At 42.1% G+C, this 121,896-nt stretch overlaps 3 protein-coding genes across 6 annotated transcripts; 2 read left to right on the top strand and 1 right to left on the bottom strand.

The window, feature by feature from the left end:
• Positions 1-1,484: 1,484 nt before the first annotated feature.
• On the bottom strand, positions 1,485-21,041 carry RAD51AP1 (RAD51 associated protein 1). 3 transcript variants are annotated; one of them, XM_044997102.1, is made up of 9 exons: positions 20,878-21,041; positions 14,576-14,625; positions 13,030-13,171; positions 11,084-11,193; positions 9,836-9,922; positions 8,235-8,387; positions 7,707-7,865; positions 3,488-3,643; positions 1,485-2,310 (listed from the first exon to the last, which is right to left on the bottom strand). In XM_044997102.1, the coding sequence occupies exons 1-9, from the start codon at positions 20,895-20,897 to the stop codon at positions 2,183-2,185; spliced, it is 1,005 nt and encodes a 334-aa protein (XP_044853037.1). In that variant the 5' UTR covers positions 20,898-21,041; the 3' UTR covers positions 1,485-2,182. The 3 variants fall into 3 exon arrangements, with proteins under 3 accessions (XP_044853037.1, XP_044853017.1, XP_044853027.1); XM_044997082.1 differs by lacking the exon at positions 20,878-21,041 and adding an exon at positions 19,073-19,215; XM_044997092.1 differs by lacking the exon at positions 20,878-21,041 and adding an exon at positions 16,190-16,365.
• Positions 20,993-54,599, top strand: C1H12orf4 (chromosome 1 C12orf4 homolog). 2 transcript variants are annotated; one of them, XM_044997066.1, is made up of 14 exons: positions 20,993-21,124; positions 22,816-23,010; positions 23,279-23,424; positions 29,097-29,278; positions 32,776-32,875; positions 32,966-33,087; positions 34,646-34,752; positions 35,513-35,710; positions 38,624-38,752; positions 41,737-41,811; positions 44,016-44,218; positions 50,259-50,316; positions 52,201-52,268; positions 53,945-54,599. In XM_044997066.1, exons 2-14 carry the CDS (start codon positions 22,833-22,835, stop codon positions 54,035-54,037), a joined length of 1,659 nt encoding a protein of 552 aa, XP_044853001.1. In that variant the 5' UTR covers positions 20,993-21,124; positions 22,816-22,832; the 3' UTR covers positions 54,038-54,599. The 2 variants fall into 2 exon arrangements, with proteins under 2 accessions (XP_044853001.1, XP_044853007.1); XM_044997072.1 differs by lacking the exon at positions 20,993-21,124 and adding an exon at positions 21,212-21,402.
• A 36,806-nt stretch (positions 54,600-91,405) lies between these two features.
• Positions 91,406-95,587, top strand: FGF6 (fibroblast growth factor 6). The gene is made up of 3 exons (XM_045002704.1): positions 91,406-91,745; positions 92,634-92,737; positions 95,411-95,587. The coding sequence occupies exons 1-3, from the start codon at positions 91,406-91,408 to the stop codon at positions 95,585-95,587; spliced, it is 621 nt and encodes a 206-aa protein (XP_044858639.1).
• Positions 95,588-121,896: the final 26,309 nt, after the last annotated feature.

Genomic DNA, 121,896 nt, shown 5'->3' with positions numbered 1-121,896 from the left:
TCTACAAACTTTTTAATTTTATCTGCCAGCAATCTGATTTTGTTTTGGTTTAGGTGGAGCCCATCCTTCCTGTATAGGCTCCTCCTTTCCCAAAAGGCTCCTCAGCTCCTAATAACCCAAAGTCCTCCTCCCTATGCCATTGTCTCATTCACACACTGAGACCCTGCAGCTCTGCCTGTTTAACTGGCCTTACGCATGGAACTGGAAGCATTTCAGAGAATGTTATCATGGAGGTCATGGACTTCAATCTTCAAGCTGTGTCAGTCCCAGGACATTAGAGAGACAAAGTGAGTGAGGTAATACCTTTTATTGGACCAACTTCTCTTCGTGAGAGAGACAAGCTTTCGAGCTTATACAGAGCTCTTCTTCAGGACTTTGTAAGCTTGAAAGATTGTCACTCTTACCAACAGACGTTGGGCCAATAAAAGAGATTACCTCATCTTGTCTCTCTGTTAGGATTAGGGTCAGTGATCAGAGGTTTTTTTGTTCTGTTTTAAATAATTTTGATAGGGTTGTCAAACTATAGCAAACTGAGCCAAACTATACCATTATTTATGACAGAATTATACAAATATTTATGACAGAAATCAAATCATGGCATGTAGTGAACATCTGTTGTGAATGCATTTAGAGCTCAAATAAACTGCATAACTACTGACAGGAATTATGTGTCTTTCATTGACGTTCCAGCTTTTACTTAACATTGCCAGTGGGACGATTGAGGCACCCAGAGGTCAGGTGACTTGCCTAAAAAATTGAATCCATTACTTAGAACCAAGAATTCCTCTTAGTTATTCCCAGGAAACCATTAACCTCCTCAGTTTCTTAAATCCACAATAAATCTTTTAGTATCTTGTTTTATTTTTATAATCACATTTGTACTGCAAAAGTATAATTATATAAAAGGATTAATTACAGTTAAGTTATATTTTACTTCAAACAGCATCATACTTCACAAAATTATATTCAAATGTTATTCTGAACAATTGGGCTATTTATCCCTTTAATGCCTTTGCCCATATCCCATACTGAAGGGAATTAAGAAGTTAAAAACTATAATCTATTTGCAAATGATTCACTGATTCATTACCCAATCCTTTTAATTGTTATGAGGTCAAATTCATCCCTTGTGTAAGTTGGCACAACTGACTTTTGTGGGAGTGCACCTGCTTAGACAAGAACTGCTTTTGGTCCATTGACTCATAATTTCTAACTTAAGGTCAGGTCCTGGTGGTTCAGTAACTACCATTCCAAAACTATGAAAATCTATTTATTGTGCAATAAATAATCATAAACCCCTTGATTCTGCAAAAATTTAAACATGTGCTTAACTTCAATGGGTTTTGGATTTGTCTCATAACTAGTTCCACTGACTTTAAGGGACTAATCACATACATAAGGTAATGCTCACATATTTGCAGGACTAGGGCCAAAGTTTGTGAAATTTTCAAAATGCCTAAAGGCAGCTACTATTACAAACTAGCTGTTTACAAAATATATTTTATTTTATTTTATTTTTTAAAATACAGTTTTCTAAGCAAGACATTATACATTCTTAGCAATAAAATCCACACAAATACAACTATCAGTAAGTTTTAACAAAGATTTGAGAATCAACTTTTCTGGACTGAGAGGAACAATGATTTCACTTTACTAAAGGGATGCTTTAATTGGACTATGAACAGAATGAATACTAAAAATTTGGAATTCAAAACTGCAATTTTAAGGTTACATTAAGAATCCATTCTATATATTTAGATCCATAATTGATACACTGCTTTTTAGATTCTGTTTTTATGCAATTTAAAAATGTAATGCCTATTTTTTTTTCCCCCAAAAGAGGCTAGACATCAGAAGGATACAATCTCAAATCCACAATCCCTTTCTTTGGGCCTGATCCATCAAGGTGCTGAGCAACCTGAGTTCTAGCTGATTAAGTAGTATTATTCAGCAGCTGAAGGTGCCCAGCACGTCACTGGTGGTACACTGCACCTTGAAGGATGAAGGCTCTTTATTAGGAACAGACAAGCAACATCGACAGCATTTCCTCCCTCTGAATGAACAGTTTAATGAATAGTTTTCTGCTCAATTGTTTTCAACCCTGTTTAAAAACAACAGAACCCTACCACACAATTCTTTCCGAACAGTAGTCCTTCAAGTGAGAAACACTTTCATAGACCATTCAACTGCTGGCAGCAGTTGGGTGCAGCGGTTTCACTCGTGCTAATCTGGACAGGCCAAGTCTGAGACCTTGAGTAGGTGATTTAACTGAAATTCCTCCCAGTGGGTTACTACTGCATCCTGAGGCAGCTGAAAGCATTTTAAAACAAAACAAATGTCACAAATTAACAGAAAAATTGTCATCACTAACTTACAAAGAAGATATTACAGAAGAGCTAATTAAGTAGCCTCTTACGGAAACTGAAGAGGGGCCTGAACAATATTGCAGGAAAGCACATAAAAATCAGGTACATTGCCAGTGGGAACATACTTGATAGCTACAGCAGAAAGATATAAAACCTGTAGGAGACACTTTTAAGGCTCCCTCTACACGTAACCTCAGAGTGACACCAACACATTTCACTCTGCTACCATAATACAGCATTTCTCAAAATATGGTCTGCTGTACACTTGCTGGTGCTCTTCAGAGCATTAGCAGGTCTCATGGTACTATATTCCTTCACCTTTTTAAATCAACTGCTTTTATAGATATCCTGTCTTTATTGCCATGAAGAGGCAGGGTATATGTAAAAAACAAGAGAGAACAAAGAGCCCATAGCCTAGCAGTTTACACTAGAGGCTGCTGCTACATAGGAGAGAAACTATGAGTCTCCCCCCACAGGGTCTGCTCTGCCTGAAACTGTGAGTTACCACTCAGAGCCACCAGCAGGGGCAGGACGTATGGACTAGAGGATGAGCATGGAACTAGGCATTTAGCAGCATGTGTAGTAGAAAAGGCGGACCTGAGAGTATGAAGTCATGTGCAAGGAAAGAGGACCAAGCATAAAGGATCCACATGCAGAAGAACAAAACAGATGGGAAAGGTGAAAAAGCAAGAGGCAGTAGCAGTGTGATCTAAGTTTTCCAAAATAGACCAAACACTTATCATACTAAAGGCAGCTACAAATACACCAATACTTGCCCACTATTATTTCTGTAAGGAAGCAAATAGTGCAATGCAACAGGGATGCTGGACAACTCTTAAAAGAGGAAATGTCCACAAGACAATCCCTATATTGAGATTTGGGCCACGCTATTGGGAAAAGCTTTAGCACCCTTGTCCTTTCAAGAAAAAAGTTATTGAAGCAGCTGGGAAGTGGGCATGTTAATTTTGTGTGGGAAAAGTGACTGTAGGACACAGAGATGAGTGGAGTAGCTCATGTTTTGATGAGGAGGTACTCATTCAGAAATATAAATACTTTAGAGAACACCTTTTTAAACACATGTAAATAAGTATATTTGTCTGCAGCTACCATATTGCATATACCTGGTGGTATCCATTTGGGCTTCTTCTTGTCTGTTGAGGGACTTGATGCGTATAAAGGTTCTCCAATAGGTTCTGGAGAACTTGATGTCTCCTTCAATGTTAACTGAGATTTTGCTAGGATTACCCGTGGAGAAGAAACTACTGGAGTCACTTTGGCTAGAAAACAAAAAAAGCTTTAGAAAAATTGCTCTTTATTAAAGAAATCACACTGCACAAAATTACTGTGCAAGTGAGGATCATTCAATTCAAAGAAATACAGGTGGATATGTCTTGAGAATCATGCCTTCCAATCAAAGCAGGTTCATTTACTTGAACAAGTTATAGCCTCATATTTATTTCCTGGTTTGGAAGTAGGCACTTATCTCGTTACTGGCGCACGATGTAATGTAGAACTGCATGAAAGGACAAGCTAACACAAATCTGCCATAAACTACAAGAAAAAACATTTCCACACCACAATTAAACTGGTTCTGTAATATATGATTTAGCTGAAACATTGTTTGAAAGTAAATCACAATAGCAGGTCTGATGCATAGTTGTTTAACACATATGTAAGAAATAGTTTTTTAAAAGGTTGTTGTGCTGATACATATTGTGTTAAAGAGACACAGTGACCCTGTAACTCAAGTGTGGTAAATAAATATCTCTAACTATGCTATTAATAACACTGAAGATCATTAAGGCCTTGATTCCCTGTAAGCAATCCATGTGGGTTCAGGGATCCACCAAGCCAGATGTGCTCATACGATAAGGACCTAAATGTAAAATAATGTATAAAACCTAAATTAATCATGGTTATGTTTTGGGGTTCTTTTATTAAAGGGATACAGTCAATTGAAAAAAAAATCATGCCTCTGTCTGTTCATTTTTATTTTACTCGTTACACCTAAAACTGATAATTACTCTAACTTAAAGATTAAATAATTATTTCTAGGGCTGTCGATTAATCGCAGTTAACTCACGTGATTAACAAAAAAAAAGAATCGCGATTATTCGCCGTTTTAATCACACTGTTAAACAATAAGAACAGGAGTACTTGTGGCACCTTAGAGACTAACAAATTTATTTCAAGTATCAGAGGGGTAGCCGTGTTAGTCCGGATCTGTAAAAGCAGCAAAGAATCCTGTGGCACCTTATAGACTAACAGACGTTTTGCAGCATGAGCTTTCGTGGGTGAATACCCACTTTGTCGGATGCAAGTAGTGGAAATTTCCAGGGGCAGGTATATATATGCAAGCAAGAAGCAAGCTAGAGATAACGAGGTTAGTTCAATCAACGAAAGCTCATGCTGCAAAACGTCTGTTAGTCTATAAGGTGCCACAGGATTCTTTGCTGCTTTTACAAATTTATTTCAGCATAAGCTTTCGTGAGCTACAGCTCACTTCCTCGGATGCATAGAATGGAACACACAGACAGGAGATGTTTATACATACAGAGAACATGAAAAGGTGGAAGTATGCATACCAACAGGAAGAGTCTAATCAATTGAGATGAGCTATCATCAGCAGGAGAAAAAACACTTTTGAAGTGATAATTAAGATGACCCATAGAAGGTGTGAGGAAAACTTAACATAGGGAAATAGATTCAATTAGTGTAATGACCCAACCATTCCCAGTCTCTGTTTAAGCCTGAGTTAATTGTATCTAATTTGCATATTAATTCGAGTTCAGCAGTCTCTCTTTGGAGTCTGTTTTTTAAGTTTTTTTGTTGCAAAAGTGCCACCTTCAAGTCTGTCACTGAGTGGTTAGAGAGGTTGAAGTGTTCTCCCACTGGTTTTTGAATGTTATGATTCCTGATGTCAGATTTGTGTCCATTTATTCTTTTGCGTAGAGACTGTCCGGTATGGCCAATGTACATTGCAGAGGAGCATTGCTGGCACATGATGGCATATATCAAGTACTCTTGCTCTTTTTGCAGATACAGACTAACACGGCTGCTACTCTGAAACCTGTTAAACAATAGAATACCAACTGAAATGTGGATTTTTTTCTACATTTTCAAATATGTTGATTTCAATTACAACACAGAATACAAAGTGTACAGTGATCACTTTATATTATATTTATTACAAATATTTGCACGGTAAAAATGATAAATGAAATAGTATTTTTCAACTGATCTCATACAAGTACTGTAGTGCAATCTCTTTATTGTGAAAGTGCAACTTACAAATGTAGATTTATTTTTTTACATAACTGCACTCAAAATCAAAACAATGTCAAACTTTAGCGCCTACAAGTCCACTCGGTTCTACTCCTTGTTCAGCCAATTGCTAAGATGAATGAGTTTGTTTACATTTATGGGAGATAATGTTGCCTGCTTCTTATTTACAATGTCACCTGGAAGTGAGAACAGGCGTTCGCATGGCACTTTTGTAGCCGGCATTGCAAGGTATTTACGTGCCACATATGCTAAACATTTGTATGCCCCTTCATGCTTTGGCCACCACTCTGGAGGACATGCTTCCATGCCGATGATGCTTGTTAAAAAAATGTGTTAATTAAATTTGTGACTGAACTCTTTGGGGGAGAATTGTATGTCTCCTGCTCTGTGTTTTACCAGCATACTGCCATATATTTCATGTTATGGCAGTCTCAGATGAGGACCCAGATCATGCTGTTCATTTTAAGAACACTTTCACTGCCGATCTGACAAAATGCAAAGAAGGTACTAATGTGTGATTTCTAAAGATAGCTACAGCACTCGACCCAAAGTTTAAGAATCTGAAGTGCCTTCCAAAATCTGAGAAGGACGAAGTGTGGAACATGCTTTCAGAAGTCTTAAAAGAGCAACACTCTGATGCAGAAACTAAAGAACCCAAACCACCAAAAAAGAAAATCAACCTTCTACTGGTGGCATCTGACTCAGATGATGAACATGCGTAGGTCTGCACTGCTTTAGATCGTTACTGAGCAGGACCCACTATCAGCATGGACACAAGTTCTCGGAATGGTGGTTGAAGCATGAAGGGATATATGAATCTTTAGCACTTCTGGCACGTAAATATCTTGTGACACCAACTACAATAGTTCAATGCGAACACCTGTTCTCACTTTCAGGTGAAACTGTAAACAAGAAGCGGGCAGCATTGTCTCCCACACATGTAAACAAACTTGTTTGTCTGAGCGATTGGCTGAATAAGAAGTAGGACTGAGTGGACCTGTAGGCGCTAAAGTTTGATATTGTTTTGTTTTTGAGTGCAGGTATTTTTTGTGCATAATACATTTGTAATTTCAATTTTCTTGATAAAGAGATTGCACTACAGTACTTGTATTAAGTGAACTGAAAAATACTCTTATTTTTACAGTGCAAATGTTTATAATAAAATAAATATAAAGTGAGCACTGTACACTTTGTATTCTATGTTGAAACTGAAATCAATACACTTGAAAAAGTGGAAAACATCCAAAAATATTTAAATAAATGGTATTCTATTATTAACAGCATGATTAATTGTGATTAATTTTTTTAATTGCTTGACAGCCCTAATTATTTCTCATTTTGTATGTTGTCCATTTGACAGCAGTTTGTGTACAGTTTCATTATTACCCCAGATAGTCAGTTTGTCAATTTCCCCTATTTCTGCAAGTATTTCACACAGTAGAGGATAGATTATTTTTTTAAAATAGGAAAAAATGATTGTAAAACCACAAAAATCAGCATGATTCAAGGACAGAGAGTACCCGAAACTTCTTTTCACTCACTTTTTGAAAATGACTCTGCTTTGAAATGCGAACAGGTCAGTGTGCACTCGGGAACTTTTAGTACATGGTAGCAGGGTTCAGAGGGACAGTTAGTATGCGGCACAATTGAATGTTGTAGATCGGGGTAGGCAACCTATGGCACGAGTGCCGAAGGCGGCACGCGAGCTGATTTTCAGTGGCACTCACACTGCCCAGGTCCTGGCCACCGGTCTGGGGGCTCTGCATTTTAATTTAATTTTAAATGAAGCTTCTTAAACATTTTAAAAACCTTATTTACTTTACATACAACAATAGTTTAGTTATATATTATAGACTTATAGAGAGAGACCTTCTAAAAACATTAAAAAGTATTAGTGGCACGTGAAACCTTAAATTAGAGTGAATAAATGAAGACTTGGCACACCACTTCTGAAAAGCTGCTGACCCCCTGTTGTAGATTCACACTCTGGCTGCATATTCACTAACTGTTTGTCTAGACAAGCCTTGTATTTTTTGCTGATTACATCAAGCTTACTTGTAGCATTAATTCTGGATTTGGGGGGGTTCTTTTCTTTTTCTGTTTGGACCTTTAACTTAATTTCTTTCCTTTTATTTTTTTTAGTTTTCTTCTTTTTTGCAGCAAAGTCTTCATCATCTTCCTCACTGAAATCTGAACCACCCTCTGATTCCTCATCTAAAACAGAAGAAAAAAATATATGAGGTTTGACATCTCTTTTCTAGGAGTGCAATTTATTGTTGCCACCTGGTTTTCTAAGCATATTCTGAACAAAAGGAAACCATGTTTGGAGTCCTAGGCTAAAATACATTGAAGATCAAATATGGATGAATAAGCTCAACTGATCATGTCAAAAACCTAGCCTTTAGCTTTAGTCTCTTGAAATGCATTCAGGACACATAACTAACAACAAATTGCTGTATTTCAAAGAGGAACAAAGGTATAAGGCTGAAAACAGTACATTTCACTGAAAATATTTTTCTCTCAGAATAATTAGACATATTCAAAACATATCCAATAGGAAATATTTAATAGTAGAGAACTTACCAGACACACACTCTGGCTCATAGTTATGAGCATGGTCTCCCTCATTACTGTCATCTATCAGTAACTTCTGCTGTGACACAGCTTTAGATGCTGCTCTTCTTTGCCTATGACCATCTGTGGGGATGTCACTGTCAACTGTGACCTGATCGGGGCCTGCAGGATAAACATTGGTCTTATTAACACAAGTTAATGAAGGGACTGGTTGCATGCTTAATAGTAAGTAAGTACTAAGTGTTTTGCTGGACTGGAGCCTTAGTTTCCACTACTGATTCTGAGTACCGTATATACTCGATCATAAGCCGGAAATTTTTTATAACCCGTTCATAAGCCAACCCTATAATTCAGGGGTCAGCAAACTTTGGCTCCCGGGCCACCAGGGTAAGCCACTGGTGGGCCGAGATGGTTTGTTTACCTCGAGCGTCCGCAGGCACGGAGGTAAACCTAAGTAAACAAAGTGTCCCGGTGCGCCAGCGGCTTACCCTGATGGGTCGGGACAGCAACTGGTGGGGAAATTTTTGGGGGGGAGAGAAGCTGGGAGTCAGGGGAGTAACCCCTGTGACCACCCCCCACATGATCGCACCCCTAGCCCAGGACCCCCACACTCTCCCCATCCCATCTCTTCCCACCTTATCTGGGGAGGGCCACGGGAGGATGTCTGACCTGGCTGGAGCTGCTCCGGCAGGGCAGCACGGCCACAGCCTGCTCCGGTGGGCCAGACCAGGCGGTGCGGCTGCAGCATGTTCCAGCGGGCTGGGCCGGGTGGCACGGACGCACCGTGCTCTGGCAGCGTGGCCACAGGCTGCTCTGGGGAGCGGGGCTGAGCAGCCCGGCTGCAGCCTGCCAGCCCCGGACCTGCAGCTGCTTTGGAGGCTGGGGGGAGAGCAGCATGGCCAGAAGTGGAGAGACTCTGGCTGACCCGCCTCTTCTCTTCTGGCTCTGCTGCCTCTCCTTGCTCCCTCTGTTGTGGGGAGGAGCTGTGTCCCACCTCTCCCTCTCTATAGCCATTCATAAGCCGACCCCCTTCTCCGGTGCTTCCCTTTTTTGCTAAAAAAATTTGGCTTATGAACGAGTATATATATTTCTGGAGATCATCATCCAATTGCACAGTATCTGAGCTTCTTCAAATGTCTGTAATTCTCATTTTATTTTATCTTTTTAAAAATTGCTCTGATGAGTCCTTTTTGCAGGTAAAAGTTGGCAACGCTATTCTGGAATAAAGGTGTTAAGAGTGAAAAGTCAGGGAATTGAGAGTACTTAGATCTTCCAAGGAGATAAGCCGTACCTTAAAATATTTGTGTGTGCACGTGCATGCATGTGGTTTGTTCAGTGTTCACTTCTTGATGATAAATTGATAGTTCAAAAAGATCATTTGGAACTCAATTCCTACCCATTTTAAGATAGGAGCCAAATTTAGATCCAAACAGATTGAATATACCTTTCAGACTAAAGCATATCTACACAACTTAAAATAAAAATCGTTTTTACTCTTTTTTCTCCAACAGTTTTTACCTTCACTTTCCTGAAAAGAAATGTTTCAGAAAAGCTGCTTACACATAATATATATATATTTACATATAAAGACAGACGCAAAAATAACTTACCTAAGAGACCACTATCTGCACTGCAGTCGGAGAGGAGGGAACTGTTGTCTACATTTTCTAATTCAATAGCTGTACATTTTTTGATGCCTATATTTGAAAAAAATGCATAAAATATGTTTGAAAATTAGCACTATAAAGACTCAGGATATCAAGAAATGAAAATAATTTAGCCAAAAACAAGTTAAACTCTAGCAGATTCCAGATAAAACTCTTTTTAGTAGATAATGATGTCATTATTTTTCATCACAGAAAAGCTGCAATGTAATATATTAACTTTGACCAGAATTACAGCTGCCACACTGTGATGGGCTGAAATAATTTGTGATTTTCTCTCTTCTTTAAAATAAATTGAATTGCATTATATCCATGTTCACTATAAGGAAACAATGTGCAGACAGTATAGTACAGTGTTAAGAGGAAGAGATTAATATGGAGTATAAATGCAATTAAAACATTTTATCACACTTTTTTTTTTTTTATTTTAACTATGTTTTTCTCCTGCTACACATTTTGGAAACAGAGAAAATGCATTTAATGTTTAGTAATACTTCTCTGTAATTACAGATCTACATTCCAGTAAAAGCTGGGACAAAAAGAAGCCATTATTGTGGAAAATCCACAAATTTTGAGTATTGATACAGATTTTACTGTACACTCCAAAGACTAAATTTGCAATTGTAAAATTAAGTCTCTAATACATCTGCTTGCAAAGATCATCATCTTTTGTTAGGGATGGACAGTGTTCTCAGTAGTGTACATGCACCATTAAAACAGCTTCTGCCCCACATTCTTCCAAAGTCTAAATCTGCAGATTTTGAAGACTGCGAGACTTCATGGGCCCAATTCAACTCTCATTGAAGTTAATGGAAATTTTATCACTGACATCACTGGTGAGTTGCATCAGATCCTATGAGAGAAAGCTAATATTGTTCTTGGAAAGTTTAATCAACCCAAGAGCTTTATATTTAGGATAGTCAAAGACTGAAACTTAATCTGTATAATAAACAAGTGATTCTGGTAGGTTTTTTTCAAAATTGCACAGCACTACTTAGCATTAGCACAATTTGGTACGATAAACCTCCTCCCATCAACGAATAAAAAGAAATGTTCAAGTCTTCTCAATTAATTTATTAAAAGAAAGGATACAATACCAGCACAGTTATAAAGCAACTACAAAGGATGCCAAATACAATCAAGGAATAGCTTAAAATGGGAAAAGTTGAAATGCATTTTAACAGTAAAGAGAACCTTGTTCTTGTGAATCTTGCACTTCAAGGATGTCTGCAGATGGTTCTTTCACTGATAAGGCCAACGCAACTTCTAAATCTCGCTGGTAAAGTTTGTCATCTAAGGCTATCCTGAAACAAGTAAAAAACATCATAGGAAAAATGTTTCCAGTAAATCTAGAGAATATTATTTTCACGAACTGAAGCAATGCAAAGCTACTTCTGAGTAGCTACTCATTAATATAATTATAAATCAGTACTTATGCAGGAAATAATAAAAAATGTTACAATACATAATCTGTAATTTACTGCATAACAAATGAGCAGAGGTTTGTGAAATTCACTTGATATAACAGAAGTACTTTGTACTTACCAATATAGAATGCTTTATGTCTTCAAAGTGATGTGCATACATTAATTATCAGTAACCGACTGAAAAAATATATTTCATTTGTAGAAAATATCCTACTGGTATGGAATTCTACATAAAATATTTTCTACCAAAAAAGTTGTTTAAAATAATTATAATTAAGTTTTATTTGACTTCTGAATTTCTGTCAAATACGAGCTGAACTTTTGTTGAAGCCCAAAGTTTGTTTGTTTGAACCTTTTACTGTACCGCACCTTTAAGCGGAGGGAGGAGCTTGCTGGAGAGAGGGAATAGCACTGGGGGATGGAGTGGGGTGAGGCTCAGAAGCTGCTGCAAAAAGGGGAGTGAGCCAGCGAGGCAACTGGCTGATTCATCCCCAGGGGCTGGAAGGGCTGGGGAATTCAAAAGGGGCAAGCCCAGCGCAGAAAGCCCCTTTTCCCTGGACCAGATGGAGCAGCACCTGCCCTCCCTCCTCTGAGGTGGCAAAATACCAGTTTTGGTCAGAACCTGCTGTGGGCATCAGCTAGCCACTCCTTTCTAGGAGGGCTGGGAAGGAATTTTTCCCTCACCACCCAATTGACTTAGATGGAGTGGGGATTTTGTTTTGCCTTCCCTTCACAACCAGATTGGCCTAGGTGGAGTGGTTTTTTTTCCCCACCTTCCCCCATAGCAGGGTCAGGGAGGGTTTTGTTATGGTGAGTAAGGAAAGGTGTTAGACTATTATGTCACAACTCATTATGTAAATGTGGGGCGGATGTCGAGTGCAGGTACTCCATAGGGAAGGGATACAGGGACAGACACTGTATGGTACAGAATGGTTTGATAAAGGACTTAAAAAGGAGCTGTTGTTTAAAGGAGCAGAATGGGTGATGAGGGGTGTTTGGGGCTCCTATGACTGGTACGGCAGAGAGCAAACCCTCTTTTCTCATAGCCCAACTTAACCCTCGTTCAGAGTGGGTGGGGAAGGAGGATGGTAAAGTCCCAGCAACGGGTTGTCTAGGGGACCTGGATGGAAAAAGTGGGGGGCAGTTGGAAACCCCCCTGGTAGATATTGAATGAACATGAGCTACCTGCACTGTACACTTATCTGCCAGGTAGTCCCAGGCATCTAATAATGAAGTTGTGGCCTGATTAAAACCATGTCAAGTGTCTCCTGTTCACTTTTGTATACTAAGCCTATAGACCATACAGTGTTTTCATGTACTATACTGATGGGTTCCCTAGAACTACCTAGATTAGGTTAGTCACAAATTTACATAATTTAGACCACAAACCTGCATTGGGCCTATGTCGGCAGATCTCTGCACCAGTGTAGAGCCCTGTTGAAATCCACAGTGCTTCATGTAGGCAAAAGGGTCCACCTAGTCGATTGTGGTGCAGGCACTCTTGTCATTAGACATTATTAGATTATCCTTCACTCATTATTAAGCAAAAGAATTTGATAATCAATCTTAGACTAATACGCTAGACCTTTATTTGTAGTTATTTAAACTATACGCTGGGAAAGTGTAAAACTTGAGGAAAATTAAGAAATTGAAGTGTTGTTGAGATGAAGCTTTTCTATTGCACACAACTAACTACACTTCATTACCTCTCACCTTTTACTGGGTGTTTTCTTCGGCACTGTAGTCACCTCTCTGTGTGGCCTTTTCTGCTTCTCCTTTTTCTCTCTATTTGTCTCTGTAGGTACTACTCTAGATTTTTTTTTTAAAGGTGCAGGTACACAGGCAAAGTCTTCATCTGTTTATGAAAACATGTGCAAGTTAGAAATAGTTTAGCCCATAGAGTGCAAGTTTCTCCAACAACCACGAAAAAGTCTGTCTCCTCAGAAAATATATTTAATCACAAATATAAAATATTCTAAAACATTTATGTTCTTATGGCTCTCATCTGAAACTATTAAACCAATTTTCAGTCTCATAATTGGACAACAAATAGATGTAGCTGTAATGAGCTTTGAAATATTTTTGAACAAAAGGTACTAGCTAAACGTAGATCATAATCATAGTGAGACCTGATCATACTCCCCCTTTTGCAGCAGCTTCATAGTGGTGAAGTCCATAAATGGCTATTAGCCAGGATGGGTAAGGAATGGTGTCCCTAGCCTCTGTTTGTCAGAGGATGGAGATGGATGGCAGGAGAGAGATCACTTGATCATTGCCTGTTAGGTTCACTCCCTCAGGGGCACCTGGCATTGGCCACTGTCGGTAGACAGATACCGGGCTAGATGGACCTTTGGTCTGACCCAGTATGGCCGTTCTTATGTTCTTACTATTTCTAACAATTTTCAAGATGTAAATATTCAAGTTAATTAATTATTATCAATATGGGGATAAAGTTTCAATCTCAAATGTATTCTCAGAGTTCACATTCACTTGAGATTTAAGTTCTTCTGGTAATTGAATACCATTCAATATACATCATTCTTACAGTCCTTGGTCTTTTGGAACCTTTTCCTTTTAATGATTCCCATTCTTAAAAGAGCTCTCTCCTTTCATTACACTGCTTCTTTACAAAGTATACTTCTTTAGTCCTCCAAGGCCCAAACTGGGAACAAAGACTGAAAATCAGGGATATCAGACTAAAAGCAGTCCAAGAATTTTAAAATTTTGTCTTTAGCACAATTTTTTTTGTATAACTACGATGCAAAAAAACTGCAATAAAAATAAGTGATAATATCAAGTTTGAATGGGATGGAGGTGAGAGAGGCATGAGACCTCTGCACAGATGGTCCTAGATTCCTGCAGATCACTGTGATTTACAGAAAACTCTGTGGCCTGTTCCATGGAAGGACATGGAATAGACCACCATCCCTCTGGAAAAATGTCAGAGAAATCTCTGCGAGAAAAACCTAGCAGAGCTCTCCTGCCCCAAGCCTCCTCTTACAATTTTTTTTTTCTGCAAGAGGGGTTGAACCAACCCAATATTATGAACAGGTCAGCAGTGTAAATATCACCGCTATTGTGTAATATCCTTATAACATGGATTGTACTCTAACAGGGCCTGAATTTGATTCCACTGAAGCCAATAAGAGTCTTTTCACTGAATTCAACAGAAGGATAGGGCCCATATTCTACCAACATTTTAAACAAAGCTATTGCAGACCTTAACTCTTTTTGGTGTGGATAATAGTGGACCACTTACCATCATTTTCAAAGTCCCCAAACTGTGAATAATCAACAATTTTCTTATTCCTGTGACAAAACAACACACATTATTAGTCATTCAACACAAGAACCATTGTTTGTTAATTTTAGTTTCTCAGCATTACACTAATTCCCCTTTTCAAATCAGTCTCTATTCATATATATAGTCAGTCATTGCTATCATATAAATTGTAAGCTCAATTCAACATGCGTTAGTGTCCAGCTACTCAAGTGTTTTGGCAGTAAATGGCTTTTTGTTGCCAAGTTGATTTATTTCTTCTATGCACACAAATTCTCGTGATAATTATTTCCTTCTAAAAAAAAAATCTTATAAATCACATTATTGTCTCGTACAGTCATTTGAGATGTGTTTTCCATGGTACTTTTAGATTTTGTTTCCTAGACTAAATTGTAAGATCAGATACAATTTAGATAATGCTTTCCCAGCCAGTATTACTATATGTAAAGACTGCATCATCAAAACTTTCAACACATTACTTAGGCCCTTGATACTGCAATGAGTTACATACCAGCCAACCCAAGCCCACATGGAGATCTCTTGACTTCAATAGGATTTCTGATCAGCACAGGGATCTGCCTGCCTGCACAGAGCTCATAGCAGGATTGGGGCCTAAGATCTGATCCACGGTATATTTATTCACTAGTGACTCAAACCTGCTGAGCACATTCAACTTCATTATAAGTGAGGACAAAGAAATAATAGGTATTTAGGAGAGCAATGTGAGAAATATAGACAAAAAATAACAGTACAAGATAATGCATCTGGAAAAAAAAAATCAGAAACACAGATATTCAATGAAAGGGAAACACTGATCCTACAATGACTTCTGCGCAGGTACACGGATCTGCCCACGCAGAGCTCATTGTGAGATTATAGCTTAGAAGAAAAAGCCATTGTCAAAAATGGGGTCTTTATGTTCATTTTCTCAACAGAGACTGAAAGCTGTTTGGGAACAGGTGCAGATGCTAGAGTATTGCACGTCTTATAAGTCCTTCCCCATCCAAGATAGGGAAATAAGTAACAGCAAGCAAGTTTGGATAAATGTATGATTATATGTAGTGTTGTTGTAGCTGTGTTATCAGATATCAGAGATAAGCTCATCTCTCTCAGCGACAGAAGTTGGTCCAATAAAAGATATTACCTCACTCACCTTATCTTTTGCACATACATAAGCAGTTACTTGCAACCATATGGCACCTATCACCAAAGTAGGTGGAAAACTGTACATACCTTAGATGCATACTTGCCTAACATCAAGCTTTTAGGAGGGCTTCTCAGGCCTGGTCTACACTACGCAGGTTGACGCAAGACAGGTTACATCAACCTAACTGTGGAAGAGTGTACACTTACATTTCACTCCCACGGATGTAACTGCCCCACTATGCCAAATTAAGCCTTGTATAGTACACTATACAGTTTTGTTGATAAAAGTCAGCTTTCGTCAGCAAAACAGTGCCGGGTATACACACTGAAATGTTCTTCCCACCAATGTAACTCCCCTACTCTGACAAAATAAAACCACTTCGACGAGAGGCATAGAGCGTTTTGCAATGTAGTTAGAGTGACTCAATGTCAGTGCAGACACCGAACCTGCTTATGTTGTCCGAATTGGCCTCCAAGAGGTGTCCCACAATGCCCATCATGACCGCACTGGTCAACAGTTTTATCTCTGCTGCCCTGCAGGAACACAGGCATGTATCCTTCAACTGATTGAAGACCTAGGAATTTTTGAGATTCCTCTTTCTCTTTGCTCAGCATGGACTGTTCATACAGCATCTTTCCAGCTGACCATGACGGCTTTCTGCAACAGAGGCGCTCCTGCCTGGAGTACACCAGAGCTGTTGGATCTGCTTGATCTGTTGAGAGAGGAGGCTGAGCAGTCACAGCTTAGCTCAAGTTGTAGGAACTTTGATATCTATGGACAGATTGCTCATGGCCTGCAGAAGGGACAAGCAGCAGTGCCATGCTAAGATCAAGGCGCTAAGGTGGGCATAGCAGAAGGCAAGGGAGGCAAACCATCGCTCTGGTGTAGCACCAAAGATAAGCCACTTCTACCAGGAGCTGGATGCCATCCTCAGCAGCGACCCTACCTCTACTGCCAAGAACTCAATGGATACTTTGGGGGGCTGGAGGCAGCAGCCAGCAGAGTTAACCCCAAGGACAAAGTGGTAGACGAGGAAGTGGTGTTGCGGAAGGATGTGGGACATGTGACAAAGTTGACTGGTGGCACTGCAAGTCAGGACCTATTTTTGACTCCAGAGGGGTTTAGCCAGTCCCAGCACTGGTGCCCAGGAAGCAGTAGATGCATGCTCTGGTAAACACACATTTTCCTTTGATACTGCACAGTGATGCGAGATTGAGGTCTCATTTACTTTGTTATATGGTAGAAGGATAAGGGATAGAAATTACCGACAGAGTCTATGCAGCTAAGTAGTGGGGGCCTGGCAGAAAAGTTTGTTAATGTCCCGAGAATCCTCCATACAGATCTCTAGGAAGCTTTCATGTAGGTACTCTGCAATCCTCTGCCAACGATTCCTTGGCAGAGCTACCTTGTTTCTCCCCCGCTGTAGGAAACTTCGCCGCACCAACAGGCAATTATTTCTGCAGGGACCAAAGTGGCACATAGGCAAGCAGCATACGGACCCGACCTGAAGCCGCATGCATGCAGGAGATGCACCGTTGAATCCCGGATTACCTTCAGGAGTGAGGTAATCGGATTTGATTACCCCAGCCTGTGGAAAAGGGTGCCAATATTCAGAATAGTCTCTCTAGGTACATATAGTGACCCTCTTTGCAAACTACCCAGAATTGTTGTCCCTTCTTGCCCATTCCCTCTTCCTAACATCTTCCCCTCTCCCCCCGATCCACCTCTGTCGAACTCACCCTATTTGGGACTCTTGTCAAGCTGTGTGCTAGCCAAAGGACAGTAAGAAAGAGGTATATGCAACTTTTGTGATTCACAGCTGTCAGTGCACTCACAATACTGTCTCTGTTCTTTGATTCCTTGGCTTCTGCAGATGTTCCCTTGAGGATCAACTCCTACACCCCGGCAGAGCACCTTCATCAGATAAGGAAGCGAACCAGGAGGAGTAAGGAGAATATGTTTTGCAAGTGCTGCAGTCAACACATACAGCAGATAGCAAAACAAGAGCATGGAGGGAAAACTCAGGCTGGACAGCCTGGAAAGGAGACTGGGGCAGGAGCAGATGATAGATGGACATGAGTAGATGATAAAGCTACTAGAGAGTCAGAGAGAGATGCCCAAGTCCCTCATAGTGCTGCAGTCTGAGCACATCCATGCATGACTCCCCCTACAGCGAATACAGAATGCTGTCCTTTCCCTCCCCCAAACTCCACCAACACATTCCTCAGATGTTCCCATTCTGTCGCAGTACCCCTTGCACTCCACCCCTAGAGACTAGTTTCATGATGAAAACTTGAGTTACACACAGCTCTGAGAGCTTTAATGGAGAGACTGTTCCTCATTGCCATGTCCTCTGTGTGCAAAAAAAATGTTTTATCCTTTAATTAAAGTATAGTCTTTGAAACAAAATGAGTCTTTGTGTCATGCACACAATAGTTTCTGTGAAAATTCAAATACACTGGCTATAAGTAGAGGAACATTTACTCACTACAATTTAAAGCTCAGGAAGCAAGCATTACAGGAGTCATTCAAGGAAGCAAGTAAACACTCCCTGGCCGAATGCATCACATAAAGACACATTACTGGAGCTCATTGTCAAAATGCTCCTTCAAAGCCTCCCTGATATGAATAGCTCCCTGCCCTCTAATTGACCTGGTATCTGGCTAATCAAAATCAGCAGCCAGCTGATCTATCTTAGCGCTCCATCCCTGGATAAATATTTTCCCTTTGCTTCACAAATGTTCTGCAGAACACAGCAGGCTGCTATGACCATCGGAATATTGTCCTCATTGAGCTCTACTGTGCCAAAGGCACATTCGATGGTCATTTGTCCCTTGCTGAGCCTGTTGTTGAAAAGTTCCTTGCTGTTGTCTAGGTTCCCGGTGTAACCTAGATGGGGACAAGAGGTAGGTAGGGTCTCCCAGGATCACTATGGGCATTTGCACATCCTCCATTGGAATCTTCTGGTTGGGAAAGAAATTCCCAGCGTGCAGCTTTCTATACAGTCCAGTGATCCTAAAGATGCGCGCATCATGAACCTTCCCTGACCAACCCACATTAATGTCAGTGAAACGACCCTGGTGTTCCACCATCACCTACAAGACCCTGGAGAAGTATGCAAGACCCTGGAGAAGTAGCCCTTTCAGTTGATATACTCTGTTGCAAGCTGGTCAGGGGCCAAACTTGGGATGTGCATGCCATCTATCACCCCACTGCAGTTAAGGAATCCCATTGCTGCAAAGCCATCAAGTATTTCCTGCACATTACCCAGAGTCACAGTCCTTCATCGCAGGAGGCGATTGATGGCCCTGCAAGCCCTGCACACTTACATCATCACAACCCTCAGGATGGACTTTCCAACTCCAAACTGATTTGCAACTGACTGCTGTGTGGAAGCAGGCAACTCCAGACTGCTACCAATCTCCACTCGCTTTTCCACTGTGAATGCAGCTCTCATTCTGGTGTCCTTGCACTACAGGGCAGGGGCAAACTCTGTACACAGTTCCAGGACAGTGGCTTTGCACATCCAAAAGTTCTGCAGCCACTGCTTGTCAGCTCAGACATACATCACAATGCGATCTCATGACTCAGTGCTTGTTACCCGAGGTCAGTACCATCAGTCAATAGTGTGCAGCTACTCCATAACTGCCAGCAACAATCTTGAATTGTTTTTTTCCACTGCACACAGCAGGGCAGGCACCACAGATTCACCTTGTTTCCCAGCTCATGAAATACTGCAGGACCAGCTACTTTGGGTTCATAATGCTCATTACCAGACTGTTCAGCAGTTCAGAATGGTTTCAGGCAGAGATGGCAAGTGCAGTTTACAGGGACTATTAGAAAATGGTGCAAAATGAAGTTGAAAGCCCATTGAATGATCGGACGGAAAGAACGACATCATAGGATGCTGAGCACAACCCCATGATTAATGCTAAAATTTTGTCACAGATATTTTTGGTAAAAGTCAGGGATCGGTCATGGGCAATAAACAAAAATTCACAGAAGCCTGTGGCCTGTCCCTGACTTTTACTAAAAATATCCCTTAACAAATAGGGAGGGAGAGGATGGTCCAACACCTACAGCTGCTGGGCTCTGGGGTCTCCCCACCACCTAGGGTGGCTGGGAGCTTCAGAGGGAGAGGGGGCAGGGACAGGGACTGACAGCTTCAGCTCCAGCTCCAGCCCCGCTTCCCTGAGGCTCAAGTGGAAAAAGTCACAGAAGTCTCTGGAAGTTTCACATTCCATGACCTCTGTCACCTAATCATAACCTTACCCATCACGCACTGTGATCCATTCCCAGATCTGCCAGCGGCAGAAAGTGGCAAATTGCACAGTGAGATAGCTACAATGCAACACTCTCTGTCCATGCAAAAGATCCGACTGTGAACATGATCTGACAACACAAAGAGCGTTGTACGGACGTGCACAACTGATGTAATTAACGCGGCTTATGATCATCAACATAACTGACATCAGCTTAACTCCCTAGTGTAACCATGGCCTTAGTAACACCATTTCCCGAAGTGGCGCAGAGTCACAGTCGATGTAACATCAGCGAAGACACGGCCTCGCTTACACCAACTGTTACTCGCCTTCAGGAGCCACCCCGCAGTCCCCAGGCAGGAAGCACAACCCACCCCGGGCTCCTAGCGAGGCCCCGCACCGCGCAGACACACACACGATGTAGTAGCAGCGGCGGGGCCAGGCTGACACCAGGGAGCTAGTCAGAGCGTCAGACTCTCAACCCCCCTCCCGCCCCCAGCGGTGCCCCCCGGCCACAGGCGCTGACGGTGACCAGGCCGCCACGAGCGGGCCACGGGCTACGCTGCAGAGGGGGAGCCACCGGGCCGTTGCCCCCGGGGGCCCCGGCCTCGGCGCTGAACTGCCCCCGGCAGACCGAGCCGCCCGCCACCAGGGGGGAGGGAGAATCGGGCTGCGGCCTGGCTCGGGCTGGCCCGACCGCAGCCGCCGGGCCGGGGCTCTGCAGGGGGCGGGGGCGGTGTCACAAGCGACCCCCGCCCCCGCAGCAGCTGGAGGCCGCGGGGCTGCTCCCGCGCTGCCCCGCCCCCTCCCAGCCGTGTAACGGTCCGCGCCGCCGGGCCGCGTGCGCTCGGGGCAGGGGGGAGGGGACCCACCTCCTGACCGGCCGCTCCATCGCGGGGGGGCGCGGCGCTGGCTCCCCCACCGCCGGGCGGGCTGCTCCTCTCCCCGCTCGCGCCGGCCCGGCACATTCGTCACCGGCACAAAAAAGGAGGCGGGGCCCGAGCGGGGAGGAGAAGGCGAATCTGCGGCGCCGGATCCGAAGGAACCGCTGGGAGCAGCATCGCCGCCCCACTGGCCAATAGCCCGGACCAGCAGCTCCCCCCGCCCGCTGGGGCTCAGGTGAGGGCGGGGCCGCCCCCTCCCCCCGTCGCTCGGGGCCAGGCTCGCGACCCCCCTCGGGCCTCGGGCGGGGTGAGAGGGCGGGACCGTTGGGTGTTTCTGCGCCTGAGCGCGCGCGGATGTTCTGTCCGCAGCCGGGGCTGCGTCATCCCGGAACGAAGCCCGGTGCCGCGCGATCCGCTCCCCAGCGTGGGCAGCGCCCGGGCGCTAAGGCGCGTGTCGGGCTGGCCAGCGTGGACAGACGCCCGGGCTCTCGTTCAGCCTTCCTAGCGCCGCAGGTCGGGAAAGGGTCGTTATGCTCATTTAGTCTGATTTAACCCAGGCCACAGGGGACGGTGTGTCAGAGGGGGGGTAAAATCTCCGACATCATTAACTCTCTCCTTCATTTGTGCAATGGTGCAATAGAGCTTTTCTCCACCCCATCTTCCCCCACCCTCAGGAATCCCAGGGGGCAGCTTCCCACTGATAGTAGGATGGTGTCCTGCAGGCGACAAACCTCTTTTCTGGCTGCATCAGGTCCCCTCTGCTCACATAAGCACAGGGGACATGGCCCTCCCTCCTCCTTGTTTCATTAATGTATGTGGTTGTAAAAAGGGAAAGAATTATTGGTTACTTTTTGCACTGCACTAAGTTTGGATATGACAATAAACTAGCCAGTTTCACTTTCTGTTCTCTTGGACTAGTACAATGCTGTAAGGTTTGACTTGCAAACCTTGCAAGGGACTGTTAAATACAAACAAACTTCTAATTTGTCAAGTATCAGAGGGGTAGCCCTGTTAGTCTGGAGCTGTAAAAAGTGACGAAGAGTTCCTGTGGCACTCTATAGACTGACAGACGTATTGGAGCATAAGCTTTCGTGGGTGAATACTCACTTCGTATTCTAATTTGTGGTGTTTTTTAATTCATGAAAAGATATTCATGTTAGGTTTTGTAACTTAGGTCTTGTTAAAATTGTTCTATTACATTTGTATAAACCCCTCAAAACAATTTTTATTCTAAAATGTACACTTAACCCAAAATATTCCCTCCCTGTTTTAATATATCTGCATTAAGAGGAAGTGAAATCCTAATTAACATATATGGTCTCTTTGGGTCTGAACATACAAATGCATGCTATTGGACACAGCATTTGACTTCAGCAAGGCTACTGATGGTAATTTGCACTATGCCAATAGCATGTTTGAATTTGGGGGCCTAAACCACATTTTTCAGAAATGGGTGCTAAATCCATATTGAGTCACTAAAATCAGTGGAAGCTTCCAGGTGCTCAGCACTTCTGAAAATCAAGCAACTTATTTAAGTACCTAAATGTGATTTTAGCAGTCTCAGGGCAAGTGTACACTATGGCGCTACATCGGCTGTAGCACATCCAGTGAAGACACACTATACCGACGGGAGAGCACTCTCCAGTTGTCATAATTACTCCACCTTGGCGAGAAGCAAAAGCTGCGTCGCTCAGCAGGGGACTTTTTCACGCTCCTGAGCAATGCAAGTTATATCAGCTTAAGCTATAGTGTAGACCTGCCCTAAATGTAGGCACCCATTTTTTTTTAAATGTTGGCTATTATGTGCCCTTCCTTGAATATTTTAATTATTGCCAAATCACGTTTTGTGTTTCTTTTTGTTAACAGTTGAAATATGTGACTATATATATATAAAAGATACAATATGCTGTTTTGCTTATTATGCAGAAAATCAACAAAAGAAGATGAAGGCCAATAAAGGAAAAACCTGCACTAGAGAGAGAGAGTTTTTGTATAAATTCAATGCTGGAAACCAGCGCTTAGTGCTTACAGTGCCTCTCAAATTTCCTGGGCAAGAGAATGCCAGTCACTTGCATGGACGTCTAATGCTCCTGCACAATTTACCATGCTTCATAGAAAATGGTGAGAATTGGGTTTGTAAATGATCAGTATCATATGTATTAATGTGCTGTGACAGACTAAGCAAAATGATATTATTTCTAAGAGATTTTAAAGGAATTTTTAATATTTAGCTGTTTTTATGGTTTGACTGCATATTACTATATGAGGAAGGAGTGTGGTCAAGTAAACTTAGTTTTAAGTACATGTTCATACAGTTTGAACAATTAAAATAAAAGGAAATTTCTAAGTAAACTCTGGTTAATGATGCATTCTTTTCTTATTACAATAGACTTAAAGCAATCTCTTAGTCAATTCATTGAAGGAGAATCCATAAAAGATTATGATAAAGAAGCAGAGGCGGCCCTGGAAGCTGTGAAATCAGGAGAAGGGGACATGCACCAGCTGGCAAATGCTTGGGCTAAAGCTTATACAGAGGTGAGACTGAGGGTATGTCTACACTACGAAATTAGGTCGAATTTATAGAAGTCGAGTTTTTAGAAATCGATTTTATACAGTCGATTGTGTGGGTCCCCACTTAAGACCATTAAAACCATTAACTCGATGGGGTGCGTCCACAGTACTGAGGCTAGCGTCGACTTCCAGAGCATTGCACTGTGGGTAGCTATCCCACAGTTCCCGCCGCCCATTGGAATTCTGGGTTGAGCTCCCAATGCCTGATGGGGAAAAAACATTGCCGCTGGTGGTTCTGGGTAAATGTCATCAGCCCCCTTTTCCCCCCGTGAAAGCAATGGTAATAAATCGTTTCTCGCCTTTTTTTCCTGGGTTACCCGTGCAGACGACATACCACGGCAAGCATGGAGCCCACTCAACTCGCTGTTATCGTATGTCTCCTGAGTGCTGCCAGACGTGGTACTGCATTGCTACACAGCAGCAGCTCATTGCCTTTTGGCAGCAGACGGTGCATTACGATTGGTAGCCATCATCGTCATCTCCTGGTTGCTCTTTTAGCTGACCTCGGTGAGGTTGGCCGGGGACACCTGGACATAAATGGGAGACAACGATGGCCAGCAGTCGTACTGCACTGTCTTCTGGCAAGCAGCCAGGAGACCACGATGGCTAGCAATCGTACTGCATCATCTGCTGCCAACCTAAGATGTATAAGAGAGATGGAATGGATCAAAACAATAAAGAGACCAAATGAATACAAAACAAATCTGTATTCATTTGCTCCCTCCATCCCTCTCTCCCTCCCTCCCTCCCTCCATGAATAGTGGGGGGAGGGATAGCTCAGTGGTTTGAGCATTGGCCTGCTAAACCCAGGGTTTTGAGTTCAGTCCTTGAGGGGGCCATTCTGTGTGACATCCCTGTAAGCCATGTCATCAGTCACCCCTCCCTCCGTCAGAGCAACAGCAGACAATCGTTTTGCACCTTTTTTCAGCACAGATGCCTTAGCACGGCAAGCATGGAGTCCAGTCAGATCACTGCTGCAATTATGAGCACTGTAAACACCACGCGTGTTATCCTGCAGTATATGCAGAACCAGAACCTGCAAAAGCAAAACCAAGCAAGGAGGCGACGGCAGCGCGGTGATGAGTGATGAGGACATGGACACAGACTTCTCACAAAGTATGGGCCCTGGCAATGTGGACATCATGCTGTTAATGGGGCAGGTTTATGCCATGGAATGCTGATTCTGGGCCCGGGAAACAAGCACAGACTGGTGGGACCGCATAGTGTTACATGTCTGGGATGATTCCCAGTGGCTGCGAAACTTTTGCATGCGTAAGGGCACTTTCATGGAACTTTGTGACTTGCTTTCCCCTGCCCTGAAGCGCAAGAATACCAAGATGAGAGCAGTCCTCACAGTTGAGAAGCGAGTGGCGATAGCCCTGCGGAAGCTTGCAATGCCAGACAGCTACCAGTCAGTTGGGCATCAATTTGGAGTGGGCAAATCTACTGTGGGGGCTGCTGTGATCCAAGTAGCCAACGCAATCAAAGAGCTGCTGCTATTGAGGGAAATGACTCTGGGAAACGTGCAGGTCATAGCGGATGGCTTTGCTGCAATGGGATTCCCTACCTGTGGTGGGGCGATAGATGGAACCCATATCCCTATCTTGGCACTGGAGCACCAAGCCAGCGAGTACATAAACTGAAAGGTGTACTTTTCAGTGCACGGGTGGATCACAAGGGACGTTTCACCAACATCAACTTGGGATAGCCGGAAAAGGTACACGATGCTCGCATCTTCAGGAACTCTGATCTGTTTCAAAAGCTTCAGGAAGGGACTTACTTTCTGGTCTGGGAAGAAACAGTTGGGGATGTTGAAATGCCGATAGTTATCCTTGAGGACCCAGCTTATCCCTTAATGCCATGGCTCATGAAGCCGTACACAGGCAGCCTGGACAGTAGTCAGGAGCTGTTCAACTATAGGCTGAGCAAGTGCTGAATGGTGGTAGAATGTGCATTTGGAGGTTTAAAAGCACACTGGTGCAGTTTACTGACTCGGACAGACCTCAGCGAAACCAATATTCCCATTGTTATTACCGCTTGCTGTGCACTCCACAATCTCTGTGAGAGTAAGGGGGAGACGTTTGTGGCGGGTGGGAGGTTGAGGCAAATCGACTGGCCGTTGATTACTTGCAGCCAGACACCAGAGCGGTTAACAGAGTACAGGAGGGCGTGGTGCGCATCAGAGAAGCTTTGAAAACCAGTTTCATGACTGGCCAGTCTATGGTGTGAAAGTTCTGTTTGTTTCTCCTTGATGAACCCCCTCACCACCCTTGATTCACTCTACTTCCCTGTAAGCTAACCACCTTCCCCTCCCCCCTCGATCACCGCTTGCAGAGGCAATAAAGTCATTGTTGCTTAACATTCATGCATTCTTCATTAATTCATCACACAAATAGGGAGATAACTGCCAAGGAGGGGTGGGAGAGGAGGGAAGCACCAGGTGGAGTGGGGAAGGAGGGAAGGGCAAGGCCACACTGCACTTTAAAACTTATTGAATGCCAGCTTTCTGTTGCTTGGGCAGTCCTCTGGGGTGGAGTGGTTGGCTGCCTGGAGGACCCCCCCACCGTGTTCTTGGGCATCTGGGTGAGGAGGCTATGGAACTTGGGGAGGAGGGCAGTTGTTTACACAGGGGCTGTAGCGGTGGTCTGTGCTCATGCTGCCTTTCCTGAAACTCACCCATACGCCGGAGCATATCAGTTTGTTCCTCCAGTAGCCTCAGCATTGCTTCTTGCTTTCTGTCACCAAGCTGACACCACATATCTTCAGCCCGCCACCTATCTTCAGCTCACCACCTGTCCTCGCGTTCATATTGTGCTTTCCTGGACTCTGACATTGTCTGCCTCCATGCATTCTGCTGGGCTCTTTCAGTATGGGAGGACTGCATGAGCTCAGAGAACATTTCATCGCGAGTGCATTTTTTCCCCCCTTCTAATCTTTGCTTGCCCTGGGAAGGAGAAGATAGTGTGAGCATTGAAACATTTGCAGCTGGTGGAGGGGAAAAAAAGGGAGAACAATGGGTAGACTCTTTCACAGTAAAACTTGCTGTTAACATTACATAGCACATGTGCTTTCGGTACAAGGTCACATTTTGCCTCTTACTGAGGGTATGCCGGTTTGGTGTGAGAGATCTTTCATGCAGGGCCGGGCAACAGAATTTGGCTTGCAGGCAGCCATGGTAAGACACAGTCTTTTGGCTTCTTTAACCTTCATAACATGTGGGAATGGTTTCAAACAGCAGCACCCTCATTTCCCATACCAAGCAGCTGTTGGGTTGGCCATTTAAAATAGGTTGGCCATTTAAAAGGAGGAGGGGCTGCAGTTTTCGGGTTAACATGCAGCACAAACCCAACTAACCCCCCCCCCATCCCCTGCCCCCCACACACATACCCAATTCTCTGGGATGATCGCTTCATCCCTCCCCGCACTGTGTGGCTAACAGTGGGGAACATTTCTGTTCAGCCACAGGCAAACAGCCCAGCAGGAACGGGCACCTCTGAATGTTCCCTTAATAAAATCACCCTATTTCAACCAGGTGTCCAGGAATGATATCACTCTCCTGAGGATAACACAGAGATAAAGAACGGATGCTGTTTGAATGCCAGCAAGCACCAGGACCATATGCTGCCTTGCCTTCTTATGCAATGATTCCAGACTACGTGTTAGTGGCCTGGTGTGGTAAAGTGTCCTACCATGGAGGATGGAATAAGGCTGCCCTCCCCAGAAACCTTTTGCAAAGGCTTTGGGAATACATCCAGGAGAGCTTTTATGGAGATGTCCCTGGAGGATTTCCGCTCCATCCCCAGACACGTTAACAGACTTTTCCAATAGCTGTACTGGCCGCGAATGCTTGCTTTTAAATCATGTATAATATTTACAAAGGTACACTCATCAGAGATCCCTTCGCCTGGCGGGTCCGAGAGGCAGCCTTGGGTGGGTTCGGGGGGTACTGACTCTAGGTCCAGGGTGAGAAACAGTTCCTGGCTGTCGGGGAAAATGGTTTCTCCACTTCCTTGCTGTGAGCCATCTTCAACCTCCTCCTCCTCATCTTCCTTGTCCCCAAAACCCGCATCCCTGTTGCGTGCCACTCCATTGACGGAGTCAAAGCACTGGGGTGGGGTAGTGGTGGCTGCACCACCTAGAATGGCGTGCACCTCATCATGGAAGTGGCATGTCTGGGGCTGTGACCCGGAGTGGCCATTTGTCTCTCTGGTTTTTTGGTAGGCTTGCCTCAGCTCCTTAAGTTTCACGCGGCACTGCTGTGGGTCCCTGTTATAGCCTCTGTCCTTCATGCCCTTTGAGATCTTTTCAAATGTTTGGACATTTCATCTTTTGGAATGGAGTTCTGATAGCACGGATTCATCTCTCCATACTGCGATCAGATCCAGTACCTCCCATTTGGTCCATGCTGGAGCTCTTTTGCGATTCTGGGACTCCATGGTCACCTCTGCTGATGAGCTCTGCATGGTCACCTGTGCTGATCAGCTTGCCACGCTGGCCAAACAGGAAATGAGATTCAAAAGTTCATGGGCCTTTTCCTGTCTACCTGGCCAGTGCATCCGAGTTGAGAGCGCTGTCCAGAGCGGTCACAATGGAGCACTCTGGGATAGCTCCCGGAGGCCAATACCGTCGAATTGCGACCACACTACCCCAAATTGGACCCGGCAAGGTCGATTTCAGTGCTAATCCCCTCGTCGGGGGAGGAGTACCGAAATCGATTTTTAACAGCCCTTTAAATCGAAAATAACTGCTTCGTCATGTGGACGGGTGCAGGGTTAAATCGATCTAACACTGCTAAATTCAACCTAAACTCATAGTGTAGACCAGGGCAAAGTCAGAAATATGAATTTCCAGAGGTTTGCTACGTGTGTAGTCTTTCAAAATGTATGTAGGCAGCATTAGAAATTACACTGAAATTCAGTTTTACTGATCACCCCGTGTGGTGATAATTTGGCTATTCAGATAAAATCTGAGGGCTCATTCTGCAAGTTCTTAATCATGTCTGTGGAACTATCCATTGAAAGGACTACTCAGTAAGAGTTTGCAGAAATGAGCCCTCATGGTCAAATGCTGCCCTTTATTAAAGGTCAGCAACTCCCATTGAAGTTTATGGGGTTGAACAAATGTAAATGGGGGGCAGAGTTTATCCTTTGCCTAAGATTTTTCCTATTGATACTGATGTGTTGGCCCCTTTTGAACACAGATCAGTAGGAATTTTTGTTGAAGAGATCCAATTGGAAACGATTTAACTGATTTTTTTTTTAAATATTTACACAGGTAGGAGATGATAAATCATTTTTATTCAAACTCAGTTTCAGATAGAGAATGTTATGTAGGGTTATCAGCTCATCCACATTTGGAGGTTGAGCAGCCCCTGTTCTATTATTTCCACCCTAATGTGCTGGAGGAGAGAATGGTTGTGATAGAAATTAAGGGAAAACAGAAGATGGAATGGAGAAATGGAAGAGAAAAAAGTAGATGGGGGAGAGAAGCCAAACTAGAAAAGGAAAATTTTAAATTTTGAACGGTGTACATTGGCACAAAAATTAACTCTGTCATTTTAAGTGATTTTGGTTCTGTATGCTTGTTTAAAAATTTGCATAGCATTCTTTAAAATATTTGACTTTATTACTTTCTAGACAACATTAGAACATGCAAGACCTGAAGAACCCAGCTGGGATGAAGATTTTGCAGATGTGTACCATGATCTGATACACTCTCCAGCTTCTGAAACTCTGTTAAACCTGGAACACAATTATTTTGTTAGTATCTCAGAATTAATAAGTGAAAGAGACGTGGAACTGAAAAAATTACGAGAAAGGTATTTTTAAAATGTCTCATTAAACTTGATGTTTTCTATATTACTCTGTTACAAGTTCTGTAAATGAACAGTTAGCAATATAAGGCTTATTTTAGCTTTTTCCTTCTTTAAAAAGAATACTGGTCAGTTAAAATACAAAAATGTAACTCCATGTAATAACTGTTTCAACTTTGAGTCTAATCAAAAGCTAGAAAATGTAAAAGCTAAGATAATCTGAATCACATTAATATGTCCAAGTTCCACATACATTGTGGAATATATAATTTTTTTAAGTACATACGAATTAGGAAGCCTGCCAAACAATCAGTGGGGCCACCGGATGCTAAAGGATCACTCAAGAAAGACAAGGCTATTGCAGAAAAGCTAACTGAATTCTTTGTATTGGTCTTCACTGCAGAGGATGTGAGGGAGATTCCCACACCTGAGCCATTCTTTTTAGGTGACAAATCTGAGGAACTGTCCAAGATTGAGGTGTCACTAGAGGAGGTTTTGGGACAGATTGATAAATTAAACAGTAGTCAGTCACCGGGACTAGATTGTATTAATCCAAGAGATCTGAAGGAATTCAAATATGAAATTGCAGAACTACTAACTGGTATGTAACCTATTGTCAAATCAGCTTCTTTACCAGATGACTGGAGGATAGCTGATGTGACGCCAATTTTTTAAAAAGACTCCAAAGGTGATCCTGGTAATTACAGACCATAAGTCTACAGTACCAGGGAAATTAGTCGAAAGTAAAATATAGTAAAGAACAGAATTATCAGACAGATGAACGTGATATGTTGGGGAAGAGTCAGCATGGCTTTTGTAAAGGGTAATCTTGCTTCACCAATGTATTAGAATTCTTTGAGGGGCTCAGCAAAAGTGGGCAAGGGTGATCCAGTGGATATAGTATATTTGGACTTTAAGAAAGCCTTTGACAAGGTCCCTCACCCTCTTAAGCAAAGTAAGCAGTCATGGGATAAGAGGGAAGGTCCTCTCATGGAGCAGTAACTGGTTAAAAGACGGAAAAGAAAGAGTAGGAACAAATGGTCAGTTTTCACAGTGGAGAGGGGTAAATAGTAGTGGTGTCCCCCAGGGATCTGTATTGAGACCAGTGCTGTTCAACATATTTATAAATGAACTGGAAAAAGGGATAAACAGGGAGGTGGCAAAGTTTGCAGACAATACAAAATTATTCAGGATAGTTAAGTCCAAAGCAGACTGAGAAGAGTTCTCTGTTCTGTTCATTCCCTCTGAAGTGTCTGGCACTGACTACTGTCAGAAGATGGGATACTGGGCTAGATGGACCATTGGTCTGACCCAATATGGCCATCCTTACGTTCCTGTTGTATTTTAAAAAGGAATGTAGTATATAGACAATGCAACATTTATTTATTTAGAGTCTAGAAAACGCAAAAAGGCCCCTATACAAAAGCTCCAGTACCTTTTAATGTGCCTTAAGTAATGCAAACCATCAACTTCCTCACATCAAAAGAGGGAGAAAAGACCTCCACTCAAGCCAATGATTATAGCTTATAATACATATTATTGGAACATTGGATTCTAGATAACGGGTAGACTGTTGAAAAGCTGCAAAAGCCTCTTTATCCACTAGGGAAAGTATATGCAATGCTTTCCTCTTTAGAGCAGAAATAAAAGCTTAAGCTGAAACATTATTATACAGAAAAATATATAACAATATAAAATATTAGTTTAAAAGGGACAGGCTTCATTGTATTAACACCAAAATGTCCCAATTACATAGCTTGTTGAGTAGCAAATGAAGGTAAAAGTCTCAAAACATCAACCTTCTGATATTATGCCCACATTATACAGTGCATGCACACATATTTAGTTTTTTCTCCTAGTATGAAGTTACTTTATTCATGACAGTTATGGAGACATTAAATTGCTACAATATGGGTATAGTGTGAGGTTTTGACTACTAGTGAATTATTTTCTCAGTGAATCACCTGTATGTATAAGCAGAAAAAAGAGCACATGGAAATAGCTCCACATTCTGTCTTGCAGAGCTTTGCTATGGCATAACTGTGTATTGACTTCAGTGGAATTTATTTTCATATACACCGCTACCCTGCTGTAACACGACCCGAGATAACACGGGTTTGCATATAGCGCGGTAGCAGCGGGGCTCCGGCGGCGCTTTAAAGAGTCCTGGGTTCCACCTGCTGCAGGGAGCCCAGGGCCCTTTAAATCACTGCTGGAGTCCTGCTGCCACTAACCAGGGGCTGCGTCAGTGGGTCTGGGCTGGCGATTTAAAGGGCCCGGGCTCCCCGCAGCGGCCGGAGCCCAGAGCTCTTTAAATCACCGCTGCAGCCCTGCCACCGCTACCCCAATATAACAGCATTTCACTTATAACATGGTAGGGATTTTGGCTCTCCACGACTGCGTTATATTGGGGCAGTGATGTACTTTGCATGACCATGAATCTTCATATGTAAGGGACTATTGAAGTTACACCAATTGATTGTAGGCATTATATAGTCTATTTACACATGACCTGATTCGAAAACCCTGTCCCTAGGTTTTAAATAGATGTTTAGTGCCAGGTATTGCTGCCAGTTCTGTGCTATGTTGAGCTGATCTTTGCTTGGAGAAAAGTGTGCCTGCAAAAGAAATGATGAAGCAAGTGACAAAGGAGAGTTTTTAGCTGAGCTGGCTCAGATGATTGGTGGTTATGTGATACTGAATCTTTCTTACTTTGAACGTAGCTCACACTTGAAGTTGTTCAATATAAAATGATTTTGTAGTTTCAGTCCAGTTTCTGGTGGTTAGGTATCCACATCACAGAAACACTACCAGTTGATAGTCTCACAGGACTGAATGGGTTCGGAAGTTAAACTATCCTTTCAACACAACAGATACTCCCTCCAGCTAAGAATTGGGAGAAGCTTGTCCTGTTCTGTTTCTGTAAAAAGGATTTTAGTATCCAGGTTGCTTAATTTAACACACTTCACCTGCTTTAATTTTTTAAAGGGAAAAGGATTAAAATAAACTGTATTTAAACTATTTTCAACAAACAAAACAATGACAGCCTTCTGATATGCTGAGATTTGAAAAGTTGCTACTGCACATGTGAAAATTGACTTTTTAAAAAATGGTTGGTGTTATTGATCCTCAAACCGTGTGTAAAAAGTTCACTTTTAAAAGGAGTCAACCAGTAGCATTTATCTGATGCTAACAAATCATCCTATACATGGTTTGTTAGCACTGGATAAAAAGTTGCATAAAAATTTGCTTGCTTTACACAGATATTCCCAGTGAAGTCCCTTGTACTACTTATGTGGATAAATTGGGTGGGTTTGGCTCTGGATTTCTGATTTTTTTTTGCCTTCAAGCTTAATTTTATATTTAAACCTACCTTGAGAATGAAAATGTTGATGATGTAATTGACATTTATAAGTAGCTAAGCTTTCAACATTGGCAGAGACATCCAGAAAGTTTGCTTAATGTAACTATGCATTGGTCTAAATGATTGGCTTCTGATTTAGACAAGGAGCAGAAATGGATAAGGTGATGCAAGAACTAGGAAAGTCGCTAACAGATCAAGATGTAAATGCATTGGCTGCTCAGCATTTTGAATCCCAACAGGTAAATTAAGTTCAGTGAATTGGAGTAAATCATGCAAAGAATTGTCTTAAGAAAGAAAAATGATTTGGTTGGAATGATGTCTACTTTTAGGTTTTGGAGAATAAATGGACCAGTGAACTAAAACAGTCCACTGCCATCCAAAAACAGGAGTATCAGGAATGGGTGATAAAACTTCATCAAGATCTAAAAAATCCCAACAACATCTCAATCAGGTATTTAGCTCTGCTGTAAAGTTCTCTTTAAATATTCTTTCTGTTCAACTACAGTAATGTACAGAACTCGCTTTTTAGTAACTGTTCTCTAATAGTGATTTAAATTGAAAATATATATTGAAAGGCTAAGAGCCACTGAAAATAGAACCATCACGTGTTCTTTTATAGAAGAGAGAAAATGTATAACTCTTTGCATGGGCTTAAATTATGTCTTTAAGTTGTGTCTTCCTACTTTACCTTACTATTTAAAATGTATATTTCTAATAGAATGTTCCAGAATGCATTCTGAAGTCATTTATGGATGGTTTTTTATTGGGTGTAAGCTGGTGTAACTCCAGAGTTGTCAGTATATACTAGTTGAGTTTCTGACCCTTGTTTCTGATTTTCAGAGTAGCACGGGCTGTAGGTCCTTAGCACATCTGAAAATCATGCACAAGGTCTCAAGTCAGGTGGTTCCCAAAAACGGAGCTACACGAACTTAGGCCCCAGTTATGCAAATGCTGGTGGATGGAGTAGTCCTGTTGAGTTTTTAATAGGACTACTCACAAGAGTTCACAGGATTGAGAACTTTACTAACAGTTACAAAAGTTGGAGTCTTAATTTTTTAATTAAAGCTTTAATTGTGCAGAAACAGATGGGGCACCTTGGAAGTGCTAATACAGCATGCCATCTCTTACTGTTTCAGCTGCACCCAGTTCTGAGAGGAGACTGAAAAGTGTTTAATGATTAACTTTAATTGATTTGGAAGATGCTATTTACACAATGGAGAGAATAAAAGTCTCAGTTTTTAAAAATAATACAGTTATTCAATTCGATGCTCGTTACTTTTTTATTTTTCCTTTTTTGTGACATTTATGTCTTAGTCTTCTTCTAATGTTGCAGAAACAAACATGCTTTATTTATTTGTGCATGAGCTGCACTAAGCATGTTGACAACAGTGTTTTCTGAAAACACTGTTTGTCTTCTGCCGGGGAATTCAGAAAGGGGAGCTTGTGTTCTTAATGTACCACAAAAGAAATGGAGACTTTCATATCATTCATTATGAGCAAACAGTGGTGGATTTTTTTCTTTTTTAAAGGACTGTTCAAAGGCTTTCCTACCAGATTGTAACGATTTAAAAGTAGGTCTAATTTGAAGCTGACATTCCTTTGATATCCCATTTTAAAACATCCACAAATGGATTTTTATAAAATCCAGCAAGTGCAAAATTATTTACTGGATGCTCTCAACAGCTAGGTTAAGAGGGGAAATCCAATATTTTTTTTTTTAATCTTAAATCTCCCCTCCTTATAGTGGAATCTGTGACTTCTGCTCAGTTTAGGATAGAGCTGGGATTTGTAATCTCTCTGGGTCATACCGCTGTATTGTAATTATAAGGCTGCAGCAATCTGCTCTGTTTCATGCAAATTATATGCAGATTTTTGGCTTCCACGGATCAGTTGGGAAAAATTTGTATGTCCCTAACACAAAACAAAACAAAACAAATTTCTGCCTTGGAAAAGAAGAGCATTAATGATAAACCTTCTAGAGCTTTTAAATGTATTTTATTGGATTTCAGTGAGGAAATTAAGGTTCAACCCAGTCAGCTGAGAGAATCTGTAGAAGGAAATGGAAGAATTTATGAAGAGCAGAGACAGTTAGAAGAAAGTTTTACTATTCATTTGGGTAAGTATAGTAACATGATCCCATAGATAATTGAGCACTGAATTCTCAATAAGCCATTAAGATGAAGTATAATTATATAGAATAATGTGTTGTTCATACTTAGAGCTTAGAATAAGTGACAAAGTATTAAAATAATACCTAGAATAAGGCATCTTGATCTGTTGTATTTAAACAATAGCCTTGCAAATAGCTAACTGAAAAACTCTTTCTAGGGAAAATTTCAGGATACAGATCAAATGTTGTTGTTTTTTTACATAGAGTCTGATTCAGCTTCTGTTGAAGTCAATGACAAAAGTTAAGAGTTGGATTAAACTCCAAAAAAAGAATTTCCAAAAATTAAATATTTAAAATGAAGTTTTAATTTGTTTATGCAATTGTATGTTTTTAATATTTGACATGTGCTGACAACCTACATATTTCATCCTCTGTCCCATGGTGGAGGATGGGACTTGTTTAGAGGCCTAGATTTACCTTCCTCTATCACATACACTTTGTCTTATCAGACCTTTTAGTCTTGTAAATTGCTACTATCGGTAGTATAAAATCTTGACACCTTTATAGATGCTAAAGAAAAGAACCTCACTCATTACCCTCATTTGATTATTTGTTGTGTATCTCCATTCTAAGTTTTGGTCACACACATACACAATGCATATTTGAGCATTAAAGGGTTGATAGCAATGAAAACTCTAGTTTGTTATTTAGTAATATATCTGAAGTTGTTTGGATTCAGCGCTCTTTGGGTTTGCTTTCTACACAGGAGCCCAGTTGAAAACTATGCATAATTTGAGATTATTGAGAGCTGATATACTGGACTTCTGTAAACACAAACGCAATCACCGAAGTGGAGTAAAGCTTCACAGACTTCAAACTGCATTGTCACTTTATTCAACTTCTCTTTGTGGCCTGGTTTTATTGGTAGACAACCGAATCAGTTCATACAGTGGCATCAAAAGAGGTACGTCGTCTAATTCAGTGCACTGTTGAAGCGAACACCAAAGTTACCCTTGCAGAATGTACTCTTGCTCCCTATCCCTTCTCAAAAAGAAGCAATTCCTATAAAACTTGATTTTACCACAAGTCCTCCATTTCTCTCTCTATCTGACAGATCTCAAATCTTGTAGCTGAATTTGCTTCAGCTTATCTCTGTCCTCCAACAAACTACTAAAATAGTCTTAAATGTCTGGTTCTCTCTCACTTTCCCATTCTGGAACTTGCTTAATAATAATTAATAGTATTTCCAGAGTGTGTTGTACTGCCTATACCTTTTACAAAGATAAAGGTTTTCACAACTGGGTGCCTAAAGCTAGGCTTTAAAATCCATATTTAGGCATCTAAAATAAATAGGCCTGCGTTTCAGAAGTGTTGAGCACTGCAAATTTTTGAATGGAAGTCAATGAAAGTTATATGTGTTTTCTACTCCAGAAAACAGAACTGGTAGCAGTTGTGAGAGCACTCCTTTTAAATAGCTAGACTTGTATAAATGGTTAGCCACTGTGGGCAAGGCAACTGAAATTTTATTTGCCCCAGTTCCAATCTTGGCCACATCGGCTTTCTCTGAACCACATTACAGACCTCTCCCAGCTTCCTCCTGAAATTCAGTACAAAAATGTTTACATTTCAAATGTTTGTTTTGGCCAGAGCCACTGTTACTGGTTGGGTGTCCTGTCCTTGACATCCTGTTGTATCCTTTCCTTAAAAAATACTTCCAGTGAGAAGCAAAGTATTCCAAGAGAATAAAAACAGAGTAGCAGAAGAAACTGCAGCATGATATAATTGCCATTACTACTATTTCTAGGCTGCTTCCGATCCTAAAAGTATGTTTCATACTCACAATAATTATTTTTATTTTTTTACTTATTTCAGTTTATCAAAACAGACAAAACACTGCTTGTCCTAATCCCTAGATGTCCTTGACAATTATTTAAAAGTCATAATAAACAAAGATTAAAAAAGGCAGCAACTTCTATCACGGGGTAGGCAATCTATGGCACGGGTGCCGAAGACGGCACGCAAGCTGATTTTCAGTGGCACTCACACTGCCTAGGTCCTGACCACCAGTCCAGGGGGCTCTGCATTTTAATTTAATTTTAAATGAATCTTCTTAAACATTTTAAAAACCTTATTTACTTTACATACAACAATAGTTTAGTTATATATTATAGACTTATAGAAAGAGACCTTCTAAAAACGTTAAAATGTATTACTGGCAAGTGAAACCTTAAATTAGAGTGAATACATGAAAATTGGCCCACCACTGCTGAAAGGTTGCCGACCCCTGTTCTATCATATATAGCAACAACTAATTAGACCTTAGAGCTAAGGTGGGGAAATGTCTTCTGCCTTCTGTTTCCCAAAAGCCCTTTTAAGATTAACCAGGTCACATACCATGGAGGTCAACAAGGTATATAAAAATGCTTACTACCTAACCTTTCAATCATTAGCTTCCTTATTTAGCAAATAATAGCAAAAGCACATGCATCCGACGAAGTGGGTGTTCACCCCGGAAAGCTCATGCTGCAAAATGTCTGTTAGTCTATAAGGTGCCACAGGATTCTTTGCTGCTTTTACAGATCCAGACTAACACGGCTACCCCTCTGATAAAAGCACTGTGTGCGCTCTACACATTTTGAAGATATTTTCCCATTCATTTTGTTTTTAATAACAAATACAAACTTGAACCTGGTGACTTTTATTTAGAGAGGGACTGGAGGAAAATTCTTAGGCCCTGATCCTGCAACATAAACCTACAAGTGGACTGTAGAGCCACAATGAAGATAATGGGGCTCCATAGGTGCACAGCGGTCTGCCCATGCAGTAAGCATTGTGGGATCAGGGCCATGTTATTTGTTCAGGGCTGACAGTGTGCTCAGTACAGTAGAAGAAAGAAAGTCTTATAACATACTTTGATAGCCTTGCTTATTTAGCCCCAGTGTTGCAGATATTTTAGAACTATCCATGTGAAGCATGTGTATATTATTATGCCCTGCAAAGATTTCTAAATCCTTATCCTTGCTCAGGTGAGTAGTCCCATTGAACCAAGTGGAACTACTTGTGTGAGTAAAGTTAAAGATGTGTGAGTGGTTTTGAAAGACAGAAGCCTTGGTGGGATCAGTCACTTACTCAGAAAGTGTGTATGTATATGTGTATGTATATGTGTATGTGTGTGTGTGTGTGTGTGTATTAAATATATATATATAGAACCTAGCAAAATGGGGCCTTGATCTTGGTTGGAGCCTTTATGCATATCTGAAATACTAATAGTAATTAATTTTGAACCAAAATTGAACTTTGATCTAAGGAGATGCATGTTGTTGTTCACAGAGAGGATAAGGAATCTGCTACCAGCTGGGGCACTCTTCTGTAGTTGTAAGGTCTGTGTTTTTGGTGTTGAAAGACTGATTCTGGCTTCCTAGATACATTGTGTGAGAAATTTATCTATTATTTCATTTTGTCTGCAGCACATAACTTTTTACACTAGCAGTCATACCAGTTGTTGGTAACTAACACTCTGACACATTTCACTAAAATATTTATGGTAGGTACCAACAAAAGAGGTTACAGCATTCAAATGTATATGTCTTACAAAATAAGAAAAAAAACTAATTTATGCCCACAGTATTTATTTGTTTGGTTCAGGCATGGTCTTTTAGGTTACTTGGTATGTAATATCAGTCTTTGAAGATTTTCCTTTTTAAATAATCCATTTATTTAAAAAATGTTTTAACTCTCTTGTAAATTGTTTGAATTTAAAGTGGTGCACAGTAGATACGTTTGCTGTTCTCACTAGCTTGCTAGAGTACTAGCACAAAATTATATAATATTCGCAGACAAAAGCTGCAACTTGTGTTTTAAACTTACTTTCTTTTAGATTTTGCAACAGTTTGCCAAGAATGCACAGATTTCCATTTTCCTGGGATTCAAGAGCAGCTTGAAATTGTGCAGCAGGTTGTACTTTATGCTAGAGCACAACGCAGCAGTAAGTCAAAAAGACAGCATGGTCAGTGTCAATCAGAATTATTTTTCTTGAAATAGAACATCCCTGTGACTAAATGCTTTGTGTGTGTCTGTACGGGCAAGTTACTTAACCTCTCTGTACCTCAGTTTCCCTATAGGTAGAATGGGGATGTACCTCCATAAAGCACCTTAGGATTGGGGGGCAGAGGGCAGATACTGATGTATAAATACACAATAGTTTATTAGATCGCTTCTGTCTCTTGAAGCATAAATAATCTGCCAAACTATGATTGTCTGAAACTAACGTACAAAATTTGCAATAAAAAAGTAAGCTATTGAGCTCAGAGAAGACAGAAACATTAAGGATTTCTGTGGTTTCCAATATAAGTTACTTTTACTTTGCTTCGTAGCAGTAATTCAGCCAGTTCTCTTTTTAATTTTGTTTTTTTAAAGGTTCATATGTAGGCAGAAAAACATTAATCTGTTAGATCTTTTCTCTTCTTGACACTTAAATCTTTAGAGAGCTCCGAAAGACAGGATCCAATATCTGTTATGTAGTAGGCAAAGGGTAATTGTTGTCTTTGATATTGTTTACTCTATCTTGCACTGAATTAGTTTTAGACGCATTGGTCCTGGTGTGGAGAAAGCTATCTGGCACAATTTTATAACTTTTACCAGTCCCTCTGTTAATGCCTGGAGCAACATTAGTATTATCTCTTTCCAAGCTACTGATGAGCAGAGATCAAGGATTCAAATATGCACTTTAATATAGTGCACATTGCCATATATCCTAAGCTTCTACACTCATGCATGTGTATCCTGTAATGATTGTAACATCTTTGTATGTCCTGTCAAAAGGTAGGCTCAAGCCCTAAATGAAAATGCTATAAGAAAAGCTAATTGTTATGACATTTTCACAAACTCTGTATAGCCGGAGTCAAATTTTTAAAAGAAAAAAGATAGAGGTACTCTTCCAGTGTCCTCCCACAAAAGAAGCTGTCTGCTTGAGAGGCCACTCATGATAGATTGAGCAGATAATATGATTGTACATGTCCTCTAGGCTTGTTTAACTCTGAGTGGTGTTGAAATATACCGATAGGTTCTCCTGGATGCCTTGACTCCACCTTATTTTTCTCCCCTCCAATCAAGTGGCAATATCTCCACATTCATGAGGCCAAAATGAGATGTTAGTTATATTTGAAATACAGCAGCAACTGAGTTAATGCCCTGTGTGATGAATGGGGAAATTCACCCCTCTTAGAGCTATTGTTCCAGTCTGTCTGTAAACTTGGGCACACAATGTGGCATCAGTTAACAGAAAAGACTTAATTAAAAAAAAATCTTGAGATTCTTGTGCACAAAGTGGCAGCTTGGGAAAGGTTCTGACATGCCGTACCTTCTCCCTCTCTCCAATTTAAGCCTGCCTATAGCAATGGACAAATTTTAGTCTGATCTATTTTTTTTATTTTCTGTCTAAAGATTTAGAAATTTCAATAATTGGAGGAAGTTACGATTTTTTCCTTCACAACCATTGGGTAGTAAAGAAGAGAATATCCTAACTAACATGAGGACCAGAGGGGAAGTGCATCATTCACCACTCTACCTTGTATTTACAAGCGGCTAAGAGATTGCACAAAATGACAGGAAGTCTTCAACCACATGCTGTTGAGGCAGTACTCATACTTTTGTTTTCATGCAAAGAAGTACTTATGTGGTTTAAGTGAGTCAGTAACGTGAGTAGGCTCACAAAAGTATATAGAGAAACTATTTTCCTTTAGGAATCAGCATGTTGTAGAAGACAGTCTTATGAAAATAGTTTTCAGTATTTTCTTTACTTCTTTACATCTCCATAATTTTCCTTGATACAAAGTAGTACCGGTAATTCATTTCATGTAGTAAATCATTGTCGTTTTCTTATTTTTACACTCCCTTTAAATTCTTTTTGTATAAAATGAATGGCAAATTGTTGGTTATATGTTAATGGGCTTCCATAAACGTTTATGTTCCTGTTTGCAAATGAAAAAAAATCAAGTTACTGCTCTCCTCTTATCTGTAAGACTCTAATGTGACTTTAGAGCAGGGATCGGCAACCTTTGGCACATGGCCCACCAGGATAAGTCCCCTGGCAGGCCGGGCTGGTTTGTTTACCTGCCGTGTTACCCCAGGTTCTGCCAATTGCAGCTCCCACTGGCCACGGCTCACCGCTCCAGGCCAATGGGGGCTGCGGGAAGCTGTGCAGGCCAAGGGATGTGGCTGGCCGCCGCTTCCCGCCACCCCCATTGGCCTGGAGCGGTGAACCGCGGCCAGTGGGAGCCGCGATCAGCTGAACCTGTGGATGTGGCAGGTAAACAAACCAGCTTACCCTGGTGTGCCACGTGCCACAGGTTGCTGATCCCTGCTTTAGAGAATTAAGACCACAAAAATAAATGAGAATTAGGAGACAAAGGGGGGAGAGTGCAGCTTTAAGAGAGAAAAGCAGTGGTTCTCAACCTATTTACCATATTGGGCCACATATGCAGCTATGTGTGTTATGTGGGCCATATCCACACAGTATGCATACTACCTGTATGGTCCTGAGGATGTTACATGGGCCCCAGCTGTGTGCTGATTAGGCCGTAGGTGGGCTGTGGGTTGAGAACCACTGGCCTAGAGTGACTATACATTTATGTGTCCCCAACATGATAGTATCTGAGTGCCTTGCAAGTACAGTGAAATAACAATCTTTCTTTCTTCCAAGTCTGTTCATAGCATTCTGTTTCTATTATATTTTGAGTGCATTTGGTTTTCAGAGCATCCCTCAATAAAGGACTGCTGTGTGAAAGCGAAGTCAAAGAGAGGATTTAGCAATTAGGACCTGATCCAAAGCCTACTAAAGTCCATAAAAAGATTTGCAGTAATTTCAGAGGGCTTTGGATCAGCTCCTAAATTCTTAAAATGTGATGAGTGAAAATATTTAAGGTCTGTTTACCAAGGCTAATATAATAAATAGCTTATATACAATATATTTAATGGTTACATTACACACAGATTCAGTAAATAGAAATGGTGGAAATGAAGAGAAGTCCAAGAATATTGAACGAAACCAATCAAATATTTTGCCGGGTGAGTACTATTATGAGGATTTGTATTTGTTTTGTTTTTTTAAAGCAGACTGTGCTTTATAGATACATATTTTTCTAGTTCTAAATTCAGAGCACAAACTTGAAACTAAACACAACTTGCCCTGAATAAGAGAGGAGGGGTGTTCTTGTGGCTAAGGCACGTGTCTGGATGTCAGGACATCTGGTTTCTATTCCCAGCTTTGCCACTGACTTCCATGTGACTTTGGGAAAGTCACTTAACCAGTCTGTGCCTAAGATTCATTTTGCTAATAAAAAACAACCCACCTTACAATATTTGAAGGAGTATTGAAATATTTTCAGAAAACAATTGTCTTTTAAAATAGTTGATTCTAGTCACTATTGTTGTGATCCAGCAAAGCACTTAAGCATGTGCTTAACTTTAAGCAAATGAGTAGTCCCACTAAAGTCAGTGGGACTACTCATACACTTAAAATTAAGCATATTCTTAAATGCTTTATTTAACCAGGGACTTTAGGAGGAAATATCTCTAATTGCTTCTCTGTATGTGTTGTCCCATTAGTAAGAAAAGTTTATGTAGAAATGATTTGAACATCTACACACAATTTGTGCACTATTTAGAAACAGCTTTAGCTAAATCAGGGTAATCCCTAATGTGGACACTTTTTTTAAATCACTCGATTAAATTAGTTTAGTTTAATTACAAGCCAACTTAAGCTAAAAGACATTCAAACTGATGTGAAAGTGTCCACGCTGGGGGTGTGGTGGTTGCACTGATTTCACTAAAGCTGTTTCTAAACCAGGGCAGTTAAATGAATGTACAGACTGCATGTAGACCAGCCCTATAGGGAGAATAACATTTCTCCCTTGTTTTGTGTAAGCAGTGTTGACATTAGCCTACCAGAATGAAAGGGCCCAACTCAGAACTTTGTTTCCCTTGTCACCTCCCATCACAAGTATTCTTTCCTTTTGCCTCCTTTACTTTGTCTGCATTTTTTTTTGCTGCACACACCTCCTTTCCTTTCTATTGACCCTTTTACCTTTATAATTCTCTTGTATTCCAGTTCATTCACATACCTTTCCTTCAGCCACTTCTAAAAATCTTTGTATTTTGTTTGACTGGTGGTAGAAGAGTAGTGTTAAGTTCTCTCCTCTTTTCTCTCTCCAATTTCCAGCTGGCGTGATAGCTGCTTTTACACTGCCTACAATATCCTTCATTTCAAAAATATTTTGTTTATGAAAATCCGCATCCTACTGATGCTGTTTCTATATTCCATCTTTATAATTAGGTCCCAATCCTGCAATGAGATTCACGCAGATGACCCTCACCCCCAAGATTTCCCTCTTAACTTCAATAGGGCTAGACCCAAGTAGATCTGTTTGTTGGATTGGCATCTTAATTTGTGGTGGCTGTCCCCAAAATTTCCTCACGCCTTTATCTCTGTTACTTTGGGCTAATATCAGATCCAAGACTCCATTGCCCTTCATTTCTTCCTCCACTTCGGGGATTAAAACTGTGTTCCACCAAGTCTAAAAATACCTTTTGACAAATAGTTTTTAGGCACTTTTTAAACAAACCCCCATTACTAAGCCTTCTTTTTAATTTTGATGCTCTCTGATAACTTGCCTCATCTTCCTGTACATTCCTGTTAGATAACCCACTATCCTTTCCCACAGGCTTTTTGTAGCCTTTATTTTAACCCATCCATTTTGGGTATTTCCGCCTCCCACATCTGTCTGTAGTTCACTGCTTGCGTATATGTTTTCACTGTTACACCTCCTCTTTATTTTTTTCTCTACTGACGTCTTCTACCACATATAGATCATATCTGTCTATATTGGCACTGTCGTGCCTTATTACACCAGATCTCTGATGTCAACTAAATACAGTGGAAAAGCATGGAAATAAGTCTTGGGTCAATGTGAACAGGGGATGGGTGTCACTGTTCTGCAGTTTTTTACATCTGTTAGTGTCTTTTCTTCTTATTTATAGCTACTGATCTAGGTTTGACGGGCAAATTTTGCCGTGTGTCTTTAAAATAACAGTAAGAAAGTACAGCAATTGATTTGATTTGATAAAGGAGCATTACACACCACATTGGATTCAGACCATTGGTATTAAAACTTGTCATTCCCAGTATGCTTTGATGTTTATTATATATGTTTGTATTTAGTATAGATTACTAGCATGATAGAGATTACATTGTCTCTTTCATTATTTTGCAGGAGAATTTTACATCACACGCCATTCAAATCTTTCTGAAATTCATGTTGCTTTTCATCTGTGTGTGGATGATAATGTAAAGTCTGGTAACATTACTGCTCGGGATCCTGCAATCATGGGCCTCAGAAATATTCTCAAAGTTTGTTGTACACACGATATTACTACAATTAGCATCCCTCTTCTACTGGTACATGATATGTCAGAGGTAAGTAAAAGCAAACAAACAAAAAAACCCAACAAAACCACCGAGTAATCTAACCTCTATATTTGCACTCAGAAAAGTAGCACATTCCTACATCTGCTGGTCTCATTGGAACAGCTACTGTAGAGCTTTCTCATACGCCCAGTTTTCATTGATGCTGGTTGAAAAACAGTGGAGATGAGAAATTTAGAGCATACTAGCACTGTTTAGCTCTGTGTTCTATTTATTATTTGTAGATAGTACAGGATGGTCTCAGTCTTTATATAAAAAAAGAGGGTGAGAGTGAGGAAAAAGCAGCCTAACTTAAAATGCCACTTTTAGCACTGCATATTTCTTCTTCAGAAACTAATCAATCTGACCCTAGTCCTGCAAAGGAATCACCAGTAGGGATCCTGACTTAAATGGCATGCGGCACAGATTATTTTGTAGGATCAAGATCTATTATTATAAAAGATGTAATTGTGCAAAAGTTAGGAAACTCAGTTAATGTTGTGCATAATTATATACTTCAACCTAAAAGTTTAGAACTAGATAATTAACTCTCTTAAAAATGAAATCTTATCTCTGATATAAACCTTTTTTCAGGCTGCAAACCTGAGTAGATTCATGTAGATTGGTTATCAGAACTTGAGTCTTAGATTTTAATTAGGGAGGGAGAACATCAGTTGATTCCTGTGATATATTTTGTGGAATTTCTTCAACCTTTAGTTCAATTTTATTTTCAGTTGCATAATCTTAAAAAAAAAAAAAAAAAAAAATCCCTGTCCTTGTACTATAAAGCCAGTTCTACGCTATAGCCCAAGTCGATATACAGACACTCCCCGGGTTACGCAAACCCGATTTATGCAAATCCGCACTTATGGAAGAAGTTCCCTACATTCCATAAGCTTTTTTTTTTCCTTGCGTAATTGTCGGGTAAACGTTCCTATCTTACACAAAATTCGACACTTGCGTAAGTCAGGGAGCATCTGTAACTTACGTCACTCAGGAGGTGTGAAAAATCACACACACGCACCCCAAGCAACGCAAGTTTTCACTGTTCACACTGGCGCTATGTCAGCGGGAGACACTCTCCCACCAACATAGCTTCTGCTTCTCGCCGAGGTGGAGTAATTATGCTGATGGGAGATCGCTCTCCCGTTGGCATAGCATGTCTTCACCAGATGCGCTACAGCAGTGCATCTGCATCGGTGCAGCTGTGCCAATGTAGCACTGTAGTGTAGACTTGCTCCTCGTTTTCTGATGGGATCCTAGTTAAAAGACATGAACTAATGTGTGAAACTGAAGGATAGAATGAACACCAAGCTCTTTAGAGTCTTAAATGCTAATTACTTTTATCTCCCTTTTTGTATTGGTTTTCTGGTTTAAGCATTTGCAGAATAAACATTATGACCAGCATAGTATGTGTAGATTTAGGCAAAACTATATATTCGTCCTTGATATACTTTGTGAATTGAATTGGAACTGTTGGTAACAAACAATTTACTGCAGCTGGCTGACCTAATTTAAAACATGCAACTTTTGTAATACATTGTACAGGGAAAAGTGAACGATATCAGATTTCTGAAAACTAATCTGAATTTGGTGCCTTTGGAAACTTTGTTTTCTAAAGTTGTGTTTACCACCTACGTAAAAAATTTTTTTTGTAAAGTGGTTAACCAGGAGCACAGCTGCAGAGATGTTGAGATGTTTCATTGTGACAGGCATTCATCAGGAACTTTCTTTGTTGTTCTGCAAAAAAAAAAAAAAAAAAGGCAGCCCTTTTATAGATGGATTTTTATAATTTAGCAACGGCATGGAGTTTATTAAACTGAATGAAGAGTGACTTCTTTTTTACTGATATTGGGACTTCATATAAAGTGAATGTCACCAAAAAAAATTGCTTTTACTGTTTCACTTGTGCCTAATGGTCCATAACTGGGGCCCCTTGGTGAAATGGCAATGCAAATAATTGTAATAATAATACTGCTGTTTTTTTTAAAAAGTACACTCTGTAGACTTCAATGCATGCAAACCATACGTGTTCTGCATTCTGTATAAACTGAGATAACTTCATACTATTTCCTAACTGACAGGTGTTTACATTTCATCACTGAAAACACCACAAATGGCACCTTTTGTATGGTAGTCTGAACAGATGGACTGAACTCCTTTCAGACAGGATTCCCCCCTCGCCCCCCCCCAGTTCAGAACTGTTGCTCTGTTCCTCAGGTGTTGGGGTTGCCATGGATAGAGAGAGGAGGAATATTTTGTGGCCTCTGTTGCCTGTATTACTGTTCTATAGAAAAGCAGAAAATTTCTCAGGGGTGGCAGTCAGGCACCTTTTGTGACTATTACAGTGATGCAGAACATTTTCTGAAAAGTCCAAAAAGTAGAAATGGAGATTTTACAATCTGTAGCATAAACTGGCTGTTTGTATAGTTTTTGCAGATTATTTTGGGTATGTGCCCTTGTACCACCATAAATAATTGCACTCCTCATTTCCATCAGCTATATATATTATATGAGACAGCTACCAAATTGGCATTTAGTCAAAGTATACCTGTTGTAGCCTGGTATCCTTACTAAGGCAAATGTATTGAAATTAATTGGACTTTTCCCTGACTGAGAACTGTTTAGAGACTTCAGGACTTGACTCTCTATTTTTAGCCCTCGTAGGGACTGATGCTGTAAAAACTTAAGCACCTGTGTGACACTCCCCAGGGTACAATCTGAACTGATGGACAGCTGTGTCCCCTCAGTTCTCCAACCTGAGGTGCCTTTTACACTGCTTTACTCTGAGAGCAACCACTCCTGGCCTTGTTCACACACAGCCTCTCTAGCATGTAAATTACTCCCAGCTGAGTTATGAGTGCTCTTAGCCAGCCACTCCTGAATTATATGTCAGAGTAACACCAGCAAACTCCCAGGCCCAGACATGCCCCCAGAAATGTGTGTGGTGTACAGCCCAATACCCTTCTGGACAACACAAGCTCACAGAAAGTCTGTCATTTTGTTAAGGTTTATGCATGTTATTTTCTATTATCTCATATGAAGCTTCCCAAACACTTCAGTCGAAACACACACAGGTTTAAACGAAACAAAATAATAAAGCAGGTTTGTTCACTACAGAAAGATAGATAAAGTGATTACAAGTAATAAGGTATTAAAGTTAGAATTGGTTACAAAGAAATAAAAGGTAAAACACAAACTAATACCTAACTTATCAAGCAAAGTGAATTCGAAGTAAAGATTTCTCTCACCATGTGCTTTATTGGTGTTACTGGCTGAACTCCTTTCAGACAGGATTCCCCCATTCAGCCATGGTGTCGCCACCGCACAGAGCACCGGGTCAGGCCGGGCTCCGCAGCTGCGCTGCCCCAGAAGCTCGCAGCCCTGCCGCCCAGAGCATTGTGCCGGCGGCAGAGTGAGCTGAGGCTGCAGGGAAGGGGGAACAGCAGGGAAGGGGCCGGGGGTAGCCTCCCGAGCCAGGAGCTCAGGGGCTGGGCAGGAAGGTCCCGCGGGCCGTAGTTTGCCCTCCTCTGTCCTAGACAATGGCCGTCCTACTAACAAATCAAGCTCTTTTTTTGATAGATTTTAGAGGGCAAGACAGGGATGAGATCATGGTTACTGACTGCAGACCATAGCTCCCTGAACACTTCTTGTACCTCACTAGAATGATAGTATCATTCTGGGTTGACTTTTGATTATTATCTTTTTTACCCCATACACTGGCACATAGGACCCTGCTTATCTGGTCTGAGTAGCCTTATGAACCTTAGTGGAATACTCTGCATGTAAAAAATAACCTGATAGCATAGTGAAATCATGAGTATATCACTTTTAAAGATGACACAGTAATGATTCAGGTTCTAATTCATATTTGAGTTTTTGTGGGTTTAATTCATTGACGTTCTGTGTTCAATCTGTTATTTCTGTGAGTGCCCCCAACACTTAACATCTGTACTCCTCTGACACTGTCCAAGAACTGGTGTCATATCCTGCTTCTTTGGTAGGTCCTTTTAAGGTATCAAATGTTTTTTGACCTTACTGACTGCAAAACTACTGCTAATTTGCCTTTAGGGCAACAGGACCTTTCTTTTTAGACACTGGTTTTTAAACTAGGCCAAAACAGGGATCAAAACCACCAACAAACGCCTACCTTACATGTGACAGACAGCCTGTGTAGGCAGATAAATTACAATGAAGACCCAGTATTTCTTCCGGAAAGCTTGAAAAAATATATATTTTGTTGTCCAGGATTGTGCTATCTGATTCATTTGTTGCGTAATCTAAGGGCAAAGCAAACAGATGCTAAGGATTTGCATCATGAGAAAATTGTTTTTAAATGTTACCATTTTACAATGTTGGTTCTACCGCCACTCTAGATTTTTTTTTTTTAAATAATATATAATGATCCACTGTATCTAGTGTAGGTGGGAACTGCGGCTTACAGCAACCCTCTGAGGCAACGTATAGGGTGAACTGTATTTGTGTTACCAAATGATCAGAAGTTTGATACTTCTTAAATAAGGCTGATTTTTTTTTTCCTGCTGTAGAGATGCTCTTTGTGTGGTGTTTGACAATCTGTCATTTACACTGTGCAGATTTAGAACCATTTGCTGGTTTTATGGAATACAAAAGTGCTTAAACTGGAAATTTGGAAGGGTATGTAGAGTGGCGAGTCCATGTTTATATGCATAGTTCTGTTCATACTGGGAGGTGCTTATATTTTGAAGTTCCAGAGTATGAATCATAGGAATGATTCTTTTTAAATAATGTTAATAAAATTGACATTTATATATCTGCCACTGATGGATTACAAGTGAGATAAAAATAGTATTTTCCATTTCTTGGCTTAGATTCCAAGGAATGTCCGAAATTCATGTAGAGACGCCCCTCGGGTTACATAAACCTGACTTACGCAAATCCGCACTTACGGGAAAAGTTCCGTAAGCTAGAAACAGTTGTTTTTGTTTTTGTTTTTTTGCATAAGTGTCAGGTATATGTTCCCGACTTACGCAAAATTCAAGTTACACAAGGCATTCCGGAATGGAACGCTTGCGTAAGTTGGGGAGCGTCTGTAATGTTCCCCAGTGTTTAAACTTTTATCTAGATCTCAAATTTTTTTGACAAGTCCCTATTAGCCATGCCTCTTGAAAAACTTTATAGGCGCAGAGTACCATACCTAATCTTGGTATTTAATGGAAGCTCCAAATTCCCTCCCCATTTCTTCTTGTATCTGTATCACTTGAATTATTGAATTTATTTTGTGATATAAATCCAACCCCAACACAAGATCTGTCTGCCCAAGGCATTTTTAGTATGCCAGTGGCCATAGTATGAGGGTCATAGCTAGAGGTCCTCAAAAGGAATACCAACAAATTCAGTGACTGCAATTAGGCTGTTGAACACATCCTTACTCTAGCAATCCAAAGTATGGATCTGACCATATAAGCAATTTAATTGTACCTAATATCTGAAAGCTGAGATTTTCAAAGCCGCTTATGGTAATAGTGCATGTGAATGTTCTTGAGACAAATGGGAGCTGTGCATCAATATCCCCCTTTGAAAATCTCAGCTTAAAAATGCATATTGCACTGTTCACACAATAGCCTGTCTCAGCACTGTAAATAACTCAGTAGCTGAGTTTTTGTGGTAATCCATAACAATAAACATTTCCAGAATGCATTGGAAAACTAAATGTTCTTTGTCTATGATCTTCTTTGAAAAGAATGAAGTAGATCAATAAACAACATTAGCAAATGTGGTCTATGGCCTGAGATATTCGAGAGAGACCTCCGCTTAAGAAGAGAACTTTCTACTTTCTGGTAGAGAAAATTGTGTTCAGCAAATGAGCAGGTGTGGAAGCTCATAACACTAGAGATTGTAAAGACAATATGGGAGTAATAAAGACATTGGAATAAGATAAACACCAAAATATTAAAGACCTGATAGAAAAACATTGTCTTGCAACACTATTGTCTTGAGCCACTTGTTGATGCTTTTCTTATATTTTATTAACTTAAAACAATTTTTAATTAGATTTTCTTTCTTTGTTAAGGAAATGACTATACCATGGTGCTTAAAGAGGGCAGAGCTTGTGTTTAAATGTGTCAAAGGTTAGTGCATTCTTCACCTATTATTCTGTGTCACATTCACTCTCAGCAGAAATCACTTAAAAGTACATGTCGCAGAAGAGATGAAAAGTGTGAGGAATTCAAAATAGAGCGTCAGAAGTAATTTTGTATCTGTTGGTACAACTTTTCCATTATGTGTATGTTTTCTATATTCTTTCCTCTTTAAAAAGTGATGAACATATGATAGTATGTTAGAACAGAGGGAAGAAAGTAATATTAACACACCCTTGTCATGTGATGACTTGTCTATACTCTAGCACTACAGCTGCACCACTGTAAACGCTTCGGTGTAGACACTATCTATGCCGACGGGAGGGATTCTCCCGTTGGCATCAGTAATCCACCTTCCCCAAGGAGTGGTATCAAGATGGACAGGAGAATTCTTCTGTCCACCTAGAGCTATCTACACAGAGGGTTAGGTTGGTATAGATCCATCTCTCAAAGGTGTGGATTTTTCATACCCCTGAGAGATGTAGCTATATGCCTGTAAATTCCTAGTGTAGACCAGGTCTAAGGCCTTGTCTACACTACAAGGGGAAGATTGATCTAAGTTACGCAACTTGAGCTATGTGAATAACGTAGCTGAAGTCAACGGACTTAGAATCTACTTACCACGGGTTCCACACTACGCGATGTCAACTGGAGATGCTCTCTCGTCGACTTCTCGTTCAGGTGGAGTACAGAAGTCGACGGGAGAGCAATCTGACCTGCTAAATCGACCACCGATGCATCAATAGTCATGCGTCGAACCCCCGGTAAGTGTAGACAAGGACTAAGTCTAGAAGACAAAGATGAAAAAAGACACATTACATCATCAAGACCTTTATCTGACAGTGCAGAATTGTTCCTTCACAGTATATTTTCCAATATCTCATTCAGTTGACGTTTTAAATGACCACACAATGGAGCTTCTACTAATTTTTTTTTTGGTGATTATTTCAGAGGTGAATGAGCAGGAATTTTCCTGATATTTAGCCTCAGTTTTTTCCCTTTTTAAATGTATCTATTATTGTCTATTACTACTGGTTGTACTCCTGTGCCCTACGTTTAAATAATTCCTCTCCATCTTTGCTGTTCAAATCCTTCAAATATTAGTTGAATGTTATACCCCCTACACTAGAAGTTAGCCAGTTTCTTCTTAGTGGGGGCCAGTAAGTGGGGGCCATATGCTCATTCACAATTATACTACATCCCTATGTCAGCAATGTAGAAAAATACGATTAGGAAAGTGTTTAATGTATTTTTGTCAGCAGTATGGTATTGTGGACTTATACTGGTCCATGGTCCATATTTTGGGAACCCCTGTCCTATAAACACCACATCAGCAGCTAGCCAATCTACATGTTTTGCTCTTTCTTCACAAATCAGTTCCTTGTGATAATTTCTATTGCCCTTCTCCAAACTGCATCCAGTCTGTCAATATATTTCTGGTATTAGAGTGCCCAGAACTGAATTCAATATCTGCTGACACCAGAGTTATATAGACAGCATAGCTAGTTGTTGAAAGCAAGCTGTCAAAATAATACAGATCCAGAAAGTATCTTCTGAATGCCTACTGCAGCTCCATGTTGACCAGCACCAGATTGTGCAGTTTGCTCAAGTGCTGGAACATCACACCCTTCAAGACTAGAGTGGTGTTCTTCATAGTGGATCATCAGGATCTCCAGGCTGACCAGAGATTTGAACCAGCAGGTTGGCCAGGCTAGTGAAGACTATGGGGCCAGAGGTGCTGATCTGGTTTATGCAGCTCCACCAGGTTGCTGAAATCATAATTATATATGTAAATGTATACCACACTCTGATAAGTGTCATTAAAAGGAAAACCTAATGCATATAGTATGTAAATATGTGAATGTTGTCTTTTAGGCTTCATGATGGAAATGGCTTCATGGGATGGAGGAATTTCTCGGACCGTACAATTTCTGGTACCGCAGGTAGGTTAAATTGAGAAATTAACTCTTGGTATGGCCTAGGAGACAAAAATAGAACAGGGCTCTGGGTGCTGATAAATCTGGGTTCTGTTCCCTGCTATGCCTTAGCCTTTCTATATAATCTTTAAAAAAAAAAAAAAAAATCAGTTAACCCTCTGTGTGCTTCAGTTCTCTCATCTATAAATTGGGAATAATACATGCTTTAGAGGTATTGTGACACTTAACATTTGAACCACTTTTTGCCAGCTACAGATAGAAGGCATTATAGGATGTATCATTATTATCTCTATTTAATAACAGACACATCAGATAACTGGAGTCAGAATTCACAGTGTTTTAGAGGATATATATTTATCATTAATATAAAGATATGACTTTACTGCTAGTTTGTTTGGAAAGTATGGAGTGTAAGCTTAAATGACTTTATTTTAAGCTTTCAGTTGGTCTTCTCCAGCATCTTTGAAAGTGTGGCAAGAGCCCAATCATGCTCCCACTGAATCAGTGGCACAACTTCCATTCACTTCAGAGGCACAGGATCAGGCCCCAAAACACATGCACTAGAACTACAAAGTTGTTTGTTAATAACTACCAAATTGTTTGAATTCTGGATGATCTTCAGAAGCAGGAAGTCATCCAAAAGTTGTGATCAGTGCTAAGTTTTATTCATTTGCTCTGGTCCTTAGAGTTATATACATTTCAAAGTTAACTGGAAGGAAGTATTATTTGGAAGCATATTCATAAGTTTAAAAAATTACTTGTCAACACAAAGTTATGAGCCTCTAGGCAGTGAGAAACAAGAGTAGACTACTCGCAAAATCAGATCTAAGTTTGAAATTCAGAGATTGAGACACCAATCTGAAATCATGAAAAGGACTATGCTAGGTCTACTTAAGAGAAAGTTAGTGACTGGAGGAAGAAATCCTCTCTAAATAGATAATTTTGCTAATGTAAATACAGGGTAATATTCGCAAGTAGGTTTTGTCCTATTAATGACTAGAATTAGGTTATAGCTAAGACCATATTTCATTCACAATATTGTGGAAATTACAGATACTGCAATATTATGCTTCCACCACAATTTTGTTGTTAATTAGCTTATTGTGCACAGATCACAATTTTGCATGCATTTTGAGCATGCAATTAGTTCTGCACTAACGTTCAATACCTGGAAAATGTAAAAGGCTAATGTGACTGGTCTTGATTTCTATTGCCATTGTGTTAAGACTTAATTTCCTGAATTTTATGCTGTATTGGTCACTTAAAAAAAAAAAAGTAAAAATGTAATATAGTTGCAGCAAAAAGTCTGGTTACAAAAAAATTAGCAGGCATAACATAATACTTGTGTTTATATTATTCCAGCAATTTTTTCTTAAGCAAATAGGTCTACTCTAGCTTTTCCAAATTACTGCTATTAATAAAAGTCCATTATTATTTTCTGCGATTTTCCATCTCTTGTGCGCAACTCAGGTGCATTTATTTGAAGATCATCCCATGATTCAAGTAGGGCCCTAGTCATAGCATGAGTGGCTGGAAACCTCATCTGGGTGGTAGATGTGCTGCTATAAGACTCCAGTACCGAGTAAAGCACTGGAGGAGAGCAGAGAATATAGAGATAATGGTTTGACTCATCCAAATTATAGCAAACAAATCAATGCTTTTTGTTGTCTTCATTTTTACAGACTATATCTGAGGAAATGTTTTATCAGCTGAGTAATATGCTCCCCCAGATCTTTCGAGTGTCCTCTACGCTGACTCTGACATCTAAGCACTAACCCTTCACTGGAAGAGATGAGAGTATTGGTTTAAATACTAGAATTTCTCCTCTGTATTTTTCCCAAAATTGACTGTTTATTTGGAAGTTAAATTTTATTGCAAGTTGCAAACAAAATAATGTATATCCATTTAAAAGTTCATAAAATCAGTGTTCTGTCTTGATGTATTTGCCAAAAAAATCAAATACAGTCAGTCTTTCAGCAAGATAATAATGTGAAATTTCACCTTTTTACGCATATCACGTACTGTAAATGTTTGCGTGACCTAAAATGTGTGTATTTAAATGTTATCTATAGAAACATAGTAATTTTCAAACCTAAGCATTTACAGTAGCAGGAATAGATATCTATACATTTGTGGAAACATTCTTGTTTTCTGAATTTGCCCAGTGCGATTTAGAAGAGCATGAATTATGTCAGGCAAGCCTTCTTAGAATAACTTAAATAATCTGGAAACATTGTAAAAGCAACTGTAAATAAGGTCACCCTGACCATGAGAATAAAATTGACACCTCCTCCCATAACAGTTACAAAATGAAAGATAAAATAAAATGAAAAATAACCTCTTACTTCTTGTATTGTGCAAATCATTCAGTAGATAATATACTCTTGTGACAGTGATTATGGGTTTCAAGTTTTGTTAAAAAACAGAGTATAGTAATTTCCATTTTCACAATGGGTTTTTTCTTTTTCATGTCCTGGTATTTTTAGTGTAGCATCTCTTGTTTAGTAAGAAGATTTGGCATTGGTGGGACTTCCACATAGGCAATTCAGTAATAGTATCAGAGCTATTTTTGTGCATTGTACAGAAAAGTAGGCAGGATTAATTTAATATTAAGTTTGAATCTTTATATTCAGAGTAGAAGATATCTGGGATCTGACATGGATCACAAAAGTACAAAAAATATTTTGCTAAGGGCCATCTTTGAAGGCAAAAAATTAATATCACAAAAATTGAAACCCATTGCTGTCTATTGCAGCTTGGTATATTGATTCTACAGATCTTGTTAACTTCAAAGAGGTTTGGCTTTGCCTGATAAATGTGAAGAACATAAAGGTCTCGTTTTTGGGGAAGTCAAGCCTGGATGCACAAAAGGAGCTAGGCATTGTGATGTTGACATCACAGTACCTGATTTTTAAGTGCCTACAAAATCAATGTAATTCACAAGGCCTGAGGAGGAAGCCTAAGCTCCCAATACAATGAATAGGAGAAAGAGACATCTTATATGATTCACAGAAGTCAGAATGCGGGCAGGGAGCCGCCTAATTTAGACAATGAGTGACGTGGACAAGAGAGATGTGCAAGTCCAGGCTACAGTGAGGCGCCTCTCTCTGCTTGTGATTCTGTAGCCTCTCTTGGGCTACAGCTACACTATGAGCTTGGGATGTGAGTCCTCTGCTTGTGTGCACATGAACTAACTTTCATGGAGCTAGCGGTAGCATAAATAGCGGTAGCATAAATGCTAGCAAGGGGAGAGGTGGTGGAGGCATAGCTGAGCCGGGCTGAGTACATACCAGTGGGTTTCAGGCAGGGTTGTTCTCTGCGGGTCTCCCCTGCTGCTACTGCAGCTACACTGCTATTTATACTTATGCTAACACAATGAGGGCTAATGTACTTGTATTTGCATGAGCCAGGGAATTACAGCCCCAGCTTGTAGCATAGACAGTCTGGGAGTTGGGTTCCTAGTATGCTATTTTTACGTGACACCCGGAAGTAGGGGGTGCAGAAGAAGAATAACTCCCTCATAAAACTTCTAGCCCAGGCATTAGGGTACTCACTTTGGATGTGAGAGACCCCCAGTTCAAGTCCCCCCTTCTCCTGAGGAGAAGGGATTTGAACAAGGCTCTGTCACTGCAGGTGAGTGCTCTAACCATTGGCCCATGGGCTTTTCTGATGGTCCCGCAAGCACTTGTGGAAGTTGTTGAACTCTGGAAAGAGAATGAAAGAATTATTGGGCCAGAGAGAGAGAGAGCACAAGCATGAGAGTGACACTATAGCCTGATGGTTACAGCACTCCCCCAGGATGTGTGCATCCAGTCCCCCTGCACCAGTGATTGACTGTCCAGCTTGCAACAGATGTGACTGAGGGAGTCCCCACAGCAGAATATCCCATAGTCCTCTGGCTCCGTGCACTGTCCTAAGAGGTGCCCAATCCCTTTTCTCCCTCACATGGAGGGGCAACTTGAACCAGCAGTCTCCCACAGCCCTAATCACTGGGCTAAAAGCTATGAGGGAGATGGGCCTCTTCCTCTCTCAGCCGTTTTGTGTGAATTCACCTGAAGGTTTGTCAATCACAGTGGAGCCTAAAACTGAGAACTGGCACCTGACTCCTTTTGTGCACCAGGCCTCACTAATAGTCTTTTGGCTGGAAGCATTTCCTAATAATTTTATAAGGCATTTTACTGAAGAGCTAAATACAAGTCCTATGTAACAGAAAAACGTGAACCAACAAATAGATTTGCATAACACTGTCGTCCTCTGAGAGCTGCTACACACCCTGCACAATGGAGCCAGTGGACATCTCCCGCTGAGGTGCTGAGTGCCATTTGTTCCATGCTAGCAGCTTCTAAGACAATTGTAAGTATTGCACCTTAATTCAATGTGCAAGAAAAGAGGTGGGATGTAAATGCAGCCATAAGAAACTGGAATAATCCTGCTAGAGCTCATTTTACACTGCTGGCCTGAGCCAAAATCAAACCCGGGTCCCAGAAAAGCAAGTGCTCTAACCGCTATCCCATTTAATAAAGATGCAGTAGCATAAGTATTCCCCTTAGGAGTTGTAAAGGGTCTGTACACTGTGTACTTTGCCAGTTTTTGCAGCCAGTATATCCATTAACTAGAAATGAGCACAGCGAAAATCCTTGGGCATTTAGACAGTCTGGATTATCCCTGTGGGCTGCCTATAATGCTATAAAATTTATGCCCAAATACTGCTCGGTTACTGTGGTGTACACCCAGAATAACACTACTGATGTTAGTAGTTGCTCAGAGAACCTATATTGGTGTAACTGAGAGGAGAGGGTGACCTTCCTTTTAATCCTGGGCTCCCCTCCCACTTGATTTTACAAATCCCATTGCCTTCAACAGGAATGCTGCCTGAGTAAAGCCTGAAGAACTGAACTCCTCTAGAAACTTTTGGGTATAATTAACTGGCATACTAACTGGTCTTCAATACCAGTATAACTCGTGGCTTACTAAAACTTAAGAGGCAGTAATTTATGGGACAATTACTATTTCTAATGGAACCTGTATTGGAAGCCTCCCTAAAGTCTTAATATTGTAAACAAAATACACTGCATTGTTTTTGTCCACTGAACCTGTACATTTGTCAGATGCTTTTGACACAACATATTGCTATTTTTCCTGCTGCTTTTCCTACCATACAGCTGAGAAGAGAGCCATGTTGATCAACATTTTTGCTGCCACTTTTTCATATTGCATATATAGTGTAGAGCCAGAAAATGCTATTTGGGTCACCCTGGTTGGTCCCCACTTGACATTGCATGTATTTAATTACAAGAGAATCAGCAATAGACCAAACAGCAGCCTAAAGATGAATTGCCATTTGAGAGATCCTGTATGGGTCAAGGGAAGCTATCTGAGAATAAGAGGAAAATGACTTACTAGGCATGACGATTGCTATTTGTATGTGCAATGCAACATTCCTTGGAAGGATGACAGTGCTGTTCACTGTCTTTACTGCCTTAAAAATACTTTTTTAAATTGTGTGTTGGCAGCAGGTGGGCTGGGCTCCTACTGAATAATTACTAATAAGAGAAACAAGCAAGGAATGTGACACTGCCATTGATTACTAGTATACTGACCTACTCACCATAGTTAATTTAAATTACAGGTGGTTTTATAGGAACAGAATTCAGGTCATTAAATAAAGTTAATTAAAGAGAGTCTCTGTTTATTCTGGACGTAACTGGCAAACCTCCAGCAGGAGAAGGCCAATACTCTATTGTCTCACATTATATGATCTGTGGCACTTTGTGTGGATGTCGACTGACACACAGGAAGAGAAGAATCATGCAAACAATCGAGACATACAGCTGCTTTCTGGTCCCTAATAGGAGAACCTGCAGAAAGAACAAAAGACCAAATAGAATACCAGCGGCTCACACTAGGTTGGAATTTGAGCCACAGTATTCAAATATGGGACCTCCCTCTGCTCCCAGACCTGTTTTACACTGGGTTAGTTCCAATGATTTCACTAGAGTCACTCTTGATTTACACCACCAGGAGAAGAATCAAGCCTAAGGATTTTTTTTTTCTGCAATAGTTTTCTTTTGGTAACAGAATATGGTTGGTGAAGCATGGACTGGAGTCACAATATTTTTCATGTGACTTATTACCTTGCCCTTTACATGACAGGTTAGCAGAGCCAATCTAAAGGAAAGCTGTGGAGAGGCAGCATAGCCTAAATGAAGGAACTGGGGTTGAGAATTAAGATGCCCTGAGTTCTAATATGGTTGTGCCATTAACTCTTGTGTAACAGTGGGCAAGTTACTTAAGCTCTGTCCCTCACCTTTTTCCTTTACACCATGGGGATATTAGCTAATGTTTGTACAGCATTTCGATTATGTAAAATACTCAGGATTACTATTGTTTCCTGTCTATGACAGAGCCAGGAATACAACCCACTTCTCCAGGGTTTCAGTCTAGTGCTTTAAACATGAGAACATCCCGTCTCCTCTTGCAAAACTCTGCACCTCATTCACTGTCCATCTTATGCACTGAATGAGGCAGGGGTCATGTGTCTTCCATAATATGGGATTATGTAATTAAAACACATTCCACAATGCATATGCATGTGTAATCTTAATCCTGGCCTTTTCTGAGAGCTTGACTTTACAACCGTAACGTTCTTTTAATGTAATTTCCCATGTTCTTTAGCAGCAAACTGAACAAAGCAGAAATTCCATTATTGGAAATGATATTGACCACCCACATAGGTCATCAGCGGTTGGAATCCTGGACCTTTAAATTCACAGCACAGACCTCTGCGCTTGAGATAAAGGAGTGGCTGGTAGCACTAGTAAACCGTTATCCTTTAGAAGGAGACACAACAACGACTTTACTTCCCACCTGTGAGAGATGTGACTTTACTCTGTTTCTCATCTGTAATGTGGGGCATGATACTTGTTGGCCTCCTAAGATAGGAGTCCTTACTCAGTAATGAAGGCTATGAAGTGCACAGATTTGTTAACACCAGTCAGTGGAAGAACTCAGATTCAAACTCATGGTCCCTTCCTGCCACCCACCTCATACAGAGCTCTTGCCATGGGAAAAGCACTGTGGGGCTGCAGCATGCTCAGTGCAGTTGGCATGTTAGGGAGCTCTGAGTGGCTGGAGCATGCACATCACAAAGTTCTAGAAAGAAGGGAAATCAAGCCATGAGCTGTCTCCTTCAGTCCTACCGCCAGATGGGGTGAACAGGCTGAGTTTCCTCTTCCTCCAGTTTCCCATGGAGACTCAGGGCCAGATTAAAGTATAGTCATTATAGGTCCATGTGTTAGGCCCTAGCTCTTGGAACCTGAGCTTTTATTTAACAAAATATCCAAGTTTCTAGTCCTTATGGTTGAAAAGAAAACATGAACTGAGTATAACCGATGTAGCAATGTCTGGCTGAGCCTGCAAACAGCGCAAAACAATCACTGAGAGAGGTGTGAATTTCCCTAGGCCGCTCACCAGAGCATTAACTCCAAGGCAAATTCTCAGAGGGGCCTTGCCAGCACCACCCTAGCAGAGAGCTGTGTGTGGCAGGAGAAGAGTGCAGCAGGACTGGTCCACCCACCCAAGCAGATGCACCCTGGCTGCTGAGGTAATTACTGGGGTAGATGGGGTTTTGCTTCCATTTCTGCCTCTTTGAGGGAGAAAGGGGAATCCTGCTGCTGCTTTCAGGAAGAAGGGGGCCCTAGGCCGTAAGCCCTGTCTCTCTGGCAGGGGAGATGTGTCCCTGCCCCTGTGTCCAAGTGGGGATGGGGCCACAGGGAGATGGCAGAGTCCTTTGGTGAATAAGTGTTGTACCTAACACTCCAAATTACTCAAACCCAGCCTTCTCCAAGGCTAGGAGTGGGGAGAAAGGGTTGGCTCATGAATTGCTAAATCAGTGAGACCAGAGTGTATGTGCGCACAAGTGGCTGTTTCCACTGCTTTTGTCAAAAGCTGACTTGGTGGAAAAGATGGGCATAAACAAATCTCCAGGACCAAATGAGATTTCTACCAGCACGGTCACTGGTGGGACTTTTTACTGAGCCCGTAGTACGACCGACTGTGGCAAGAATGTTTTAGTGCCCTTTGGAAAGGGATGAACTGATGAGCTTCTGAGACACAAACGGTAAGCGAGACAATGGCTGGGATGGGATTACAAGGAGCAGCTCCCATTTCACCCAGAGAATTCTGTGAGGAAGCTGGACGGTGAAGTGGTGAACATAATGTGCTCTGGGCACAGGGAGGCTTTTGATAAACATTTTGCATGAGATGTTAGGCCTCAATTCTGAAAGTTTTGGCTGCCTCCCGAGCAGCATTGCTGAGTAACTTCACCTCCTACTGAAGTTGGATCCCAAAGCAACAGGCGATAATGTTCATGAAGTTAAATGAGAGCCGAGGGCACTCAGCACCTTGTAGCAGCAGAATGTTCAAATGCAAAACCACAAATATGGCCAGAGTGATGACAGGGGGAAATTTTTTGCTGGGTGGAAGAATGCAGGGGATGGGGAAGAAATAGAAACAGGATGACAGAAAAGTTTTTATTGGTGCTGGGGCCAATTCTTTTTGATACTTCCCTTACTGCCTTTGAAATCAGAACAAAATCTATGCTATTCAAATTCACTGATACCATTGCAATAGTGAGAAGAGTAGCAAGATACAGGGATAACCTAGAACCACAGAATGGACTAGACAGAGCAAGGCGATATGGAAGAGAAAGCAGCAAATGGAATTTAATATTGCATACTGTGAGTTGCAGCTATACTCTCAATGGGATATAGCAGAACGGTGAAAAAAAGGAAGCAACCCTAAGCTGGCAGTGAAGGATTATATGAAGACTTGGATGTCAAATGCAGCTGAACTTTGGCAAGAAGATATATGTGCGCCTCATGGTCATCTTCCCCAGCATGCAGTAGAGTTTCTTTTGGAAAATATATATGCAGAGCAACTCAGAGCCTGAAATCTCTTCTTGGCTCCTAGAGTAATATTTCTCCTTTCAGAAGGGTCAACAAACAAAGTGAATATAGGGCACAGCTTCTGACTTGTCTGTTACGTCTTGGGCTGGGAAGAGACAGAAATTTCTTATCTCAGGGACAACCACCAATACTCAATGGGAAAATTAATGAAATCACAGAGCAGAAAACAGTTTCTATTGTTAGGACTAGAAGTACTGATGATCCTTATATTTAGGTAAATATGAAGCACCTGGTCCCAAATATTCTTCTGTGATTAAAAACAAATGTGGGCAATTTATGCTAATAAATACAGGGGAAAATTTGAGCTTGGTTTTATGTAACAATCTTACACAATCAAAAGCAAGAGGATTGTGATGTTATTTCAGACCTTCCCACTAGTTCTAGCCTTTATTTTAAAAAGAGTCAATTTTTGCTCTGTTACTCCAGTGTAAATCCAAAGGAAATCTACTGAAGTCAAAGTCTGAAGTTCACGGAGTTGCTCCAGAATTACTCAGCTGTAACTGAGGTCAGAATTCGGACTTATGTACCATTTTTTAGGTGCGAGGTATGAAGGGATACAGAGTAACAGTGGCTAAATGACAGCCGAAGAGGAATATCAAAACCATCTGGAAATCCTGGCCGTGCGTAAACATCAAGGAGGAGGAAGGTTTATGTAGGCTGCTCCAAGTGGTGTTAAATAACTGACAGTAAGATGGTTAAACTGGACGTAGGAAAATGTATGATGAATTAGGGGAAAATATCTTAACAGTGAAGCGTATGGAACAATATCCCAAATGACGTGATATCTATTATATAATCTACAAACAAACAGGAAAAAAAGCAGTCAAGACTATGCACTAGGGACCAATCCTAATCTCGCTAGGAGATGACAAGATGTGACCTATTTTTGTCTTTCTGCTGTGTTCAACTCAAGTTAACAATTCCATCTCCTAGTGTTCATAAGGCCAACACATGGGAGCTATCAACAAAATGTTATGTGAATCAAGACCAGAAGTGGCTTTGTCTTAGCTTAACTTTATAATAAATTGACTTGACCATGGAATAAAACCCTTTTTCTGGTAGTGGCTGTTTTTATGGATATACCATCTTTACAGAACTGAACTGTTCTCATTCTAACTTGGTGGTTTTGTGCATGTGAGACGCCGTGGGTCAGCTAGATACTAACAGCATTGCTCATTTTCTGATTTGGCTTCAGCTCACTACCCTGATTCTTATTACAGTTTTATGGCTGCTATTCCCATGTAATTTATACTAATCACCGCAGTACATTCTGTACTTCATCCAAATGTCTGCAACTGGATGTCCAGGAATAAGGGTGCTGTCAGAGCTCTAACTGGGTAGAAGAACAGCGATGTATTTGCCCCCACCCATAAAAATCAAAACTGGTGGCTGGTGAAAGAAACAACACATCTCGGGGCTTCAGAACAACCTAGCATTTTACTCAGATGTCTCAGCTGACACAATTTTGGGTGTCTCAATGATTTTGGTGCCCAACTTGATATCTTAAAGGGTCCTGACTTTCAGAAAGTGCTGAGCACCCATTTCTTTGATTTTCCGGGAACAGCCTGCTGCCCTGGTCTGGAATCAGACTAATCCATTCAGCTCTACATAACAATACTAATTAATAATACCTAACTCTTATGTTGGGCTTTTTATGCCTAGACCTCAAAGCACTTTACAAAGGAGTTCAGTATCATGGGCCTCACTTTTACCAAAGGGGAAATTGAGGCACATGACTTGGAGTGACAGAGCCAGGAATTGAACTCACCTCACAGTTCAGTGCCCTATGCAGCGGGCCACACTGCTTCCCCACCCTTCTCTGATGCACTGGGACCAGTAGCTCCTCTGCCAGGTCCCACTTGCTCTGCCGTTTTCAAATCAACTCCTTGATGAGCACCATGTGCGTACAAACACTTGCTCTGCATTCCTGCAGGAAATGCCCCTCCGCTGGGAGGGAGGCATGGGGCCTTTAACTGAACTTATTTATTCAAGTTTGGAGCAAGGCTCTCTCTTTCTGCATAAGAGCTGCAGGCGGTTTCTTTTAAATGAAGTGGTTGTCTCTTCCCTACTGAGAAGAGTCTCACCAGACACTCTAAAATGGAACTATGGACTTGGAGTTCAGGGTACCTGGCACCTTTGCAGGAATGGACCCTGTAAGTATAAATTTAAGAGTGCCATGAACTGGAAAGTTAGCAGACTGAAGCGGGTTTGGTTGTCTCCCAAATATCTTATTTTAAGTGGCTTGAATTGAACCATAATGGCTTCTGCCTGGCATAAATTATAATCCTCCAACGTGCTCTGTATTCACTCACAACAAGTCATTTATAGGGATCATTTTGAGCTTGTTCCGAAGATGACTTTTAAAGCCAAGCAGAAATAGTATCGCTCAACAAAGAAGAGGGCTTGCTTCCTTCTCACACTTATTGCGCTTACAAGCCAGGAAGATTCAGGTTATTTCTGAAGCGGAAATTCTACCAGTACAAGCAGGCTAAATCTCCTTTTTTGAGGCATGAATCTTTTGGCACTCCCCACAGACTGAGAAGTGAAAATTGCAGTGGGTCACTGGCACGTGTTTTCCCTCAAGCTTGACCAGCCTCACAAAAGGATGTGGATAGCTACTGTAGACTAGTTGTGGTGAAACCACTGTCTGACCACCAGTTTTTATCTTGGATGTGTTTTTATCCGTTTCGGGCCATTCTCCCTGCCCTTGGAAATGGTTCTTCCTTTCAAGCAGTGCCTTAATTATGGACATGTCTTTAAACCTGATGTTACTACATGCAAAACAGCACACTCCACTGTCATGTTGATAACTAACCTTGCTAAGCTCTATTTATGAATCCTTCCTGTAAGTGATTTGAGCTGCAGATAAAAATATACTTTTGGAAATTGCTATATCTTTTTTCTTAAGTTTGTTTATGTGCCAATTTTGTTGGATTTAAAAACCTTAAACACAAGTTACAGAAACATTGATGTTGCACAAAGGTGAAGGGTATTTTGTTTATCCCAAGGGCAACACCTTTTTTGACTTTTACTTTTTAAATATATTCTGGAAGATGGTATTGGCCATGCAGATTGGACTATAGATCCTTTATTTCTGCTTCCAGGAGTGGACAGTATCTGATACTTTGCAGGAAAGTGAAAAATGTCCCCTATTACTTGGCACATGTATGGTACTTTTCGTCTGTAGATCCCAAAGCACCTCACAAAGAATGGCTATTATCATTATCCCCCAGGGGGAAACTGAGGCACAGATAGATTTAAGTGACATGTCCAAGGACACACAGCACAAATGGTCAAAGAACTCCTGTCTCCCACTCCAGTGTCCTATCCACTTTGTCATAGTGTACCTGGTCAATTACATACTACTGTACACCAGGGAATCTTTCCTTCCTGATCACTGCAGCCACCAATTGATGCCCTGAAGCATGAACATTGATTGCCCCTATTTAGGCATGGCGGTATGCAGAGAGATTTTCCAAGACACAAAGGAGAGTTAGGCACCTAACACTCATTGTCTTTCATTGAGAGCTATGCACCTAACTCCTCTAGTCATAAAGTTCTCCAGCCCTTTTAAAACTCCTGTCACAATATTTGACTCTAATACCTCCTGAAGCATCGAATTCCTCAGGTTGACAAACGCTGCTTAAAGAAGCATTGACGTTTAGTATTTGTCCTGCATTTATCTACCATTCATTTCATCAAGCAATTATTTTTCCTCATATTAAGAGGCAGTGTAAAAAAGAAAAGAATGATTAATTTTCATTTCACCAATCATTATGTTGATTATTATTACTACTTAACATTTATCTAGTGGTAGCACCTGGAGGTGCTGGACTGTGTAAACACGTAGTAAATGACAGTCACTGTACCAGAGCTTACATTTCCAAATTAATAACAACTAGAATATTGAAAGGAAAAACAATAGGCAGGAAACTATTTCCTTCTTGTCGTCCCACCGTGGTCAGGTCTCAGTCCAAAGTTAAATTCTCTTTGGTATCTAAACAAAATGTGGTTCTGAGTCTGACGGGGAAGATTCCTTTACACATTTTTTCATGTGTGCTAAGACAACTTTAAAATGGTTGAGATTTAGGTGGTCAAATGCTGCACATTGAGAGCATGTAATGAGAACTAAATGTTCTGCTAAGTTTGCAAACATTCATTTAGTAATCACAAAAATCACAATATCTACCTAGGCCTTGATTCTGCACTTGGATCTGTACAGAACCCCATTGACTTCAATGGGTTGTATTGCAGGATCAGCCCCCACATATAAGGAATGCAATAAGTTTTAGGGATATTTAGTTTTAAAGTCTTCAGTTGTGCAATTTATATATGGCATTCTAGTTGCTGGTGGATGACATTAAGGAAGAGGGAAAATAGGCTGTATATCAAACCGACCTTTCGGAGTGGGAGAAGTATTAGGCTGTAGAATAGCCTCCCCAGGAGGTGATAATCCTTTTGCCTGTGGACTGGACAAAGCACAGGAAAAATGCATTGAAGGGAATAGTCCTGCCCAGGGTGATGGGCTGGGTGGGCTAATAGTGTCACTTTCAGCTCTGTCCTCTGAGTCCGTAGAAGCATGCTGTGAAACCCTCACTGATTTCACTGCAGTCAGACACATACTCACCACCTCCCACAACCCGCTCGCCCACACTCCCCTTTAATTTCCTCACCTCTCTAGAGCATTTGGAATGTGATCATTAGATGCAGCCAGCGCACTCAGCGACTCATTCCACCAGCTTAGGCTGCCAAGAGCCAGATTCAGTATCCAGTGAAGTTAATGGAAATGAAAAACTCCCACTGACCGCCGTGGGCTTTGGATCAGGCCCCAGGAGAAGAATACTGTACCCAGTCCACATCAGGAGAAGATTTCAAGTCAGCAATGACCCAGCCTAGAATTTCCCCATAACACCGACACAGTTGCGAAGAGTACCACGGAAACATTAATACTCACATGTGGTCAGGATCTCTTGGATCAGCCCTGCCAGTACTTGAGCTACTAGTGTTGCTACCACTGGTGATGAATAGTACGTCCCATTTTTGCCAGCATACATATGGCCTTGGAGGGGAAAGTGCCACCTACTGAACCAAGACTATTTCCTGAGGCACCTACATCTTTCTTGAAGGGCTCCCATTTAAATACTTACCCAGTCTGGCCATTCTTCACTCTCAGCCTTCATCAATGTGGGTATGATGCTTCCAGCTGTATTTTGATGTGCAGTGAGCTTTTAATCCACATTTGTGTGTGTCTACTGCAGATATACAGTAAAGAGTATTTAAAAATATATATATAAAAGGAACTTAATACAGCTAGGTAAAAGGCAGTTGGAAATAGCCTATATTTATCATACAATAAAAAAACCCCAATACTGACAAGATGTGTTCCGACCATCAGACTTCACCTGTGTGCTATCTCCCAACCTTTGTCAGCCTCCCCACTTTGGAGATTGTAAATTCTTCGGGGGAAGATCTGTCTTTTGATTATAGATTGTACAGCACGTTTCACAACTGAGCCCCCAGTCCCTAATTGTGGCTTCGAGTTTCTACCACAATAATGAATGATGATTGTCATTATTATAGCACGCTTGGGTACTACTGCCAAATACATAAATACAACAGCGCATACAAGAAAGCTGGTGTTTTCAGTAAGAACTCTGTTTTTCCACAGATTTTTAAGGCTAAAAAGATCAAAATTAAAGGTCCCATAATTTTCACTCCCAGAGCCAGGGTTGATCTGGGATTTGCCCATGACGTCTCCGACACTAAGAAGGAGCCCAACTGCGAGGCCATCAAACAGACCATTAAATAAATTCCATTCTGTGCAACTGTAACAATCCCCTCCCCCACACCATGCATCAACATCGTGGTTTGAACCTAGAATCTTCTTGAATCTGCCACTACTTGAGCTACAGGACTCTAAAACGACCTCAGGTTCTCTGTCATGTTCACTAGTATAAAATCCAGCTAAATGTAACTAACAGATCTTTTTCTCCAAACTAGATACAGGTGAGGAAAAAAAGAAAATCATCCTCTGTTTTAGTGAGCGATTCAAATAGTAATGAAACATTCTGTTCAAGAGAATGATTTAAACAAGTATCAAGAGCAATTTTTTTGAGTAACTTTTACTTAACATGAAATGAAAATGAGCACTGAGTGGTACCTTTTCAGACTGTTTCTAGGGAGTCCGCATATTTTAGCATTCCCCCCAGTTTGCCCTATAAAGAGTATCACTGGGCAGCCTGCTGTCTGTTTCCTCCTAGAGTGGAGAGCCTGAAAAACCCAGGCACAAACCCTCTCACACAATGCCTTTCTGCGGGATGACTTCACTTCACAGTCGGACTCCTGCCCTCAGTTACACAGCTCAGCCAAGCTCAGAGCTGTGTGTTTTAAACAGATGTAGGGTGTAATTCTGGCCCTGTTGAAGTCAATGGGAGCTTTGCCATTGACTGCAGTAGAGCCAGGATTTCACTCTCGGTGTTTATCTTGGGAATATGTGAAGTTTAAATAAGAAAATAAGTGTGTGTAAAATGTGTAGGGATTATCAAATCTCTGCAACTCCCCCCTGAACACAATGCATTTAGCAGCATGGTTCAGTGCCTAGGGGAGTCAGAAGGTCTGGGTTTAATTCCTGATGCTGTCACTGTCTCTATGTGAGCTTGGGAAAAATCATCTCTCTGCACATCTGCTTCCTCATTTGCAAAATAAGGGTAATGATAGTCATGTTTGCAAAATGCTTCAAGATCACTGGCTGAAAAGTGCTATATATGTGCCCAGCATTACTATTTACACCATGGGTTTATATTAGCATTGGGAAGATGGATTTCCAAAGATTTTATCAATCACACCCCATCCCTGGCAAAGTATATATTCCCAAAAGCCCCAATCCTGCAAAGGTGTATGTGAGTAGCTTTCTATGGGACTACTCACATTGATAAAGTTACTCAGTTGCTTAAGTTTTTACAAGATTTGAGCCTAAATAGAAAGATGGGAAAGCTCTGAAGTGGATAAATAAGGTGCCGTTAAAAAAAAAATCAAACTAAACTGAATCAGATTCTCTCTAGTGCAGCAGCTGGAGTGCCCTAGTTGGAGTATTATTCTTAGAGGTACAGTAATAACAATCGTGCCTAAGGTTAGATCTTTCTCTCGCTCTCTCTCACGTCCATAATTAAAGGAATACAGTATGTTTAGAAGTCAGTTTTAAAAAAAAAAAAGAAAAATTCTTTATATTCTAAAGAACTCATTAAGGTTATTAATGGGAAAAGCAAGTAAAATTAAGCATCACTGATGCTGTTTGTTTACCTTTTTCATTCTCCTCCCTCCCACAGCTTGGACAATGAAAATAGGTTTTACTTTTAATAGTGAGTTTCTAGTCCATTTCACTTTCAGATTTTCATGCATCAATATTTGGTTTGCAAACACTACCGGGGGAATGTTTGTTTATCTAGAATACTGTTCCATTTGGATTTTTTTTTAATTATGAAAGTTTGTTGCACAAAACCTATTTTTTTAGGCAAATGTGACCTGAATGTGGCTCTTTAAATTGTTCCCAATATGATAACAATTCTGTCTCAGAATTGTTCAACTCCAAGCGTTCAAAAATCATGAGTCAGACTCCAAATATAATGAGATTGACTTTAAAAGCACGAGATTTTAAAAATAATATATTTGGGTTCTTTTTATTTGCCTTCTGTTTTTTCAGACTTTAAAATTCATGATTTCAAGCTTTTCTCCACAAGCCTGAGGGCTAGAAATGTACTTTCTTTTTGACATGACAGGAGAGATTCTCAAGTAATGGCATGCCTCTATGAGCCGAGGCTTTAAGAAAGACACCAAATATTGCAAGTCTGGTAATAAAATTGTGAGAGATGGCAAAACAGCTGGGTTTTTTTAGAAAACAGGTTACCTTTGATTTTAAGATAACGTAATTCTGTCAATGTGGGAGGAATAGCCAGAGTGGGCCAGATCCTCAGCTGCTATAAATTGATGTAGCTCCATTTAATTTGGTTAAACTATATGATTTACATCAATTGAAGACCTGATAGATTTCACACACTGGGTAGGATGTTAAATAGAAAGTGTATACCTAACATAAAATTATCAAATGGTATATAAAATAACATTTATTTGAACAAGGGAGCTGTCAACAAGTTTTTGACAACTGCAACAGGATTTAAAACTAAAATTCAATTAAAAAATATACTGGAATATTTAGAACAATCATCCCAGATTTGAAGCCTGGTTCTATTCTGAAAAGAGAGTTGGTAAAAGTAGTACGTGATTGTTTTTGTTTAAACCAGCAAAAACATTCTCTGATCTGTCCTCTCCCTATTTTACAAAAAATAAAATAATACTTTGCATTCCTATGCCACCTTTCATCTAAGGGTCTCAAAAGAGATCAGACACTTTATCACGATGAGCGATAACTTTAGAGTGACCAGACAACAAATGTGAAAAATTGGAACAGGGGATGGGGGTAATAGGAGCTCATATAAAAAAAAGCCCCAAATATCGGGACTGTCCCTATAAAATTGGGACATCTGGTCACCTTAGATAACTTATACTTCTGTCTTACCACTAATAAATCTGACCAATTGTATACAGAAATCACTTCAGCCAGCATTGAAATGCATCCAGCTCTGGGGTGGAACAAGAGAGTTGATTGCTTACAGCAACACCACAAAACTGTTTAGGGCCCCACTTTAGGAAAGTACTTAAGGATATACCTAACTGTAAGCACACGAGTAGTCCTAAGATTAAAGCTAGGCACGTTCTTAAATCAGGCCTGCAAACAATCAGGGCTTGTGTTCATTGCAGAGTTGACCCATGCTCTTACTTGGGAGTTGCCTTTAACCCAGCTCCTGACCACACATAAAATCATCTCACCTGGGTTTGCTGGTGCTTCAGTCAGAGCTAGCTGGCCTTGCTGGGGCTATAGGGTAAAGCCTGGGTAAGGCTATCACTTGGGCTGGTAACCAACCCATTTCACAGTGAGGATACAGGTTAAATCACTTGAGGGCTGCTTATGGTCCTCCCGTGCCTTCCCACAATTCCCTGTGTGCCCAGGTGAACAGAAAAGTTCTCCCACAGTTCACCAGGAAAGAATCATAAAAGACAGCTCATCTTAGTGCAGCACAAAAACCCCGGGAACGTGCCCCTAGAAGTCCTAGCGAGACACACAGCTGCATGCAGCACCAGTGAGCAGGGCCACCCGGGGGCAGCGGGGGGGGGGGCAAGTGGGGCAATTTGCCCTGGGCCCTGAAGGGCCCTGCAAACCCTGGCCCGGCAGCGGTCCAGGTCTTCGGCGGCATTTCGGCAGCGGGGGGCCTTTCAGTGCTGCCAAAGATGTGAAGCGACTGAAGGCCCCCCCCGCCGAAATGCCGCTGAAGACCCAGACCGCCGCTCTGTGAGTACAAGTGCTCCAGCTCCCCCGCTTTGCCCCAGGCCCCCTGAATCCTCTGGGTGGCCTTGCCAGTGAGGGCACAGTAACTCGGGTATGGGTTTTCACCATGGCTGCTCACCACCTGAGCGAGGCTAACCCATGTGTCAATCAGTTGAGTTCACTCTGCAGTGAAGACGACATACCATCAGTGCATAATATCACAAGCAATAGAAGTTGGTAAGGGAATTGAATGAGGTAGAATGCAATTGGTAGTTTTAATTTGGCCAAAACGCTGGGGCTAATCCCTCTAATTCTTCTGCAAAATACCATGAGACTACTCGTGCTCAGGACCTTGGTTTTGCATGACATCCAAAAGACAGCAGTGTTTTGACAGAGGTCAGCTGGAAGTACAGCAGATGCAGGAATGCACAGCAATTACATATTTGTTGCATTTTTAAAGAGGAAAAAATATTTGCAGCACAATATAGAATGTTAACACCGATGTGCTATGGATCAGATTTTCAAAGCAGCCTAAGAGTTTGGGCTGCCTAATTCCCATTGAAATGAATGGGGACTGGGTGTCAGTCTCCCCTCGTGGCTCCAGAAATCTCAGTCTGAATATCTAAATGAAAACTCTATACTTCTGTGGCCAAGATTTCCAAAAGGGACTGGTGATTTTTGAATACCCACCTTGAGCAGCTTGGTTTTCAGATAATGGATACTAAGCACTTTCTGAAAATCAGGCCCATTTTTAATGGGTCTGAAGTGGGACACCCCAAATCACTAGTCATTTGAAAATCTTGGCCTCCACTGTGTAATGTAAGAATATAAGGCCACAGCTCTGCTATTATTACCACATGTAGTGCTTACCACCAGTTGGAGTGCTTGCTTTCACAAGTAGTCCCATGAGTTGACCTGTAATGGAACTACTCTCTGTAGTAAACACTGTGCCCGGAAATAAGGGCTTGCAAGATTGAAAGAGAATAATTGCATATTGCATAACCATCATATTTTGATAGTGGACTCACATACAAACCAGACTAGCCAACCACACAGAAAAATAAAAACAGAGCAAAAGCAAAGACAATATAAAAAGTGCAAAGCAAACTATGAAAACTAGGGATGAAGTAATTCACGAACCCCAGCAAGAACCACACAGGAGAGAGTTAAATATTTGTATGTCACAGCACAAAGAGAAACACAGTACAGAAAATAGCAACAGATGGTCAGAAATTGCTTTCAGGCTCCATCAACATGCATTTGTATGTCCAGCTGGTCATCAGTATAGACTTATTCTGCCAGAAGCATGATCATTTTTCATACCTTTATTTTTATTAACGCTTATGAAAAATTATTAATTGTAGCATGTTTCCCTTCCATTGCATTTTGCAAAGAAAGGAAAATGGCAGACTGGGAAGGACAGCTGGGGTTGCATATGGTATATGTCAGTTTACTTATGTGTAACCATTTTACTGCTGTAGGGGAATGCGGCAGAAGGTCAGTGTTGAGACCCTACTGAAGAAAGTTCAGTGCACATTCCGGCTGTGAACATATGGTCACTACGTAGCTGATCAAAAAGGGAGTTTCAGTGCTCTGCCGCATGCTTACCTTGACCCTGCTCCATACCACCCGTCTTACGTGCATCACACAAACTATTCTTTAATCCCACATGGAATATGCATTCTGTCTAGAAGATACTTGGAATAACTGCATTTCGTCATTAGTGCAGCAGCCATGAACTGGGCCTGTCTATATGGAGGAGTGTGCAATGGACACCACAGTAAGTAAACCACACCCAGAGAGTAGGGATGACAGATACCAAGATGGTAGGTACCTTATAAATGCATAAAATAGAGAGGTGATAATATTTCTTAGCCCTTATACAGCAAATTCCACCCGTAGATCTCAAAGTTCTCTACAATGCAAGATAGGGCAGTATCACTGACCTTCTTTTAGAGATAGGGAAACTGAGACCCAGAGAGGTTAAGGTCACATTGCTAGTTAGCAGCAGAGCCAGGAATAGAACACCCAGGGCCCCTGTGCCATGCCCTATCCCCTAGATCACACTGAGGGTACTTTGGAAAGATCAAAGAGAGGGTAGCAGCAGCGCTCAGCCAGAATGTCTCTAGGAGTTATAGCAGAGCACACATCAGGGCTGGAGCTCTGTCATCATTTTGCAGCATACCTTGCACTCTCTACTCAGACAGAGGCCGCCCTGTGTACAGGGTGCAAAGGGCATCTTTGCACTCTTCCTTTGCGCACTCATACAGGTCTGCCATAATGTAGCCCTGCCTGAATCTGGATATTGATTGCACAAGGAAAGGAATGTAATATTATGTAGCCCTTAGAAATATTATTTTCTGTTACTTCTTTACACGCGTAATCTCCTAGACATGGTCAGAAGCGTTCAGTGTCAGAAGGAGAATTCTGTGCTAATAAAATAAGCGAAAAAGCTGCACCCGTTGTTAACTCAATTAGGCCTTTCAAAATTACAGAAGAGGAGTTCCTCTGGCTTCAAGAGCTTTCAGCTGATTTAGAACATGCCCTCATAACATCACTTGATAAAAATAAGACACTGACTTTTTAATAGAATGAATTACTTAAGTTTTATATTTAACCACAGTCAGTGTTGAGGCTATTACTAGTTTTCAGAATATTTTAGGAATCTGATCTTGATCTTGCATATGCTAAAAGCCATCACAACAAATGTCTTATGCTGTGGCTGCTGGGGAGGAAAGTGGCTGTAGCCGTTAGCATGATGTTTCTTTTCCTTTTAGATTTGTTGCTGTCATGTCAGTATAAGCATCTGAAACAGTGATTTCATTGCAAGTAGGAGCAGGGAGGCAGTCATGCACCACCTAGACTTGCTCAGCTGGCTCTTCATTTGAACTGAGGAACAATTATTCTGATTTTTCAGGGTAAAACTTTCAAAAGCCCCTAAGTGATTTAGAAGCCCATGTCCCATTTTCAGAATGTGTGCCTACATTTAATTGAAAGTCAATAATATTTAGACTCTCAAGTACCTAAGTCACTTCTGAAAATGGGACATAGGCTCCTAAGTCACCAAGGTGCTTTTGAAAATTTTACCCTCTATCCATTGAAGTTGATCTAGTTGACAAGATTAGCTGCTCTGGGTTCAGTCACCTCTCCTTGCTTTTGGGCTGCTTTGGGAGTAATTAGCAGAGAGTTTAGTTGTATAATATAGCTGTACAATGGTAGTGACACAGAATCATGCATCGGTTCAGGTCAATAAGTTTATACCAATAGGTTAAAATCAACAGTTCTTTGTGTCTTTCTATTTAGCTTTTGTTCCATATGAATGCATTGCTCGGCATTAGTGTAACGTGTTTGTTTCCTTGCTATTTATACCAGGTGGGATAACCAAATATTACAGAATCACAATTAATAATAATTTGCATAGTGGCAATAATGTGATGCTATAAATAGTGGATATTTGGGATGGAATGGACATATTGAATTGTTGTGTTACTGTATATCCTCCCACCACTGTGATATTGGTCTCTGTTTTATATGCCCAATTCAGTGTTACCTAGTCTAATTTTCAATAAACCCAGTAGCAAAGCTTCAAAACTGGAGTAATCTCCACAATCTAATTGTCTTGTTTGATGTTCAGCCTAAATTTCCCTTTACACAATTTCATCCTATGACTCCTTTGTATAACCAATTCCTCCCCTCTTCCTATATGCTTCTAGCCAGTTATCATGGGGCCGGATCCGGCCATTACTGAGCACCTTTTGCGCTTCACACAGATGTGTGCAATAGGGGCCTGCTGGCAAGACTCAATTTTACTTGCTGATTCCACTTTCCTGACGTGAGAAGGATGAAAAATAGCAGAATGTTAAGGTTGCAGGGGTGAGCTCTGAAAAACTAACTCATTATCCACATTTAAAACTGTCCTCAAGACCTTTGCCAGGATGCCTGCAAAATCACAACAACGGCTAGGCTGAGATCACTGCCTATTGTTCTGGCCAATATTCTCTCACTGCATCCTTGTACTTCCCAGCCTGTCTGTAGCCATCGGTTATTGCTTGTCTTATGTAGATTGTATGTACTTACTCCTTTGGGGCAAAGACTCTCTTTGCGTTCTGTGTGTGTACGGCAGCTATCGCAATGGGCTCCTGGTCACTGACTAGGGCGCCTAGGCACTACGGTAACACAAATCATTAATAATTAAAGTCAGCAAATGCTCCAATTAAACTTGCAACTTGAAATCTGTCCATTTGTGTGTTTGTGCTACAATACAGCCCTAATAACCTAATCGCATGCTTTCCAAATCTAATACCATACCTTTATTTTGCTGCAGCCTTAGAGCCAATCCTGCAACATCTTGGTCTAGTAGTTTTATTGGCCAATATGAGTGCACAAGTGGCTTTAATACACCCACCCTGAGTGAATTGGCCTCGTTAGCATTGACCCCCCACTTGGTAAGACAACGCCCATTTTTCCATGTGCTGTATATTTATACCTGCCTACTGTATTTTCCACTCCATGCATCTGATGCAGTGGGTTATAGCCCACGAAAGCTTATGCCCAAATACATTTGTTAGTCTTTAAGGGCTTGTCTACAGAATCGACGGGCAGCAATTGATCCAGCGGGGGTCAATTTATCACGTCAAGTCTAGACACGATAAATCAACCACCAAGCGCTCTCCCATTGACTGCAGTACTCCACTGGAGCAAGAGGCACAGGCGGAGTCGATGGGGGAGCGTCAGCAGTCAACTCATCACAGTGAAGACACAGTGGTGAGTAGTTCTAAGTACATCGACGTCGGCTACGTTATTCATGTAGCTGAAGTTGCATAACTTAGATTAATTCCCCCACAGTGTAGACCAGACCTAAGGTGCCACAAGGACTCCTCGTTGTTTTTACTGATACAGAATAACACGACTACCCTTCTGAAACCTTTAACTTTGGCATTTCCTGACACTTGAGTTGTCACTTGAGCAAAGGCTCTGTAACCCTACTATTTTGGACAGATATGTGTAGAGTTTGTGATGCACACTGTGATGCTAAAGAAACTGCAAATGTAAAACATTACTATTCTGGAGCATTATCTGGTGACATGCCAAATTCCCTTAGTTCCCATTAAAGGCTCCAATTTAGCAAAGTATTTGAGATCAGATTTAACTTTAAGCTCATGGTTAAATCCCATTAAAGTCAATGCTTATGTGCTTTGCTGAATCAGGGCCAAAGCTAATTAGAGACGTGCTCAGCACCTTGCAGGAATGACCTTTTTTTTTTTTTACTAGCCTCTCAGTCCCCCTTCCATACTTCCACAGGCATTTAGATAAACACATCCATTCTCATTACTCTAGCAAGTTCTCATGCAGCACCATGTGAAAAGCTTGACTGAAGAAGAGAAAGGACATACCTGGTATGGAATCATAGACTATCAGGGTTGTAAGGGACCTCAGGAGGTCATCTAGTCCAACCCCCTGCTCAAAGCAGGACCAATCCCCAACTAAATCATCCCAGCCAGGGCTTTGTCAAGCCTGACCTTAAAAACCTCTAAGAAAGGAGATTCCACCACCTCCCTAGGTAACTCATTCCAGTACTTCACTGCCCTCCCAGTGAAAAAGTTTTACCTAATATCCAACCTAAACCTCCCCCACTGCAACTTGAGACCATTACTCCTTGTTCTGTCATCTGGTACCACTTAGAACAGTCTAGATCCATCCTCTTTGGAACCCCCTTTCAGGTAGTTGAAAGCAGCTATCAAATCCCCCCTCATTCTTCTCTTCTGCAGACTAAACAATCCCAGTTCCCTCATAAGTCATGTGCTCCAGCCCCCTAATCATTTTTGTTGCCCTCCACTGGACTCTTTCTAATTTTTCCTCATCCTTCTTGTAGTGGGGGGCCCAAAACTGGACACAGTACTCCAGATGAGGCCTCACCAATGTCGAATAGAGGGGAATGATCACGTCCCTCGATCTGCTGGCAATGCTCCTACTTATACAGCCCAAAATGCCATTAGCCTTCTTGGCAACAAGGGCACACTGTTGACTCATATCCAGCTTCTCGTCCACTGTAACCCCTAGGTCTTTTTCTGCAGAACTGCTGCCTAGCCATTCAGTCCCTAGTCTGTAGCAGTGCATGGGATTCTTCCGTCCTAAGTGCAGGACTCTGCACTTGTCCTTGTTGAACCTCATCAGGTTTCTTTTGGCCCAATCCTCTAATTTGTCTAGGTCCCTCTGTATCCTATCCCTACCCTCCAGCGTATCTACCACTCCTCCCAGTTTAGCATCATCTGCAAACTTGCTGAGAGTGCAGTCCACATCACCCTCCAGATCATTAATGAAGATATTGAACAAAACCGGCCCCAGGACCGACCCTTGGGGCACTCCGCTTGAAACTGGCTGCCAACTAGACATGGAGCCGTTGATCACTACCCATTGAGCCCGATGACCTAGCCAGCTTTCTATCCACCTTATAGTCCATTCATCCAGCCCATACTCCTTGGTACATTTCCTTCATTCCCTAAGGTCCCAATTTGTTAAGCAGGGGCAGAACCCTGCTCCCACACACAGCCCCACTGACTTAAGATAAAGTGCGTCAGAAGGTGCTGCAAGATTTATCTTTTATTTCTCCCTAAGCTGTTCCCGGTTAAGCACTTACAGACTTCCTCATACTATTTGTTTATAGGTTTTTCCCTAAGGATCCACCCCATCACTCACAAACATTAACACATTTATCCCCCAAACACCCTAAGAGATAAGGAAATATAATTTTTCCCACACATATGGGGAAATGGAGGCACGGAGCTTTATTAACTTGCCCAAGTTCTCACAGGCAGTCTGTGGCAGAGCCAGGAAGGAAGAATTCAGTCCTCCTGTGGTATACCCAGAAGGCCATCTTTTTTCTCTCCATTAGTCAGAGTAACAGGCTCTCTTTTCCAGTTTCAAAGGCTGTTGTCATATCACTTCTGCTCCAGTATCCTCCAATATTGCTTTGGTATTCTTCCGGTTCACCCTGGCTTTCAAAAAGAGTTTGCTAGTGGCTGAGAAAATTCTGCTAGTTGTCTTAGGACTCATGAATATCTATCTTCTAGTTCTGGCTGTTCACATATATACTGTTTGTAATGTTGTTGTAGCTATGTTGGTCCCAGGATGAGAGAAACACAAGATAGGTGAATATTGGACCAACTTCTGTTGGTGGAATAGAGAAGCTTTTGAGCTTCAGAGGGCTCTTCCTCAAGTCTGGAGAAAGCATCCAGAATGTCTGAGCTATATATAAGGTGGAACAGACTGCTAAGCATGAGGGTTTCACACACACTGCAGGAGACTACTTAACTTGAAGTGAACAATTAAGGGTTAGCAGGCAGGGAGTTGCAAATTGTCATGAGCCATTAAATCCATAGGTTTCAGAGTAGCAGCCGTGTTAGTCTGTATCCGTAAAAAGAACAGGAGTACTTGTGGCACCTTAGAGACTAACAAATTTATTTCAGCATGAGCTTTCGTGAGCTACAGCTCACTTCTTCAGATCTGAAGAAGTGAGCTGTAGCTCACGAAAGCTCATGCTGAAATAAATTTGTTAGTCTCTAAGGTGCCATTAAATCCATAGTTTTTAGCATCCAGCAGAGTTAAGAATTTAAGTTCTAAGGCTCGTCTTTTGAAAGTGTTGTGCAGGCTTCCTAAAGGCACGAGAAATCAGAGATCAGATACCGAGTGATATTTTTGTGAAAAGTGTCTGCCCACTGGTGACAAGGTTTTTTGTCTTTTATCATTTTTCCATGTGAATTCAATCAAGAGCATAGTGATTGTCTGGTTTCACCTGCATACTTGTTGAATTAGTTTAATGCCTTTGGGGTCCACTGTATTAAAATGGAGTTGTTTGTGGGTTATTGTAAGATTGTATGTTTCTTTTCTAGGCGGCTCACTAATGTAAACATGGGGAGAAATGTTAGGAATTTCAAAGAGCTGTTTGGGACAATACATGTGAAGTGTGTTTCCTAGGAGGTACTTAGGAGGCCTTTTGAAGTTATGCCTTATGGAAAAAACCCATTGTCTGCTGATTATCTCCGCCTGGAAACTCCAGATCAAAGACCTCTACACTGTATAAAGGAGGGACTAAACTTTTCCTGACTGCGTTAGTTCAGAACTGAGGCTGTTCTGAACTTGCAACTGTTTGTGCTAGAGCCCAGGCTGGAGCCAGTTGGGCGGGGGGGGGGGGGTGGTGTCCCTGGTAAGCTTATTAGTAGGCGTGTCGATCCTTTTATTGGTTTTAATGTTTTCTCTCTAATGCTTAAACCCCAAGAATAAATATGCTTGGGCAGAAAGTGTTTTTGGTTTACAACAGTGGCAACTGCACCGTTAGCTGTCTCTAAGGAGAAAGGCAAGCAGACTGTGCTGGTGAATTCACAGTAGAATCAGGGAGTTGTGCAGCCTGGAAATGCCTGGTCAGGAGGCAGGGAAACACAAGTCTCCAGCTAAGAGAGGTCACAGCCAAGGGAGCGTGGGTGCCCTTGCTGGACTATGCGGGGGAATACAGATGCAGTTGCCCTGAACTATGACACAGTGTTACTTCCCATGTGCAAAATAAATAAATAAATAAATAATAATAAAAAAGGATTACAAAGCATTAGGTGAGTTCAGGGGAACTCATCACATGCTTAAACACCTTGCTGAACTGGGGCCTTAGCTATTGTACTACCTTGAACGTATCTTTGATCTGCAACCTTTATTTTTTAAGTCACCTATTATGATTTGTGAGAGTTTTACCTTCTACCTGCTCTGATCTTTCCTCTGCATCATTTTGTAGACCTATTTAGTTCTCACCTTATGTCCAGGATCAATTATTCTCTCCCTAGCATATTTGAAAAAAATCCTTCCCCCCACCCCCTATGGCTATTGTTAGCTCATTCTGCTTTTGACCTGCCCTTTCTCTTGTAACCTTAAATGACCGTACATTTTTGCTTTATTCCTGCCCTATTTCTCCATTTCCCCTACAGGGTTTTTCTTATTCTCTGATCTTTGAGCCAATCCCTTATGAAACTGCACTAGCCACTTCTGGTTTGCAGTTTTCTTTATCAGTGGAATCTCCCATTCCCAGCTCCTTCCAGGTTCATGGAATTTAATACTTCCTCTTATTACAACAGGATCATGGTTTCTTAATGCCCACAGATCTGCTTTCTCAAGATGCAGTAGCCCACTGCTGCTGCAGTCTAGGGACCCCGTCTTTAGGATACTGAATTGAATAGCCTGTGGGTACATGCACCCACCTTACCTATTCGTCTTTTGAGGTCTCAGTTAATTTGCTGATAGCTTTTGATAAGATGTAGATGCAAACATAATTTCTCCTCTGGGTAGAGTCTTTACTTTCTGTGTCAAAGTTGTCCTGTGATTAAACAAAGAACCCCTTTATCCTCAAAGATTTATTACCTTTATTACCCACAGATATCAGGAAAGATCCCTAGGAGAAATAATCCTGCAATTTCTAGCAACTTGATAATAAGTCATGGATATTTTCATTCTAACTTTTCTTCAGTGCTCGGGGTAGAGAGATCTGTACCAAATACTTATGACTGTTCCTCCTTTGTTATTGTATCCTAACCCAAAGTGTTTAACTTTACTGTCTTCAGTATCAGATTGTAGCTCAGTGGCTACAAATATTTTGTGACATAGTGCCCCAGTACCTCTTTCCCCCTTCTTATGCATGGCACTTAACTAACTGTCAATACTGATATGTCATATGTGAATCGCTGCTGCTGGTCTCAGTTATACTCTCTAGACATCAGCTACACTACCTCTCCACCTTCTATCTTATCATTCTGGGAAGTGTGTGTCAGACCAAAGGTCCATCTAGCCCAGTATCCTGTCTACTGACAGTGGCCAATGCCAGGTGCCCCAGAGGGAGTGAACCTAACAGGCAATGATCAAGTGATCTCTCCCCTGCCATCAATCTCCACCATCTGACAAACAGAGGCTAGGTACACCATTCCTTACCCATCCTGGCTAATAGCCGTTAATGGACTTAACCTCCATGAATTTATCCAGTTCTCTTTTAAACCCTGTTATAGTCCTAGCCTTCACAACCTCCTCATGCAAGGAGTGCCACAGGTTGACTGTGTGCTGTGTCAAGAAGAACTTCCTTTTATTTGTTTTAAACCTGCTGACCATTAATTTCATTTGGTGGCTCCTAGCTCTTATATTATGGGAATAAGTAAATAACTTTTCCTTATTTACTTTCTCCACATCACTCATGATTTTATGAGAGTCCTAGCCTCTTTAATTTCTCCTCATATGGGACCCATTCCAAACCCCTAATAATTTTAGTTGTCCTCCTCTGAACCTTTTCTAATGCCAGTATATTCTTTTTTGAGGAGATTGAGGAGACCACATCTGTATGCAGTATTCAAGTCGTGGGCATACCATCGATTTATATAAGGGCAATAATATATTCTCTATCTTATTGTCTATCCCCTTTTTAATTAATCCTAACATCCTGTTTGCTTTTTTGACTGCCTCTGCACACTGCATGGACATCTTCAGAGAATTATCCATGATGACTCCAAGATCTTTTTCCTGATTCGCTGTAGCCCAGCATCTTATATGTATAGTTAGGGTTATTTTTCCCAATGTGCATTAGTTTACATTTATCCATTGAATTTCATTTGCCATTTTCTTGCCCAATCACTTAGTTTTGTGAGATCTTTTTGAAGTTCTTCATAGTCCGCTTTGGTCTTAACTATCTTGAGCAGTTTAGTATCATCTGCAAACTTTGCCACCTCACTTTTTACCCCTTTCTCCAGATCATTTATGAATAAGTTGCATAGGATTAGCCCTAGGACTGATCCTTGGGGAACACCACTAGTTACCCCTCTCCATTCTGAGAATTTATCATTTATTCCTGTAAGGGAGTGGACTCACCCCTGCAGTGCCTCCTGCTGGTCATCCATGGGAATTAGCTCTTCCAGCATCCTGGAGCACCCCCTGCAGGCTGGTGATCCACTTTACTGCTAGCCCCTGTGTCCCTCCCAGGACCCAGTGCCCTGTTATCTGGGGCACTGCCCCCTAGCAGTAGCCCCTCAGTCTTAGGGTCTCCCCTCCCCAGGGAACCCCCACCCACTGTCCCCACCTCACCTCAGTTTACAGTTACTGCCAGTCATTCTCTAGCCCCCATGCCCTGGGGCAGACTGCAGTATCAGCCTACTCATCACTGGCAAGGAGGGTTTGGACCTGCTGCATTGGCCTACCCCTGGGCTGCCCTCTGCAACCCCCAGTACCTATTAGCCCAATGCTAGGCCACAGCCTGGGGCTTTCCAGGCTGGAGCTCCCCAGCTCCTCTGTCTTTCCCCAGCCCTGTGCCACTCAGGTAAGGTCTCTAGTTCCCTGCAGCCAGGCCTAGCTCCCTCTACAAACAGAGAGAGACTGTGTGGGCTTCTGGCTCACAGCCTCTTATAGGGGCCAGCTGGGCCTGACTGGGGCATGGCCACAGCTGAAACTACTTTCCCCAATCAACCCAGGCTTCTTGCCCCAGCCACAGCCCTCTCCTGGGCTGTTTTAAGCTCTTCAGGACAGGAGCAGGGTAAGCACCCCGCTACAATTCCTACCCTTTGTTCCCTGTCTTTTAACCAGTTCTCAATCCATGAAAGGACCTTCCCTTTTATCCCATGACAACTTAATTTACATAAAAGCCTTTGGTGAGGGACCTTGTCAAAGGCTTTCTGGAAATCTAAATATACTATGTCCACTGGATCCCGCTTGTCCACATGTTTGTTGATCCCTTCAAAGAACACTAATAGATTGGATGGGGAGAGATAGCTCAGTGGTTTGCACATTGGCCTGCTAAGCCTAGGATTGTGAGTTCAATCCTTGAGGGATCCACTGAGGGGTCTGGGGCAAAAATCAGTACTTGGTCTGCACTGAAGGCAGGGGGCTGGACTCAATGACCTTTTAAGGTCCATTCCAGTTCTAGGAGAAATTGAGAATTGCCTCTCCCCTTGTGGGTTCCTGTACCAGCTGCTCCAAGAAGCAGTCATTTAAAGTATCGAGAAATTTTGTCTCTGCATTTCATCCTGATGTGACATGTTCCCAGTCAATATGGGGATAATTGAAATCCCCTGCTATTATTGAGTTCTTAATTTTGATAGCCTCTCTAATTTCCCTTAGCATTTCATCATCGCTATCACTGTCCTGGTCAGGTGGTCAATAATAGATCCCTAATGTTATATTCTTATTAGAGCATGAAATTACTATCCACAGAGATTCTATGGAACATGTGGATTCACTTAAGATTTTTACTTCATTTGATTCTACATTTTCATTCACATATAGTACCACTCTCCCCCCGCACGACCTGTTCTGTCCTTCTGATATATTTTGTACCCTGGAATGATTGTGTCCCATTGATTGTCCTCAGTCCACCAGGTTTCTGTGATGCCTATTATATCAATATCCTCCTTTATCATGAGGCACTCTAGTTCACCCATCTTATTATTTAGCCTTCTAGCATTTGTGTACAAGCACTTTAAAAACACGTCACTGTTTATTTGTCTGCCCTTTTCTGATGTGTCCGATTCTTTAAGTGAATATTTCTCAGCTGATCTGGCCCTTACATTATCCTCTTCCATCCTCTGCTCCTGACTATAACCTAGAGGATCTCTATCAATAGACTCTCTTCTAAGAGAAGTCTCTGTCCGATCCACGTGCTCCTCTGCAGCAGTCGGCTCTCTCCCATCTCCTAGTTTAAAAACTGCTCTGCAACCTTTTTAATGTTAAGTGCCAGCAGTCTGGTTCCACTTTGGTTTAGGAGAAGCCCATCTCTCCTGTATAGGCTCCTCCCATCCCAAAAGTTTCTCCGGTTCCTAATGAATCTAAACCTCCTTCTCTCTACACCATCGTCTCATCCACACATTGAGACTCTGAAGCTCTGCCTGTCTACCTGGCCCTGCGTGTAGAACTGGGAGCATTTCTGAGAATGCCACCATAGAGGTCCTGGATTTCAGTCTCTTCCCTAGCAGCCTAAATTTGGCCTCCAGGATGTCTCTCCTACCCTTCCCTATGTCATTGGTACCTACATGTACCACGACCACCAGCTCCTCCCCAGCACTACCCATAAGTCTAGCCAGATGCCTCAAGAGATCCACAACCTTTGCACCAGGCAGGCAAAGACTGCAGATCTCTCGAGGCATCTGGCAAACAGAGGCTAGGGACGCTATCCCTGCCCATCCTGGCTAATAGCCATTGATGGACCTATCCTCCTCAAACTTATCTAGTTCTTTTTTGAACCCTGTTATAGTCTGATAGACTATATAGAGCAGTGGGAGTTAGGTGAATTTGAAGCTTTCAATTAACAAACTGCCTCCTTTGAACCCAAGGGATGATAACCTACTTGTTCCATCTGATCCAAACTGTTGCCTTCTCACCACAGAATGCATCCCCATGCTGTGCCAATCCAAACCGCTTTTCTCTGTGCTCTCAGCCCTATCCAGGAGCTGATCTCTAGCATCAGTCTTCCTCTTCCTTCACTCATGCTTGGCACTTAAAACACCCTAGGTAAGGCCACGTGCAGCAGTCTGAGCTGTACTTATTTCCTCAGGTCACTGAAATCAACATTGGGGTTCTATCCAATCTCTCACATGTATGTCCCTGGTTCCCATGGGAGGTCTATAATCCTGAACTCCCCCGGCATTCCTCAGGATCACCTCTACCCTGCTCGTTACATGTCTTGTCCTGGTGCCCAGGAATCATATACTATCCCTGTTCTCTTGCTCACAAAAGGAAGAGGAGAAACCAGTATAACAGCTGAATGGCTGCTGTCACCTCTGAAAGCTCATGCTATTTGTTTTAGCTCACAGAGCTGACAAAAACATAGATCTCTTTTGAAGCAGCCCCATGTTGTCACTCAGCTGATGCCTTTTCTGTTTAACTGGATGTAATTCTGGTGGTGGAAGAAAATGGTCTTTGGCCATTTTTACAGACAACTGTCTGAGATCATATCCTGGAGTTTACGAGTTGTCTGGTAATGAGAGACTATTATAATGTATATACTTGTTGAGAAGGGACTCAGAAGTCATCACTTACTCATGTAGGTCCAGATTCAGTAAATTACTTAACCATGCTCAAATTCCATTTGATCAGTAAGTATTATAAGGAGATTTACACAAAGAATGAAGTAAAAGAACAAAGGCAGCCGCCACCTTTGGGCTAATCTGACATTTTGGATCAGCTGGAGGCTCAGACTGACACTCCCTAGATTTGTATCTTTAGGGGTTAGGAGCAGGGCATGTTCACTGGTGGTCCCTTCAGTCTGGAATTTGCTTCCCCCATGTATATTGAACATTGGGACATATTTAACAGACTCTCTGTTTATTCAGGCTCTCTTTAAGGGGGTGGGTTGAGTTACTGTTTTCACGCATAAACACACTGTGTAAACTGTGTGTGTGTGGACGGAGAATAAAAAAAGGCACCCAAGGAAGAGCCATGATGTTATCCAGACAGTGTAAGCACCTGGATGAGTCTGATCTGTGCACTGCTGAGTCATATCAGAAGGACGTGGAAGTTTCACAGTTGCTGTAAGGAAAAGAAATTGGGAAGCTGACACTTTTGGCCAGCAGGTGGAACCTAACCGGAACAGAGACTTATTCATATTTGTTAGAAGCCATCGGAAATGGGAAAGGTTGGGGGAGTCTTATTTTTCCTGTTCCTCATTACATTCCTAATTCTGTTCTAGTTCTCCAGCACTTTGGATACATGCCCTTGAGACTGTGACAGATTTTATGTAAGGTGTTAAATCTTCGCTCCATAGGTACCCTTACACTGGTAAAATTCATTTGGGGCTTTTAACATAGAAATGTATTTAGCCATAACAAGAAGCCCAATGTTTAAGAAACCTTTGTGTAGGTCACTTGAGCTAGTCTGCAATCCTCCTGCACTTTTAAATTTGCCACCCACTCCACTAACCAACACTGCCAGCACAAAACAAAAGCAAACATACAAATTTAGGGCCTTTGGCAACTGGCAATTTCCCCACTCTAGCACAGCAGAAGAGAGTAAAGCACATGCCTACTCAACCATATAGAAGAGGAATAAGGCTTAGTCTTGCAATGTACGGTTCACCCTTGCAGAAAGTGGATCTGGTGCATTCTTAGAATTTTGTTCAGAAAAAACATTTACATATTCACGGATGTCATTACTGGACAGATTAGAGAGTGTCCAAGCCAGGCACAGCTCCTTTTGACACTGTTGACCCACATCAGAATTTTCAAAGTAACTGACTAGCATCTGCTTTATCTGAATCTTTACATATAGCCCATTTACTTCTGCACTTCCAAAGCTGTTGCCTTCTCTCTTTTCATGTGGAGAGGCAAAGCATGTTGAAGACTGAAGGCCAGAACCCCGCTGTGACTCAGAGACTACTCAGTTTCACACAGAATGATACATCCCCATCTGTGTGGGCAAATGGCGTGATAGGCTGGGGTTTTCAAAGGTGGCTAAGGGAATTTGGCTTCCAGCTCCTATTGAATATGAATGAGAGTTGAACAGCCTTAGGTGCCTTTGAAATTCCCAGCCAGATTAGGTAAACCCAAAGTGTGAGGTGGGTTTGCTTTTCTTCATATCCAAGATTAATACGGGGTGGCTCAGTTGAAAGTAGCAATCTAATGCTATGCTGAAAACCCCCCAAACTTGGGTTCAAATAGAACAAGACTGCACTCTAACATTCTCCTTAAAGATCAACTCCCGCTCCCTAAATACCAGAGATATAAGGAGTTTCACTCCCACTCACCAATAAGGTATCTGGGATAGAGGATCCACAGTCTGGCATCCCGCTACATTCCCTTCCCCTTTAGCCCCTATTAAATACACAAAGGCATTTCACAAGCATAGCAGACGGGTTGGAGAAGTAGGAAAGGGCAAGACTAAAATGAGGGGATCATCTTTATGGAACCCCCATAGTATCTCTCTGAGCTTCTGGCCTTTGGTACTGTTCTTTTGGCAAAGAATGAGACAGAAAAAACAGCACCAGGTAGTGAGACTTTACAAATACTTGGTAAATCCCAGTTGGTAGCGAAAAGGACAATCTCTCTGGGATTCACAATCCTCTACTAAATGATAGGAGCAAAAGACACGGACCTACAGGATAAGTTGTTAGGAAACAATTCAAACAAGTAATGGAGAGACATGAGGCAAAGAGCCAAATTACATGTACTCGTATCCGAGAGCGGTCCATTACAAGATAATGTACTAATGGTGCATGACACCAATATGACTGTGACAAATGTATGGCACACTAGCCTGACAGGTGCTGGCATAGCTGTGAGGGGACTGGCTTTCTTCTTCAGATGTGATGGGAATGTCCAATCACCACTGAACTTTCAAAATCTTGCCATCTTCTACACTGAAGATCTGATTTCCCACCAACTGTCCTGGGTCCCTGTCATGGTCCTTTGAAAGGAAAGAGGAAGGTAAATGAATCACAGATCTCTTGGTAATGGCCTAGCAGAGCCTTACAAAACTGCCATGAAAATGTGCCAGCTGTGGCTCAAAAATCAGTTACCTGCTCTTTTTCATGAAGACTGATGATAATGGAGGGGGGAAAGAATTTTTAAAACCCTATTATTCAAAAATGCCCTGACCTGCCAAAAATACTTACTTACCCACGTAACTGACAAAAAGTTTTGCAAGATGCCCTCAGTCATATTGCAAAAAAGAGGAGTGACCAACACTCATGTGTGGATAGCCATCGTATGAGATGCTCTTGGTATCAAACACTGACATTCCTTAAGCACCGATAGGGGAGTGACTATCTAAAAAGCTTGGCTCCCAATTTTAGAGATTGGTTTCTGGAACTGAGCGCCCACATTTTTTAGGCAAAGACATTAGATTCATGCTTTTTCTATGAACGAGTCTCCCAGTAGCACCATTGTTCCTGCTGTGATTGGAAAATGGAGACACATTAGGGGAGGGATAGCTCAGTGGTTTGAGCATTAACCTGCTACACTCAGGGTTGTGAGCTCAATCCTTAAGAGGGCCACTTAGGGATCTGGGGGAAAAATTGGTCCTGCTAGTGAAGGCAGGGGGCTAGACTTGATGACCTTTCAAGGTCCCTTCCAGTTCTAGGAGATTGGTATATCTCCAATTATTACATTACTTAAAAACAATCCCAAGTTAAGCTTATTTCATGTCACTCAGTAGCTCCTGTCTCCTTGGTAGCATTGGCTAGATGGGTGCTTACACAGGTGCTGGCTGCGGTCTCATTTTTTTTGGGGGGTGGGGGGAAATGAGGACCATTAAATGTTTCATTCTCATACTGTGCAAATCCTTTCATCATGAGCAAATCTAAGAGACAAAAAGTAGTAGTAGAGAGGCAGTGTGGTTTAGTGAGCAGGGCAGTAGCCGCGGAGTCAGGAGATTTGGGTTGTGCCACTGACCTACTGCATTACCCTGGACAAAAAATTTCGACTCCATGTGTCTCTGTACGGGAAAGAAAAGAATAGCTGTGCTATCTTTGGAAAGAGCTCTGAGGTGCTCAGATGAGATGTACTAAGTATATGTGAGAGAGAGAGTGAGTGAGTTGTGTGTTAGCAGACCAGATGCACTAAAGATGCAACAGGCCAGTGTAAAATGCACCTCCCTTTGAGAACCTTGCATTGGCAGGCAGATTCACCCTTCAGTATTTCCACTGCTATCCTCCTTTGGGTGTCATTCAAGCTCCGTTACCGGTGAGAGGAAGCACTGAGTCAGGCAGCATTGGCTATGCCCCCTTCCCAGGCAGCATTGGCTGCCTTTGCCTCCCAGCCCCCAGGCTGTAGATGCCTTGCACCACAGCAACTTTCTCTCCTAGAGGAATTCCCACCACCAGGTTCCTGTGCCAGGGTTTAAATTGGTATAAACCTGGGCTGAGTCTTGCCCAGCAACTATAAAATATCAGAGCTAAATTCTGCTCTCTCTTTCCTCTGTGTAAATCCACTGTAACTCCAGTGAAGGCAATACCAATGTAACCGAGAGCAGGATTTTGGCCCATAACCTGGAGGTTAATAGTTGCATGGGAATACAGAGGTAAACTGTGTTTCACAAATATGAACCAAGCTTTTGTGGCAGCCTACAAGGAGCAAAAGGTTTCCTAACACTGCTGTTGGTGTGGAAGCTGTTGTGTTTGACACTTACACTGTCTCAAGTCAGCACAGACAAACACAAAACAATTTTTGAAGTGTGTGTAGTCCCCTCCTGAAGTAGTAGAGTCCACTTACTCCTCTTTCCTCACTGGCTTCCTTTGGGATCGGTGGTTGCTGGGTTCTCTTTGTGCCTTCTCTTCCTTCCCTCACTGAGCAGGCAGAGGCCGTATCTCCACCTGCTGCTGGAAGCCAACCCACTGTAGCCAACTTCCCTATCCCAAATGCTGCCTCTCTGGGCAGTTCCAGCTGCATGCAGGCTATCCTGGGATTGCAGTTGGTTGCCCTGGCATATCATTCAGGCACCCAGTCCAGTAACTTCTCCTCTTCTTCTCTGTCCCAGTCTTTACTACCAATCTGGGTTTCACACATGCCCTGGGCAAGCAATTTCAGTTTCGCAGCCTCTGCTTCTGTGTTGCTTTCTGCCTATGGGAGTGACTGGGAGTTTGCTCCATCCAAGCCCCACAATAGCAAGGGACTTTCAATGAAACAGACTCCTAAATCACTTTTAAAAATGGGATTTAGGAACCTAAGTCCATGAAATGCTTCTGAAAATACTTTATGCTGCATCAGAGTACTACACTCCGCTGCTCGAATTCCCTAGACAACCTTGAAAATGGATCTGTATTGCTGTGTTCCAAAGATGCTTTATTTTCCAATATTGTACTGAAATACTGTCATCTAAGACCATTGCTGGAGAGAGGCAACTGGTCTTTGGCCTTAAGATCTCAAGGAAGTAAAGGCTGATTCAGGTCAATTTTCCACCAGATTGGTATCTGTAGGATTTAAGTGTGGCTTCTCTCCCAGCAGGAGTGTAATTCCGCTCCAATTTCTCAGGGTACATGACTCAACTTCTCACTGCTGTCTAGAAAACTACACGAAATCACAGCCCCTTCCCCAGTAAGGGAGACATCACAAGGCAAGATTAGTTGTAAAGCAGAGTCAAAGGTACCCTCTACAGAAGACAAAGTATTTAGCTGCTTTAGCTACTGCTTGGCATTTTCCTGACCAGTCCCACTGTTTACCTTTCTATACAAGTTCAGTCAGGCTGTAATCTCATACTTTTCTGAGGTGCTATAATTTTCTAGACTATTTACTAATGCCAGGAAATCTGCACAATCCAGTGGCCACACACCCCTATAGAGGAGTTGTTCAGGGCCTACACTTCTATTCCTGCTTCAGCTGCAGTGGGGGTGCTGAGAGGCAGTAGGCCTTGCCCACCAGCTGGGGTACATGCAAGTTTCATCCCTCAACTCAGTGTGGGAGGAGAGGCGGGGGGAAGTTACCTGCAGGACACTTTTACTCAGGCAAGTAACCTAGCCCATCTGAATAAGATCTTCAGCCCCTCGTAAGCTTAAACTGGACTAAAAGCTGCTTTCAAGGGAGCACCTCAGGATTCCCCCAGTGAAGGGGAATCCTCAGATGGCATTACTAGTCCTATGCGATCTGCTCCTGGCCCAGCCTCTTGCCTTGGGCAGGGAGCCTCCCAGGGTGGGCGAGGGCGCGCGGGCTGGAGCACAATGCACGCCCGTGATCCTGCCAGCAGAGTGACTCTTTGGGAGTTATCTGCCAGTGCAAGCTGATGGCTCTCTAGCTTGTTGCAGGGGCATGTTCAGCCACAGAGCATCAGAACTAGGGGCAGGGGACAGACAGGTGGTGACAAGCCACCTGTGTCTCATCCCCCTCTACAACAAGCGCACTGAGTGCTGCTCTGCAACACCTGAGGATTTGGCCCTCAGCCTCTGTATTTTTACCCCTGTATAAAATAGGGGCAATAACAACCATGAGCAAAATCCAAATCAAACTTTAAGATCCCACGGGCACATGGAGCTTGGTAAAGAAATAGCCTCTGCATTTTAGAGACAAGAAAACAGAGGCTCAGAGACGTTCCGTGACGTGCCTGGGAGTCGCAGTAAATCCACCCCACAAATGGAAGTTGCCTTACAAACCCAGTTCTGCTATTTGCACTCAGATGATTCAGGGTGAGGTGCCTTGGGTTTGTTGGGTGCTTAAAGAAATATCAACGCAGGCATTTATTACCTGTCCTCCCCAAATATTGCCTTGATCTGCCTGAGCTAGCCTATTGTAAATGCAGTGAATATCCTGCGGAGGAAGTGGCTGGCAAGGTTTCTATTACTCCTGGTCCACAACTGTTGTTGCACCTTCTTTTCTAAATAAGGAAGCCTGCAAGATATCTGACTACCCAACCAATTTGTCCCCTTTACATTCAGCAACCCCTGCCGACCATCCAACAAAACTTAATTCCTGCCTCATATATTGGATGACAGCATTCGTCCAACCTCAGCCAGCCCGGGAGAAGAGAGCAGGTTAGTGTTACAGCCATGGCGAGTTTACCTTTAGCGAGCTGTTGATGTCACAGTGATGCTGCAGGGTGGGACAGCCTCTGAACTATAAAGATAGGTCAATCCAGTATATTGAGGCTGCCCACCAGACAGCAGGAGCTACAAAACATGGTCCCCACCAGTGAGAGTTCTGCTGGCCTGTCTCTGTTCCCAACCCAACTGCTCTCAGGCTTTAGTTTCATGTCAGCAATCTTCATCCGCCTTCCAAAAATAAGCCTCTGCCACCATGCGGAAGGGAGAAAAACAAGAAGGGCGGTATTTTTAGGGCTATTAATTCTGACCACGTGCCCGAGAGGTGAACCGGATGGCCATTGCACAAAGACTTCTCATCACTATGTCCTGTGAAGCCAGCGTTCACTGGACGTTGCCTGCTTTTGTTCTCTTGGGTTTTCTGGCTGGGATTGTTTCATCGTATCCAGTTGTAAGCAGAACTAATGGCACATTGCTGGAGAGAGGATGGGAGTCTCTGTTGTCCAGGTCCATTGCTGGGATGTCAGGAGAGAAATCAGATGTGAACTGGGAGAGTGACTATTTGCTAGGAATCAAGAGGCAGCGGAGGCTTTACTGCAATGTGGGCATCGGGTTTCACCTTCAAATCCTCCCAGATGGAAGGATAAGCGGTGTTCATAATGAAAACCAATACAGTGAGTTGCATCCAAAAATGAAATAGAATAGATGTCACTTAATTGCAGTGATCTCTAGCAATTACCCTGCGTAGGACACAAATGTTACTGCTTGATATTATTAGTCTAAACTACATCTGTTGCCTTTTAAAAGTCTCCAGGATCAATCAGCACTAGAAACCTCCAGGCTGAAACATGTCATGAATGCTTGGACAAAATTAGATACCAACTTATTTTTACTCTGCTTTACTTTACAGGGTAGAAAAGACTAACCAGTTTGCAAACTTTTTTTCTGATGCATTTTTTCACTCATGCATTTTTGTTCGATATTTGAATCTTGAGGGTTTCAATTCACTCAGCATATTAGCATGACTTTTGAATAGCAGTTTGCTAGCAGCTTAAGGATGTGAAGGATTTGAAAGGGCACAACTAATCCACGTTTATTAGCATTGCCATTGTTTTTAATCTGCAAGATTAAAAGAAATGTATTCTTAACTATTTATTTGAATTTCTTGTAAAGTGCAATTTATAAAACCATCTGCAACTAAAAGGTTATGGCAAGTTTCATGGCACAAAGCCCACATTTCTTGTGGCAAGAATGACAGTATTGAACAGTCAATGGCTATGATTTACTAATTAGGAATTATTCCCAAATTCTATAGGACTTTCTAGTTTAACAGGGATGAAACCAACAGGATTCTATAGCAAGTGAATAGTATTTTATAAATGTTATTCTAAAAACCTACAGAATTTAATAAAGAATGTGATACCCTGTGTATTTTTGGAATTCCATAGTAGGGATAATAGGAAGATTTTAAGTTCTGAAGGACATTCTCATAAGGGTTTTAATAATGATGTTGTTAATTTCCTTTGAGCATTATAAGAGTAAACTTCTTTCTGTTTATTTAGGTCTTTTAGAAATATCAACTGTGGAGCGAGGTGTTGTTAGCCTGTTTGGGGTGAAAAGTGCTCTCTTTGTAGCAATGAACAACAAAGGGAGGTTATATGGAACGGTGAGTACAAGTGCAACTTTATTTTTCAAGTCTTAAACATTGGGCACAAAACTCTGATTAAGAAGCCTTGGGAATTTTTTCCCCTCCATTTAAAAACTGAGATCACAGGTGGAGAAAACAGTCTTTCAATTATTACAGAGAGCCTTTTGGGCACACTGTCATCCGAGACAGTCAGTGCAGCAACTGGCATGATGTCAGTGTATTGTTCCCATAAAGCATTCCAGCATGATTGTACAGGGGGCACCTCAGAAATATGAACATGTCACAAAGGGAAAATGATCAATAAATGGCTTTTCTGTCTACATGTCTTGCAAACCCTTTCTAGCACAGGTAAGCCTTGTTCTGTCAAGAGTTCTGTTAGGGGTAGGAGAGAGGACACACCTTTTCCTGGGCAAAAATCCCATTGCGGAGAGTGGGGACCACTGGTGGGTAAGAAAAACCCCATGAGATTCCTCTACTGGAGTTGCTTTCAAATTTTTTTACATCGGGAAAACCTGGGTGGACTCACAGGATAAGGAGGAAGTTTGGTCCCCAGAATCTACAAATACTGAGGGCCATATGGACATCAGGAAGCCTCCCAGAAGCCTGCTTTGTAGCATCAGGCTCAAAGAAGAAAAAAATACTCATTGCCACTAATAACATTGTTCATCATCATTATACAAAACAATTGGCTGAACAGCCCAAGAGTTGTGAAAGGGATTAGTGAATGCTGAATGCAGTTTAACTTTCACGTCTGGACAGGGTGACTAGAGGGCAAGTGTGAAAAATCAGGACAGGGGTGGGGAGTAATAGGTGCCTATATAAGAAAAAGCCCCCAAAATCGTGACTGTCGCTATAAAATAGGGACATCTGGTCCCCTTACCTCCCCACAATACTTCTTTCAGTTTCAACACTAAACAGAAGCAGCACCTCCAGAGATACCCACTTTAAAGTGGCTGGGTCCTGCAAGAAGCACAAATAGTAGAGCTGGTTGGGGATTTTTCAGTTAAACCCTTTTTAATTGGAAAATGCTGATTCAGCAAAACCTACATTTTTGTGCGCAAAAGGGTAACTTCTGTGAAATTTTTCAACTCAATTTTTCTTTTGAAAAAAGTTTCAAGGTTGTCTAAAATGTTTTGTTTAGACACTTGTGATTCCAGTTTTCCAGTCTGAAACCACTTTTTGTTTTGAAATTTAAGATAGTAAAAAAAAGTGATCAAACTGGAAACAAAGTATTTCACCCTACCCAAACAAAAAGGGGGTTTGTTTGTTTGTTTTTTCAGTTTGTGAATATTTTTCAAATTTCAACTCCTTGTTCTGATCCAGGAGGGAAAACTGGTCTGATATCTGGAAAATTGGGGGAGACAGGAAAACCTGTTCCCCATCTAGCTCTAATGAATGGCCTATCTACAAATAAAGAATAGAGTTTGCTGAAAATTTCTTTTGTGCAAACAACTGAGTTGTTTCCTTGGAAAAATTTGTGACTTCAAGAAAACTTTTTGGTTCTTTAATAAAACATTAAACGATGGCCAGATCCTGGAACTTTTACTGACATGAATGATTCTTATTCATGCAAATAATCCCAATAGGACAACTCAAGGCCACAAAGCAGCAATGTACATATACGCATATTTTAAAGCATGCAAATAGTACCATGTGCTGGACTGAGCCCTGTTTAGGGACTGCTGGATCAGGCCTGCCCCAGGAGTCCTGCCTCCTTGCCCCCTGCCTTTTTTAACTGTTTCAGTTCACCCCCACTAAAAAAACTTTTAAAAGACATTTTAGAAAACAATAATAGTTGTGTATTTTCCATTGCAAAATGTACCATCCTTGGTTAAAACCTGTGGGACTTTGAATGGATTTGTTCCAGAAATATCTGATCAGAAGAGCATGAACTGAAAGCATTACAGCATCAGTGTTAGTGGCATTACATATGCAGGACATTTGATCTCATGGAATCATTTTCGTTTGTCCTGTCACACAATAATGCAGCCCCTTTTGCCAACTGAACATTTATATGCCAGTTTACATGTGCACTTATTACAGTATGTGAAGTAATAAATAGTTCCCCATGCAAATATATGGAAGCCAATTCCTCAGATTTAAGTGACCCAGCATGCAAAACGTGCAAACACTCTCATGCCTGAGAGCTCTTTGATGGTGTGTTTGATCCTGTAAAATTTAAATCAGATTTAAAAAAAAAAAAGGTTTAGAACCAATTTGGGATCTGATCCTGCAGAACCCTTATTAAAGCACATAGTTCTCACTCAGCAGGACCGTTCATGTGAAAAAGGGTTGTAGGATTTCTGGCAGGTAACATTATTCCTCTATAAATGACAAATCATTTTTTTTAAGGGAGGGGGAATAAATCCATGTCATGTGTACAACAAATTAGCATGACAATGATGTAAATGATTCTTTGCAGAGAAAATTAAGAAATCCCTGATTTAGTATGAATTAACTTGTTAATGGGTGACAAGAAGTACATAGTCCATTATCTGAACAGGTGGCATCAGCGTGCCTCTGACACTGAATAGTGCTGAAGGAGTTTTATTGTTGGACACAGACTCTACGGCACCACCTGTTGCATACCATAACAGGTTCTTCTGCTGTACAAATAATAATAAGAAAAATCACTTGGTTCTTTTAAAAGTATTTATGGCAACTGCTTTGTTCCTTTTGTTTTTCCTCCAGGCAATTTTTCAAGATGAATGCAAATTCAGAGAAACCCTGCTGCCCAATAACTACAATGCATATGAATCAAGTGCTTACCAAGGGGCTTACATAGCACTCAGCAAACACGGGAGAGTGAAAAAAGGAAACAAAGTCTCTCCTGCGATGACAGTGACACATTTTTTGCCCAGAATATGAAAACAAATACAACATATTAAACCACAGGAAAAAATATCTATTTCATTTTGCACATGTGAATAATCTCCCAGGTAAAGTATTTATGCTGTTAGTGGATATATGTATATTTGGATAGAGAAGTTTGTATTCGATCTGTTACACAGTATATGCTGCTTCTCTTGTACTCAGTGTGCACAAATTCTATCTGGGTGCACCCACCTGAACTGGTGCTGTACAGAAAAAAAAATGCAACCCTGACTGAAGGGCAACAAGTATCTGGAACTTGTGAAGCAGCCACAGATACTTTTTGTTGTTATTGTTTGATTTTAATTACCTCATATAGTAGCCTTTTGATTGAGAGTTTTTATTAATACATATAATGGGCCAAATCCTCAGCGGGATGGACATCAATGGAGCTACACCAGTTTACACCATCTGAGGATCTCCCCTGCCCCCCATATAAATGCTAACCCAAAGTCCTCACTCGGTTTTACTCACTAGGGCTCACATATGGTTCCATGTGAGCAAACTTGTGTGCCGACAAAATCCCACTGAAGTCAGTGGTGACTCCACAAGGGCCTAAGGCTCCACCCATGTGGATGTCTCTGCGGGATCAGGAAGGAAGTCAGTTTGCCTGAGCCCTGCTCTACCCTTAAAATTTAGATTGACGTAGTTATATTGCTCGGAGGGTGGGGGGGTTTGAAAAATTCACACCCCCTGAGCGCCATAGTTATCCCAGCCTAACCCCTGCTGAAGATGTGGCTAGGTTGATGGAAGAATTCTTCCCTCACCTTAGCTACTGCCACTCGGAGAGGTGGATTACCCACAGCGACAGAAAACCTCCTTCTAGCAACATAGGAAGAGTCTATACTATGGCGCTACAGCAACATAGCTGCGTCTGTGTCACTGTAGCACCTGTGGTGTAGACATGCCCTGAGTAAGGACTGAGCAAGGACCTCAGGATCTGGCCCCTCTATATTAGAGATGGGCCTGAGCTGCAAAATGTGTGTCTTGAGTTCAAGATTTTGAACCCTTCAAGACTGTTCAGGCTCATCTCGTATATCCACATTTGTGGCCATATCTAGTTTATTTTATACACACACACACACATACCCCATCGCTGTAGCTATGTATTTTTAATGCGCCAGTCACCATATCCAGGTGCCAAGGTGCCCACACATACATACACACAGGGAGGTAAATATTTAAAAGCCCATCTATTTTATTTCACTTTCACTACAGTGATCTCTGAGTGCTGGAATTAGGCTGCAGTATTTAACTTGTAAAGCATATGGCATTCATGGGAGCTTCCCACGAAGGGATACGTTAGAGAACATCTTTGTTTAAAACACAGACTGGCTGTCATACTGGAGAGTCCTTCTTAGACCCAGATGAATGCTTTTTTGTTTGATAGTTCAGGCATGTCCTATTGCCTTATTCTTCTTTCCCTTATCTCAGTCAAATACAGCAGCTTCCATGTTGTCCAAAACATTCTCTCTGGGGGCTGCGGTGGAGGAAATTATGTCATAATTCCAACTGGTAAAGATAAACACTTATTTACTTGCAAGGGCTGTTTGCAAATTTCATGTGTTGCCCCCCCAAACCTCTCCTAAAAATACACACGAAGGACATACAACCCTACCCAACTGTTTAGATAACCTTTTTGCAGAATACCAGTCATGCCACATTCTCTGTGTCTTTAAGGAGTATTTTAAGAGGCCTTAAGTCAATAGTTGCTATAAATGTCAGTTACCAGAAGCCTTGAGATGCCTGCATTGATGGGGTGCTCCTAAATTTGAAACTAGACTCAATGCAGCATCAGAGCATGAGAATTTTCTGCATAGAACCCATCATGTTGCTGCAGAAGCGTATGTCCGAGTGCAAGATAATCTCCCATGTGCAACCAAAATGCTGAATATCACCAGCCTTCACATGCCATTCTATTTGCAGTGGGTGTATATTTGTAATGAATGTGGGCCTTTTGCCCTATGACATACACTGTAAGGGCCAAGTCATCAGCTGGTGTAAATCAGCATCACTCCATTGACATCAGTTACACCAATTTACACCCGAGGATTTGGTCCAAAGTGGGTCTGTGTATGCCTATGTACACGCACACTTTTCAAGTTATTGTGAAACCAAGTTTATTAACAAGAAACCATTTTCCAGTTGCTTTTGTGTGATTTATACTTGAATTTATTTTGCTCAAAATGTCGCCTTTCTGAATTGCTCAGATATCTTGTGATCGCTGTGTAAACAAAGAGAAAAGGAAGGACATGTGAGTTGGACATTTTTGATAAGGCAAAGAAAAAAATGATTGAGTTGTTGAGTACGGTTGCATGGAAAGAGAAGCAAGGTTGGCATACTGGAAATGTCTGCCATGTTTGAAGCTATTTGCTTTGGAAAGCTTTGCATTTTTAAGAGGAGAAGCAGGATGTTCGAAGGAGGGTCAGAGCAATGCTTTGAGAAAAGCAGTTAGATCCCCAGCTGGCATAAATAGGCAGAGCTCCGGTGAAGCCAGTGGATCTACGCTGAGACGCCAGTGGAGGAGCTGGTCTATTTTATCCCTAGTTGTCTTGAAAGGACATTTAAAGAGGGGTAGCACAGTCAATGGAAAAAGAAATAATGTTTTGAATGTTGATACAGCAGCTGTATTTGATTACACTTCAGCTCAAATGTTGATACACTGGGAGCAAATTCTGTTCTCAGTTACACTGGTTTAAATCAGGAGTAACACCACTGAAGTGAATGGAGTTACACACCTGTACAACTGGCATACAAGATCAGAATCAGCCCCGTTAACTCTATATGTCACCAGTGACATTACAGTACACACTAGGTGATGGAGTCAGTTGTTCAGTGTAATACCCAAAAGTTACTGATGGGCTGACCTGGTCTGTATAAATGCAGGCCCCCTGCAGGTGCAGTTTGGCTGGGTATTTGGCTATCCAGGCAACTAACTCTACTGAATTAGTCTGAACACTGCCATATTTCCCCACATCTTTTGTAGAGTCAGTGCCAGTGAAAGCAGAACTTGTAGCAAAGATAGTGCAGAGTAGGAAGCATTGATTAGTGTGTGTGACGGATTATATCACTCTCAGAAGTGCTGCCTTCTGCAGGTGATGCCGCAGCATGGTGGGATTGTATAAGGCATTTGGATAAGCAGGCATTTGGAGAGATGCTTTGACTGTGATCTCTCTCTAACGTGTGGTTATGTTCATAAAAGTGAATGTCAAATGGCACATGCTTACTCCACATCTGCTCCACCTGTGTCTTCAACTCACGGCGCTTTACATTACAGCCAAAGCCAAGTTTCACTGTTGTTAGGCCTGTAGAAGCAAAACAGCTGCGGGAGAGTGGCCCTGATTTTGTTCTGCCTCATGCATTGCTTGCAAATTGTCAGCTGAATTCCAACAGCAGACTCCTCCTACTTCACCATGAGTAATAAGGAGTCAGAAAGTACAGCTTACTTTGCAGATCTCAGGGTGAGATTGCAGAGCTGACAATTAGAAAAAACACCTTTCATTTATATACGCTTTACATAGAAGTTACTGAGAGAATTTGGGTACAATCTTACAAACCTGGACTCGCATGAGCAAGTCTTTATTGAGGTGAGCTACTCCCCTGAGTAAAAAACTTAGGGGAATGGAGGTTTTTGCAGTATGGGGCAAAATATGGAACCCCTTTGTCATTATCAGAGCATATTCACTCATCAGTGCCCTTTAGCAAGTTATTCTGAAACACATTACATGTGTTGGCATGTCAAAAATACAGCATGCATGCTGATTATTGGCCTACATAGCTCTTTCTTCAACATAGGTAACAAATCCCATTACAAGGATTCAAGTATTAGAGGGGTAGCCGTGTTAGTCTGGATCTGTAAAAAGCAACAAAGAGTCATTAAGGTGCTACAGGACTCTTTGTTGCTTATTACAAGGATTGTTTTTTTCATAGGCAAACCCCATAACAACTTAGGATCTGATCCAACTCCCACACATGTCAGGGTCTCGCTCTTGGAGCTAGATCAGGATCTTACTTATGTAAATAAGCTGCCCCACTCACACGCCAGGAAAGCAGAGTCATCTTTGTATACCTCATTAACTATTTCAATTCCAATATTCTATTTTGCACAATAAAATGGTGCCAAAGTTCTAGCATTGTTTTCTTGCCACCAAGATATACCTCATCTTCTGACTCAGTATGAACTTACAAATAAGATTGTAAATTTCTAGGAAACACAAAAAAAACCTGTCCAATCGTTTATAAAATGTAATTGCTTCTATTTTTATACATAAGTGCTGTGCACAACTGTTTAATGTATTCGTAAAATAAATTCTTTTGATACATTTCTTGTGTTTTGACTCCCTATTAAACTGCTTTGTGCTTATTTCAGAAGTGCTGTATTCAGAAGAAATGATGTCTACTGCTGGTTTTTATTCATGGCTGCAGTCAGAGGCCCTGTCAGCAGAGTTAAGGCAGAGCTGTGGGCTTCTGTATGGTTCATGTGTCCTCTCTGGGGAGCCAAGAGCAAATTCTACTTAGCAGCTGAGAAATTGGCAGGTTTGGGGGAACAGTAAGAGTCTGAACTGAAAAAGCAAAAGATGGAGTCTGGTAAAGTAGATCCCTTGAAATCTTTGGGTTCGGGGCTCTTTATCTGGGGAAATTCTAGTATGATTCTTCTGTCATTAATGTTCTTAAACTTATAATTTCAAACAAGCATTAGTTTATTGCTGACTAGGAATGGCCCAAACCCCACAGCTACTTTACACACAATTAAGTTAATTGGGAAGGCATTTTTTAAAATGGTCACTTCTAAAGATTTTGAGCTGCAGACTTTAGCTAAGTCTAGCTCCCACCTCATCAGTCCTTACAAATAAACAGTTACTCCAGGTGAGCATTGGCATAGGAGACCTCCAAGTGTGCAACAGGCCACGGTGGCTGGAGTTTGGGGGCTTTGGATGCCTAACTCTTACAGGCGCTTTTGAAAACCCCTCCCCCTCTCTATTTGGTAGGCGATGCCTATTTTCCTGAATCAGTACTGAACCAGTCCTTAAATTAGGTGGGTCAGACAACTCTCCCTCCAGTTTCAAACTCCTGCCAATTGTGGAAATAACGTAAAAAAATGCATTAAAAAAAGGTTGGTGGGACGGGAACAGTCACTCTTTTCTGTCCAATGACTCTATTGAACTCTAAAATCCAGGGTGGTATTTCAGAGCCAATGTTAATCCAAGACTGACTACTTGTGGTTATTCAAGAGGAGAAGTGTTAATCCCATTGTCCTGGCCAGATGCCAAACTGTGCAATTACATTCTGCCTAGCTAAATTTCCGCTGCAGTTCTGGCTGGGGACTCTTCATTTCTGATCCTAAAACATCCTGTATTGGGGCTGTGTGGAGATGCCACGTTCCACCCTAGAGCTGACTCCCCTTCTTTGGTGGATGAAGTGGTTCTTCTATATGCTGCAAAGAGTTCATGTATAGTGCTAAGAGCTAGTTAGGCCAGGTAATGGTGGGATGGGTGGAGGGACACAGCCCCACTCTTGGTGGCTGGAAACACTGGGCCAGATTCCCAACAGCTGTAAATCAACTTGAAGTCAATGGGAAATCCAAGAATTTACATCTTCTGAGGATTTCATCCATTATCCCTGTGGAGGCCAGGAACTGACATGCTGGGGAAAGTGTGCTCGCCACCAGCCCTTGCTGTACCTTGGAAAAGGTGCAGCTGGCGCTCCCTGATGCAAGCTGCTACCAGTGGGAACATAGCCAGGGCCAGACCTGCCGAGACACCCCTGTGACAGAGCGTGAGTAACCTAAAGCTGACTTACTGCTCTCGGCGCTTGGTAGGAGTCTCCACTTGAGCCAAAGGGCTGAGGTAATTATCCAATCAAGAAGGAGATTCCACTTGTCAGCTGAGGATGCTTAAGAGAGAGGCAGGGGAAAGGCTGGCAGGAAGGGCAAAGCAGCCCCAGATCTTGGAAAGGTGAGAACTCTTTTCCCTGCTCCCCACTGTGCCTTGGTAGCAGGTAGAGGCTTGGGGTAAAGCCTTATGCTGTGGTGAACAAACACTTGTAAAACACATTGTAAATAACGCACGTGGTGGTGAACTTGCCACTAGTGTACATGAGGGCTGTTTACAGCAAGGAATCCAGGGGAGGAAACTCCGCCCTGTGACCCCCCCACCCTGGAGCATGGATTGTTGCAGCGCTCCCCGTGCCCTGCCGTTGAGCACTCAGTGGGAAGAAGAGCCTGAAAGGATCCTTGGGGATGAAAGGTGCTAAATAAACACCAGATTGTTGTCACAGGCAGGGAAAAATCTTAGCTGAACTTTGCATCTGCTCAGTGTAGAGTCCTCATTCTCCTCCAAATACCAGTTTGAAACAAGACGACATTTCAATTTCCACAAGTTCCTGCACCCCGGTAACCCTATATACCCCCCGCCAGCAGCCTCAGCAATTTGACTCAAGTTCTTGCCTCAGAAATGCTCTTCTGCTCACCTCCCTTGGTTCTTTCCCAGCCCTGCAAAGCTGTGGAAAATGTGCTGGGGAAGGGGAGATGTTCACATGCCCAGTAGAATTGACAAGTAAAATTGAATTAAAAAATAAAATCATATAGCCTAAAAACTGTACTGTTCCTGGTTTCCTTCACTCATTCTCTCCCTCTTGCCGTATCTCTCTCCTGCTTGCCTTCTTTAATTACCAGCCTTTTTTCTTTATTGAAGTTCCTCCTTTAAAAGTTCCCCTGCCCCCACCCGGAGCCAAGTATCCCAGGTAAGTCTTTTCTGCCTTCCCCACCTCTGCCATGCTGCCCTTGGCATTCTGTGGCAGAGACCCATAATCCATCCATTACTCAGTCTCTGGCTTATTTGATATCTGCCATCCTTATGAGGCAGCAGGTGGCATTCTCATTAGCTATTTATTTTAGAGTTCCCACATGTCCCATGATGCTACTGAATTACATGATGAGCCTCCACTTTTAGCGCCTGGCTTATACATAGGGTTCTCCTTTGGGATTTCTGCACCATGTAGCAATTGGCTACGTTCATGGACCTTCTATACATCAGATTTCATCTTTGGGGCATACAATTGGATTTTCCTTCTCTTGGCACACAAAATGAAGATCTGGAGAGTACCCCATGACCAGTTGATGGAAGCAGGATCTGCAAATAAGACTGACAGTTTCCCTTTTTATTCCTTTTAAACGTAAACCAGTAGTCCCTGGCATTTTTAGAGACTTGTACCAATGCATCACACTGACCCCAGGACTGTGCCATCCAGTGCTCACCACCTCTCCTCTGACTGAGCATACTCTAGCCCTCAGAATTTGGGCTGCTTTCATGATGGCGAAGCTGGGGTCCGGTCCAAGCTCTATGCATAGGCACCGACTCAGTGGGTGCGCTGGGGCTGGAGCACCCATGGGGAAAAATTGGTGGGTGCTCTGGAACCACCGGCAGCTCCCTGCCTGCCCCCTTGCCCCAGCTCACCTCCGCCTCCTCCCCTGAGCATACCATGTCCCACTTTTCCCCCCTCGCTCCCAGCGCTTGCGCCGCGAAACAGCTGTTTCGCACGGCTGGGAGGGAGGAGGGGGAATGCAGCATGCTCAGAGAACAGGCGGGGCCAGGGCGGGGATTTGGGGAAGCGGTCCAATGGGGCAGAGAGGGGGCGGAGTTGGAACAGGGACTTTCGGGAAGGGGTTGGAATGGGGGCGAGGCAGGGGCAGGGAAAGGGTGGAGTCAGGGCGGGCGGGGGGGTGCGAGCCCCCACCAGCGCTGGGGAGAGTTGGCGCCTATGGCTCTATGGCAGGTTATAGTGCACACAACTGCCTGGGAAGGAGGTAGAGGTGGTACACATGGACCCACGAACAGAGACTCATAATGGTGGCATTGGGAGCCTGAAGTCCCACTCACAAAGATCTTTAATACCAGTAGCTGCGGGACCTCTGGCTCAGACAATAGAACCAAGCCAATGATGTGCTGATACAGACTGGAGAAGAACGCCACACTGAACATCAAGTAATTGTTAAGATGCACAAGGCCCCTTTGTAGGGTCAAAACAAGAACAATCTCACTGTGTATCTGTATAAAATCTACATACCTATACAGCTGGTTAAGCTAACCACATGCGCAGTGATATGTGGCCATGTACAGTATATGCTGTTCTTGCTGAATATTAGGAAGCCATATCACTTCTCTCACCGCATAGAGAAATCATTTAAAAATGGAGTAATTCTCTCACACTGCTGAAGATGTTTGCAACTAGACTGGGCACAGCACTGATGAATATGCAATAGGAAACAAGCCTGCATTAGCAAAGGGACTAGTTGCAGAAAGGCCTGGGAGCCCCAGTCCTGGACCAGGACCCCATTGTGCTAGGTGCTGTATAAATAGAACAAAAAGACAGTCCCTGCCCCAAAGAGCTTCGAATCTAAGCATAAGACAAGAGACAACAGGTGGACGGGGGCGTACAAGGAAACAATGAGACACTACTGATCAGTGTGACAGGCAGTGTTTCTGTGAAATACGGACAGTGTCCAAAAAGGCCTTAGGCTGGATTTTTGGACTGACATTCACGTGTTTCTGACTTGGCTGTACAGTTAGAAAGAGCAGAAGAGGTGAACAATGTTTGGCACCGCGGACTGGGAGCTAGGATTTCTGAGTTCACAACTGACTCACTATCTGGTCTTGGAGAAATCCCTTTAGTCTATCTGTAAAATAACTTCTCTGATTAAAATCCTCTCTAAGTTTATACGAAGATCAGAGGAAAGGCTTAGGCTTTTGGCAAGTTGCCAGTGTCCCCCTCCCCCCACAGCTAAAACATTTGTGCAGTGACGCGTTGGTTTTTTACTCTTTTGAAAACTTTCCTGTCACCATGTCTAAGTCTCATAATTCAAAAATTACCTGTCCAATTAACAGGAACTTCAAAGAGTGTTCTCTGGGCAGGGGCTGAGGAGAAAACGTCTATGGAAAGAAACAACTTTTTCCTTCAAAAAGTTAGGGCGTGGATGTTTCCAAAATTGGGTTTATAATGGAAACTCTTAAAACCTTAACTATCAAGTCTCTCTCATGAATCCTTTTTTTAAAAAACTCATTCTCTTCTGCAGTGACAATAAGAATTTGAAATATCACTCTCAGAATCACTAAGGAAGCTGGTAATGTCAGAGAAACTTCCTCCACTGCCTGTTGCTATTGTAGAAAGATTGAATGACGACTGTCTGAACACGTTGCTGGTGTCTAGAAACTGTTAAAGGGAAAAGGATACAGGCAGCTGATGCACTGGAGTGAAACACCCTGTTTCCGCCCCCTCAACCTCCGAGTCTCATATTGAAAAGGTACAGAATGTCCAATAGACACTTGGGTAGATCCTAGCTACAAGGTCACTGAGGTCTACTCTTACTCTGCATAGAAACATTTTTAATAAAACACTTTGCATAAATATATATCATCTTTCATCCCAGGAGATCAAAGCACATTATGATTAATTAGGTAAGCTTCACACTATCCAAGGGCCCTCTGATTCCAACTGGCAGAGGGGCATAAGGGTTACAGAGATCCCTGGGTCTGGTATTTATATTTTAGTTCATCAAAGAGCGTCATGTGACGTGTCTACTGAAAGCCTGTGTCACGCTGGTCATCATAATCCTTGTGAAATGTAGGTGTGGATAATAGGGAAGGAGATGTAACTATACAGATATCTAGGTACAGGAAATAATGTTCCTAAGACCTTGTGGTTAAAGGCAGGTCACCCAGAGGTAGCGTGCCTTAGCCTGACAAGAGATGGGAGACACTTATCTCTCTGGTTGACCACTGTGTCCATCTGCACACTGAGTCAGATTCTACTGAGGAGATTGTGAGGACTCCAGAAGGAAAATTAACAGGAAGAGAGGAACAGCTTGGGGGCAGGGAGGAGACGCTGATTTAGAAGTGAAGAACAAAGGACTAGGCTGGTATATCCAGGGATGCAGAAAGATGCCCTGGTATCCTTCATCAGGAGAGGTGAGCTGCCACGGGGCGTGGGCTTGTGAAAGAAGGGGCTCAGCCATTCTGGTTGAAAAATGCTGTAAGAAGGACTTTATTTTATTTTATGGTTAAATAGATGTATACTTACCGGTACTTTCTCTAGGTATATGTAAGTGCCATGTGTTAAGTGGAGCTGCATTCTAAAGCAGAACTAGATACGCTGCGGTAAACTATTCCTTTGGGAACAGTGGGCCTGGTAACATTGAAAAGGGGCTGGGCACCACAGGAGGATGCTCAGAGGACTTGGGGGTTGGAGCATGCCTGTTGCTATGCTGCATGAGGGACAGCACAGCCTGCAAGGGCTGAGGGGGAAGGACTTGTGTTGCCCCATGGCTGGCGGTGTCAAGGAACTGACTCCTGGCAGATACGGACAAGGCTCCCTCATGCTAAAGGCAGGTGGTAGCGAGGTGCCTCCCAATGCTGGGTACCCATGGGAAGCATCACAATACCCCTGCAATGTAGATATTATCATACACATTTCACAAATGGGGAAACTGAGGCACAGAAAAGTAAAATGACTTGCCCCCAGCCACAAAACGGACTAAGTGGCAGAGTCAGAAATAAAGCCCAGGAATCCTGGCTCCCAGCCCCCTTTCTAATACTCAGATAAATGCAAAAGGACCGGAACCAATAGAGAAAAAGTCATGCTTTTCATAGCTACAGTCGTGATTCAGAAAAGCACTCAACTGTGCTTAAAGTTATGCACATTCTTAGGTCCAATGCCAGTGATAAACTTGCCAGACAAAGTTGAAATACCACATGGGTTCAAAGGGAGGGTGTCTTAATGTTAAATAAATTAATTAAAGAAATTAATTAAGGGAGTGTCAAGCTCCCCTCTTTAGTTCATGATATCTCCCTCATCTTATACCTTTCTCTCTTCAGTATGCATCCCACTTTCGGGTCCTGTTAGGTTGAGAGAGATGAGGTGGACGCTCCAAACCCAATCCTGAGAACCACTAACTCCCACATAAGAGTTGGGGATTCTCAGCATCAGGCCACTTTTTAATCCCTTTTCACCTGTTGCTTCACACTCCAAGAAGGAGCCAGAAATCAAGCTTTCAACCCTCCTTCACCTGAGTAATTCCTTACCTATGCAGAGCATCCCAGGTGTGTCCATGGTGTACCCAGGTGAGTAAGGGTTGCAGAATTTGGCCTGAAGTTCCTGACATTGTGTGAGGATTTACACTGAATTTTATGAATATTACTTTTCTCTCTCAGACTCTGATCATTGTTTTAGCAGAATCTGATGGGGGTGGGAAATGCAGGTAAGTTTGCATTTTTTAAAAAGGCAGCATCAGTCCAGCAGCTCACAAACTACCCTGACAAACCAGTGTTTGATCATGTAACCCTACAAGAAACTGGTAGGCCCCCATAGCGTGCTGCAAATAGAGTAGCAATTTGAAATGTTTACATACAGTGGCTGATCTGTTGTTCCATACTGTACTCTCAAAGCAGATATGCCCTCCACATAAAGTTACATAGAAATGAGAGAAACTGTGTCTATGTGAAGATTATTTTGCCAAAACATCCCACCATTCCTACCACCAGGGCAGATCTGTGGTATTTTGAATACAGCTGGTCAAAAATTTTCCCGTCAAAGCTGGTTTTCTTCAGAAAATGGGATTTTCAACTAAACTATATTTTTTTTAAAGAGCACGCTTCACATGGAAAATTTCAATTTTTCAATCAAAAACTAAACTAAAAGGTTTTGGCTGAGAACCTAAATAACTCAGCTGCAAACTGAAAGGTTTTGTTTTGGAAGTGTTGCTGCAGGGCTCATGGGTGTTGTAGTCCTGATACCTCATGCTCCCAGTCTCCTCTGTGAGCCAGGCTCCATATTGGAATTCAACTTCTTGATGCATTGCAGCCATGTGACTACCATGATGCACCACCTCCTCTCACCGAGAGGGGAGACAGTGGTGCATCATAGGCAATGTAGTCCACCCAGCCAAGGGAGAAGAATGGACATAAGGCACCCAACCTACAGCTCCCATGAGGTAACATGATGGTATTTCTGATTTGAAATATTTTCCTTCTTAGCCAAAAGGTTTTGGTTTTCACCTTCTTGCTGAAAACTTGAAATTTTCTGCTGAAGAAAACTCCATTTTCTACACTAGTTCTAGGTCTGAGCACCATATAGACTAACCCCATTTCACAGCAGGTCTCCCTGACATGGTGGTTAAAAGGTTGGCAACCACTGGCATCTTGTCTTCACCAATACTCCCATCATGGGTGAAACTTAGCCAGAGACAAGAATGAAACATTTCTGGACAAATAATCCTAATGTAGGTAAGGCCAGTAAGAAAGATTTAGGCCCCAATTCCACATAATCTTATGCATGTGCATAAAATTATACACATGAGCAATCCCACTGAACTCAGTGAGACAGCTCATGTGCATAATGTTAAGCACATGTGTAAGTCTTTGTAGGATCAGGTCCTATGATACTAGAATGACCAAGGTTTTTAAAAATTTGATTCCAGAAAGTTGGGCTACCAAGTCTACTTAGGCATCTAGGTAAATGACTTGATTTTCAAAAGAAAACATTGAAAGATATAATATGCACATTATTATTGCAATTACATACAACTATTATTTTATATACCTTTTCCATCCATTGGATTGTAAGGTGTGGGGTTTAGACAGCCTATTTTCAGTATAACACATCAGCATTCATAATTGTTATTTTTATTATAGCTAGAATTTCTGTACAGAGCAAGGCTAATTACTGTGCTCACTTTATTGCTATTATCATTGCCCTCTGGTGGTTATTTGTTATTTAACAACTAGATGTTAGATTTAAAATGTCTTCAGTGTTATTGACTTGGAAAGAAAGGGAAAAGGAAGCTACGGGGAAGGGCTGGGAAGGACAGGATGTCTAAGGAGATAATGTCAGAGGGGAGATGATTATAGGAAGTGTTTTGACCTTGTACAGAAAGGGACTCTGTTTTACAGTAAAGATAGCTGAAGCAATCTCCAACCCATTAGTGATTATCTTTGAGAATTATAAATTCACATCAAAATATATACAAAGAAATAATATATTCCACTCAGAGAGAAAAGGGAGGGCCTGGAAAATGATAAACCAGTCAGTTTAACTTCGCTACCTAGAAAAATACTGGAACACATTAAACAGTCAGTTTGTTCAAACCTAGAGGATAGTAAGGTGATGAGTAACAGTCAACATGGATTTTTTCCCCCCAAGAACCAATCATGTCAATCAATCTAGTTTTCTTCTTTGACAGCCCAGGAGCACCATTTCAGATTTTGGTAGGGGGAGGAGGGGTCAACTTTAACTGTGATTCCAGGGGCACTTAGGCACCTGAAAACTGTAGGGTGTTTTGTTTTGTTTGCAGATAACTTAGAAATTAGCTGACAGGAGCACTGTATCTAATTCCTATATAAAGAAAGAAATATTAGACCCCCTCAGCCCTAACGCTAACATGTTCTGACATCTTGCGGCAAGATACTTAAGGGACACTGGTTAAAAAAATGTAATTTATATTCTTACTCTTTTACTAACTCTTGAATACAACAATTGTAGAAAAATCTAGATTACTTTCTATCATTTAGGCTACTTAATTTTTGCAGTTCACCAAGCTTGGAATAGATCATTCAACTGTTGGAAACATCCTACTAGGGCAAGGGCCTGTGAGTTTATATTGCAGCTGCCTGCAGCTCTAGTGGTGTTACTCTAGTACAAATAATAAAATAAAATAATAATAAATAATAGACTAGAAACTGACTTTAAACAGGAGTGAAACTGTCACTTTTCACTTCTGTTTAAAGGCTAGTTATTTTCCAGAAGGCTCTTAAAACACAACACTACAGTGATTTGGTTGCAGTTCTCACAGGAGAATATTTAAAACCAAACACCAAGAAAATTCCACATTTTAAAGCTGAGAAAAAAAATGGAGTCTTCTGAGGTATAGCAGAGCCACTGCAGGCAGGAAAGGAAAGGAAAATAAACAGGTACAGGAACTCTGGGCAGCTCTTCCTCTTGAAAAAATGTTGGAGGGTCAAATCTTCCAGTCCTTAATCCAGAAAACGTTTATTGCCATCGGAACCTCCACTCATAGATATTAACATGTGCTCAGTAATTATACACGTCATACTCAAACATTTGAGCCATCTTATCCAGGGCTACACTTCTTATACACATTGGCTCAGGGACTACATTTTCTGTCATATTCTGAGCAGTGTTGAGCACACAGATGGTGCCCAGTGAATAATACAAATCACGACAATAATCATCAACTTTATGGACTCGGTGGATGCAATTTCTGTTCTTTGCTCTTGAATTGGCTTTAATACAGCTAAAACCCTAAGAATGAGTCATAAACGCATCTGATACTTATATGACACTTTCTCATTCCTTCATTTTCTCGAACTCAGAACAAAAAATGAGAAAACAAAAAGGGTTTCAGTTAAAATGTAAAATTGCACAGCAGTCATTGCTCTACAACCCAGCAGGGGGCAGAACCTTCCGCCCCATGGGGGTTAAGTGATCTCTTTTCATCTAACTCTCATTCTTTCTCTTTCTTTCTTTCTTTATCCTTCCTGACCTCTGTGCTGCTTTTCATGCTGTCAACCATGACATCCTTCCCAATCACCTCGGACTCTGCTAGAGTCTCAGAGAGCGGGCTTCTTGGTTTCGCTCCCATCTATCAGAGCCCTCTATTTTGCAGCATGCAGCAGAGAGAAATGTTGATTCAGTGGATAGGGAGCGAGACCTTAGACCCCTGGGTTAATTTCCCTACTTTCCCCCTGGACTTCCTGTATGATCTCAGGCCAGTGCCTTAGGGACAGAGTTTCAAAGGATTTTAGCCACCCAAAGATGCAGCTAGGTGCTTTTGAAAATCCCACTAGGTGCCTAAATACCTTTGAAAATCTGGCCTTTTGTTTCTCTGTGCCTCAGTGCCCCATCTGTACAATGGGGATAACAGCACTGCTCTACCTCACCAAGGGACTGTGAGGAGAAATAGGTTAGACATTGCCAGGTGCTCAGATACTATGGTGATGGGGCCACATAAGTACCACAGGTAGAGTGGGAACTTCTCTATACCACTGCTATCCCTTGCCCTGGTTTTGGCCCCTTCTTTTCACCTAACCCCGCCCCCATCTCCCTCTTTTCTGAATGTAACCTTGGCTGTATTTTTTCTATGCTGATATCACTTCTCATCCCCTCAGGTCTCTCCAACTCCTGCATGCAGCGGGATTCCTGTTTTACAGATCTTTCAGGCTCGTCCAGATCCTTAATTTAAATTAAATTAATTGCCAGCCCTTTCTTATCTTAATCATCCTGCCTTTGTTTATAAACAAAAAATACTGACTCCCTTCCCTGGGATGCAAGCCAGGAGCAGCACCTCTCCTATGCAGAACTCACGTTCCACACTCGGGCTATACTTCAGTTAAGAGCCCCACCTGGGACTAGGACATGTGCCACCAGCAGAGCTCCAGTATGAAACTCGGGTCAGAGTGTGGCAGATGCCCCCCCCTCCCTAAATGAGGCCCCAAATCAGCTTAATGGACAGCAGGGAAGCTGTAGACATGATATATCTTGGCTTTAGTATGGCTTTTGACACCATTCCACATGACAGTCTCGTAAACAAACTAGGGAAACGTGGTCTAGTTAAAATGACCATAAGAGGAGTGCAAAACTGGTTTTAAAAAAAGACATACTCTGAGAATAGTTATCAATGGTTAGCTGTCGCATTGGGCGGACATATCAAGTGGGGATTCCACAGAGGTCTGTCCTGGCTCTGACACTGTTCAATATTTTCATAAATGACTTGGATGATGGAGTAGAGAATACACTTATAAAATTTGCGGATGGAACCAAGCCGGGAGGGGTTGCAAGCACTTTGGAGGATAGGATTAGAATTCAAAATGACTGTAGTGAATTGGAGAATTGGTCTGAAATCAACAAGATGAAATTCATTAGAGAAGTGCAAAGTACTACACTTTGGAAGGAAAAAAAATCAAATGCACAACTACAAAATGGTGAATAACTGGGGAGGCAGTAATACTGCAGAAAAGGATCAGGGATTATAATGGATCACAAATTGAACATGAGTCAACAATGTGATGCTGTTTGAAAAAGGGAAACGTAATTCTGGGGTGTATTAGTAGAAGAGGTGTTGTATGAAAGATACATCTATGCCGCAAAAATCCAAAAACCCATTGCAGCAAGTCTCAGTGCACAAGTCAGCTGACTCAGGCTTGTGGTAAAAATAGCAATATAGACATTCCTCCTCTGGTTGGAGCCTAAACTCTAAGACCTTCCCCACTCACCAGGTTTCAGAACTTGGGCAGGAACGTCTACACTGCTATTTTTAGACCCTTAGCTTGAGGCCGAGTCAGTTGACCCAGACTCAGACTCTCTGCCACAGGGTTCTTTTTTTGCTGTGTAGACATACCCCAAGACATGGGAGGTAATTGTTCTGTCTACTCAGCATAGTGAGATCTCAACTGGAGTAGGATGTCCAGTTTTGGGCACCACACTTTAGGAAAGATGTGAACAATTTGGCGAGAGTACAGAGGACAGCAACAAAAGTAAGGTTTAGAAAAGATGACTTAGGAGGAAAGATTGAAAAAACTGTCTAAACTTGAAAAGTGATGGATGAGCGAGGATAAGTGTGGGGGATGACATATTTCTTCAAATATGTAAGAGGTTGTTATAAAGAGGATGGTGATCAATTGTTCTCCATGTCCACAGAGTAGAATGAGAAGAATTTGGCTTCATTTGCAGCAAGAGAGATTTAGATTGGATGTTAAGAAAATCTTTCTAACTATAAGAATCATAGAATATCAGGGTTGGAAGGGACCTCAGGAGGTCATCCAGTCCAACCCCCTGCTCAAAGCAGGACCAATCCCTAAATGGCCTGGGTAGTTAAGCTCTGGAACAAGTTACCTAGCAAAGTTGTAGAATCCCCATCACTGGAGATTTCTAAGAACAGGTTAGATAAAACTCCTGTCAGGGATGGTCTGGATATACTTAATCTTGCCTCAGCGAGGGTGATGACCTCTTGAGGTCCCTTCCAGCCCTAGATTTCTATGAATAAAGGTCCTGACTGACTCACTCCAGCGACTTCAGGGGAGTTATTTTTAATTTGTTCTGAAGTAAGTGAAATCAGCCTTTCAACACATTAGCATACATTGTGCATAGACCTGGAACTCATAGGATACAGTATTTGGCATTCAGACACCATTGTGATGAGTGACCTTATAAAACTCTAGATAAACTGATAGTAAAAATGGCTTTGCATTTACATAACATCTTTCATCCTGAAGAATTACAAAGGACTTTGCATACATAACCCCTGATCCTGTCCACCGAAGTAAATGTGACTAATTGTGTGTCTAGAGCTTGAAGGATCCAGGCCACAAAATGATATACAACCTATAAAGAAGGATTACTTCACCCACCACTGAAGAGTACTAGTGTCTACTTTTGGCATGAAATGCAGGAACTATTTAACAGCACACAGCAACATTATACAACTGTGCAGTAAGGCAAGTGAAATAGCTTTTTCCAACTGAACTTGCAGTTGGGAATTTATAAAATAGGCAGAAAATAGCTCAGTTTGGAATTTGGCCTGTTATCACATCTCACCTTATTCTTACAAGTGATAAGTCTCTCCTGAAGGTCATATCTTCAGCGCTACAGTGACCCCTCAAACAGCTTGCTAGGGCACTGAGTCTAGACTGACCGAGGAGCATGTCAAGGTGGACAGAGCCGTCCCTAGGGTATGGCGAACTGGGGCCCCATGCTTTGGGGGCCCCCACAGGAGGTGGATGGGGAGGTGAGGTGGGAGGGTGAATGGGGTGAGGAGGCGAATGGGGAGGCGAGTGGCAGGCGGGTGGGGGGATGAGGAGCCCCCCTACCAGAACCTCCCCCCAGCACCTCCTGCCCCCTGGCAGGCCCTGCCGGTCAGCGCCTCCCCTCCCTCTCAGCGTCTACCACAGATCAGATGTTTCTCCCGCGGTGTCAGGAGGCGCCGGGGGGGGGGAAGGGAGAGGAGAGGAGCGAGGGTGCAGTGCGCTCAGAGGAGGAGGCGGGACTGGGCAGGTAAGAGGCGGGGTGGGGGCAGAGCAGGGTGGGATGAAGCAGGGCAGGGGTGGGGCCTTGGGGGAAGGGGTGGAGTGGGGGCAGGGCCTGGGAAGAGCCAGGGGGAGCACCCCCAGCAGATGAGAAACCCCCCTAGGGACGGCCTTGAAGGTAGGTGAGGTAATATCTTTTATTGGACCAACTTCTGTTGGTGAGAGCCACAAGCTTTCAAGCTCTTCCTCGGGGGTGGGGGGAGGGGTGACACTTAAGGAGACCCTCATTCAGCAAAGCACATGGGACTGCTCACATGCTTGAAATTAAGCATTTGCTTATGTGCTTTGCTGAATAGGGAGCTGAATGACCAGCAAAACTTGTTGCCTCATGTAGATGTTGAAGGTCTCACAACCAAATAATGTTCCAGCCCAACAAGTCAGTTTTCAAATTTCCACCATTTCTGGTGTACCCTTGGGGGAAAAATATAATTTTCTTAAAATAGGAAAAAAGTTTGTCCTCCCTACAACTCCTAACTCAAAAAAACAGCCAAGGGGATTTTGCTCAAATCTATCAAGCCAACACCAGGCCAGATCCTCATCTGGCACTAAGCTGGCCCTCATTTCTCATGGGCCAAACAGCAGCCAGACAGTAATAGGTTTGTATTGTGAACAAATAGTTTTGATATGCACTGGTGACCTAGAGAAGAAAGGCTCTGTGTCCCGTTAGCAACTTCCCTGGTTATATGATTAGTGTAAAGCTATCTGTAATCTCATGTATGCTGGTGTAAATCAGCAAGATTCAGTCAATGCCTTACCAAAGTCTTAGGATATGTTAACAATTACCTTTATCAACCAAACTCGCAATCCATGGCCTGATTCTGATCTCACTTACGGTGGTGCAGATAAGCCCACTGCTTCCCTAGGGCAAAACCAGGGTAAGAAATAACACAAACAGTGCAGTGATAGAATTTTTCCTTTTTGAGATGTATGGGGATATGTCCCAGAAAAATAAATCATGTTCTCCAGAAAAAGAATATACGATACTGGCACCTGAACATAAACAGATGATGAAAGTGCCAGGCAGGTACTTTTCCAACCCTGATGGATATAAAAAACCATCACTCACGTGCAAAGTGAACATGTCACTTTAAAAAGAAAAGCAGAGTAAGGTTCTCTCTCTAGGGGCATTTCCCATTTACCTTGCAGCACAATTGCAAGGTGTGGATTTTCAAAGCCTGCTCAGCAAATTGACCAGATATGGAGATGTGCAGAACATGGGTAATCTGAGAAGGGCTCAGCCAGCTAATTCTCTTGGTTTAGCCACCATGCTGCTGCACTGTCCTCACTGCGTCAGTTTTCTGGCCTGCATGCAGGATTGACTTGATGCATAAAGGTGATGGAGGACGCATGAGGCTCTTTCCTCCTGTCATAGTGACTGGACATGAAAGGAACGTCCGATAATGTGTGGATGGTATCAGTCTTGTACTGCACAGGTACTGAGAGTGCTTCTCCCTTGAGTGATTGTGTGAATTAGAGGGAGAGTTCCCATCTCATGCAGTGGCACAGTCACTTAAAGCAGAAACTGATTTTGCAAAATGAGTCCTAACCAGAGAGTGAAAACCATAGAAGGAAGAAATGTGCATTGGTCCATTAACTCTGATATCCTGCCTTGTACAGCAGGTGGCACCTAGTGCTGAGAAAAGTAACTTCCCCCTTCCTTACTTAATCCCCACCATAAATGCATTTGGCAAACTATCCAGTGGGGTAAACAGATACTTCCCTGATCCCCCAAACCATTTCAGCCTAAAGCTGATGTGTTGGATTGAGATGCTTATTATGACAGTAGGAGTACCTAGAGAAAGAACTACATGCTTCTATGGAATATAGCTTTAGTGAGAGAGAAGTTATTAGACAGCCAAGGAAATAATTCCTCACACTTCAATACATTCTGGCTGCTGTTTCTGGAATATGAGAAAAAGAATCTCTCTGGTATAGCCTCCACCATCAAGATTAAATCTTTATGTATAATCTTTGGAGAAGGATGATTCACTGGTTAATGCACTAGTTTGTGCCTCAGGAGATCTAGCTTCAATTCTCTACTCTGCCATAGACTTCCTGTGAGACCTTATGCAGGTGATTTGATTTCTCACAGCCTTATTCGTAAAATGGAGATTACATTATTGCCTACCTGACAGGGGTGTTGTGAAGATACACATTAAAAACAGTGGTGCTCAGATACGACAGTAACAGGGAGCAGGATAAGTACCTTACATTGTCAGATAGGGACTTGCATTTCAGGAAAATTCCCTGGTGTATTTTTTTTTCCATTCCAATAATATCAATTGAGGAGAGCTGAATGAGGAGAACTCTAATGACATGCCTTGGAAAGAAATGCAGACCCAAGTTCTTTAGAGATTACCCATTTTTTAAATTACTGTATCCCTCTGTCTCCCCCTTTGGTTTTCATTTTGAAGACAGTTAAGAACTTTATGCCTGGATTTGGAGGGTCCAGTCCTGTGAAGCACAGAGCATCCTCTACTCTCATTCAAGTCAGTGGACTGAATTTACAACTGCACCTGAACTCTGCTCAGTGCAAGTGGGAACAGGGAGAAAACGTAATAAGCCCTTTCTCCTGGAGTCAGCTGGTTAAGTCCACAGCATAACTCATGGCAGCCTCAGGAGTGCTTACAATTATGCTATATTTTAACAGTGCCCTAGGGACCATTCTGCCATATGGGGATTGTTTAAGTGCAGTATGCTCCAGCCACATCCTGACACACCCCTTATGCAGTGTTGCCAAGTCTCACAATATTATCTTGAGTCACAATATATCTGGTAACTTCCTTAAAGTCCCAGCTGCTGGAACCATGTGATTAATAAAAAAAGAAAGCTCTGATTCTCCTCTAAAGTTTCTAGCCCCTCATGCAGATAAGCCCACTGAGGTCAATGTGAGCCAAGTGGACCTGAAAAGCTCAGAGACCCGAAGGCAAAGAAAAACTTCCCCTCACATGCGGTTTGTTTTACTGGAGTCTCATGCTTTGAAGGCCTATCACAGTTTTGGGGGGCCTGACATGATTTTTTGAAAGCTTGGGCTTTACTGCCTTGCTTACACTAAGGAACTAGAAGAAGATGGAGTATAGGTGGTATAAAGGGTTGCTGTAGCAGTATTAGTCCTAGGATATTAGACAGATTACCTCACCCACCTTGTCTCTAGCAGTGGTATAGCCAGTTCTACATAAACTGGGGATTCCCCCACAGCAGAGGAATGCCCAGCTGTTCATTTATGGCAGCTTTATGCCAGAGTGAAGCAAACAGGCCAGATCATGGGCCAAGATCTGGCTCAGTGGATCTGATTCTCCTCTCGCCCATGTCAGTAGAAAGCAGGTGTAACTTCTTGCTTTTTAATTTTTTTAAAATAATTTTTCCAACGATTAATACAATACACCTCTACCTCGATATAACGCTGACTTCGGGAGCCAAAAAATCTTACCGTGTTACAGGTGAAACCGCGTTATATCGAACTTGCTTTGATCCACCTGAGTGCGCAGCCCCGTCCCCCCAGAGCACTGCTTTACCACGTTATATCCAAATTTGTGTTATATCGGGTCGCGTTATATCGGGGGTAGAGGTGTAATTTGCAAAAAATTAAATATGAAAATGCTCTTGTGGGGTCCAGTTCTAGGGTGGCAAGCAGCCACAATTCTCATTGACTTTATGGAGAGCTGAGGGTACTCAGCTCAGAAGCTCTGAGCACCTTGCAGAACAATGCCCATAGACATCTTGATGGAAAGAGAACTAGCTGATATTGGTCACATAAAATATAAGAGGTGCTCTACTAAAAGAAAATAAAGAGCCTAATTCTTATCTCACACGTATTGGATTTAATGAAATTATTCCTGATTCACACCAGTGTAACTGAGAACAGAATTAGGTCCGAACTCTATAGAGAAAATGCTATTCATCTGGCAGCATGAAACTATGGAGCACTTGTCCCTGAGATCCTGAAGTTACAGGCAGCAAATGACCCAATATAGGTGAAAAGGGCAGTGAGTATCCTTGTTAGGAAACAGTTAAAGAGTGAGCAGATCCATATGAATCTTTTCCAGGTATTTGGATTGTTAATGGTGAGACTGATTAAGTAAGACAGCATGGGCATCCCTAGGTTTGATACAGACTGGAATCGGATGTATCGGTAAGTCCAGTGACCCAGTCTGGCTGATGAAATATTTGTCATTGGAAAAAAAACCAAGTATTCAATCATGAGCCAAAACTTCTTCTATCCAACCAAATTCTGTATCCAGCTCAACAGGAAAAAATATTTGTTTTGGAAGTCATGGTCTGTTGAAAAGGTTTTAGACATAGACCAAAGGCTCAGTACACCCACATGTGTCCTTGGATGATGATGACACCTGAATCTTTTATCCAACATTTTATTGCAAATCTAGATCTCATTGTTTATTATTTGTGTTGTGGCAGCATACAAAAGTCCTGATCAGGACCAAATTCCTGCCCTCTGGCGTGACTCCTTACAATTCCTAGTTTTGTTACATGTTTAGGATTTAATGGGCCAGACCCTCAGCTGGTGCACATCAAAATAGTTCTACTGAAGTCCATGCAGCTGCATGAAGTTACACACCAGTTGAGGATCTGGCCCAATGCTGTTTTATTAGGAGTAACCTATGAACCTGCTAAATGAAGATTTTGCCAGTTATATTTATTCAAGGACTGTCTGAAATAAATATTTTAAAACTTTAAACTATTCTATTTTATGAACACTCAGGCCTCTGTTAAGCCTATCTGTGTTTGACACCTCTGGGTGATCGGAGTCTGGTATTTATTAGAGGTGCTCTGGGTGGGAATAGCATTGGCTGTTGGACACAGGAAAATCTGTTGTAAAATACTGAGTGTAGTGAAAGTGAAAGGCATTCAACAGCTGTCAAAGGAGCTCCGTACATCATAGGAGGCCCTTGGCCCTCCACAATCAAAGACTACGCTTAATAACTTGAATTCAGTGAAGCAGGTTACGTGAATGATCAGACAATGGGTCTCACTCTGATCTCACTTTCAGTGATGTAAAAGCAGGTGTAATTCCATGAAAGGCATTAGGCCTAATTCTGATTTCATACTAGTCTAAATCAGGAGTAACCCCACTGAAACCGCTGGAGTTACACCAGAGTAAAACATTGTTTTAAATGGAGTTATCCTGACTTACCACTGGCGCAAGATCAGAATCAACCTAGTGGGATAAGAATCAAATCCCCACCACTTGCTCAGGGTTTCCCACCCACCCACCACCCTCTCTGTCTCTCTCAGTTGGACACTTTTGATTGCTTTTTGTAAAATATGATTTTGAATAATAGCAATGCACTGAAGCCCCAAACCATTTGATATCCTATGTATTACCATGGGCAAGATTAAGAATTAATATGTTATTGCATATGTAGATGGCATTGAAATTAGCTTTTATAAAATGGGAACACTGTCAGCACTCACAAATTAGCATGTGTCCTACAGGTTCATGTAACTCCCCATATAACTAGTAAGGAAACCACCATCATATTGCAGTGAAAGCACTGAGAGCTCAAAATACTTTACAAACATTAGCTAAGTGTCTCAAAACCCCTGTAAGATACAAACATATTACACAGAGTGTTTGGCTCAGTAAGCTGAGGAATTGAGAGATAAAGTGACGTCGAGCTATATCTATCTCATAGAACTGGAAGGGACCATGAAAGGTCATTGGGTCCAGCCCCCTGCCTTCACTAGCAGGACCAAGTACTGATTTTGCCCCAGATTCCTAAGTGTGCAAATAGAAGAACCAGATGTCCTGACTCCCAAAGTCAACCTCTAGACCCAACACCTTTTACTCACATGCATAAAGTTATCTGGCTGCACAAATGTTTGCAGGATCAGAGGCTAAGGGTTTGATCCAGTGCTCACTAAAACCAATAGAAGTCTTTCCATTGACTTCAATGGGCATCAGATCTGACCTTAAATCATTGGCCTCCATGTTTCTTGTGTCATTCAGAGAGGCTTTTCTTATAATTTAAGCATCCTAATTTATCTATATAGGCATATTTATTATATGTAGAAAATTTTATCTATCAAGTACAAGCAGCTTTCCTCTAAATTTAATTTATGGAACATTTTGATCAGGCAGCCTTTTACACCTACTCTGCATTGGTGTAAGTAATTGTACATGGACCTGGGCCATGGAGAATCAGACCCTATAAAGAATATGAAACAAAACTTTTATAATAAATCTGTGTTTTATGCTTTGAAAGTGAACAATTAGCCAGAATCAGCTTTTTTTTTTTAAAAATGGGTCCTGATTCTCCTGTCACCCATGCTGGTGCAGCTGAACTGGAGTTAAGGAAATGAAACTGGTATAAAACTGATGTGATAGAAAAGTCAGGCCTGTAGTTTTCACAGTTTAAAGTTTTGTATTCAAATGCAATGACAGGCAGGCTAACGTGCAGTTCGACTCTGAAAAGCCACGGTTTAAAAATAGCAGCTTCTTACTCAATAGCTATGTTCTTGCGTGTAGTCAGAGCCATGCGTGCAAGTTTTAGGGACAAAAATGTGTGTTTTTACTTTGTGGGACTCTTGTTCCCAGGGCAGAGCCAACACAGCTCACAGAAAAGAAGCTTGAATCTATCCCTTCTTGTCAACATCAATGACAGAATTGTGTTCTAAGTGCCAGTCCGTTATGGGGTTGCACATGGCATAATTTGAAGACTATGGGACAAATTCATCATTGGTGTACCTCCACTCAAGTCACTAGGGTTACACCACAGTGAATTTGGCCCATTAAGGCTTACAAGTATCATTCAAGGCATAATGTTCCTGTAGAACCTGTATTACTAGTACTGGTAAACAAGAAGGAAAGAACCCAAACTTGACTCTCAGATCCCAGACTGAGTTGACAAGGCTGGCAGGTAGGATAAGCAAACCTATTTTGAGTCAAACCTAGCTCATTTGATCTGGCAACACAAATGCGGAACTTCAAATGCCATTGTCACTTTTCAGAGCAAAACTGCCATTTTAAGATAACCATGCGCATGCCTTTGCCCCTTGATCAAATACACCACATCTGCAGACATCTCTCTACTAGACTGGAAAGGCTGTTGAGAAATAAGGACATTTACAGGGCCATCCTTACCCATACGCAAACTACACAGCTGCATAGGGCACAGGAAATTTGGGGCACCAAATTGCCCCAAATTTCCTGGTGCCCTACGCAGCTGCGTGCTACTCCAGGGGTCAGCCCAATCCCATGGCCGGCTCAGCCAGCCAGCAAAGCTGCCCCCGCTCCTGCTCCACGTCTTCCCCAAAGCCCCCACCCCTGCTCCGCCCCACCTCTTCCCACCCCTGCTCACCCCAGCCTCACCTCTGCTCCACCCCTTCCCCTGAGCTACTTCCCAGGGGACTGCAGCAGGGGTTGGGCATACCCTGCACTCACTGGGTGGCGGGAAGTAGAGTGACCTGGTCCCAACCTGCTCTGCTCCGCCAGCTCCCAGCTGCACCACCGGTGAATGCTGGGGGGGCGATTCCAACCTTCCCCCCAAGTCCCAAGGCTGGGAGCCAGGGGAGCAAAGTAGAGCAGGCTGGGGCCAGGTCACTCCACTTCCCACCGCCCGGTGAGTGCAGGGTCGGGCCTGCCCTGCACTCACCGGGCGGCAGGAAGTGGAGCGACCCAGCCCCAACCCGCTCCGCCCCAGCGGCTAGTGCTGGGGGGTGGTTTTCCCCCTGCCCCCAAACCCTGCTCCTGCCCCCTCCCCCAGCTGGTGTGAGGCAGCGCACTTCTGTCAATAGAGCTACATAGAAGATGGTTGGATTTTTTAAAATTTATTTAAACCGAAGTAAGGTTTTTTGAATGACAAATCTCTTTTAACAAAACCAACTTTTGTTTTGCCATCCAAAAAAAGAACCAAAAAAAAATGTAGAAAAAACCCTTTGGTTTTCAAAAACTTTTAAAAAATGTTTTTAAACTGAAAAATTGGTGGTTTTCAGTTTGATGAAAACCCCAAAACATTTCAAGGAAAATGAAACGTTTGTTTTCTTTGAAATGAAATACATGTCCCAATCAGCTCGAAACCACGCGAATTTACACCTGCTGAGGTTGTTACACAAGACCTTTAGAACCAGGTGCTGAATCAGTGTGCCCATGGTCAACATGCTTATCTAACTCCAATGAGCTTGCATGTCTGAGTTACTGTATGTAACCCTCACTAGTCAAGTAAGCTATTTGCAGCACGGTAATGATGGAGAAGGCAG

This window comes from Mauremys mutica, chromosome 1 (assembly GCF_020497125.1).
Source record: "Mauremys mutica isolate MM-2020 ecotype Southern chromosome 1, ASM2049712v1, whole genome shotgun sequence".
NCBI classification, from domain to species: Eukaryota; Metazoa; Chordata; order Testudines; family Geoemydidae; genus Mauremys; species Mauremys mutica.
The sequence above is the reverse complement of the archived record's forward strand: the minus strand, read 5'-3'. Positions and strand labels throughout refer to the sequence as shown.

Bases quoted from the DNA above. Each gene is read 5' to 3' on its own strand.
- RAD51AP1 (XM_044997082.1), bottom strand. From the start codon at position 19,200: ATGAGAGCTGCATTCACAGTGGAAAAGCGAGTGGAGATTGGTAGCAGT. The intron at 9,923-11,083 runs GTTCTCTTTACT...TTTCAAATATAG, and splicing joins GCAAGATTCACAAGAACAAG to GCATCAAAAAATGTACAGCT. The intron at 3,644-7,706 runs GTAAGCTTGATG...TTTGTTTTCTAG, and splicing joins ATCCAGAATTAATGCTACAA to CCAAAGTGACTCCAGTAGTT.
- C1H12orf4 (XM_044997066.1), top strand. From the start codon at position 22,833: ATGAAGGCCAATAAAGGAAAAACCTGCACTAGAGAGAGAGAGTTTTTG. The intron at 33,088-34,645 runs GTATTTAGCTCT...ATTGGATTTCAG, and splicing joins CCCAACAACATCTCAATCAG to TGAGGAAATTAAGGTTCAAC. The intron at 38,753-41,736 runs GTCAGTGTCAAT...CATTACACACAG, and splicing joins TAAGTCAAAAAGACAGCATG to ATTCAGTAAATAGAAATGGT.
- FGF6 (XM_045002704.1), top strand. From the start codon at position 91,406: ATGGCCATTGCACAAAGACTTCTCATCACTATGTCCTGTGAAGCCAGC. The intron at 91,746-92,633 runs GTGAGTTGCATC...CTGTTTATTTAG, and splicing joins TCATAATGAAAACCAATACA to GTCTTTTAGAAATATCAACT. The intron at 92,738-95,410 runs GTGAGTACAAGT...TTTTTCCTCCAG, and splicing joins AAGGGAGGTTATATGGAACG to GCAATTTTTCAAGATGAATG.